Genomic DNA, 136825 nt, shown 5'->3' with positions numbered 1-136825 from the left:
GGTGAGAGGTGTGCAAGGAATAGAGTGAATTAGAATGATTTGGTGTACCAGAGTCAACATGCTGTCAATACACTGATCTAGGGCATGTGAAACATGTTGGGTAAACCATAGAAAGGTCTGTGGGGCCTAGATAAAGATAGCAATTGGTGGTTTCAGAACGGAAAAGGCGGCCAAGTAAAGATATTTCCCTCAAAGGCAGCTTACGCTACCTATTGTGGGAAATGGCAAAAACATATGAAATATATATGATGGGGTGAGAGAGTATCATTAAATTTTAGGGAGAATAAAAAGATGTTTTGGAAGGAGGTAAATAAAGTGCGTAAGACAAGGGAACAAATTGGAAGTTCAGTGAAGGGGGCTAATGGGGAGGTGATAACAAGTAGTGGTGATGTGAGGAGATGGAGTGAGTATTTTGAAGGTTTGTTGAATGTGTTTGATAATAGAGTGGCAGATATAGGGTGTTTTGGTCGAGGTGGTGTGCAAAGTGAGAGGGTTAGGAAAAATGATTTGGTAAACAGAGAAGAGGTAGTAAAAGCATTGCGGAAGATGAAAGCCAGCAAGGCAGCGGGTTTGGATGGTATTGCAGTGGAATTTACTGAAAAAGGGGGTGACTGTATTGTTCACTGGTTGGTAAGGTTATTTAATGTATGTATGATTCATGGTGAGGTGCCTGAGGATTGGCGGAATGCTTGCATAGTGCCATTGTACAAAGGCAAAGGGGATAAGAGTGAGTGCCCAAATTACAGAGGTATAAGTTTGTTGAGTATTCCTGGGAAATTACATGGGAGGGTATTGATTGAGAGGGTGAAGGCATGTACAGAGCATCAGATTGGGGAAGAGCAGTGTGGTTTCAGAAGTGGTAGAGGAAGTGTGGATCAGGTGTTTGCTTTGAAGAATGTATGTGAGAAATACTTAGAAAAGCAAATGGATTTGTATGTAGCATTTATGGATCTGGAGAAGGCATATGATAGAGTTGATAGAGATGCTCTGTGGAAGGTATTAAGAATATATGGTGTGGGAGGCAAGTTGTTAGAAGCAGTGAAAAGTTTTTATTGAGGATGTAAGGCATGTGTACGTGTAGGAAGAGAGGAAAGTGATTGGTTCTCAGTAAATGTAGGTTTGCGACGGGTGTGTGATGTCTCCATGGTTGTTTAATTTGTTTATGGATGGGGTTGTTAGGGAGGTGAATGCAAGCGTTTTGGAAAGAGGGGCAACTATGCAGTCTGTTGTGGATGAGAGAGCTTGGGAAGTGAGTCAGTTGTTCGCTGATGATACAGCGCTGGTGGCTGATTCATGTGAGAAACTGCAGAAGCTGGTGACTGAGTTTGGTAAAGTGTGTGAAAGAAGAAAGCTGAGAGTAAATGTGAATAAGAGCCAGGTTATTAGGTAGAGTAGGGTTGAGGGTCAAGTCAATTGTGAGGTAAGTTTGAATGGAGAAAAACTGGAGGAAGTGAAGTGTTTTAGATATCTGGAAGTGGATTTGGCAGCGGATGGAATCATGGAAGCGGAAGTGAATCATACAGTGGGGGAGGGGGCAAAAGTTCTGGGAGCCTTGAAGAATGTGTGGAAGTTGAGAACATTATCTTGGAAAGCAAAAATGGGTATGTTTGAAGAAATAGTGGTTCCAACAATGTTGTATGGTTGCAAGGCATGGGCTATGGATAGAGTTGTGTGGAGGAGGGTGGATGTGCTGGAAATGAGATGTTTGAGGACTATGTAGTGTGAGGTGGTTTGATCGAGTAAGTAATGATAGGGTAAGAGAGATGTGTGGTAACAAAAAGAGTGTGGTTGAGAGAGCAGAAGAGGGTGTTTTGAAATGGTTTGGTCACATGGAGAGAATGAGTGAGGAAAGATTGACCAAGAAGATATATGTGTCAGAGGCGGAGGGAACGAGGAGAAGTGGGAGACCAAGTTGGAGGTGGAAAGATGGAGTGAAAAAGATATATATATATATATATATATATATATATATATATATATATATATATATATATATATATATATATATATATATATGGTTATGTTTGAAGGAATAGTGGTTCCAACAATGTTGTATGGTTGCGAGGCATGGGCTATGGATAGAGTTGTGCGCAGGAGGGTGGAGGTGCTGGAAATGAGATGTTTGAGGACAATGTGTGGTGTGAGGTGGTTTGATCGAGTAAGTAATGTAAGGGTAAGAGAGATGTGTGGAAATAAAAAGAGCGTGGTTGAGAGAGCAGAAGAGGGTGTTTTGAAATGGTTTGGGCACATGGAGAGAATGAGTGAGGAAAGATTGACCAAGAGGATATATGTGTCGGAGGTGGAAGGAACGAGGAGAAGAGGGAGACCAAATTGGAGGTGGAAAGATGGAGTGAAAAAGATTTTGAGTGATCGGGGCCTGAACATGCAGGAGAGTGAAAGGCGTGCAAGGAATAGATTGAATTGGATCAATGTGGTATACCGGGCTTGACATGCTGTCAATGGATTGAATCAGGGCATGTGAAGCGTCTGGGGTATGTGGTATACCGGGCTCGACATGCTGTCAATGGATTGAATCAGGGCATGTGAAGCGTCTGGGGTAAACCATGGGAAGTTGTGTGGGGCCTGGATGTGGAAAGGGAGCTGTGGTTTCGGGCATTATTGCATGACAGCTAGAGACTGTGTGAACAAATGGGGCCTTTGTTGTCTTTTCCTAGCGCTACCTCGCACACATGAGGGGGGAGGGGGATGTTATTGCATGTGTGGCGAGGTGGCTTTGGAAATGAATAAAGGCAGACAGTGTGAATTGTGTGCATGTGTATATATGTATGTGTCAGTGTGTTTATATTTATGTGTACATTGAGATGTATGGGTATGTATATTTGCATGTGTGGACGTGTATGTATATACATGCGTATGGGGTGGGTTGGGCCATTTCTTTTGTCTGTTTCCTTGCGCTACCTCGCAAACGCGGGAGACAGCGACAAAGCAAAATAAATAAATGAAGATATATATATATATACAGGGTGTTAAAAAAACGATAGGTACAAAATTTGACAGTAGACAGGGACACCCAAAGCAAACACTTTTTCAAGAATACCAAAAATTGCAAAACTAGTTAGTTTTCGAGATACCGAGCTTTAAAGTTTTAACTTTGGTATGTCTGAACTGTAAACTTTAAATGTAATATTAGCTTACAATCTGGCAACACTCGGTTGATTAAGGTGTTTACGAATTAGTTCACCGTTGCACGTCGTGGTGGTGACAACATGGCACATTTGTCTAATCAAGAAATCATTGCAGAAGATCCAAGAATGTTGTCTCGTGTCCAGGAGTCCTTTCAGAGGAGGTGTCAGGTCTGCATTGAAGCAGAAGGCAGACACTTTGAACAGCTATTGTAGATTGTGATCGATAATACATCTGTTTACACAATATTTGTTTCATTTTTCACTATATCATCTGTTAGAAACGAAAATGCTTGTGAATAGGTGTCAAGTTAAAACTTTAAAGCTCAGAAACTCGAAAACTAATTAGTTTTGTAATTTTTGGTATACTTGAAAAAGTGTTTGCTTTGGGTGTCCCTGTCTACTGTCAAATTTTGTACCTGTCGTTTTTTAACACCTTGTATATAACATCCCTGGGGATAGGGGAGAAAGAATACTTCCCACGCATTCCTCACGTGTCATAGAAGGCGACTAAAGGGGACGGGAGCGGGGGTTAGAAACCCTCCCCTCCTTGTATTTTAACTTTCTAAAAGGGGAAACAGAAGAAGGAGTCATGCGGGGAATGCTCATCCTCCTTGAAGGCTCAGGTTGGGGCGTCTAAATGTGTGTGGATGTAACCAAGATGAGAAAAAATGAGAGATAGGTGGTATGTTTGAGGAAAGGAACCTGGATGTTTTGGCTCTGAGTGAAACAAAGCTCAAGGGTAAAGGGAAACAGTGGTTTGGGAATGTCTTGGGAGTAAAGTCAGGGGTTAGTGAGAGTACAAGAGCAAGGGAAGGAGTAACACTACTCCTGAAACAGGAGTGGTAGGAGTACGTGATAGAGTGTAAGAAAGTACACTCTAGATTGATATGGATAAAACTGAAAGTTGATGGAGAGAGATGGGTGATTATTGGTGCATATGCACCTGGGCATGAGAAGAAAGATCGTGAGAGGCAAGTGTTTTGGGACCTGCTGAATGAGTGTGTTAGTGGTTTTGATGCACGAGACTGGGTTATAGTGATGGGTGATTTGAATGCAAAGGTGAGTAATATGGCAGTTGAGGGAATAATTGTTATACATGGGGTGTTCAGTGTTGTAAATGGAAATGGTGAAGAGCTTGTAGATTTATGTGCTGAAAAAGGACTGTTGATTGGGAATACCTGGTTTAAAAAGAGATATATACATAAGTAAAGGTATGTAAGTAGGAGAGATGGCCAGAGAGCGTTATTGGATTATGTGTTAATTGATAGGCGTGCAATAGAGAGACTTTTGGATGTTAATGTACTGAGAGGTGCAATTGGAGGGATGTCTGATCATTACCTTGTGGAGGCAAAGGTGAAGATTTGTAGAGGTTTTCAGAAAAGAAGAGAGGATGTTGGGGTGAAGAGAGTGGTGAGAGTAAGTGCGCTTGGGAAGGAGACTTGTATGAGGAAGTACCAGGAGAGACTGAGTACAGAATGGAAAAGGGTGAGAACAAAGGAGGTAAGGGGAGTGGGGGAGGAATGGGATGTATTTAGGGAAGCAGTGATGGCTTGCGCAAAAGATGCTTGTGGCATGAGAAGCGTGGGAAGTGGGCAGATTAGACAGGGTAGTGAGTGGTGGGATGAAGAAGAAAGATTATTAGTGAAAGAGAAGAGAGAGGCATTTGGATGATTTTTGCAGGGAAATAATGCAGATGAGTGGGAGATGTATAAAAGAAAGAGGCAGGAGGTCAAGAGAAAGGTGCAAGAGGTGAAAAAGAGGGCAAATGAGAGTTGGGGTGAGAGAGTATCATTAAATTTTAGGGAGAATAAAAAGATGTTTTGGAAGGAGGTAAATAAAGTGCATAAGACAAGGGAACAAATGGGAACTTCAGTGAAAGGAGCTAATGGGGAGGTGATAACAAGTAGTGGTGATGTAAGAAGGAGATGGAGTGAGTATTTTGAAGGTTTGTTGAATGTGGTTGATGATAGAGTGGCAGATATAGGGTGTTTTGGTCGAGGTGGTGTGCAAAGTGAGAGGGTTAGGGAAAATGATTTGGTAAACAGAGAAGAGGTAGTAAAAGCTTTGTGGAAAATGAAAGCCGGCAAGGCAGCGGGTTTGGATGGTATTGCAGTGGAATTTACTGAAAAAGGGGGTGACTGTATTGTTCACTGGTTGGTAAGGTTATTTAATGTATGTATGATTCATGGTGAGGTGCCTGAGGATTGGTGGAATGCTTGCATTGTGCCATTATACACAGGCAATGGGGACAAAGGTTAGTGCTCAAATTACAGAGGTATAAGTTTGTTGAGTATTCCTGGTAAATTATATGGGAAGGTATTGATTGAGAGGGTGAAGGCATGTACAGAGCATCAGATTGGGGAAGAGCAGTGTGGTTTCAGAAGTGGTAGAGGATGTGTGGATCAGGTGTTTGCTTTGAAGAATGTATGTGAGAAATACTTAGAAAAGCAAACGGATTTGTATGTAGCATTTATGGATCTGGAGAAGGCATATGATAGAGTTGATAGAGATGCTCTGTGGAAGGTATTAAGAGTATATGGTGTGGGAGGCAAGTTGTTAGAAGCAGTGCAAAGTTTTTTATTGAGGCTGTAAGGCATGTGTACATGTAGGAAGAGAGGAAAGTGGTTGGTTCTCAGTGAATGTAGGTTTGCGACAGGGGTGTGTGATGTCTCCATGGTTGTTTAATTTGTTTATGGTTGGGGTTGTTAGGGAGATGAATGCAAGAGTTTTGGAAAGAGGGGCAAGTATGCAGTCTGTTGTGGATGAGAGAGCTTGGGAAATGAGTCAGTTGTTGTTTGCTGATGATACAGCACTGGTGGCTGATTCATGTGAGAAACTGCAGAAGCTGGTGACTGAGTTTGATGAAGTGTGTGAAAAAAAGAAATTTGAGAGTAAATGCGAACAAGAGCCAGGTTATTAGGTACATTAGGGTTGAGGGTCAAGTCAATTGGGAGGTAAGTTTGAATGGAGAAAAACTGGAGGAGGTGAAATGGTTTAGATATCTGGGGGTGGATTTGGCAGCGGATGGAATCATGGAAGCGGAAGTGAATCATAGGGTGGGGGAGTGGGCGAAAATTCGGGGAGCCTTGAAGAATGTGTGGAAGTTTAGAACATTATCTCGGAAAGCAAAAATGGGTATATTTGAAGGAATAGTGGTTCCAACAATGTTGTATGGTTGCGAGGCGAGGGCTATGGATAGAGTTGTGCGGAGGAGGGTGGATGTGCTGGAAATGAGATGTTTGAGGACAATATGTGGTGTGAGGTGGTTTTATCGAGTAAGTAATAATAGGGTAAGAGAGATGTGTGGTAATAAAAAGAGGGTGGTTGAGAGAGCAGAAGAGGGTGTTTTGAAGTGGGTTGGTCACATGGAGAGAATGAGTGAGGAAAGATTGACAGAAAAGATATATGTGTCAGAGGTGGAGGGAACGAGGAGAAGTGGGAGACCAAATTGGAGGTGGAAAGATGGAGTTAAAAAGATTTTGAGTGATCGGGGCCTGAACATGCTGGAGGGTGAAAGGCGTGCAAGAAGTAGAGTGAATAGGAACGATGTGGTATACCGGGGTTGATGTGCTGTCAATGGATTGAACCAGGGCATGTGAAGCATCTGGGGTAAACCATGGAAAGTTCTATGGGGTCTGGATGTGGAAAGGGAGCTGTGGTTTCATGGCATTATATGACAGTCTCTAGCTGAGTGTGAATGAATGGGGCCTTTGTTGTCTTTCCTAGCGCTACCTCGCACACATGAGGGGGGAGGGGGGTGTTATTCCATGTGTGGCGAGGTGGCGATGGGAATGAATAAAGGCAGACAGTATGAATTATGTACATGTGTATATATGTATATGTCTGTGTGTGTATATATATGTATACGTTGAGGTGTATAGGTATGTATATTTGCGTGAGTGGACGTGTATGTATATACATGTGTATGTGGGTGGGTTGGGCTATTATTTTGTCTGTTTCCTAGCGCTACCTCACTATCGCGGGAGACAGCAACAAAGCAAAATAAAATGAATAAATATATAAGAATATATAAAATATATATACACACACACACACACACACACTAGCCTAAGCCAGGTATCAACAGACCCAAGGGGAGGATGAACAGCTGGGTGACTGAAACAACTGCTGTAACCAGGATTCGCACCTTTGCACTCAACCATAGACGGCTAGCAAATGCATAACTGCTTGTATTAAACTCTCTTGTGAATGCTCATCTTAATGTGTTCCATGAATTGCATTTTTGTCACAGCTTGTTTTGATAGCTGAAGTAGACTATGTATGACCTTTGCTAAATAAGCATGATTATTTTTCACAACGGACTTGTTGTGCAAGCAGGTGGTGGCATGGGAAAGATGAGCCATCACATGGAGCAGTAGCTGGCATATTGTCTGCTCCCTCAATGTACTTTTAATCTGCCCCATCACTAGCTCTTTGTATGATGTGGAAAGTTCTAGAGGGGAGTTAGTTGTGTAACAACATTGGCCATTTTTTGTTTTTCCTGCATAGATTACTGTAGCTCAATATGCTGTTTTCCAAATTTGTTCTGATATTCACTCAGCAGAGTACTCTTAATTCATGTTAGAGCACAGATTATTGTCCATGCTCTCAATTGCTAATTTTCCATTTTTGGGACTTCTACATTTGAGAGTCTTTAAGGATACATTCTTATGGATGTGCCCTTTCATTTTCTGTAAGAAAGAAAAAGCTATATTTTTCTGCTGGGGAGACTTGGGGACAAAGTGAATGTCAGTCCTGATCCCTAATGGAGACAGTAAGCCTTAAGATGTCAAGGATGACAAGAATCTGCATCTTTTGAAGAAGGTATTCCTCTGAGAGTTAGTTTTTCATTATTCCTTAATGAACGAAGAAGGTTAAAATACTCGAGCACAGGTTTATACTGAAAATTATCCAAGAAGTTTATTAGTAATTGATTCATTGAAGATGTGCTACATTCCATTTCAAGAGGCTCTTGAAGAAATAAGTTATTGTCATGCCCCATTTTGAAACTTATCGAAATTTTGCATAAGGATAACTTATTTGATTGATATTGTCTAGCCTTACAAGTAATAATATACTAAATGAAATATTTGTTAATTATTTTTTATTATATTATACTTTGTCACTGTCTCCCACATTAGCAAGGTAGCACAAGGAAACAGATGAAAGAATGACCCAACCCACCCACATACACATGTATATACATACACGTCCACACATGCACATATAAACACCTATGCATTTCAATGTATACATATATATATATATATATATATATATATATATATATATATATATATATATATATATATATATATATACATACACAGACATATACATATATGCACATATAAATCATACTTGCTGCCTTTATTCACTCCCGTCGCCACCCCGCCACACATGAAATGACACCCCCCTCTACCTGCATGTGTGCGAGGTAGCACTAGGAAGAGACAACAAAGGCCACATTCTTTCACACTCAGTCTCTAGCTTTCATGTGTAATGCACCGAAACCACAGCTTCCTTGCCACGTCCAGACCCCACGAAACTTTCCATGGTTTACCCTAGCCGCCTCACATGCCTTGGTTCAATCCATTGACAGCATGTTGACCCTGGTATACCACATCGTTCCAATTCACTCTATTCCTTGCACATCTTTCACCCTCCTGCATGTTCAGGCCCTGATTGCTCAAAATCTTTTTCAGTCCATCCTTCCACCTCCAATTTGGTCTCCCACTTCTCCTCGTTCCCTCCACCTCTGACACATATATCCTTTTTGTCAATCTTTCCTCACTCATTCTCTCCATGTGACCAAACCATTTTAACACACCCTCTTCTGCTCTCTCAACCACACTCTTGTTATTACCACTCATCTCTCTTACCCTTTCATTACTTACTCAATCAAACCACCTCACACCACAGAATGTCCTCAAACATCTCATTTCCAAAACATCCATCCTCCTATGAACAACCCTATCTATAGTCCACACCTCACAACTGTATAACATTGTTGAAACCACTATTCTTTCAAACGTACCCATTTTTGCTCTCCGAGATAACGTTCTCGCCTTCCACACATTCTTCAGTGCTCCCAGAACCTTCACCCCCTCCCCCATCCTATGACTCACTTCCACTTCCATGGTTCCATCCGCTGTCAAATCCACTCCCAGATTTCTAAAACACTTCACTTCCTCCAGTTTTTCTCCACTCAGAATTACCTTCCAGTTGACTTGTCCCTCAACCCTACTGTACCTAATAACCTTGCTCTTATTCACATTTATTCTCAGCTCTCTTCTTTCACACACTTTACCAAACTCAGTCACCAGCTTCTGCAGTTTCTCGCACGAATCAGCCACCAACGCTGTATCATGAGCGAACAACAAGTGCCTTGCTTCCCAAGCCTTCTCAACTACAACAGACTGCATACTTTCCCCTCTCTCCAAAACTCTTGCATTCACTTCCCTAACAACCCCATCCATAAACAAATTAAACAACCATGGAGACATCATGCACCTTTGCCGCAAACCAACATTCACTGGGAACCAGTCACTTTTCTCTCTTCATACTCGTACACACGCCTTACATCCTCAATAAAAACTTTTTACTGCTTTTAGCAGTGGTGATATGAGTACATTTGGAATGTACCTAAAGCTAATTTAAGTAAATTTCAATTTTGAATGATAAGCTTAACCCATTGAAAGTACTTACTTCTTCCTGTGTCATACCAAAATTTGTGATAGATCTCCATCCAGAGTTTATATGGGAAGGGCTGTGATGATGGGTACCTACCTCATATCTCTAAGTCAGTGGAGATATTGTACTCTTTGTCAACAGGCTATCTTGTGATGTACTGAATTTGTGTGTGTGTGTGATGTTTGAGAGATGTGGAAGTGTAGTTGAGATGGGTGTAAATTTTGTTGAGTGCAGTGGTTTTCAAAACTGTGTTGGAAGGGTGGTTGTTTAGTGCCTTTTGAGTCATCATAGTGTGTTTATGTCTTGCACTGTTGTGTTTGTTGGAGGATGGGGGATCTGTTTGTATCAGTTGTTGAAGAGTGAAGCATGTGTATATTTTTTTTTATTGTGGGTGAAGGAACTCTGATTCTGCTGCAAAGAATTGAGTGCCAAGCATATTGAAGTGAGGTTGTATTGGAAGTATTTTTATTTTATTGTGGTTTTGGTGCATTATACATGACAGCTAGAGATTGAGCGTGAACGAATGTGGCCTTTGTTTCCTTTTCCTAGCGCTACCTCGCGCACATGCGGGGGGAGGGGTTTTTCATTTCATGTGTGGTGGCGTGGTGACGGGAATGAATAAAGGCAGACAGTATGAATTATGTACATGTGCATATATGTATATGTCAGTGTGTGTATATATATGTATACATTGAGATGTATAGGTATGTATATGTGCATGTGTGAACGTGTGTGTGTATACATTTGTATGTAGGTGGGTTGGGCCATTCTTTCTTCTGTTTCCTTGTATTATTATATCTTGCTCGCTACCTCGCTAACGTGGGAGACAGCGACAAAGTATGAATATAAAAAAAATATAAATGTTTCTCATTGCTAGGCACCCAATGATTTTTGTGAGTGCCCTGTTTGTGTGGTCTGCAGCTTTTTTGTATTTGCCTGTGATACAATGGATGATCAGGCAGTTGAGGTCAAGTTTGGGATGAACAAACGAATTGCTTTACTGTTTTATATGTTACTGTAATAATCATATCATTACTTATGATTCAGTTGTGAATGGTATAAAGATATACATTTTTTTTGTGAAAGGTGATAAAAAGAAATCAAAATTAGAGTAAACTTAATAAATATGGCTTATGTGCTTATGTATAATGTCCATTTTCATATTCTTTAGCATATTTCTCCTTCCTCAAGCATAACATAAATGTTTACTTTCAGGCTGAGCTTGTATAACCGTCATATGTTGGATTGTTATGGCTTAAACAGCAGTCAAGACTTTCATAACTATTGGCCTGATTATGATCTTGATCAAATTAGTGATGCCGTGAAGCAAATGTTACCACAACATATTGCAGAGACAAGTCTTTAATGCAACTTTATAATTACTGGATGTAAGAAAATGGTGCTATGTTACATATCTTTTATAAAGGGTTAAGACTGTTACCAATATGAAGGTTTTACACAACTTTGTTAAAAAAAACCTTAATTTGCTATGTCATTTGTATTGATGCTTCTCAGAATTTTTAGGTTGTATGATATTTTGATAATTACTCTTGAATTTTGTACATAAATTGGCAGTAAGGCTAAAGATAACCATAAATTCTCATGTAAACTACTAATGTTGCATATTTTTAATCATACTTGTTTAAAAGGGGATTGACCCAGAGCCTCCAAACATCATCTGTACGTATCCTCAACCCATGCCAAGTGTGTTAAAGTGAAACATGGGCTTTCACCCCGATGAATATTCTTTTTACTTCACTCTGTACATTAGGTTAATTCATCTAACAAGATTAACATCTTTATTCACATTGTTTTGGACAAATGGAGAGAACGAGTTAGGAAAGATTGACAAAGAGGATATATGTGTCAGGTGGAGGGAACAAGAAGCGAGAGACCAAATTGGAGTTGGAAGGATGGAGTGAAAAAGGTTTTAGAGCAATCAGGGCCTGAACATACAGGAGGGTGAGAGGTGTGCAAAGAATAGAGTGAATTAGAATAGTGTGGTATACTTTATTGCTACTTCTTGCATCAGTGAGATATATGTCGGGAAGCAGACAAAGAATGGCCCATCCACTCATATGCACATATACATAAACGCCAATACACGCACATATACATACACATATACAAATATGTACATGTATACACATGTATGCATTCACACTAGCTTGCCTTCATCCATTCGTGTCGTTACCCCACCCCACAGGAACAGCATCGCTACCTCCTGTCCAAACTTACTTCTTTATAAGTACTAAAAATAGGATTTTGCCAAAAGGCAGGGTTAGCATGTGCTCACTGCAGGAAAGTCTAGGGTTACAAAGAACAAGTCTTTTGAGTTACATGTTATGTGTGAGATGGAGAGATTCTGTATTTTTGGACTGAATTCTTGCAGCCCACATTTTGGGAGAGCAGAGAGAAAAGACACCTATATGGGACAAAGGAGTGAAGCGTGAAAGCTGGGTTGCTGCACAGCCATCACTAGCTCTCCCAGTGCTCAGGTGATTAGTAGTGGTAATAAACCTCCCAGGTCAGAGGGTGCTTGCTACATACCAGAGAGAGAGAGAGAGAGAGACGCAATTCTGCTCTGCTTGCATATGGCTTCTCTCCTCTCAAACATGTATTCCCCCATTTGGTATTTCTTTATGTATTCTTTTATTTATTAAGTGATGTGAAAATATAAAGCATTTTTCCTCCGCGGGAGTGTGGAAACATTTGCATCCTATGATGAATATTATTACTCATGTTTGAGGGAAGTTGGCAATCATGAAAATCTGCGTATTTTTATTTTACAAATATTGAAAAATATATTCAGTGCTGTTTTTGAGCATTAGTTAGTGTTAACATAATTCTTGGAATTTCAAAAATAGAGATCCGTAATGATTCTTAGATGAATTTAGAACTTGTTGATTGCTGTTACTAATCATTCATCCACCAGAAGTATTGTGCTATAGACAGATATTAATGACTTTGCAAACTAATTAAATGAAAGACAAATCAGTTTGTTACAATTAAAGTTTGCAGAATTACTGAATTATATATTTAAGTAATGCCATTAGTATAATATACACCTAAAAAGGTAACTGTAAAATGTGTGGGCATAAATGTGCATGCAATAGTTTTTTATACATCTTAGTAAGAAAACAAAGTAACATGTTGGTAACTGTTTTCACATAGCTCCTATCTTACTGTTCTCATGAGATGCTGTTAATCCATAGACAGGTCCCTTCCTTAGATGATAGATATATTTCTACATGTAATTTTACTGATATGAGTGAACTAGATTTCAAACTAGCATTCACCATGACATGAGAGAGAGAGGCAGTATGAAAGTGGTGGAGTATAAGAAAAAAAATATATCAGAGTATAAGTAAAATTGTTCTTTCATACAGTTTTCCTTAGTCATTGCTGTTTGAAGTGTTAATACCATTATAATGCTCAACAGGAAAATTATTTGCAAAACTGACCTCACTCTGATTTTCTCATAAACGAATTTCACAGTATATGAGATATACTTGATGACAATAGTTGGTGTAAATGAAAAAGTATAGTGTTATTGTGATGTAAGTTCAGTTAAGGTCTTTGAATGAAAATATATTTATATCACTATTTTAAATAAGTTACTGCTGCCAGTAGAGCAGATGCTTTTTATAATTGTCATGTACATAGGCAGGTATTATGAAATGATTATATCCATATTTCATCAGCATTATTAAAATTCAAGATTTGTACAGGTACAACATTAAATATTGGTAGACCAAATTTCCAGAAATTTTAGAAATCTGGAAATTTTGGTCATCACATAATTTTTTGATTTCATGCATTTTCATTATTGTTAATCATTGTACAAGATTGGTACATAATACATATACCTCTCATGAAAAAAATTAACATGAGTGTCCTGACATGTTAGTGTTATCACTTTGGATAATGTCCACTTAATGTCACTTAGGAAAGGTCCACTTCCTAAGTATTCCAGATTTGTTGATGATCCTGTATCAATTATTGGTCGTGTAATAATGTTTTATTTATTTTACATTTTTTGATTATACTTTGTTGCTGTCTCCCGTGTTAGGGAGGTAGCGCAAGAAAACAGATGAAAGAATGGCCCAACGCACCCACATACACATGTATATACATACACATCCACACACACACATATACATACCTATACATCTCAACGTATATATATATATATATATATATATATATATATATATATATATATATATATATATATATATATATTTTATATATTTATATATATATATAAAAGCAAATGGATTTGTATGTAGCATTTATGGATCTGGAGAAGGCATATGATAGAGTTGATAGAGATGCTCTGTGGAAGGTATTAAGAATATATGGTGTGGGAGGCAAGTTGTTAGAAGCAGTGAAAAGTTTTTATCGAGGATGTAAGGCATATGTACGTGTAGGAAGAGAGGAAAGTGATTGGTTCTCAGTGAATGTAGGTTTGCGGCAGGGGTGTGTGATGTCCCCATGGTTGTTTAATTTGTTTATGGATGGGGTTGTTAGGGAGGTGAATGCAAGAGTTTTGGAAAGAGGGGCAAGTATGAAGTATGTTGGGGATGAGAGAGCTTGGGAAGTGAGTCAGTTCTTGTTCGCTGATGATATAGCGCTGGTGGCTGATTCATGTGAGAAACTGCAGAAGCTGGTGACTGAGTTTGGTAAAGTGTGTGAAAGAAAAAAGTTAAGAGTAAATGTGAATAAGAGCAAGGTAATTAGGTACAGTAGGGTTGAGGGTCAAGTCAATTGGGAGGTAAGTTTGAATGGAGAAAAACTGGAGGAAGTAAAGTGTTTTAGATATCTGGGAGTGGATCTGGCAGCGGATGGAACCATGGAAGCAGAAGTGGATCATAGGGTGGGGGAGGGGGCGAAAATCCTGGGAGCCTTGAAGAATGTGTGGAAGTCGAGAACATTATCTCGGAAAGCAAAAATGGGTATGTTTGAAGGAATAGTGGTTCCAACAATATTGTATAGTTGCGAGGCGTGGGCTATGGACAGAGTTGTGCACAGGAGGATGGATGTGCTGGAAATGAGATGTTTGAGGACAATGTGTGGTGTGAGTTGGTTTGATCGAGTAAGTAACGTAAGTGTAAGAGAGAGGTGTGGAAATAAAAAGAGCGTGGTTGAGAGAGCAGAAGAGGGTGTTTTGAAATGGTTTAGGCACATGGAGAGAATGAGTGAGGAAAGATTGACCAAGAGGATATATGTGTCGGAGGTGGAGGGAACGAGGAGAAGTGGGAGACCAAATTGGAGGTGGAAAGATGGAGTGAAAAAGATTTTGTGTGAGCGGGGCCTGAACATGCAGGAGGGTGAAAGGAGGGCAAGGAATAGAGTGAATTGGATCGATGTGGTATACCGGGGTTGACGTGCTGTCAGTGGATTGAATCAGGGCATGTGAAGCGTCTGGGGTAAACCATGGAAAGCTGTGTAGGTATGTATATTTGCGTGTGGACGTATGTATATACATGTGTATGGGGGTGGGTTGGGCCATTTCTTTCGTCTGTTTCCTTGTGCTACCTCGCAAACGCGGGAGACCGGCAAAAAAAAAAAAAAAAAAAATTATATATTTTTGCTTTGTCGCTGTCTCCCGCGTTTGCGAGGTAGCGCAAGGAAACAGATGAAAGAAATGGCTCAACCCACCCCCATACACATGTATATACATACGTCCACACACGCAAATATACATACCTACACAGCTTTCCATGGTTTACCCCAGACGCTTCACATGCCCTGATTCAACCCACTGACAGCACGTCAACCCCTGTATACCACATCGATCCAATTCACTCTATTCCTTGCCCTCCTTTCACCCTCCTGCATGTTCAGGCCCCGATCACACAAAATCTTTTTCACTCCATCTTTCCACCTCCAATTTGGTCTCCCTCTTCCCCTCGTTCCCTCCACCTCCGACACATATATCCTCTTGGTCAATCTTTCCTCACTCATTCTCTCCATGTGCCCAAACCATTTCAAAACACCCTCTTCTGCTCTCTCAACCACACTCTTTTTATTTCCACACATCTCTCTTACCCTTATGTTACTTACTCGATCAAACCACCTCACACCACACATTGTCCTCAAACATCTCATTTCCAGAAATCCATCCTCATGTGCACAAGTCTATCCATAGCCCACGCCTTGCAACCATACAACATTGTTGGAACCACAATTCCTTCAAACATACCCATTTTTGCTTTCCAAGATAATGTTCTCGACTTCCACACATTCTTCAAGACTCCCAGAATTTTCGCCCCCTCCCCCACCCTATGATCCACTTCTGCTTCCATGGTTCCATCCGCTGCCAGATCCACTCCCAGATATCTAAAACACTTTACTTCCTCTAGTTTTTCTCCATTCAAACTTACCTCCCAATTGACTTGACCCTCAACTCTACTGTACCTAATAACCTTGCTCTAATTCACATTTACTCTTAACTTTCTTCTTTCACACACTTTACCAAACTCCGTCACCAGCTTCTGCAGTTTCTCACATGAATCAGCCACCAGCGCTGTATCATCAGCGAACAACAACTGACTCACTTCCCAAGCTCTCTCGTCCCCAACAGACTTCATACTTGCCCCTCTTTCCAAAACTCTTGCATTCACCTCTCTAACAACCCCATCCATAAACAAATTAAACAACCATGGAGACATCACACACCCCTGCCACAAACCTACATTCAGTGAGAACCAATCACTTTCCTCTCTTCCTACACGTACACATGCCTTACATCCTCGATAAAAACTTTTCACTGCTTCTAACAACTTGCCTCCCACACCATATATTATTAATACCTTCCACAGAGCATCTCTATCAACTCTATCATATGCCTTCTCCAGATCCATAAATGCTACATACAAATCCATTTGCTTTTCTAAGTATTTCTCACATACATTCTTCAAAGCAAACACCTGATCCACACATCCTCTACAACTTCTGAAACCACACTGCTCTTCCCCAGTCTGATGCTCTGTACATGCCTTCACCCTCTCAATCAATACCCTCCCATATAATTTACCAGGAATACTCAACAAACTTATACCTCTGTAATTTGAGCACTCACTCTTATCCCCTTTGCCTTTGTACAATGGCACTATGCATGCATTCTGCCAATCCTCAGGCACCTCACCATGAGTCATACATACATTAAATAACCTTACCAACCAGTCAATAATACCGTCACCCCCTTTTTTAATAAATTCCACTGCCATACCATCCAAACCTGCTGCCTTGCCGGCTTTCATCTTCCGCCAAGCTTTTACTACCTCTTCTCTGTTTACCAAATCATTTTCCCTAACCCTTTCACTTTGCACACCACCTTGACCAAAACACCCTATATCTGCCACTCTGTCATCAAACACATTCAACAAACCTTCAAAATACTCACTCCATCTCCTTCTCACATCACCGCTACTTATCACCTCCCCATTTGCGCCCTTCACTGAAGTTCCCATTTGCTCCCTTGTCTTATGCACTTTATTTACCTCCTTCCAGAACATCTTTTTATTCTCCCTAAAATTTAATGATACTCTCTCACCCCAACTCTCATTTGCCCTCTTTTTCACCTCTTGCACCTTTCTCTTGACCTCCTGTCTCTTTCTTTTATACATCTCCCACTCAATTGCATTTTTTCCCTGCAAAAATCGTCCAAATGCCTCTCTCTTCTCTTTCACTAATAATCTTACTTCTTCATCCCAACACTCACTACCCTTTCTAATCTGCCCACCTCCCACGCTTCTCATGCCACAAGCATCTTTTGCGCAATCCATCACTGATTCCCTAAATACATCCCATTCCTCCCCCACTCCCCTTACTTCCATTGTTCTCACCTTTTTCCATTCTGTACTCAGTCTCTCCGGTACTTCCTCACACAAGTCTCCTTCCCAAGCTCACTTACTCTCACCACCCTCTTCACCCTAACATTCACTCTTCTTTTCTGAAAACCCATACAAATCTTCAACTTAGCCTCCACAGACATCCCTCCAGTTGCACCTCTCAGCACATTAACATCCAAAAGTCTCTCTTTCGTGCGCCTGTCAGTTAACACGTAATCCAATAACGCTCTCTGGCCATCTCTCATACTTACATACGTATACTTATGTATACCTTGCTTTTTAAACCAGGTATTCCCAATCACCAGTCCTTTTTCAGCACATAAATATACAAGCTCTTCACCATTTCCATTTATGACACTGAACACCCCATGTATACCAATTATTCCCTCAACTGCCACATTACTCACCTTTGCATTCAAATCACCCATCACTATAACCCAGTCTCGTGCATCAAAACCACTAACACACTCATTCAGCTGCTCTCAAAACACTTGCTTCTCATGAGCTTTCTTCTCATGCCCAGGTGCATATGCACCAATAATCACCCATCTCTCTCCATCAACTTTCAGTTTTACCCATATTAATCGAGAATTTACTTTCTTACATTCTATCACATACTCCCACAACTCCTGTTTCAAGAGTACTGCTTCTTCTTCCCTTGCTCTTGTCCTCTCACTAACCCCTGACTTTACTCCCAAGACATTCCCAAACCACTCTTCCCCTTTACCCTTGAGCTTCGTTTCACTCATAGCCAAAACATCCAGGTTCCTTTCCTCAAACATACTACCTATCTCTCCTTTTTTCATATCTTGGTTACATCCACACACATTTAGACATGCCAGTCTGAGCCTTCAAGGAGGATGAGCACTCCCCGCGTGACTCCTTCTTCTGTTTCCCATTTTAGAAAGTTGAAAAAAATACAAGGAGGGGAGGATTTCTGGCCCCCCACTCCCGTCCCCTCTAGTCGCCTTCTACGACTAGAGGGGATATATATATATATATATATATATATATATATATATATATATATATATATATATTTCATACTATTTGTCATATCCCGCGTTAGCGAGGTAGCGTTAAAAGCAGAGGACTGGGCCTTTGAGGGAATATCTTCACCTGGCCCCCTGCTCTGTACCTTCTTAAAAAAAAAAAAAAAAAAAAAAAAAAAAAAAAAAAAAAAAAAAAGAGAAAGGGGCCGGGTGAGGATGTTTCCTCAGAGGCCCAGTCCTCTGTTCTTAACGCTACCTCGCTAATGCGGGAAATGGCGAATAGTATGAAAGAAAAAAAGAAACAAAAAATATATTTATGCACACATAGACATATACATATATACACATGGACATAATTCATACTGTCTGCCTTTATTCATTCCCATTGCCACCCTACCACACATGAAATAACAACCCCCTCCCCCGCATGTGTGCAAGGTAGTGTTAGGAAAAGACAACAAAGGCTACATTCGTTCACACTCAGTCTCTAGCTAACATGTATAATGCACCGAAATCACAGCTCCCTTTCCACATCCAGGCCCCACAGAACTTTCCATGGTTTACCCCAGACGCTTCACATGCCCTGGTTCAATCCATTGACAGCACGTCGACCCTGGTATACCACATCGTTCCAATTTACTCTATTCCTTGCATGCCTTTCACCCTCCTGCATGTTCAGGCCCTGATCACTCAAAATCTTTTTCACTCCACCATCACTCAAAATCTTTTTCACTCCACCATCACTCAAAATCTTTTTCACTCCATCATTCCACCTTCAATTTGGTCTTCCACTTCCTCTTGTTCCCAAACACACACACATATATATATATTTTTATTTTGCTTTGTTGCTGTCTCCTGCGTTAGCGAGGTAGTGCAAGGAAACAGATGAAAGAATGGCACAACCCACCCACATACACATGTATATACATACACGTCCACACACGCAGTATACATACCTATACATCTCAACATATACATATATATACACACTCAGACATACACATATATACACATGTACATAATTCATATTGTCTGCATTTATTCATTCCCATCACCACCCCACCACACATGAAATAACAACCCCCTCCCCCCAAATGAGCACGAGGTAGCGCTACAAAAAGACGAAAAAGACCACTTTCGTTTACACTCAGTCTCTAGCTGTCATGTAATAATGCAACGAAACCACAGCTCCCTTTCCACATCCAGGCCCCACAGAACTTTCCATGGTTTACCCCAGATGCTTTACATGCTCTGGTTCAATCCATTGACAGCACATTGGCCCTGGTATACCACGTCATTCCAATTCACTCTATTCCTTGCACGCCTTTCACCTCCTGTATGTTCAGGCCCAATCACTCAAAATCTTTTTCACTCCATCTTTCCACCTCCAATTTGGTCTCCCACTTCTCCTTGTTCCCTCCACCTCTGACACATATATCCTCTTGGTCAATCTTTCCTCACTCATTCTCTCCATGTGACCAAACCATTTCAAAACACCCTCTTCTGCTCTCTCAACCACTCTTTTTATTACCACACATCTCTCTTATCCTATTATTACTTACTTGTGCAAACCACCTCACACCACATATTGTCCTCAAACATCTCATTTCCAGCACATCCACCCTCCTTCGCACAACTCTATCCATAACCCATGCCTCGCAACCATATAACATTGTTGGAACCACTATTCCTTCAAACATACCCATTTTTGCTTTCTGAGATAATGTTCTTGACTTCCACATATTCTTCAACGCTCCCAGAACTTTCGCCCCCTACCCCACCCTATGATTCACTTCCGTGTCCATGGTTCCATCTGCTGCCAAATCCACTCCCAGATATCTAAAACACTTCACTTCCTCCAATTTTTCTCCATTCAAATTTACCTCCCAATTGACTTGTCCCTCAACCCTACTGTACCTAATAACCTTGCTCTTATTCACATTTAGGAAAACAGGAAAACAGACAAAAAAGGCCTCATTCATTCACACTCAGTCTCTAGCTGTTATGAGTGATGCACCAAAGCCACAGCTCCCTATCCACATCCAGGCCTTACAGACTTTTCCATGGTTTACCCCAGATGTTTCACATGCTCTGATTCAGTCCATTGACAGCACGTCAACCCTGGTATATTATATCATTCCAATTCACTCTATTCCTTGCACACCTCTCACCATACAGTATGTTCAGGCCCCAATCACTCAAAATCATTTTCACTCCATCTTTAGTCGCTGTCTCCCATGTTAGCGAGGTAGCGCAAGGAAACAGATGAAAGAATGGCCCAACCCACCCACTTACGCTAATTATTTATTAATTTTGCTTTGTCGCTGTCTCCCACATTAGCAAGGTAGCTCAAGGAAACAGACAAAAGAATGGCCCAACCCACCCACATACATATGTATATACATACACATCCACACATGGAAATATACATACTTATACATCTCAACGTATACATATATATACATACACAGACATATACATACATACACATGTACATAATTCATACTGTCTGCCTTTATTCATTTCCATCACCACCCTGCCACACATGAAATAACAACCCCCTCCCCCCTCATGTGCATGAGGTAGCGCTAGGAAAAGACAACAAAGGCCACATTCGTTCACACTCATTCTCTACCTGTCAAGTAATAATGCACCAAAACCACAGCTCCCTTTCCACATCCAGGCCCCACAGAACTTTCCATGGTTTACCCCAGACACTTCATGCCCTGGTTCAATCCACTGACAGCACGTCGACCCTGGTATACCACATTGTTCCAATTCACTCTAATCCTTGCACGCCTTTCTCCCTTCTGCATGTTTAGGACCTGATCACTCAAAATCTTTTTCACTCCATCTTTACGTCTCCAAATTGGTCTCCCACTTCTCCTCGTTCCCTCCACCTCTGACACATATATCCCCTTTGTAAATCTTTCCTCATTCATTCTCTCCATGTGACCAAACCATTTCAAAACACCCTCTTATGCTCTCTCAACCACACACTTTTTACTACCACACATCTCTCTTACCTTTTCATTGCTTAGTCGATCAAACCACCTCACACCACATATTGTCCTCAAACATCTCATTTCCAGCACATCCATCCTCCACACAACTCTGTCTATAGCCCACGCCTCACAACCATATGACATTGTTGGAACCACTATTCCTTCAAACATACCCATCTTTGCTTTCCAAGATAACGTATTTGACTTCAACACATTTTTCAATGCTCCCAGAACTTTACCAAACTTAGTCACAAGCTTCTGCAGATTCTCACCCAAATCATCCACTGGTGCTGTATCATCAGCGAACAACAGCTGGCTCACTTCCCATGCTCTCTCATCCACAACAGACTGCATACTTGCCCCTCTTTCCAAAACTGTTGCATTCACCTCCTAACAACCCCATCCATAAACAAATTTAAGAACCATGGAGACATCACATACCCCTGACGTATACCAACATTCACTGAGAACCAAACACTTTCCTCTCTTCCTACACTTACACATGCCTTACATCCTAAATAAAAACTTTTCACTGCTTCTAACAACGTCCCTCCCACACCATATATTCTTAATACCTTCCACAGAGCATCTCTATCAACTCTATCATATGCCTTCTCCAGATCCATAAATGCCACATATAAATCCATTTGCTTTTCTAAGTATTTCTCGCATACATTCTTCAAAGCAAACACCTGATCCACACATCCTTTACCACTTCTGAAACCACACTGCTCTACCCCAATCTCATGCTCTGTACATGCATTCACCCTCTCAATCAATACCCTCCCATATAATTTCCCAGCAATACTCAACAAACTTATACCTCTGTAATTTGAGCACTCACTTCTATCCCCTTTGCCTTTGTACAATGGCACTATGCAAGCATTCTGCCAGTCCTCAGGCACCTCGCCATGAGTCATACATTAAATAACCTTACCAACCAGTCAACAATACAGTCACCCCTTTTTTTTTTTCAATAAATTCCACTGCAATTCCAGAGTTTTACTATCTCTTCTCTGTTTACCAAATCATTCTCCCTCACCTTCTCACTCTGCACACCACCTCGACCAAAACACCCTATATCTGCCACTCTACCGTTAAACACATTCAACAAACCTTCAAAATACTCACTCCATCTCCTCACATCACCACTACTTATCATTCCCCCATTAGCCCCCTTCACTGAAGTTCCCATTTATTCCCTTGTTTTACGCACTTTATTTACCTCCTTCCAAAACATCTTTTTATTCTCCCTAAAATTTAATGATACTCTCTCACCCCAAATCTCATCTGCCCTCTTTTTCACCTCTTGCACCTTTCTCTTGACCTCCTGCATCTTTCCTTTATACATCTCCCAGTCATTTGCATTCTTTCCCTGCAATAATCGTCGAAAAGCCTCTCCCTTCTCTTTCACTAATAATCTTACTTCTTCATCCCACCACTCATTACCCTTTATAATCTGGCTGCCTCCCACGCTTCTCATGCCACAAACATCTTTTGCGCAAGCCATCACTGCTTCCCTAAATACATCCCATTCCTCCCCCACTCCCCTTACGTCCTTTGTTCTCACCTTTTTCCATACTGTACTCAGTCTTTCCTGGTACTTCCTCACACAAGTCTCCTTCCCAAGTTCACTTACTCTCACCACTCTTCACCCCAACATTCTCTCTTCTTTTCTGAAAACCTCTACAAATCTTCACCTTCGCCTCCACAAGGTAATGATCAGACATCCCTCCAGTTGCACCTCTCAGCACATTGTCCAAAAGTCTCTCGCGCGCCTGTCAATTAACACGTAATCCAATAACGCACTCTGGCCATCTCTCCTACTTACATACTTATACTAATGTATATCTCTTTAGACCAGGTACTCCCAGTCACCAGTCCTTTTTCAGCAGATAAAGATGGTTTGAATCGTGAAAATTTCATGTATGATCCTGATTGTTAATTTTGAATAAATATTGAATAACAGCATACATGTTTGTTTATACTCTCCTTATTAAGTTATTTTTTAGGTAACACATAGTTTAACAGTATAACATAAGCGGAACACCATTAGCCAATGGTACCTCTATCTTGCACATTCCACTTGTAATGGGCCTCAGTCTTTCAGCATCATTACACTTGCAGGAGCTCCAAAGAAGGGGCTTGTACAGCTAGAAGGTAAAGGTAATATAGGTGTATGCATTATATTAAATAGTAATTACTCCAAGACCTCTTTCTAAGAATCCTGATGTTACCCAGGACCTCTTTGAAAAGGATCCTGCAGCCTAAGGCTGCCCTGCTTCCAATAGCAGGGAAATATGGATGCCTTTGGAATGAAAGTTCTTTGATGATACCTTACTCCCACTGACACATTTTTACCAAAGGTGACTTTTCACTCAAAGTATAACCTCAATGAGACAGAGTCTGGTAATTATCTTGCTTTGTCGCTGTCTCCCGGGTTAGCGAGGTAGCGCAAGGAAACAGACGAAAGAATGGCCCAACCCACCCACATACACATGTATATACATACACATCCACATACGCAAATACACATACCTATACATCTCATATATATATATATATATATATATATATATATATATATATATATATATATATATATATATATATATATATATATGTACATAATTCATACTGTCTGCCCTTATTCATTCCCATCACCACCCTGCCAGCCATGAAATAACAACACCCTCCCCCCGCATGCGAGGGAGGTAGCGCTAGGAAAAGACAACAAAGGCCACATTCGTTCACAACTCAGTCTCTAGCTGTCATGTATAATGCACTGAAACCACAGCTCCCTTTCCACATCCAGGCCCCACAGAACTGTCCATGGTTTACCCCAGACGCTTCACATGCCTTGGTTCAATCCATTGACAGCACGTCGACTCCGGTATACCACATCGTTCCAATTAACTATTTTTTGCACGCCTTTCACCCTCCTGCATGTTCAGGCCCAATCACTCAAAATCTTTTTCACTATCTTTCCACCTCCAGTTTGGTCTCCCACTTCTCCTCGTTCCCTCCACCTCTGACACATATATCCTCTTGGTCAATCTTTCCTCACTCATTCTCTCCATGTGACCAAACCATTTCAAAACACCCTCTTCTGCTCTCTCAACCAGACTCATTACCACACATCTCTCTTAACCTTTCATTACTTACTCGATCAAACCACCTCACTCCACATATTGCCCTCAAACATCTCATTTCCAGCACATCCACCCTCCTCCGCACAACTCTATCTATAACCCACGCCTCGCAACCATATAACATTGTTGGAACTACTATTCCTTCAAACATACCTATTTTTGCTTTCCGAGATAATGTTCTCGACTTCCACACATTCTTCACGCTCCCAGAACTTTCGCCCCCTACCCCACCCTATGATTCACTTCCGCTTCCATGGTTCCATCCGCTGCCAAATCCACTCCCAGATATCTAAAACTCTTCACTTCCTCCAGTTTTTCTCCATTCAAATTTACCTCCCAGTTGACTTGTCCCTCAACCCTACTGTACCTAATAACCTTGCTCTTATTCACATTTACTCTCTGCTTTCTTCTTTCACACACTTTACCAAACTCAGTCACCAGCTTCTGCAGTTTCTCACCCGAATCAGCCACCATCGCTGTATCGCCAGCGAACAACTGACTCACTTCCCAAGCTCTCTCATCCATAACAGACTGCATACCAGCCTCTCTTTCCAAAACTCTTGCATTCACCTCCCTAACAACCCCATCCATAAACAAATTAAAGAACCATGGAGATATTACGCACCCCTGTCAGAAACCAACATTCACTGAGAACCTATCACTTTCCTCTTCCTTCTCGTTCGCATGCCTTACATCCTCGATTAAAACTTTTCACTGCATCTAACAATTTGCCTCCCACACCATATATTCTTAATACCTTCCACAGAGCATCTCTATCAACTCTATCATATGCCTTCTCCAGATCCATAAATGCTACATACAAATCCATTTGCTTTTCTAATTATTTCTCACATACTTTCTTCAAAGCAAACACCTGATCCACACATCTACCACTTCTGAAACCACACTGCTCTACCCCAATCTGATGCTCTGTACATGCCTTCACCCTCTCAATCAATACCTTCCCATTCTCAGGAATACTCAAGAAACTTATACCTCTGTAATTTGAGCACTCACTTTTATCCCCTTTGCCTTTGTACAATGGCACTATGCAAGCATTCCACCAATCCTCAGGCACCTCACCATGAGTCACATACAATATACACATATATACATTCATATATATATATATATATATATATATATATATATATATATATATATATATATATATATATATATATATATATATGCTGCCGTCATCCTTTTCGCAGGCACCCCGCCACGCATGAAGTGACACCCCCTTTTCCCAGCGTGCGCGCGAAGTGGCGTTAGGAAAAGACAACAAAGTCCACATTCATTCACACTCACTCTCTAGCTGTTATGTGTAATGCACCGAACCCACAGCTCCCTTTCCACATCCAGGCCCCACGAAACTTTCCATGGTTTACCCCAGATGTGACCAAACCATTTCAATACACCCTCTTCTGCTCTCTTAACCACACCCTTTTTATTACCACACTTCTCTCTTACCCTTTCATTACATAATCGATCAAACCACCCTACACCACATATTGTACTCAAACATCTCATTTCCAACACACCCACCCCCATCCGCATGGGCTATAGATAGGGTTGTGCGGAGGAGGGTGGATGTGTTGGAAATGAGATGTTTGAGTACAATATGTGGTGTAAGGTGGTTTGATCGATTATGTAATGAAAGGGTAAGAGAGAAGTGTGGTAATAAAAAGGGTGTGGTTAAGAGAGCAGAAGAGGGTGTATTGAAATGGTTTGGTCACATTGAGAGAATGAGCAAAGAAAGATTGACAAAGAGGATATTTGTGTCAGAGGTGGAGGAAACGAGAAGTGAGAGACCAAATTGGAGGTGGAAGGATGGAGTGAAAAAGATTTTGATCTTGGCCTGAACATACAGGAGGGTGAAAGGCGTGCAAGGAATAGAGTGAATTGGAACGATGTGGTATACCGGGGTTGACGGGCTGTCAATGGATTGAATCAGGCCAGTGAAGCATCCAGGGTAAACCATGAAAAGTTTTGTGGGGCCTGGATGGGGAAAGATAGCTGTGATTTCCGTGCATTACACATAACAGCTAGAGACTGAGTGTGAACGAATGTGAGCCTTTGTTCTCTTTTTCTAGCACTACCTCGAGCGCACGCGGGGAGGATGGGGGGGGGGGGGGGTTCCATTTCATGTGTGGGGACGAAAATGGATGTAGACAGCAAGTGTGGATGTGTACTGTGTATATATGCATATGTCTGTGCATGTATACGTAGAGAAATTCATAGGTACGTATATGTGTGTGTGTGGATATGATATATATATATATATATATATATATATATATATATATATATATATATATATATATATATATATATATATTTTTTTTTTTTTTTTTTTTATACTTTGTCGCTGTCTCCCGCGTTTGCGAGGTAGCGCAAGGAAACAGACGAAAGAAATGGCCCAACCCCCCCCCCCCATACACATGTACATACGTCCACACACGCAAATATACATACCTACACAGCTTTCCATGGTTTACCCCAGACGCTTCACATGCCTTGATTCAATCCACTGACTGCACGTCAACCCCTGTATACCACATCGCTCCAATTCACTCTATTCCTTGCCCTCCTTTCACCCTCCTGCATGTTCAGGCCCCGATCACACAAAATCTTTTTCACTCCATCTTTCCACCTCCAATTTGGTCTCCCTCTTCTCCTCGTTCCCTCCACCTCCAACACATATATCCTCTTGGTCAATCTTTCCTCACTCATTCTCTCCATGTGCCCAAACCATTTCAAAACACCCTCTTCTGCTCTCTCAACCACGCTCTTTTTATTTCCACACATCTCTCTTACCCTTACGTTACTTACTCGATCAAACCACCTCACACCACACATTGTCCTCAAACATCTCATTTCCAGCACATCCATCCTCCTGCGCACATCTCTATCCATAGCCCACGCCTCGCAACCATACAACATTGTTGGAACCACTATTCCTTCAAACATACCCATTTTTGCTTTCCGAGATAATGTTCTCGACTTCCACACATTTTTCAAGGCTCCCAAAATTTTCGCCCCCTCCCCCACCCTATGATCCACTTCCGCTTCCATGGTTCCATCCGCTGACAGATCCACTCCCAGATATCTAAAACACTTCACTTCCTCCAGTTTTTCTCCATTCAAACTCACCTCCCAATTGACTTGACCCTCACCCCTACTGTACCTAATAACCTTGCTCTTATTCACATTTACTCTTAACTTTCTTCTTCCACACACTTTACCAAACTCAGTCACCAGCTTCTGCAGTTTCTCACATGAATCAGCCACAAGCGCTGTATCATCAGCGAACAACAACTGACTCACTTCCCAAGCTCTCTCATCCCCAACAGACTTCATACTTGCCCCTCTTTCCAGGACTCTTGCATTTACCTCCCTAACAACCCCATCCATAAACAAATTAAACAACCATGGAGACATCACACACCCCTGCCGCAAACCTACATTCACTGAGAACCAATCACTTTCCTCTCTTCCTACACGTACACATGCCTTACATCCTCGATAAAAACTTTTCACTGCTTCTAACAACTTGCCTCCCACACCATATATTCTTAATACCTTCCACAGAGCATCTCTATCAACTCTATCATATGCCTTCTCCAGATCCATAAATGCTACATACAAATCCATTTGCTTTTCTAAGTATTTCTCACATACATTCTTCAAAGCAAACACCTGATCCACACATCCTCTACCACTTCTGAAACCGCACTGCTCTTCCCCAATCTGATGCTCTGTACATGCCTTCACCCTATCAATCAATACCCTCCCATATAATTTACCAGGAATACTCAACAAACTTATACCTCTGTAATTTGAGCACTCACTCTTATCCCCTTTGCCTTTGTACAATGGCACTATGCACGCATTCCGCCAATCCTCAGGCACCTCACCATGAGTCATACATACATATATATATATATATATATATATATATATATATATATATATATATATATATATATATATATATATATATATATATATATATATATGCTGCCGTCATCCTTTTCGCAGGCACCCCGCCACGCATGAAGTGACACCCCCTTTTCCCAGCGTGCGCGCGAAGTGGCGTTAGGAAAAGACAACAAAGTCCACATTCATTCACACTCACTCTCTAGCTGTTATGTGTAATGCACCGAACCCACAGCTCCCTTTCCACATCCAGGCCCCACGAAACTTTCCATGGTTTACCCCAGATGTGACCAAACCATTTCAATACACCCTCTTCTGCTCTCTTAACCACACTCTTTTTATTACCACACTTCTCTCTTACCCTTTCATTACATAATCGATCAAACCACCTTACACCACATATTGTACTCAAACATCTCATTTCCAACACATCCACCCTCCTCCGCACAACCCTATCTATAGCCCATGCGGATGGGGGTGGGTGTGTTGGAAATGAGATGTTTGAGTACAATATGTGGTGTAAGGTGGTTTGATCGATTATGTAATGAAAGGGTAAGAGAGAAGTGTGGTAATAAAAAGGGTGTGGTTAAGAGAGCAGAAGAGGGTGTATTGAAATGGTTTGGTCACATTGAGAGAATGAGCAAAGAAAGATTGACAAAGAGGATATTTGTGTCAGAGGTGGAGGAAACGAGAAGTGAGAGACCAAATTGGAGGTGGAAGGATGGAGTGAAAAAGATTTTGATCTTGGCCTGAACATACAGGAGGGTGAAAGGCGTGCAAGGAATAGAGTGAATTGGAACGATGTGGTATACCGGGGTTGACGGGCTGTCAATGGATTGAATCAGGCCAGTGAAGCATCCAGGGTAAACCATGAAAAGTTTTGTGGGGCCTGGATGGGGAAAGATAGCTGTGATTTCCGTGCATTACACATAACAGCTAGAGACTGAGTGTGAACGAATGTGAGCCTTTGTTCTCTTTTTCTAGCACTACCTCGAGCGCACGCGGGGAGGATGGGGGGGGGGGGGGTTCCATTTCATGTGTGGGGACGAAAATGGATGTAGACAGCAAGTGTGGATGTGTACTGTGTATATATGCATATGTCTGTGCATGTATACGTAGAGAAATTCATAGGTACGTATATGTGTGTGTGTGGATATATATATATATATATATATATATATATATATATATATATATATATATATATATATATATATATATATATTTTTTTTTTTTTTTTTTTTATACTTTGTCGCTGTCTCCCGCGTTTGCGAGGTAGCGCAAGGAAACAGACGAAAGAAATGGCCCAACCCCCCCCCCCCCATACACATGTACATACGTCCACACACGCAAATATACATACCTACACAGCTTTCCATGGTTTACCCCAGACGCTTCACATGCCTTGATTCAATCCACTGACTGCACGTCAACCCCTGTATACCACATCGCTCCAATTCACTCTATTCCTTGCCCTCCTTTCACCCTCCTGCATGTTCAGGCCCCGATCACACAAAATCTTTTTCACTCCATCTTTCCACCTCCAATTTGGTCTCCCTCTTCTCCTCGTTCCCTCCACCTCCAACACATATATCCTCTTGGTCAATCTTTCCTCACTCATTCTCTCCATGTGCCCAAACCATTTCAAAACACCCTCTTCTGCTCTCTCAACCACGCTCTTTTTATTTCCACACATCTCTCTTACCCTTACGTTACTTACTCGATCAAACCACCTCACACCACACATTGTCCTCAAACATCTCATTTCCAGCACATCCATCCTCCTGCGCACATCTCTATCCATAGCCCACGCCTCGCAACCATACAACATTGTTGGAACCACTATTCCTTCAAACATACCCATTTTTGCTTTCCGAGATAATGTTCTCGACTTCCACACATTTTTCAAGGCTCCCAAAATTTTCGCCCCCTCCCCCACCCTATGATCCACTTCCGCTTCCATGGTTCCATCCGCTGACAGATCCACTCCCAGATATCTAAAACACTTCACTTCCTCCAGTTTTTCTCCATTCAAACTCACCTCCCAATTGACTTGACCCTCACCCCTACTGTACCTAATAACCTTGCTCTTATTCACATTTACTCTTAACTTTCTTCTTCCACACACTTTACCAAACTCAGTCACCAGCTTCTGCAGTTTCTCACATGAATCAGCCACAAGCGCTGTATCATCAGCGAACAACAACTGACTCACTTCCCAAGCTCTCTCATCCCCAACAGACTTCATACTTGCCCCTCTTTCCAGGACTCTTGCATTTACCTCCCTAACAACCCCATCCATAAACAAATTAAACAACCATGGAGACATCACACACCCCTGCCGCAAACCTACATTCACTGAGAACCAATCACTTTCCTCTCTTCCTACACGTACACATGCCTTACATCCTCGATAAAAACTTTTCACTGCTTCTAACAACTTGCCTCCCACACCATATATTCTTAATACCTTCCACAGAGCATCTCTATCAACTCTATCATATGCCTTCTCCAGATCCATAAATGCTACATACAAATCCATTTGCTTTTCTAAGTATTTCTCACATACATTCTTCAAAGCAAACACCTGATCCACACATCCTCTACCACTTCTGAAACCGCACTGCTCTTCCCCAATCTGATGCTCTGTACATGCCTTCACCCTATCAATCAATACCCTCCCATATAATTTACCAGGAATACTCAACAAACTTATACCTCTGTAATTTGAGCACTCACTCTTATCCCCTTTGCCTTTGTACAATGGCACTATGCACGCATTCCGCCAATCCTCAGGCACCTCACCATGAGTCATACATACATATATATATATATATATATATATATATATATATATATATATATATATATATATATATATATATATATATATATATATATATATATATATATATCTGTGTGTATGTGTGCGTGTGTGTACATGTGTAAGTGGGTGGGTTGGGCCGTTCTTTCGTCTGTTTCCTTGCGCTACCTCGCTGACGCGAGAGACGGCGATTAAGTGTAATAAAAAAAATTATACAATAACAAGGAACAAGATCAAGCAAATCTACAGCTCTTGTTAGTAAAAGGCCCATATGCAGCTTGAGAAGTCCAATGTAAAGATCACACTGACATCTAGAAAAGAACTGCCCATGCAGATCTTTGTAACAATTACAACCCTCTGTACCATATATCCTCTTCAATGCAGGGTACCTATTATGATAAAATTCCTAAGGGATCAGCAGTATTCAAACAGCTATCCAAGTTATCTAAAATGCAATATTCCTCAATATCTCTGATACCTATGACCAAAGGTTCTAAACACAACTGTTTACAAAGCTCGGCAATAATCAACAGGGATGTGAAAGTGTGATAAGGATGGAATTGGGTATGGTATGAGCATGGTGATCCTGTTATGCAATGCCAGCTGTCTTCTTTTTTCTTTCCTTCACTTTCTTCATACAAGGCTCTGATGCCAAAATACACAGGTTTAAAAGCAAACCAGTCTTATAAACCAAGTATACTTCTAAACACTATGGTTCATCACTAAACCAGATGCTGAAAGGGAGCAGGCAAATCCTCTACTATCATAAGAGGAAATCTTCATTAATAATTGTACTATGATTCTGTTCTATTACAATTACATCTCATGTGTCAGGTCACCTTTATCCAATTTCACAAAGTAGGAGATGCAAAATCTACCTTAAACATCGCTGCTTCTATTTCCATACTATCAAATTTCTATACCTAATAAATATGCTTGGTAGAAAGATCTGCTACAGAGAATTGCCACTTGGTAGCAACTAGGAAAATTAAGTGTATGAAAATGATATACGTGGATAATTAGTAAAAGGGAAGCAAAATAACGCTCAGGAAGGTTAAACTCCTGGGAACAATTGAAGTTGAAATAGCAATATTTAGATAATCATACAGGGTTTGACAGTGCAGTGTGAATGGCAAGCAAAATTAATCATTATTGGAAACAATGTCATTTCTCCAAAGCTCTCTGGTGGTTCAATATGATTTGACAGGAAGAACAGTAATAAAACTCACAAAAACTTTGATAGGGAGGATATAAAACAAGGTACGAAGCTGCAATTCCAAGATATGCTGCATGGCTCTTGAGACAAGGCTGTCATTCTTCTTCGGCGTGCTAACTTTGGGACCTACATGCATAGAGTAATAACATGGGTTAATCTGTACAATTAACAAACTTATACCTCTGTAATTTGATCAGTCACTTTTATCTCCTTTGCCTTTGTACAATGACACTATGCATGCATTCCGCCATTCCTTAGGCACTTCACATGATTCATACATACAATGAATATCCTTACCAACCAATCAACAACACAGTTACCCACTTTTTATATATTCCACTACAATACCATCCAAACCCACCGCCTTGCCGGCTTCCATCTTCCGCAAAGCTTTCACCATCTCTTACCTGTTTAACAAACCATTCCCCCTGACCCCTCTCACTTCGCACACCATCTCGACCAAAACGCCCTATATCTGCCACTATATCATCAAACACATTCAACAAACCTTCAAAATACTCACTCCATCTCCTCACTTCACCTCTACTCGTTATTACCTCCCCTTTAGTCCCTTTCACCGATGTTCTCATTTGTTCTCTTGTCTTACGCACTTTATTTACCTCCTTCCAAAATATCTTTACATTCTCCCTAAAATTTAATGATAATCTCTCACCCTAACTCTCATTTGCCCTCTTTTTCACCTCTTGCAACTTTCTCTTGACCTCCTCTTGCATTCTTTTATACATCTCCCAGTCATTTGCACTACTTCCCTGCAAAAAATCATCCAAACTCCTCTCTCTTCTCTTTCACTAACAATCTTACTTCTTCATCCCGAAACTCACTACCCTTTCTAATCTGCCTACCTCCCACCTTTCTCATGTCACAAGCATCTTTTCCGCCAATCCTCAGGCACCTCACCATGAGTAATACATACATTAAATAACCTTACCAACCAGTCAACAATACAGCCACCCCCTTTTTTAATAAATTCCGCTGCAATACCATCCAAACAAGCTGCCTTGCCGGCTTTCATCTTCTGCAAAGGTTTTACTACCTTGTCTCTGTTTACCAAATCATTTTCCCTAACCCTCTCACTTTGCACACCACCTCGACCAAAACATCCTATATCTGCCACTCTATCATCAAACACGTTCAACAAACCTTCAAAATACTCACTCCATCTCCTTCTCACACCACTACTTGTTATCGCCTCCCCATTAGCCCCCTTCACTGAAGTTCCCATTTGTTCCCTTGTCTTATGCACTTTATTTACCTCCTTCCAAAACATCTTTTTATTCTCCCTAAAATTTAATGATACTCCCTCACCCCAACTCTCATTTGCCCTCTTTTTCACCTCTTGCACTTTTCTCTTGACCTCCTGCCTCTTTCTTTTATACATCTCCCACTCATTTGCATTATTTCCCTGCAAAAATCATCCAAATGCCTCTCTCTTCTCTTTCACTAATAATCTTACTTCTTCATCCCACCACTCACTACCCTGTCTAATCTGCCCACCTCCCACGCTTCTCATGCCACAAGCATCTTTTGCGCAAGCCATCACTGCTTCTCTAAATACATCCCATTCCTTCCCCACTCCCCTTTTGTCATTTGTTCTCACCTTTTGCCATTCTGCACTCAATCTCTCCTGGTACTTGCTCACACACGTCTCCTTTCCAAGCTTACGTACTCTCACCACTCTCTTCACCCCAACACTCTTCTGAAAACCTCTACAAATCTTCACCTTCTCCTCCATAAGATAATGATTAGACATCCCTGCAGCTGCTCCTCTCGGCAAATTAACATCTAAAAGTCTCTCTTTCACATGCCTATCAATTAACACGTAATCCAATAACGCTCTCTGGCCATCTCTCTCCTTACTTACATACGTAAACTTATGTATACCTCTCTTTTTAAACCAGGTATTCACAGTCACCAGTCCTTTTTCAGCACACAGATCTACAAGCTCTTCACAATTTCCATTTACAACATTGAACAACCCATGTACACCAATTATACCCTTAACTGCCACATTACTCACCTTTGCATATAAATCACCCATCACTATAACCAGGTCTCGTGCATCAAAGCTGCTACCACACTCACTCAGCTACTTCCAAAACACTTGCCTTTCATGATCTTTCTTCTCTTGACAAGGTGCATAGGCACCAATAATCACCCCTCTCACTCCATCCACTTCAGTTTTACCCATATCAATCAAGAGTTTACTTTCTTGCACATACTCTCACGACTCCTGCTTCAGTAGTGCTACTCCTTCCTTTGCTCTTGTCCACTCACTAACCCCTGACTATATTCCCAATACATTCCCAAACCACTCTTCCCCTTTACCATTGAGCTTCTTTTCACTCGGCCAAAACATCCAGGTTCCTTTCCTCAAACATACTACTCTGTCCTTTTTTTTTTATCTTTATTACATCCACACATATTTAAGACACCTCAATACAGAGCCTTCGAGGAGGATGAGCACTCCCCGCATGACACCTTCTGTCCCCCCTTTTAGTAAGTCAATTACAAGGAGGGGAGGTTTTCTACCCTCCCTCCCGCCCCCTTTAGTCTCCTACGACAAGCGGGGAATACGTGGGAAGTATTCTTTCTCTCCTATCCCAAGGATATATATTGTTGCGAACCTATGGATTCGTTATCACGAACCTGCGGGTTTTTTTAAATTTATAAGAGAATTTGTATACTAAGCCACGTGTTGACCCGTCTTACGTGTACTTCGCGAAAAATACACACCAAGTAAGGCATCCAAGATTAGCGGGCGATAATTACTTATCAGGTCACATGGTCAGACCTGAAGTCAGCCAAGAGGTAATGCCTGGAAAATATGCCATCTATCCTGGCTGTCATCAGGGATGCAGGGCTGGGCAGTTACTGTGAGGCTCGGATCTTAGGCCTCCTCCAGCTAATCACGTCAGGATGAGGGCTTGACAGTCAGTCTTTTGACCACTCAAGGGCAATTGTGTTCATTCCGACCTATCGTAACCATAGGTGGCGGGTCAAGGTATGGCTAGCTGCTCCCGTCTGGCGTTTCTTTCAGATAAAAGGATCAGACGTTAGTCTAGGAGGCGTCTTCTTCAGCAGATCCGTGCCCAGAAAGTTAGTGTAGGTTTTCCTTGTGTCAACCCTATAGCCATCGCTGCTCTAGATAGTAAGAAGCTATACTGTGTCATGTCAGTTTTGAGTGTAACGATGCATCATAACTTTAGAATTGCCTAACGAATAAGTTTCTTGTACCATGCCTTTTATAGTCAACTTGTCATAAAAGAGAGATCTCCTGGTCTGAAGTCTTACCCGGAATGTAAAATGTGGAATATTGAAGGTTAAGTGTTAACGAAAGTGTTTGTACCCTATTAATGTGCTTTGTTATCTTGTATTCTCATTTCTTGTATTATAAAGTAGATTTAACCCTGGTTGCTTTCATCCCATAACATTCAGATAGCGTTATCCAGTGTGCCTCAATATAATTGACGGTCCTTCCCAGTAGGATTTGTGACAAGAATTGACGTTCTTCCCAAAAGTTTGTAACAAATTGGCGACCTCGACGGAATTTTTCTTTCTTGGCTTAACAAAATCTCTTTCCTCTGTAATCAAGGCGTTGACAAGTGACGCCAACGTTGTACGTTTCTGTCGATCCATCTCCTAGTGCCATACATCTTTAACAGCTTACGAGTTGAGGCTTGTTGCGGATATACTAGGAATGGCGTACGAAAGGGAATTGTCAGAGTTGGAGTCTTTATTAATAAATCAGTTAGTTGGCGAACAGATCGTAGGTACAGCGCTTGATATTGAAATTAATGTTGACAAAATCGTCCCATCATTGAAGTCGGCCGAAGCCTTGATCCCTCCCAAACTCTCTCTCGATAACGTTAATCCCGAATACTTATAGTTCCAACTAGAGATTGATAGACTTAACGTAGAGAGAGAACAAGCTAAGCTACGGGAACAGCCTGAACTAGCTAGGATCAATGCACAAATGCGACTGGGAGAAGCGAAGACTGGATAAGCTTGCGTTGCAACACGAAAAATTATGACAGGGAACATCACAGTGCGTACCAGTATCTGATTTCACGAGACACTCAAGCTTTGACAAAACGACAAAGTAAATTTTTCCGTGCGTTTGAAAATGTTGCAAATCCGTTTTGTTGGTCAAATTCATCGTGGTCAATGTTGCTACAATCTGTCCTTGTAGGTAAAGCTCAGACCGCATACGCTGCGTTATCTAGTGATCAGCGTGTCGATTAAGAGATCGTAAAGTTGGTTGTGCTGAAAGCTTACAAGTTATCTCCAGAAGCTTAGACTTAAATCTAGAGACGAGTCCTGATCAGACCTATGTATTTTCTCGAAACGGGCGATTTATGCAACCAGTGGCTAAGCTCCGAACAAGTTTGAGAGTTTGCGTAATAGAGAGTTGATAATGCTCGAATGTAAGAACAGTGTAACCAATGAAATTCTTATTTAATTGAGAGAAGTGAAGTCTGTCGGCAGGGTTGGGGTCCTAGCAGATCAGTGCGCCATGGCTCGCAAACTTAAGGAGACGTTCGAAGGGTTTCGATGGCAAAGGAAAATCCAGTAATAACGTAACCCCAACTGAACCTGCTCCCTTGACGGAGGCTCCTAGGAGTAAGATGGTCTAGTTATGTTTAAATTGTGGCATAGTTGGGCACCAGGTGAAGGTGCTGGGCTCGGGTGAAGGAATCCAGAGACCATCAAGGGTAGAACAGCGTGTCTTTTTTCAACTTGAGGGCCACCCAGTTATGCAAGTGAGCCTAAACCCTGCTCTTAGGATAGTAGGGGGTCGCGAGAGTGGTAATCACTCTGTAGATGAGGATCCGTTTCGTGGGAACAACGCTTTTCTGTCTGGGGATATATTAGATGTGGGGTACGACGAAGTCAATGTATTACGGGACTCTGGTTCACTGCAATCCCTGATGCTTGATGGCTTGGTGACGCGGAGTCTGAAAGAGTCTTGTTAGAAGAGCCGTGGAGGTTCAAGAAAGCTCCAATAGTCGATGCGAGGGTATAAAAGTCTTTACGGGCCATGCTGTGGTGGGAATCGCAGATAAGTTGCCTGTCTCAGGCGTGGACTTTGTGTTTGGCAATGACCCAGAGGGCCCAACCCACCCCCCTACACAATGTATATACATACACGTCCACACACGCAAATATACATACCTATACTTCTCAATGTACACATATATATACACACACAGACATATACATATATACCCATGCACACAATTCACAGTCTGCCTTTATTCATTCCCATCGCCACTCCGCCACACATGGAATACCATCCCCCTCCCCCCTCATGTATGTATATATATATATATATATATATATATATATATATATATATATATATATATATATATATATATATATATATATATTGATTGATTGAGAGGGTGAAGGCATGTACAGAGCATCAGATTGGGGAAGAGCAGTGTGGTTTCAGAAGTGGTAGAGGATGTGTGGATCAGGTGTTTGCTTTGAAGAATGTATGTGAGAAATACTTAGAAAAGCAAATGGATTTGTATGTAGCATTTATGGATCTGGAGAAGGCATATGATAGAGTTGATAGAGATGCTCTGTGGAAGGTATTAAGAATATATGGTGTGGGAGGAAAGTTGTTAGAAGCAGTGAAAAGTTTTTATCGAGGATGTAACGCATGTGTACGTGTAGGAAGAGAGGAAAGTGATTGGTTCTCAGTGAATGTAGGTTTGCGGCAGGGGTGTGTGATGTCTCCATGGTTGTTTAATTTGTTTATGGATGGGGTTGTTAGTGAGGTAAATGCAAGAGTTTTGGAAAGAGGGGCAAGTATGAAGTCTGTTGGGGATGAGAGAGCTTGGGAAGTGAGTCAGTTGTTGTTCGCTGATGATACAGCGCTGGTGCTGATTCATGTGAGAAACTGCAGAAGCTGGTGACTGAGTTTGGTAAAGTGTGTGGAAGAAGAAAGTTAAGAGTAAATGTGAATAAGAGCAAGGTTATTAGGTACAGTAGGGTTGAGGGTCAAGTCAATTGGGAGGTGAGTTTGAATGGAGAAAAACTGGAGGAAGTGAAGTGTTTTAGATATCTGGGAGTGGATCTGGCAGCGGATGGAACCATGGAAGCGGAAGTGGATCATAGGGTGGGGGAGGGGGCGAAAATTCTGGGGGCCTTGAAGAATGTGTGGAAGTCGAGAACATTATCTCGGAAAGCAAAAATGGGTATGTTTGAAGGAATAGTGGTTCCAACAATGTTGTATGGTTGCGAGGCGTGGGCTATGGATAGAGTTGTGCGCAGGAGGATGGATGTGCTGGAAATGAGATGTTTGAGGACAATGTGTGGTGTGAGGTGGTTTGATCGAGTGAGTAACGTAAGGGTAAGAGAGATGTGTGGAAATAAAAAGAGCGTGGTTGAGAGAGCAGAAGAGGGTGTTTTGAAGTGGTTTGGGCACATGGAGAGAATGAGTGAGGAAAGATTGACCAAGAGGATATATGTGTCGGAGGTGGAGGGAACGAGGAGAAGAGGGAGACCAAATTGGAGGTGGAAAGATGGAGTGAAAAAGATTTTGTGTGATCGGGGCCTGAACATGCAGGAGGGTGAAAGGAGGGCAAGGAATAGAGTGAATTGGAGCGATGTGGTATACCGGGGTTGACGTGCTGTCAGTGGATTGAATCAAGGGATGTGAAGCGTCTGGGGTAAACCATGGAAAGCTGTGTAGGTATGTATATTTGCGTGTGTGGACGTATGTATATACATGTGTATGGGGGGGGGTTGGGCCATTTCTTTCGTCTGTTTCCTTGCGCTACCTCGCAAACGCGGGAGACAGCGACAAAGTATAATAAAAAAAATAAAAATAAATAATATTTATTTATTTTCATTTATTTATTATTCATTTTGCTTTTTCACTGTCTCACGCGTTAGCGAGGTACCGCAAGGAAACAGACAAAAGAAATGGCCCAACCCACCCACATACATATGTATATACATACACGTCCACCCACGCAAATATACATACCTATACATCTCAATGTACACATATATATACACACACACACACATATACATATATACACATGTACATAATTCATACTGTCTGCCTTTATTCATTCCCATCGCCACCTCGTCACACATGGAATAACATCCCCCCTCCCCCCTCCTGTGTGCGAGGTAGCGCTAGGAAAAGACAACAAGGGCCCCATTCGTTCACACTCAGTCTCTAAGTGTCATGTAATAATGCACCGAAACCACAGCTCCCTTTCCACATCCAGGCCCTACAGAACTTTCCATGCTTTACCCCAGACGCTTCACACGCCCTGGTTCATCCATTGACAGCACGTCGACCCCAGTATGCCACATCGTTCCAATTCACTCTATTCCTTGCACGCCTTTCACCCTCCTGCATGTTCAGGACCCGATCACTCAAAATCTTTTTCACTCCATCTTTCCACCTCCAATCTGGTCTCCCACTTCTCCTCGTTCCCTCCACCTCTGACACGTATATCCTCTTGGTCAATCTTTCCTCACTTATTCTCTCCATGTGACCAAACCATTTCAAAACACCCTCTTCTGCTCTCTCAACCATTCTCTTTTTATTTCCACACATCTCTCTTACCCTTACATTACGTACTCAATCAAACCACCTCACACCACATACTGTCCTCAAACATCTCATTTCCAGCACATCCACCCTCCTGCACACAACTCTATCCATAGCCCACGCCTCACAACCAAACAACATTGTTGGAACCACTATTCCTTCAAACATACCCACTTTTGCTTTCCGAGATAATGTTCTCGACTTCCAAACATTCTTCAACACTCCCAGAATTTTCGCCCCCTCATCACTCTATGATTCACTTCTGCTTCCATGGTTCCATCCGCTGCCAGATCCACTCCCAGATATCTAAAACACTTTACTTCCTCCAGTTTTTCTCCATTCAAACTTACCTCCCAATTGACTTGACCCTCAACCCTACTGTACCTAATAACCTTGCTCTTATTCACATTTACTCTTAACTTTCTTCTTTCACACACTTTACCAAACTCAGTCACCAGCTTCTGCAGTTTCTCACATGAATCAGCCACCAGCGATGTATCATCATCGAACAACAACTGACTCACTTCCCAAGCTCTCTCACCCACAACAGACTGCATACTTGCCCCTCTTTCCAAAACTCTTGCATTCACCTCCCTAACAACCCCATCCATAAACGAATTAAACAACCATGGAAACATTACACACCCCTGCCGCAAACCTACATTCACTGAGAACCAATCACTTTCCTCTCTTCCTAAACGTACACATGCCTTACATCCTTGATAAAAACTTTTCACTGCTTCTACCAACTTGCCTCCCACCATATACTCTTAATACCTTCCACAGAGCATCTCTATCAACTCTATCATATGCCTTCTCCAGATCTATAAATACTATATACAAATCCATTTGTTTTTCTAAGTATTTCTCACATACATTCTTCAAAGCAAACACCTGATCCACACATCCTCTACCACTTCTGAAACCACACTGCTCTTCCCCAATTTGATGTTCTGTACATGCCTTCACCCTCTCAATCAATACCATCCCATATAATTTACCAGGAATACTCAACAAACTTATACCTCTGTAATCTGAGCACTCACTCTTATCCCCTTTGCCTTTGTACATTGCCACTATGCAAGCATTCCGCCAATCCTCAGGCACCTCACCATGAGTCATACATACATTAAATAACCTTACCAACCAGTCAACAATACAGTCACCCCCTTTTTTAATAAATTCCACTGCAATATCATCCAAACCTGCTGCCTTGCCGGCTTTCATCTTCTGCAAAGCTTTTACAACCTCTTCTCTGTTTACCAAATCATTTTCCCTAACCCTCTCACTTTGCACACCACCTCGACCAAAACACCCTATATCTGCCACTCTATCATCAAACACATTCAACAAACCTTCAAAATACTCACTCCATCTCCTTCTCACATCACCACTACTTGTTATCACCTCCCCATTAGCCCCCTTCACTGAAGTTCCCATTTGCTCTATTGTCTTATGCACTTTATTTACCTCCTTCTAAAACATCTTTTTATTCTCCCTAAAATTTAATGATACTCTCTCACCCCAACTCTCATTTGCCCTCTTTTTCACCTCTTGCACATTTCTCTTGACCTCTTGCCTCTTTCTTTTATATATATCCCACTCATTTGCATTTTTCCCCTGCAAAAATCGTCCAAATGCCTCTCTCTTCTTAATGGTGCCTATGCACATGCCATTAAATTTCACTTCGGGATAACTGCCCATCTCAACTTTAAGACTTACTCAGTTTGTTATGCAGCTCCTTCCATGCACTTACCTAACAACAGCCCAGGTGGGAATCAGTCCAGTGGTGGCTTTGGTAGTACCATGATGAATCCCACCACCTATGCACCTGGTCATGAGAAGAAAGATCATGAGAGGCAAGTGTTTTGGGAGCAGCTGAGTGAGTGTGTTAGCAGTTTTGATGCACTAGACTGCGTTACAGGGATGGGTGATTTGAATGTAAAAGTGGGTAATGTGGCAGTTGAGGGTATAATTGGTGTACATAGGGTGTTCAGTGTTGTAAATGGAAATGGTGAAGAGCTTGGAGATTTATGTGCTGAAAAAAGGACTGATGATTGGGAATACCTGGTTTAAAAAGAGAGATATACTTAAGTATATGTATGCAAGTAGGAGATGGCTAGAAATCATTATTGGATTACGTGTTAATTCTGGATTTTAATGTGCTGAGAGGGGAAACTGCAGGGATGCCTGATCATCTTGTGAAGGCGAAGGTGAAGATTTGTAGAGGTTTTCAGAAGAGAGAATGTTGGGGTGAAGAGAGTGGTGAGAGTGAGCGAGCTTGGAAAGGAGACGTGTCTGAGGAAGTAACAGGAGAGACTGAGTGCAGAATGGAAAAAGGCGAGAGCAAATGATTTAAGGGGAGTGGGGAAGGAATGGGATGTATTTAGGGAAGCAGTGATGGCTTACACAAGAGATGCCTGTGGCATGAAAAAGGTGGGAGGTGGGCAGATTTGAAAGGGTAGTGAGTGGTGGGATGAAGAAGTAAGATTGTTAAAGAGAAGAGAGAGGCGTTTGGATGATTTTTGCTGGGAAGAAGTGCAAATGACTGGGAGATATATAAAAGAAAGATGCAGGAGGTCAAGAGGAAGGTGAAAGACGTGAAAAAGAGGGCAAATGAGAGTTGGCGTAGAGAGTTTCATTAAATTTTAAGAGAGAATAAAAAGGGCCATTCTTTCGTCTGTTTCCTTGCGCTACCTCGCTAACACGGGAGACAGCGACAAAGTGTAATAAATAAAAAAAAATAAAAAATAAAAAGACATTGAAGCTTATTGATACAGTGGTTAAATTGATGAGAACTGCTATTGACGTTTGTGTAAATAAATTATACATTTCCTTTTTTCCATAGCCAGAGGTTGAACCATTATGTGACATTCATTTTTTTCATTCATTTCAAGCTAGAAGTTTCAGTTTTCTAAATTGTTTCTTACATTTTTCATATGTATATATATGTATGTGTGTGTGTGTGTATATGTGCGTATGTATGTGTATGTGTGTGTATGTGTATATGTATATATATATGTATATTATCCCTGGGGATAGGGGTGAAAGAATACTTCCCACGTATTCCTCGCGTGTCGTAGAAAGCGACTAGAGGGGACGGGAGAGGGGGGGCCAGAAATCCTCCCCTCCTTGTATTAACTTTCTAAAATGGGAAACAGAAGAAGGAGTCACGCGGGGAGTGCTCATCCTCCTCGAAGGCTCAGAGTGGGGTGCCTAAATGTGTGTGGATGTAACCAAGATGTGAAAAAAGGAGAGATAGGTAGTATGTTTGAGGAAAGGAACCTGGATGTTTTGGCTCTGAGTGAAACGAAGCTCAAGGGTAAAGGGGAAGAGTGGTTTGGGAATGTCTGGGGAGTAAAGTCAGGGGTTAGTGAGAGGACAAGAGCAAGGGAAGGAGTAGCAATACTCCTGAAACAGGAGTTGTGGGAGTATGTGATAGAGTGTAAGAAAGTAAATTCTCGATTAATATGGGTAAAACTGAAAGTTGATGGAGAGAGGTGGGTGATTATTGGTGCATATGCACCTGGGCATGAGAAGAAAGATCAAGAGAGGCAAGTGTTTTGGGAGCAGCTGAATGAGTGTGTTAGTGGTTTTGATGCACGAGACCGGGTTATAGTGATGGGTGATTTGAATGCAAAGGTGAGTAATGTGGCAGTTGAGGGAATAATTGGTATACATGGGGTGTTCAGTGTTGTAAATGGAAATGGTGAAGAGCTTGTAGATTTATGTGCTGAAAAAGGACTGATGATTGGGAATACCTGGTTTAAAAAGCGAGATATACATAAGTATACTTATGTAAGTAGGAGAGATGGCCAGAGAGCGTTATTGGATTACGTGTTAATTGACAGGCGTGCGAAAGAGAGACTTTTGGATGTTAATGTGCTGAGAGGTGCAACTGGAGGGATGTCTGATCATTATCTTGTGGAGGCTAAGGTGAAGATTTGTATGGGTTTTCAGAAAAGAAGAGTGAATGTTGGGGTGAAGAGGGTGGCGAGAGTAAGTGAGCTTGAGAAGGAGACCTGTGTGAGGAAGTACCAGGAGAGACTGAGTACAGAATGGAAAAAGGTGAGAACAATGGAAGCAAAGGGAGTGGGGGAGGAATGGGATGTATTTAGGGAATCAGTGATGGATTGCGCAAAAGATGCTTGTGGCATGAGAAGAGTGGGAGGTGGGTTGATTAGAAAGGGTAGTGAGTGGTGGGATGAAAAAGTAAGAGTATTAGTGAAAGAGAAGAGAGAGGCATTTGGACGATTTTTGCAGGGAAAAAATGCAATTGAGTGGGAGATGTATAAAAGAAAGAGACAGGAGGTCAAGAGAAAGGTGCAAGAGGTGAAAAAAAGGGCAAATGAGAGTTGGGGTGAGAGAGTATCATTAAATTTTAGGGAGAATAAAAAGATGTTCTGGAAGGAGGTAAATAAAGTGCGTAAGACAAGGGAGCAAATGGGAACTTCAGTGAAGGGCGCAAATGGGGAGGTGATAACAAGTAGTGGTGATGTGAGAAGGAGATGGAGTGAGTATTTTGAAGGTTTGTTGAATGTGTTTGATGATAGAGTGGCAGATATAGGGTGTTTTGGTCGAGGTGGTGTGCAAAGCGAGAGGGTTAGGGAAAATGATTTGGTAAACAGAGAAGAGGTAGTGAAAGCTTTGCGGAAGATGAAAGCCGGCAAGGCAGCAGGTTTGGATGGTATTGCAGTAGAATTTATTAAAAAAGGGGGTGACTGTATTGTTGACTGGTTGGTAAGGTTATTTAATGTATGTATGACTCATGGTGAGGTGCCTGAGGATTGGCGGAATGCGTGCATAGTGCCATTGTACAAAGGCAAAGGGGATAAGAGTGAGTGCTCAAATTACAGAGGTATAAGTTTGTTGAGTATTCCTGGTAAATTATATGGGAGGGTATTGATTGAGAGGGTGAAGGCATGTACAGAGCATCAGATTGGGGAAGAGCAGTGTGGTTTCAGAAGTGGTAGAGGATGTGTGGATCAGGTGTTTGCTTTGAAGAATGTATGTGAGAAATACTTAGAAAAGCAAATGGATTTGTATGTAGCATTTATGGATCTGGAGAAGGCATATGATAGAGTTGATAGAGATGCTCTGTGGAAGGTATTAAGAATATATGGTGTGGGAGGAAAGTTGTTAGAAGCAGTGAAAAGTTTTTATCGAGGATGTAACGCATGTGTACGTGTAGGAAGAGAGGAAAGTAAGTGGTTCTCAGTGAATGTAGGTTTGCGGCAGGGGTGTGTGATGTCTCCATGGTTGTTTAATTTGTTTATGGATGGGGTTGTTAGGGGGGTAAATGCAAGAGTTTTGGAAAGAGGGGCAAGTATGAAGTCTGTTGGAGATGAGAGAGCTTGGGAAGTGAGTCAGTTGTTGTTCGCTGATGATACAGCGCTGGTGGCTGATTCATGCGAGAAACTGCAGAAGCTGGTGACTGAGTTTGGTAAAGTGTGTGGAAGAAGAAAGTTAAGAGTAAATGTGAATAAGAGCAAGGTTATTAGGTACAGTAGGGTTGAGGGTCAAGTCAATTGGGAGGTGAGTTTGAATGGAGAAAAACTGGAGGAAGTGAAGTGTTTTAGATATCTGGGAGTGGATCTGGCAGCGGATGGAACCATGGAAGCAGAAGTGGATCATAGGGTGGGGGAGGGGGCGAAAATTCTGGGGGCCTTGAAGAATGTGTGGAAGTCGAGAACATTATCTCGGAAAGCAAAAATGGGTATGTTTGAAGGAATAGTGGTTCCAACAATGTTGTATGGTTGCGAGGCGTGGGCTATGGATAGAGTTGTGCGCAGGAGGATGGATGTGCTGGAAATGAGATGTTTGAGGACAATGTGTGGTTTGATCGAGTGAGTAACGTAAGGGTAAGAGAGATGTGTGGAAATAAAAAGAGTGTGGTTGAGAGAGCAGAAGAGGGTGTTTTGAAGTGGTTTGGGCACATGGAGAGAATGAGTGAGGAAAGATTAACCAAGAGGATATATGTGTCGGAGGTGGAGGGAACGAGGAGAAGAGGGAGACCAAATTGGAGGTGGAAAGATGGAGTGAAAAAGATTTTGTGTGATCGGGGCCTGAACATGCAGGAGGGTGAAAGGAGGGCAAGGAATAGAGTGAATTGGAGCGATGTGGTATACCGGGGTTGACGTGCTGTCAGTGGATTGAATCAAGGCATGTGAAGCGTCTGGGGTAAACCATGGAAAGCTGTGTAGGTATGTATATTTGTGTGTGTGGACGTATGTATATACATGTGTATGGGGGGGGTTGGGCCATTTCTTTCGTCTGTTTCCTTGCGCTACCTCGCAAACGCGGGAGACAGCGACAAAGTATAAAAAAAAAAAGATGTTTTGGAAGGAGGTAAATAAAGCGCGTAAGACAAGAGAACAAATGGAAGCATCAGTGAAGGGGGCTAATAAGGTAATAACAAGCAGTGGTCAAGAGAGGAGGAGATGGACTGAGTATTTTGAAGGTTTGTTGAATGTGTTTGATTATAGAGTGGCAGATATATGGTGTTTTGGTCAAGATGGTGGGCAAAGTGAGACGGTCAGGGATAATGGTTTGGTAAACACAGAAGAGGTAGTGAAAGCTTTGCAAAAGATGAAAGCAGGGAAGGCAGGAGGTTTGGAAGGTATTTCAGTGGAATTCATTAAAAAAGTCAGTGACTATGTTGTTGACTGGTTGGTGAAGATATTCAATGTATGTATGGCTCAAGGTGACGTGCCTGATGATTGGCAGAATGTTTGCTAGTGCCAATGTACAAAAGGCAAAGGGGATAAGGGTGAGTGTTCAAATTAAAGAGGTATAAGTTTGTTGAGTATTCCTGGGCAATTATATGGGAGGGTATTGACTGAGAGGGTAAAGGCACGTACAGAGCATCAGATTGGGGAAGAGCAGTGTGGTAGAGGATGCATGGATCAGGTGTTTACTTTGAAAAATGAATGTGAGAAATACTTAAGAAAAACAGATGGATTTGAATGTAGCATCTATGGATCCAGAGAAGGAATATGAAAGAGTTGATAGAGATGTACTGTGGAAGGTATTAAGAGTATAAGAGTATATGGTGTGGGAGGTATATCGCTAGCAGAAGTGAAAAGTTTTTATCAAGGATTTAAGGCATGTGTACGAGTAGGAAGAGAGTAAAGTAATTGGTTCCCAGTGAATGTCGGTGTGTGGCAGGGGTGTGTGATGTCTCCATGGTTGTTTTATTTGTTCATGGTTGTTTTATTTGTTTTTGGATGGGGTGGTCATGGAGGTGAATGCAAGTTTTTTGTAGAAAGGGGCAAGTATGCAGTCGGTTGTGGATGAGAGGGCTTGGAAAGTGAGTCAGTTGTTCACTGATGATACAGCGTTGGTGTCTGATTTGGGTGAGAAACTGAAGTTGCTGCCTGTGTTTGGTAAAGTGTGTGAAAGAAGTAAGCTGAGAGTAAATGTGAACAAGAGCAAGGTTATTAGGTTCAATTGGATTGAGGGGCAAATAAACTGGGAGGTAAATTTGTTTGGAGAAAAACTGGAGGAAGTGAAGTGTTTTAGATATCTGGGAGTAGATTTAGCAGTGGATGGAACCATGGAAGTGGAAGTGAGCCACAGGGTAGGGAAGGGGGTGAAGGTTCTGTGAGTGTTGAAGAATGTGTGGAAGGCAAGAACATTATCTTGGACAGCAAAAATGGGTATGTTTGAAGGAATAGTGGTTCTAACAATGTAATATGCTTGGGAGGCATGGGCTATAGATAGGGTTGTATGGAGGAGGGTGGATGTGTTGGAAATGAGATGTTTGAGGGCAATATGTGGTGTGAGGTGGCTTGATTGAGTAAGTAATGAAAGGGTAAGAGAGATGTGTGTTAATAAAAAGAGTGTGGTTGAGAGAGCATTAGAGGATGTATTGAAATGGTTTGGTCACATGGAGAGAATGAGTGAGCAAAGATTGACAAAGACCAAACTGGAGGTGGAAGGATGGAGTGAAAAGATTTTGAGCAATCAGGGCCTGAACATATAGGAGGTTGAAAGGCCACTGAATTTTCCATGGTTTACCCCAGACGCTTCACATGCCCTGGTTCAATCCATTGAAAGCATGTCAACCCCGGTATACCACGTCGTTCCAATCTATTCCTTGTACACCTTTCACCCTCCTGTATGATCAGGCCCTGATATCTCAAAATCTTTTTCACTCCATCCTTCCACCTCCAATTTGGTCTCCCGTTTCTCCTTCTTCCCTCCACCTATGACACATATATCCTCTTTGTCAATCTTTCCTTACTCACTCTCTCCTTGTGTCCAAACCATTTCAACATACCCTCTTCTGATCTCTCAACCACACTCTTATTACCACACATCTCACATATCCTTTCATTACTTACTCGAGCAAACCACCTCAGACCACACTGTCCTGAAACATTTCATTTCTAACACATCCACCCCCTTCCGCACAACCTTATCTATAGCTCATGCCTCACAACCATATAACATTGTTCGAACCACTGTTCCTTCAAATATACCCAATTTTGCTCTCCAAGGTAACATTCTTGCCTTCCACACATTCTCAACGCTCCCAGAACCTTTGCCCCCTCCCCCACCCTGCATCTCGCTTCCACTTCCATGGTTCCATTTGCTGCTAAGGCCACTTACAGGTATCTAAAGTACTTCACTTCCTCCAGTTTTTCTCCATTCAAACTTACCTCCCAATCAACCTGTCCCTCAACTCTACTGAACCTAATAACCTTGCTCTTATTCACATTTACTCTTAACTTTCTTCTTTCATCCACAACAGACAGCATACTTGCCCTTTTCTCCAAAACTGTTGCATTCACCTCCCTAACCACCCCACCCATAAACAAATTAAACAACCATAGAGACATTATGCACCCTTGCTGCAAACCGACATTCACTGGGAACCAATCACTTTCCTCTCTTCCTACTCGTACACATGTCTTACATCCTTGGCAAAAACTTTTCACTAATCTATTTACAATCTAGTAAATAAAATTTCATAACATACAATAAGATTTTTCAAAAGAATATAATGCACCCTGGATATTGTAACTTAGAAAACTAAACATATCATTCCTTAAAGAAAACTGATTAAGATATAATGAATAACTAAAACAATTATTGGTAAAGAGGAGAGATAACTAACATCCATCTCCCAAAGGAGGCATGAGTCAGCCACAAGTTGACTCATGACTAACTGGTATACAAGACAATACATCAGCTACATTCTCATTTCCTCTTACATGCTTAATAATTAAATTATAATCTTGTAACAAAAGACTCCAACTTGTTAAACATTGGTTTACATTTTTTATCATATGCAAAAATATAAGGGGATTGTGATCCTTAAACACTTGGATTGGCCAACCTGCTCCTCTCAAATAAACATCAAGATGATTCAAACATAAAATCAAGGCCAAAGTTTCCTTTTCAGTAGTACTGTAGTTTTTCTGATATGACAGAAACCTCTTGAAAAAGTAAATTGTAAAATCAATATCATCTTTCTCCTGCATCAAAACTCCACCATCTCCAAAATCTTGAGTATCTACATACAATGTAAATGGTCTATCATATTTTGAAGTAGAAAGTAAGGGTTTACATACAAGTATCTGCTTCAGTTTCTTAAAAACATCATCACATTGATAACTCCATACAAATTTGACTTTCTTTGACAATAAGTTGGTTTAGCATGGTTGAAAAATTTTTACAAAACCTACAATAATATCCAGCCATACCCAGAAATCTCAATACTTCTTTCTTCTTTGTGGGTGCTGGAAATTTTACTATACTTTCCACCTTAGCATCCCTGACAAACAACATAACCTATATATTCAACAGTTGCTCTGGTGAATTCACTCTTTACAAGGTTTACAGTTAGATTTGCTTAGCCCAAGCTATTAACCACTTCCCTCATTAAATAAAAATGTTCTTCCTAAGTTTTTTAATACAACACTATATCATCTCTATAAACAATCTTTAACATAACACAAAACTTGATTTACTAATCTATGGAAAGTACTACCACTTTTATTCATACCAAAGGGCAACACTTTATACCAGTACAAACCATCCATAGTTACAAATGCAGAAATTTCGTTTGCTCTTTCAGTCAAAGGTACTTCCCAGTACCCTTTCAATAAGAATAACTTAGTTACAAAATTAGCATCTCCTATCTGATCCACTCTTGGAGTAGGATACAAGTCAGCTTTAGTGATCTTGTTTACCTTTCTGAAACCAGGACAAAATCTATAGGAAATAACATCAGGTTTAGTAATCAACACATAAGTGAACTCCAAGAACTATTACTTTTTCAATCAGATCATTGTCAAGCATATATTGAACTTCTTTTCTCATTATCTCTCATCTTAGGATTCACTCTACATGGGTGCTACTTGACAGGTGTTGCACTGTCAATATCAACATCATGCTGTAATACATCAATTCTCCTTGGAACATCAGAAACAAACACCTAAACTCATTCATTATTTGTACAATCTCATCTCATCTTTCAGTTTCTAAATGATCAAACTTTTTTCAAATTATCTTACACATCTGAATTTTTTAACAGCTTGCCTTCACATCTCCAACATTATATTCTCACTTTCATTCACTTCCTCTGCATCATCAGACATGACACAAGCACAATACACATTTGTAACCTCATCATCCTTTGCACAATTTTTAACATGATAGGTTTTATCACGTTTATGTGACACAACTGGCTTGGCTTGCATCTTTCTGGACTATTCACAATGTAGTTCAAATCATCCACTCTTTTCTCAATAACCCAGGGACCATAAAATCTTGCTCTAAGAGGATTTCCTGTCTGAGGCAATAATGCAAACACTCGATCACCTAGTTTGAACTCTCTGCTTCTAGATTTTTTGTCACATCATACCTTAATATCTTCTTGACACTTTCAAATTTTTTCAGCAATCTCTCTAGCCCTACACAATCTGCTTTTAAAATTTGACACATACTTCAATAATCCAGGAGAATCATGCTTCGCTAACCATTTCTCTTTCAACATACTCAGTGGACCTCTTATTTCATGTCCATACACTACCTCAAATGGACTAAAACCTGTAAACTCGTGTACTGAATCTCTAATAGCAAACAATACTAAAGGCAGGCCCTTATCCCAGTCTAATGAAAAGTCCTCACAATACATCCTCAAAGTATTTTTCAGTCTGATGGAATCTCTCCACATCTCCTTGCCTCTGTGGGTGATAAGCACTTGACATCTTTTGTGTTATATGTATATTTTCTTTATCTATTATACTTTGTTGCTGTCTCCCGCGTTAACGAGTTAGTGCAAACAAATAGACAAAAGAATAGCCCAATGCCCACCCACATACACATGAATATACAAACATGTCCACACATGCACATATACATACCTATACATTTCAACATATCCATATATATACATACACAGACATATATACACATGTACATGATTCATATTTGCTGCCTTTATTCATCCCAGTCGCCAACCCGCCACACATGAAATGACACCCCCCTCCCCCCGCATGCGCGTGAGATAGCGCTAGGAAAAAACAAAGTCCACATTCACTCACACTCAGTCTTTGCTGTTATGTATAATGCACCGACACCACAGCTCCCTTTCCACATCCAGCCCTACAGAACTTTCCATGGTTTACCCCAGATGCTTAACATGCCCTGGTTCAATCCATTGACAGCACATTGATCCTGGTATACCACATCATTCCAATTCATTCTATTCCTTGCACGCCTTTCAACCTCCTGCATGTTCAGGCCCCGATCGCTCAAAATTTTTTCACTCCATCCTTCCATCTCCAATCTGGTCTCCCACTTCTCCTCGTTCCCTCCACCTTTGACATAGATATCCATGTGACCAAACCATTTCAATACACCCTCTTCTGCTCTCTCAACCAAACTTTTCTTTTTATTACCACACCTCTCTCTTACCCTTTCAACACCTCTCTTACCCTTTCATTACTTATTTGAGCAAACCATCTCACACCACATATTGTCCTCAAACATCTCATTTCCAACACATCCACCCTCCTCTGCACAACCCTACCTATTGCCCACGCCTTGCAACCATATAGCATTGTTGGAACCACTATTCCTTCAAACATACCCATTTTTGCTTTCCGAGATAATGTTCTCGACTTCCAAACATTCTTCAACACTCCCAGAACCTTCGCCCCCTCCCCACCCTTTGACTCACTTCCACTTCTATGGTTCCATCCCATGCCAAATCCACTCCCAGACATCTAAAACACTTCACTTCCTCCAGTTTTTCTCCATTCAAACTTACCTCCCAATTGACTTGACCCTCAACCCTACTGTACCTAATAACCTTGCTCTTATTCACATTTACTCTCAGCTTTCTTCTTTCACACACTTTACCAAACTCAGTCACCAGCTTCTGCAGTTTCTCACCCGAATCAGCCACCAGCGCTGTATCATCAGCGAACAACAACCGACTCACATCCCAAGCCCTCTCATCCACAACAGAATGCATACTTGCCCCTCTCTCCAAAACTCGCATTCATTCCCCTAACAACCCCATCCATAAACAAATTAAACAACCATGGAGACATCACACACCCCTGCCGCATACCTACATTCACTGGGAACCGTTCACTTTCCTCTCTTCCTACTCATACACATGCCTTACATCCTCGATAAAAACTTTTCACTGCTTCTACCAACTTGCCTCCCACACTATATACTCTTAATACCTTCCACAGAGCAACTGTATCAACTCTTATCATATGCCTTCTCCAGATCCATAAATGCTACATACAAATTCATTTGTTTTTCTAAGTATTTCTCACATACATTCTTCAAAGCAGACACCTGATCCACACATCCTCTACCACTTCTGAAACCACACTGCTCTTCCCCAATCTGATGCTCTGCACATGCCTTCACCCTCTCAACCAATACCCTCCCATATAATTTCCCAAGAATACTCAACAAACTTATACCTCTGGAATTTGAACACTCACCCTTATCCCCTTTGCCTTTGTACAATAGCACTATGCATGCATTCCGCCAATCCTAAGGTACTTCAGGTACATTGAATACCCTCACCAACCAGTCAACAACACAGTCACCCCTTTTTTTAATATATTCCACAGCAATACCATCCAAACCCACCATCTTGCTGGCTTTCATCTTCTGCAAAGCTTTCACTACCTCTTCTCTGTTTACCATTCTTCCCGCCCCTCTCAGAGAAAGTTCCTAATTAGCTGCCACTTGGTTCAGTTCATCTTTATTACACTGGGTTTCACTAAACTTCCTAACGTTATCTACCATGTTTAAACAAATGATATTTACAAGTATGAACACTTACTTGTTTAAAGAAATCTCTTCCGTATATCTCAATAGAGCACAGTAGAGTACTACCTCACAACACTTTGATGCAACTTGAATTACATACACTTGGTTTCAGCTCCAAGTACACAAGGTTTCACATCCTGGACAGTTGGTTTCACATCATCCTTCCTGGACTGTAGGTTTCACATATTCACATTCCAGACAGGTCCCCTGTTACGTACTTTCTCCACCCCTTACATTAAAGGGTGTATAATCAGCCTGTAGGCCCATTAAAACAGATAACTCTGAAATAATATCTTCTGTTAACAGAGAAATTTGGGTTAGACACAGATTCCCTTATCTGGCTAACATCTCCTGACAGCTGATGGCCAAAATTATATACATATAACCCTTTTCTTTCTTATAGATTTGGTCAAATACCAAACAGTGGTAAAAAGTTATAAAAAACATATTTACAACAGCAAAAATAAGCATGTGCTCTCCTGAAAATAAAAATACAATTTACTCTTAATACACTGATCTCCCTCTACTTAACAAATCTTAGGCAAATATATTGGCCTCAGTTTTATACATAAGTATTTGAAATAACTGAGATGTGTACAGATTAACATTATAGATTTACCCAACAGTGTTGAATCATGTCTTATTTAAGAGGCCATTTTATTGGGAGAGATCTACAGCTTGTAAACATTTATTTGCTTTTTATTTTGCTTTGTCGCTGTCTCCCAGGTTAGCGAGGTAGCGCAAGGAAACAGACGAAAGAATAGCCCAACCCACCCACATACACATGTATATACATACAAGTCCACACACGCAAATATACATACCCATACATCTCAACGTATATATATATATACACACACACAGACATATACATATATACACATGTACATAATTCATACTGTCTGCCATTATTCATTCCCATCCCTACCTCGCCACACAAAATAACAACCCCCTCCCCATCATGTGTGTGAGGTCACGCTAGGAAAAGACAACAAAGGCCACATGCGTATACACTCAGTCTCTAGCTGTCATGTAATAATGCACTGAAAAAACAGCTCCCTTTCCACATCCAGGCCCCACAGAACTTTCCATGGTTTACCCCAGACGTTTCACATGCCCTGGTTCAATCCATTGACAGCACGTCGACCCCGGTATACCACATCGTTCCAATTTACTCTATTCCTTGCACGCCTTTCACCCTCCTGCATATTCAGGCCCCGATCACTCAAAATCTTTTTCACTCCATCCTTCCACCTCCAATTTGGTCTCCCACTTCTCATTCCCTCCACCTCTGACACATATATCCTCTTGGTCAATCTTTCCTCACTCATTCTCTCCATGTGCCCAAACCATTTCAAAACACCCTCTTCTGCTCTCTCAACCACACTCTTTTTATTACCACACATCTCTCTTACCCTGCTATTACTTACTCGATCAAACACCTCACACCACATATTGTCCTCAAACATCTCATTTCCAGCACATCCACCCTCCTGCACACAACTCTATCCATAGCCTACACCTTCCAACCATAAAACATTGTAGGAACCACTATTCCTTCAAACATACCCATTTTTGCTTTCCGAGATAATGTTCTCAACTTTCACACATTCTTCAATGCTCCCAGAATTATCGCCCCCTCCCCCACCCTATGATTCACTTCTGCTTCCATGGTTCCATCTGCTGCCAAATCCACTCCCAGATATCTAAAACACTTCACTTCCTCCAGTTTTTCTCCATTCAAATTTACCTCCCAATTGACTTGACCCTCAACCCTACTGTACCTAATAACCTTGCTCTCATTCACATTTACTCTCAGCTTTCTTCTTTCACACACTTTACCAAACTCAGTCACCAGCTTCTGCAGTTTCTCACATGAATCAGCCACCAGTGCTGTATCATCAGCGAACATCAACTGACTCACTTCCCAAGCTCTCTCATCCACAGCAGACTGCATACTTGCCACTCTTTCCAAACCTCTTGCATTCACCTCCCTAACAACCCCATCCATATACAAATTAAACAACCATGGAGACATCACACACCCCTGCCGCAAACCTACATTCACTGAGAACCAATCACTTTCCTCTCTTCCTACACGTACACATGCCTTACATCCTCGATAAAAACATTTCACTGCTTCTAACAACTTGCCTCCCACACCATATATTCTTAATACCTTCCACAGAGCATCTCTATCAACTCTATCATAGCCTTCTCCAGATCCATAAATGCTACATACAAATCCATTTGCTTTTCTAAGTATTTCTCACATACATTCTTCAAAGCAAACACCTGATCCACACATCCTCTACCACTTCTGAAACCACACTGCTCTTCCCCAATCTGATGCTCTGTACATGCCTTCACCCTCTCAATCAATACCCTCCCATATAATTTACCAGGAATACTCAACAAACTTATACCTCTGTAATTTGAGCACTCACTCTTATCCCCTTTGCCTTTGTACAGTGGCACTATGCACGCATTCCGCCAATCCTCAGGCACCTCACCATGAGTCATACATACATTAAATAACCTTACCAACCAGTCAATAATACAGTCACCCCCTTTTTTTAATAAATTTCACTGCAATACCATCCAAACCTGCTGCCTTGCCAGCTTTCATCTTCCGCAAAGCTTTTACTACCTCTTCTCTGTTGTACAAAGGCAAAGGGGATGAAGGTGAGCGTTTAAATTAAAGAGGCACAAGTTGTATGGTTGCGAGGCGTGGACTATGGATAGAGTTGTGCGCAGGAGGATGGATGTGCTGGAAATGAGATGTTTAAGGACAATGTGTGGTGTGAGGTGGTTTGATCGAGTAAGTAACGTAAGGGTAAGAGAGATGTGTGGAAATAAAAAGAGCGTGGTTGAGAGAGCAGAAGAGGGTGTTTTGAAATGGTTTGGTCACATGGAGAGAATGAGTGAGGAAAGATTGACCAAGAGGATATATGTGTCAGAGGTGGAGGGAACGAGGAGAAGAGGGAGACCAAATTGGAGGTGGAAAGATGGAGTGAAAAAGATTTTGTGTGATCGGGGCCTGAACATGCAGGAGGGTGAAAGGAGGGCAAAGAATAGAGTGAATTGGAGCGATGTGGTATACCGGGGTTGACGTGCTGTCAGTGGATTGAATCAAGGCATGTGTATGGGGGTGGGTTGGGCCATTTCTTTCGTCTGTTTCCTTGCGCTTCCTCACAAACGCGGGAGACAGCGACAAAGCAAAAAAAAAAAAAAAAAAAGTTTATTGAGTATTCCTGGGAAATTATATGGGAGGGTATTGACTGAGAGGGTAAAGGCATGTACAGAGCAACAGATTGGGGAAGAACAGTGTGGTTTCAGAAGTGGTAGAGGATGTATTGATCAGGTGTTTGCTTTGAAGAATGTATGTGAGAAATACTTAGAAAAGCTTAGAAATACTTAGAAAAACAGATGGACTTGTATGAAGCATTTACGGATCTGGAGAGGGCATATGATATGGTTGATAGAGATGCTGTGTGGAAGGTATTAAGAGTATATAATGTAGGAGGTAAGTCACTAGAAGCAGTGAAAAGCTTTTATCAAGGATGTAAGGCATGTGTATGAGTAGGAAGAGAGTCCTGATTGGTTCCCAGTGAATGTTGGTTTGCAGCAGGGATGTGTGATGTATCCATGGTTGTTTAATTTGTTTATGGATGGGGCTGTTAGTGAGGTGAATGCAAGTTTTGGAGAGAGGGGCAAGTATGCAGTCTGCTATGGATGAGAGGGCTTGGGAAGTGAGTCAGTTGTTGTTCGCTGATGATACAGTGCTGGTGGCTGATTCAAGTGAGAAACTGCAGAAGTTGCTGACTGAGTTTGGTAAAGTGTGTGAAAGAAAGCTGATAGTAAATGTGAATAAGAGGTTATTAGGTTCAGTAGGGTTAAGGGACAAATAATTTGGGAGGTAAGTTTGAATGGAGAAAAACTGGAGGAAGTGAAGTGCTTTAGATATGTGGGAGTGGATTTAGCAGCAGATGGAACCATGGAAGCGGAAGTGAGTCACAGGGTGGGGAGGGAGCAAAGGCTCTGTGAGTGTTGAAGAATGCATAGAAGGCGAGAATGTTATCTCAAGAGAGCGAAAATGGGTATGTTTGAAGTAATAATGGTTCCAACAATGTTATATGGTTGGGAGGCATGGGCTATAGAGAGGGTTGTGCAGAGGAGGGTGGATGTGTTGGAAATGAAATGTTCGAGGACAATATGTGGTGTGAGGTGGTTTGATTGAGTAAGCAATGAAAGGGTAAAAGAGATGTGCTGTAATAAAAAGTGTGGTTGAGAGAGCAGAAGTGGGTGTATTGAAATAGTTTGGTCACAGGAGTGAGAAAAGATTGACAAAGAGGATATGTGTCAGGGGTGGAGGGAACGAGAAGTGGGAGACCAAATTGAAGATGGAAGGATGGAGTGAAAAAGATTTTAAGCAATCGGGGCCTGAACATACAGGAGAGTGAAAGGTGTGCAAGGAATAGGGTGAACTGGAACGATGTGGTATACCAGGGCTGAAGTGCTGTCAATGGATTGAACCAAGGAATGTGAAGTGTCTGGGGTAAACCATGGAAAGTTTTCTGGGGCCTAGATGTAGAAAGGGAGCTATGGTTTCAGTGTATTACACATGACAGCTAGAGACTTTGTTGTCTTTTCCTAGCGCTACCTCATACACGTGTGGGGATTGGGATGCCATTTCATGTGTGGCGGGGTGGCGACAGGAATGGATGAAGGCAGCAAGTATGAATATGTACATGTGCATAAATGTATATGTCTGTGTATGTACATGTATGTAAATGTTGAAATGCATAGGTATGTATATGAGCATGAGCATTTATGTATATACATGTGTATGTGGGTGGGTTGGGCCATTCTTTTGTCTGTTTCCTTGCACTACCTTGCTAATGCGGGAGACAGTAACTAGGTATATTGTTTTACTATACTTTGTCGCCGCCTCCTGCGTTAGTGAGGTAGCACAAGGAAACAGACGAAAGAATGGCCCAATTCTTTCATCTGTTTTCTTGCGCTACCTCGCTAACACGGGAGACAGCGACAAAGTATGATAAAATAATATACCTAGTCACTGTCTCCCGTAATTAAGTATACTAAATAAAAAAAAAAAATCATTCATCATCACCAACTCCATTATGTGGTCTTCCCTTCCTGTCATGTTAACATTTTCTCTGGCACCCTCACTCTTAACCTCATCATACTCATTTATATCTGACTTTACTTCCCCTTCAGCTTGTGGCACAATAGTACTCAATCCATCTTCAGATACCAACAATTTTGTAGCAGGTGCAGGTGTCTCCATGAAACTTGTCAAACTACTTGATCCAGGCATTTCAAAGAAGGGCATGAAGAACTTGGCCGATTTTTTTGGCTTCCTCTGCCTCTATATTTCATCTCTTTCGCCCTTCAGCTCCACTTCCTTGTGAAAAAATGTTTCACAGTCTCCTTAAAATTACCTAAAATAAAGATGTAACACTTTTCAATAAGAACATTCTTATTTGTACTAAGTGGTATCTTTTACAGAAGCAAATTCAAGATATTTGGTTCGATAGTTAAATTTTACTTCATAGTCATACCACCACTAAGTCTCAGATTCTGCAGGCCCTGCCAATTACTACCTAGAACTAGAACAGATCCAGACATACTTCCAAAATCTTTATCTAATCCTAAATTAGCCAAGAGAATATTTTGAACAAAACAAACCAAACTCCAAATGATATTTGTCATATTAAGAAAAATGTACTGAACAGACTCAATGGGTTTGATTTAAAATGTACATACAGTGGATGTACATAAAAATATATACAGTGTAATTATAATAGTTTTTTTTATATAAATAAAAAAATTCACATTTTGGCCTGCTCATAACAGTCTCAAGTCAGTTTAGACCAAACAATATATGCATACCTTTCTGCGAATTCACTGCAATGCACAAAGTAAATTCATGATGTAAACCATTTCACTTGTTCGGAAGAGGTCAGAGGTCAGAGGTCACTAAAACAACACAATTTAATTTTTCAGGCCACCACTGGCCCTTGTTTTAGCCAGTGTTAATGTAATTTGGCACAAAGGTATTTAAATGCATCACACTGTGTGTATGTCAATTTTGTGAAATAACTCTTTTGATAATTCTTAAGGTGTTACATGTATGACTTTTTTTTTGGGGGGGGAAAGCATTACTTTTCATTGTTCATGAAATTTGGCACAACAGGTGTCTTTCCACATTCCTGATGGTGAACTTATGATGACAGTTTAAAGTCTTCTAAGATTTCAAAGGTCAACAAAAACTAAATTGATTATCATTTCAAATAATGTTGATGAAACTCAGTAACTGCTACATTTCCATATTTATCTTGACTTTTGGCATAAAATTATTTATATAAATAAATGTTCACGGTGCATTTGCTTCTAAATGTTAGCCTTTCTTGTTAATACTGAGTTTAAATACTGTCTACATTCTTGAAGGTACCATGAAAAGAAGTTTAGTGGAAAGCAAAGCTTGGAAGACTAAGGAAGCCTGATTAAGGCTTTTAAGTTTAAAGAGCAGACTCTTGACTACAGTATAAAAGCAAAGTAGCCTTGGTGTCAACAGGAATGCCTTTACAGTAACACTTTTTACTTCACTGTAAGACGAATTATTCCCTTTTTAAAGCATTGAAGATGTTGCATGGATTTCTGGAGATTTAGAAATCTAAAATCAATAGCCACATGTCACTCACAATTATACTACTACTATAATGAAGTGTGGTTTGGGACCACCATGAAAAAGCTACCCAATTCAAACAGAGGTATTAGTGGGTGGAGCATAAATTGGGAATGATAATGGGAGCTCAGTCTTTGAGGAATAAATGGTTTATCTTTCATTGGCTTTTTATCTTTCTCATTTATTCCAGGGTATTTTTTCATGATACTTCCCATGTATTCCCTGCATGTCGTAGAAGGCGACTAAAAGGGAAGGGAGCGGGGGGCTGGAAATCCTCCCTTCTCATTTTTTTTTTAATTTTCCAAAAGAAGGAACAGAGAAGGGGGCCAGGTGAGGATATTCCCTCAAAGGCCCAGTCCTCTGTTCTTAATGCTACCTCGCTGATGCGGGAAATGGCAAATAGTATGAAAGAAAGAAAGAAAGAATTATAATAGAGTTTTGGGAAGAGGGGTAAGTATGCAATCTGTTGTGGATGAGAAAGCTTGGGAAATGAGTCAGTTGTTGTTTGCTGATGATACAGCGCTGGTGGCAGATTCGTGTGAGAAACTGCAGAGGCTGGTGACTGAGTTTGGTAAAGTGTGCGAAAGAAGAAAGGTGAGAGTAAATGTGAATAAGAGCAAGGTTATTAGGTACAGTAGGGTTGAGGGACAAGTCAATTGGGAGGTAAGTTTGAATGGAGAAAAACTGGAGGAAATGAAGTGTTTTAGATATCTGGGAGAGGATTTGGCAGCACATGGAACCATGGAAGCGGAAGTGAGTCATTGGGTGGGGGAGGTGGCAAAAGTTCTGGGAGACCGTTGAAAAATGTATTGAAGTCGAGAACGTTATCTTGGAAAGCAAAAATGGGTATGTTTGAAGGAATAGTGGTTCCAACAATGTTATATGGTTGCGAGGCGTGGGCTATAGATAGAGTTGTGTGGAGGAGGTTGGATGTGCTGGAAATGAGATGTTTGAGGACAATATGTGGTGTGAGGTGGTTTGATTAAGTAATGAAAGGGTAAGAGAGATGAGTGATAATAAAAAGAGTGTGGTTGAGAGAGCAGAAAAGGGTGTTTTGAAATAGTTTGGTCACATGGAGAGAATGAGTGAGGAAAGATTGACAAAGAGGATACATGTGTCAGAGGTGGAGGGAACAAGGAGAAGTGGGGGACCAGATTGGAGGTGGAAAGATGGAGTGAAAAAGATTTTGAGTGATCGGGGCCTGAACATGCAGGAGGGTGAAAGACGTGCAAGGAGTGGAGTGAATTGGAATGATGTGGTATACTGGGTCGACGTGCTGTCAATGGATTGAACCAGGGCATGTGAAGCGTCTGGGGTAAACAATGGAAAGTTTTGTGGGGTCTGGATGTGGGAAGGCAGCTGTGGTTTCAGTGCATTCATTATACATGACAGCTAGAGGCTGAGTGTGAACAAATGTGGCCTTTGTTGCCTTTTCCTAGCGCTACCTTGTGCACAGGCGGGGGAGGGGGTTTTCATTTCATGTGTGGCAGGGTGGTGATGGGAATGAATAAGGGCAGACAGTATGAATTATGTACATGTGTATATATATATATATATATATATGTATACATTGAGATGTATAGATATGTATATGAGCTGCATGTGGACGCGTATGTACATACATGTGTATGTGGGTGGGTTGGGCCATTCTTTCATCTGTTTCCTTGCGCTACCTCGCTAACGCGGGAGACAGCAACAAAGTATAATAAAAAAAATAATTAATTGGTAGGAGGGTGAAAAGCATGCAAGGAATGAAGTGAATAGGAATGATGTGGTATACCGGGGTCGACATGCTGTCAATGGATTGAACAAGGGCATGTGAAGCGTTAGGGGTAAAACATAGAAAATTTTGTGGGGCCTGGATGTGGAAAGGGAGCTGTGGTTTCAGTGCATTAAACATGATAGCTACAGCCTGAGTGTGAACCAATGTGGCCTTTGTTGTCTTTTCCTAGTGTTATCTCGTGCATGCGCGGGGGAGAGGGGGGGTGCCATATCATGGGTGGCAGGGTGGCGACAGGAGTGGATGAAGGCATCAAGTATGAATATGTACATGTGTATATGTCTGTGTATGTATATGTATGTATATGTTGAAATGTATTGTTATGTATGTGTGTGTGAGGGTGTGTATGTATATATATGTTTATGTGGGTGGGTTGTGCCATTCTTTTGACTGTTTCCTTGCAATACCTTGCTAATGCAGGAGACAGTGCCAAAGTATGATAAATAAATATTAATTAGTAGGCCGGTAAAAGAGTTTTGGATGTAACTATCTATGTATATCTCTAACAACTGTTTCATAACTAAGTCACTCCAGTGACACCTCTTGGCCTTCATGCCTCACCCTTAACAGGCCACTGGCAGAGGGCAAGTCTAGCACAGTGTTTGTAGAGGCACCTATCTAATGTTCCCAATGATGACTACTATTTAATGCTCCTACCTAATGTTTCTACCTAATAATCCAACCTAAATGTTCCTACCTACTACTTTTGTCTACTGCTCCTACCATTTTGCCAAAAGGCAGGGCTAGTGCATAGTGCTCACTGTACGAAAACCTAGTTATGTAGAATGAGATGCATGAGTTAAGTGTAGTCAAGTTTTACATTAGACACGGCCAGATTGTATGTTTGTGGATAGCATGCCAGTAGTCCATATCTTAAGGTAAAAAAAAAAAAAAAAAACTACCTAGACAGAGGAGTGCAACTTGACAACCTCTTAAGTGTTGGCTCACTAAACAGATGTCATTAATCCTACTGATATACCACCTAGTCATTGGTTCCCTGCCAACTAATACCTTGACAAATTAAGTCCCAATGTTTGCTTACCGATTCTGAACTCCCTTGCTATTATTTTGGCAATTGGTTGGCTGCTAAAGTGTTGTCTTTATCATCATCAGTACTTATTTCCGTGGCAACCACTTAAAAAGCAATTCTCACGTATAAATACACATGGACTTGTAAATTTAAGTCGATATGTGTACGTAAAGGTAATATGTGCATAAAGTAACCATAAACAGCAATGTACCATTTAGTGTCTTGCAAGGCTCAAAACCCAGGGGTGATAACATTTTAGATTTGTTACAGACAAATGCAAACAATCTTATACATGAAGTTGATGGGAGGACAGTCAGATAATAGGGACCACAAACAAATAAAATTCAATATAATGATGAGAATAGGAAGAACAAAATGTTCATTCTCAACTTTCATAAAGCCAACTTTGCAGGGCTACATAGATACCTTGCTCGTGTTGACTGGGTGGCACCAATGAACATGGAGTGAGGTCGGACGGACCAAGCAGTGCAAGCAGTGTGGGGTCAGGTTGGGCAGGTGACTCGGATCAGCTTAGCGGTGGCCTCAGGTTAAGTGTGGGCGAGGCAGTTGAGACCAATAACACCATGATGATTTCCGTAGAAAGGTTCCTGGTAACACTGAAAATGGAACAAGAATTGAATAATCCATATACGCAATATAGAACTAGCATTAATGACCCTAAAATGGCTAAATAATAAAATGAAACAACAAATAGGGCAGAAGCGCTTGTACAAGGTAAAATGGGGGGGTAACAGTTTACCGATAAGCAAATCAACTTATATACAGATTTTAATCCAATGAACCTCTCAGAAGGAAAAATTATATAAAATCTTTACGTAGGAAATGGCTTGGGCTAATGGGGAGCATTCTCTGTTGACAATCTCTGCCTCAGCACTTGTTTACTCTATTAACACCATACTCTCAATATCCCATCAACTTTCTCTACCCATCCATGACATTCAGTAACTCACCTTTATGTACGTCACGTCAAATCACTTCGTTACAACTTGGAATACGAGATATTTCACAATATTCAGGCAACTCTTTTCCTACATGTTTGTATCACTTGGCAGAGAAGGTGTCGTCCATTTAATCCCCAGTGACCAATGAGAGACCACCAGGCGGAGGTATGTACCTCGCGTCTCGACCAATCACGTGTCACCTTCAAGGCGGCGGCATTTAAAGATATTCTATCATCAACATTTGTTGATACATTAAGATAACAACTCAATAAACTCATACCATCTATATATACACTTGTAACATTAATAAACTTGTTACTAATGATGACAGTTTTCGTATATATAAGTTATATTGACTACTCGTTGCACTTGGTAGATGATTCTGATATACTCGAATGATGAATTATCCCGTAGGAGCCATAAACCATCTTCATGGGACTATATGAAGAGGGATTCTGCATCCCAGCTAAACTATTTAATCAGTAGATTTATCTATTATCTTGATGTGACCACTGTAGCTTTGTCGCATCTCTTCTTGATCTATTTGATATCTTGAAATCAGAATTTAAGGCAAGATCTATATGATTGCATTATAATATCAACCAATATTCTTTTTCATATCATCTGTAGCCGAAAACATGGTAAAAAAAACATATGAAACCATACAGATCCCAACATGAAATAATTTCATGTAATCTCCTAGCGCCTGGTCTTGACCACCACAGCCCGGACGCGATCAATAGAATTAACAAAAAAACACGTTAGAATATATTTGCTACTCTATTTGTTTCTGCCATTTTTAAGAAAAAAAAACAATTTTCTGAACATTCACCTAATGAGTGTGCATTTATATCCCATAAAATGTTACTAACTTACTAAATGAAAAACAAAATTGCGATACCATGGGAGGAATTCACCTCAGACATCATCAATATTTATGTGTATGTTATCAGGCTAATCTTTCAACAATTAAAAGCTATTTAGAACAGAAAACTTGCTATACGGTATTCAGAAAGTGTAGCAACTTACAATATTAAGGTTAACTTAACATGAAAAACACGAAAATGTATTTTACAGCATCCAAGCCAGACCTCAGTCTACAATGGCCAACCTTACATATGGTTTCCTTTTTAGTCTGAACCATTTTTTGTTACGTTTTGAAGGAACAGTATGTATGTACCCTGCAATAAATAGTGATTTAAGCTAATAATCTGCTTATTACCTGTGGTTCATAGGGAGATGAAAAAAAAAAACGAAATCTAATATTCTGGTTAGCAATCCTATTTACCAATTGAACACAGAATATGATGATGCAAAAAAAATTCAGATTAAGCTAAATCCTGCCTAACCTAACCTTACCCCTGCAATTACAAACCTGTGCTTTTCCGGGCGACGGCAGGCCGGGTCTGGCTGCTTTCCATGATCTTCACTAAAATGATCTTATATGGTTTTTTTGTTGTTAGTTTATGTTTATATCACTTATATATATATATATATATATATATATATATATATATATATATATATATATATATATATATATATATATAGGCAGATAGATAGATCGATAGTGTGTGTGTGTGTGTGTGTGTGTGTGTGTGTTATCACGTACCAATTCATTTGTACTTGGATAGTATTCATCACCTTCCAGTTGGTCATATGTATGTAGACGCAAACTCAGTGCATATGACGTGAACTTCTGTTGTAACTCAGGTCAATATTAAAGTCTTCATTTTAAATCAAAGTTTTGTATAACCTGCATAAAGTGTAGCAACTTTATATGTCTAGTTAACTATATGAAAATGATACAAAAATTAACTTATTGTATAAGATATTTTCCATTCAAACCCAGCCTAGCGAGATCCCAGCCTACAAAAGCCAACATTAACCATGATTTCCTTCTCAGTCTGAATCATTTCTACTTTCTATTACTTCTTGAAGGAACATTTTATATTTATATCCCAATAAAGATGGATTTTAGCCAAATATTTAATGTAATATCTGTGTTACGTAAGATCTATATGTTTCGTTATGAAATTTGATATTCTGCTTAGCAATCCTATTTACCAATTGAACACAGAATATGATGATGCAAAAAAAATTCAGATTAAGCTAAATCCTGCCTAACCTAACCTTACCCCTGCAATTACAAACCTGTGCTTTTCCGGGCGACGGCAGGCCGGGTCTGGCTGCTTTCCATGATCTTCACTAAAATGGTCTTATATGGGTTTTTTGTTGTTAGTTTATGTTTATATCACTTATATATATATATATATATATATATATATATATATATATATATATATATATATATATATATATATATATATAGGTAGATAGATAGATAGATAGTGTGTGTGTGTGTGTGTGTGTGTGTGTGTGTGTGTGTGTGTGTGTGTGTGTGTTATCACATGACACAATGGAGTGTTCATGTACCAATTCATTTGTACTTGGATAATATTCATCATCTTCCAGTCGGTCATGTGTATGTAGGTGAAGAATCAGTGCATGTGACTCGAACTTCTGTTGAAACTCAGGTCAGTATTAAAGTCTTCATTCTAAATCAAACTTTTGTATGAACTGCATAAAGTGTAGCATTTTTATATGTTTAATTTACCATATGAAAATGATACAAAAATTAACTTTTTGTATAAGATATTTTCCATTCAAAACCAGCCTAGCGAGATCCCAGCCTACAATAGCCAACACTAACCATGATTTCCTTCTCAGTCTGAATCATTTCTACTTTCTATTACTTCTTGAAGGAACATTTTATATCTATATCCCAATAAAGATGGATTTTAGCCAAATATTTTATGTAATATCTGTGTTACGTAAGATTTATATGTTTCGTTATGAAATTCGATATTCTGCTTAGCAATCCTATTTACCAATTGAACATAGAATATGATGATGCAAAAAAAATTCAGATTAAGCTAAATCCTGCCTAACCTAACCTTACCCCTGCAATTACAAACCTGTGCTTTTCCGGGCGACGGCAGGCCGGGTCTGGCTGCTTTCCATGATCTTCACTAAAATGATCTTATATGGGTTTTTTGTTGTTAGTTTATGTTTATATCACTTATATATATATATATATATATATATATATATATATATATATATATATATATATATATATATATATATATAGGTAGATAGATAGATAGATAGTGTGTGTGTGTGTGTGTGTGTGTGTGTGTGTGTGTGTGTGTGTGTGTGTGTTATCACATGACACAATGGAGTGTTCATGTACCAATTCATTTGTACTTGGATAATATTCATCATCTTCCACTCGGTCATGTGTATGTAGACGCAAACTCAGTGCATGTGACGTGAACTTCTGTTGAAACTCAAGTAAATATCAGTCTTCATTTTAAATCAAAGTCTTGTATAACCTGCATAAAGTGTAGCAACTTTATATGTTTAATTTACCATATGAAAATGTTACAAAAATTAACCTATTGTATAAGATGTTATCCATTCAATCTCAGCCTAGCGAGATCCCAGCCTACAAAAGCCAACATTAACCATGATTTCCTTCTCAGTCTGAATCATTTCTACTTTCTATTACTTCTTGAAGGAACATTTTATATTTATATCCCAATAAAGATGGATTTTAGCCAAATATTTTATGTAATATCTGTGTTACGTAAGATTTATATGTTTCGTTATGAAATTTGATATTCTGCTTAGCAATCCTATTTACCAATTGAACACAGAATATGATGATGCAAAAAAAATTCAGATTAAGCTAAATCCTGCCTAACCTAACCTTACCCCTGCAATTACAAACCTGTGCTTTTCCGGGCGACGGCAGGCCGGGTCTGGCTGCTTTCCATGATCTTCACTAAAATGGTCTTATATGGGTTTTTTGTTGTTAGTTTATGTTTATATCACTTATATATATATATATATATATATATATATATATATATATATATATATATATATATATATATATATATATATATATATGTAAGTGTGTGTGTGTGTGTGTGTGTGATTATGTCTGTGTGTTCCTTCAAAGAGCAAGAAAAAGTAGAAATGATTCAGACTGAGAAGGAAACCATAGGTATCGTTGGCCATTGTAGACTTTGGTCTTGCTAGGCTAGGTTTGGCTCAATCATATTTTATACAATGAGATATTCATTATCATTTTCACATGGTAAATGAATATTTAGGTTTCTTCACTTTATATAGGTCATCCAAAAGTTCGATTTAAAGTGAAGACTTTACTATTGACCTGAGTTTCAACAGAAGTTCACGTCATATGTACTGAGTTTGCGTCTACATACACATGACCGACTGGAAGATAATGAATATTTTCCAAATACAAATTAAATAGAAGATGAACAGTCCATTGGGTCAACATGCAATAACACACACACACACACACACACACACACACTCTCTCTCTCTCTCTCTCTCTCTCTCTCTCTCTCTCTCTCTCTCTCTCTCTCTCTCTCTCTCTCTCTCTCTCTCTCTCTCTGCATTTTCCAGGTAACTCTCGTCACTGCTTTGTATCTTTATTATATACAATATGTTAAAGTGAACCAATGAAAGAGGAAAAATAAGTGACATTTATGGAATGGGAACATTCATCGAGGAATAAGTACTTACCTGAATCAGTGGATGTAAAAGGAGCTACCAAGATTGGAATGAAATGTTGCACAAACTACCCATACGAACTACATGAATCCAGATGGATCATGAGATCAGCTAATCAGGCAACTCTAGCCAACGCTTTTAGGTCATAAATGCTTACAGCTTCCCCCTTTACCCAGCAGGCAAATATATCTCTGTGATGGGGCAATGGGGGCGTGGAACATGTACTCCCAGTATGTCTCAAGCAGATAAGGGAAGGCCAATGCCGTACTCAGTTGTTGGTCACAGTGATATGACAAGTTCTACGGATTGCGTGCAGACCTCCTAAATGATGATGTAATTAGCTAGGCCTATGACCCTCCACATCATGAAGGAATTGCTCTTTAACGAGAACAAAGAAAGCCAAATGTAAATGCTTAATCAAAGGTTGTAACGAAGTGTGTGATAAGGATTTTATGATAACTGTTTATATACCAGAGGAAGAGAGCTTTACACTCGCGTTATCCCGTCTCTTAATCTCATGTATTAACCACATCTTGTCATTCATCGACCATCATATAAGAGGATGAACAAGCGATAATGAACAAATAGGCAGATTATGAACAATACTTGTACTATAGAAACCAAGACAGATATAAGAAAGATAAAGCAACACTTTGTAAATGCACTTATTAATAGCAAGAACCAACCAAAGAAATTGTGTTGAATATCAGAAGACCATGGTGATTCATCTGAATATGAAATGATTTCGATACTAAGACATTAATGTTTATGTAACTAATTTATAATTCTTCTCTACTGATAATGGTAAATGTGTTAAGATCTTTGATGTTAGATTTATTGTTATAATGCTGTCAATGATTTTGACTGCATTATAAGAACCACATTAGAAACAAGTATTTACATATACTTTATGTGCTATTCTCAGTGAATACTTAAATATGTACATTGTCTTTGCATTTTAAGGATTTAAACTCAAACTCAAGGTATTTAAAGTTCATATGTGGTGCAATTATACCGGTATTTGAACATGAGCTAATTGATTTATCATTATGCATACCTCGAACTTCTACTGTTATGTAGAGTTTACCTAATCCTTGTTTCAAATATATTCTTTATCATTTCTTATCATACTAACAATATCTCGCAGAAAGATTTGTATAGTAAAAAATCTACGGGGAAAAGATCAACTGAGCATCTGTTTTAAATAAAAAAAACTCAATCTAAAATGCAGTTTATAGTATATATGTACAAATATATTATAATCTATGTCCATCAGACGTTTTTTATTATATCTATGAATACTAAAGAAAATTTAGACTATTTTACAGAAGGTCATTTGAGCTTGTGGTACCTGCAGCCATTACGGCCGACATGTTTAAAGTGAAGAAGGTGGAAGAGAACTTTAAAAAACACGTGACTAGTGTTTATTTTTTTTTTTCGAGTAAATTTTATCGTGCTTGAAGACTCTGCAGCCAAGGTATTAAAAGATTCGTTTGTAATGTAAATTTTGTTTAGTTAGAAGATCATATTGGTGGTACTTGTTCATACGTTTACATTTTGAGTTCAGGATGATTTTCAGGGCGTAGTTTTAATATTCTTTTTATAAGAATACAGATTGTGTGATTAATGAAATGACTTTATTGTATCACAGTCGACGAAAGTCACATATTTAAATTGTTTAGGAGCGTGTTTTCTCCCAGCAGAGATCACTGTAAAGAAAGTTGGATTCATTAGGGTGCTGCCGTTCGTATGTTGAACCAAAGGTAAAGTTAATATTCCACTTCAGTTAGACTTTCAGAGCTAAAGTTTGAATAACCAACCTGTCATATGACCTTCACCCCGTTACCTAGACCTGTCATTGCCACATGGGTTATTCATGTGTTGTTGTTAAGTAATGACTTCAGACCTTCAATCAGTCTCATATATGGGGTGTGTGATCCTGTGACCCAATTTTTACTTGACTTCTTTCCAAAAGTTAAGAATAGTTTCTAAACAAGAGACTAGAAATGTGCCATTTTCTCGGGAGAAAATGGGGCAGTCATATGTTGTATTTTGCCATTGCTGTAGGTAGGGTGTCAGTTCACCCACAAGCTGACATACTAAACTCTGTGGGAATATGATTTACGGTTTTAGCTAATTCAGCAGCACCATTCCCCTGTTTTTGTTAAAATAGGAAGACCTGTGGTATGTAGATTTCTTTTTATTACCATCTTTGGATCAGGAACAAAAGTGGATTGATATGAAGTTAGATATGTATAGATTGTATTTAGGGACTATATTTTCTCCTAAGCTTGCTTATACATGAATTAAAAACATTGAGTATCAAAGTACATAGATTATTGAATTGTTAAAAGATTTGTGAGATTTTATTTATACACTTTTTTTTTCATTTTTGACAGATGGAACCAATGAACTTAGGCAGTCCTGTTGGGTCCCCAGCAGCTCCCTCACACACCACACCTGTTGGTACAACTGCCAGCACTTATCTTCCTTCTTCATTAATGGGAGCTTCCCCAACAACTTTTGTAAGCACCATTGTTAAGTATTACTGTTAATCTTGAGGAAGAGAAATTTTAGAAAGTCTTGTTTAGAATATAGTGAGTAAACCATGTTGGGATTTTTATGTATTACTCAGGAGTGTATTGTGTCTGCCTGTTATATGTGATAGGTAACTGGTATACAGATGTATTATAGGTTTACATAGTGATCATTTGGTAGTAGTTGGTAAGCAACCGTCAACCAGGGAGGTATATTACCTCTATTACCCACCTGGGTATTGAAAGTATTTGTGAGAGCATGTGTATTGAGCCAGCATTTCAGTGGTTGTCAAGTTGCACTCTTCTAACCCACGTAGCTGCTTTTTCTTTCTGCCTTACACACATGTGGACTCTGACATTCTTTCCATAAACATCAAATTTGGGGAGGGTTTAGGACAAAGTGGAGGAGGGAACGATAGGTAGGTATGGGGTTGCAGATGTAATTGATAGTGTTGAAAGTATTCATATATTTTGTGCATCACCAGGCAGCAGACCTAATTCTTGCAAATGCTTGTGTTAAACATATTGTTTATAGAAGTTGTATAGACATGAAGCAGAATTGACAGAAACGGAACACTGGGCTCCTCAAAGCATAATGTCTGCATCTTCATAGCAGTTTATTGTGACTCATAACTCCTGACAGTTATGAATCCGCCTTGCACCTTCATGTCACACTTGATGGTGATCTGCTCCCATTCGACAAAGCGCTGGCTAAACTGTGTATCACATAGAGGTTTGAATTTGAAACAAAGCACTGGCTAAACTGTGTATCACATAGAGGTTTGAATTTGAAACAATTTCTAGTGCTTCGTTTTGCATAGATTGAGGATGTATTGGAACTTATCCTCTAACGGAGTACCCTTCCCACCAGATGTATGAAATGCTCATTTTTCAACTGTTCAAACAAATCACACCTTGTAAATTTACAAAGCTTTATGGTAAACACCAAAGGTTTTGCAAATTTTTTGTAGATAACTTGTTTAAAGCAAGGAAAGTATGTGAAAGTTATGTATACTCTGAAGAATTATTAGACTGCTCTCTTAGGTGTTGTGGGTTTATATGGCTTGGGTAATGAGAGAAGAAAGTAAGTCTCTCGGTTAATTTTCATTCTTCATAAAAGTTTTTTTCTTTAACTTTTGTTCAGGTCATTGAGACATGTCTCATGTAGTCATATGTACAGCTTCGTATCCAATCCCACTATACCTACCTGAATATGCAGTAACTGCCTTAGACTTTTGATCAGTGTTGTTTTTGCAAAATTTTCTGTTAATTCATAGTAACAGAGCTTACCAAAGATCCAAGTTGAAACTTTATTTTCATATATATCTTAGCATTCTTTTCCCCCTTAACTAAAGTAATTCAGCTAACACACATCCATCCTGCAGATTGTGTTGCAAGTGTATTTTGTTGCTCTATGGATTTCATAAAAGAAAATTTTATTTGCTTCTGTTTGTCCATATGACTACAGCTTTATGTGAATTATGCATTACATTCAAACTTCTTATATGTCAGACTGGATGCATTGGAGGTGGTGGAGGTGCAAGTCAAAATGAAACAACCCGTCAGTTTTCCACAACTTCAGTGTCCTCACCTGGATCCCCACAGCCGACAAAAGATCTTTTCGCCTCCAGGTAACTCTGCCTATCTGATGAAATTTACGATGTGTGAAATAATCACAGAGTAGTAAGAAAATTTTGCTGTAGAATATATGGTAGAGTATCAAAAGGTGGATAATAATGACGGTAGGTATGTACAGGATTTGTTGTTGAGGATGAAGAGTTTTTGAAAGTGTTTGGTTTTGAAAAATATGTTAGGATGAATTAGAAAATTGATATAGAAATGCCCTGTTGTAAGTCACCAAAACATAAGTTGTTGCTGAATTGGGTGATTATTTCAGAAACTTAGAAAATATATAAAAATAGTCAAGAATTTTAAATGGCACTAGTGCTGCAATAGCTGCAGACTACTTTGGGTGGTACTTCTAATCATTAATTTCATCCAGTTCTGCCACATGTCATGTAATTCTGTTTTGAGAGATTTTAATGTTTTCCAATAGTTAAAACCCTTATAAATCTCATAAAAACACAATGGAAAATGTCCATTTAGTGATATTTGTTTCTGTTGAGAACAGAACAAGGAAAGATATTATGCAGAAGAAGAAATTAGGTGTTTTAAGGCATTTTCATGCTGGACATTAGGCCATTGACATCACCAGGGTGCCTAGGTTGCATCATACATTTGCACATGAATGCTAGAAGAAAGTTGCTCATAGTAAGGGAAAGAATAATCTTTAGTTTCTGTTTTCAATATAGAATAAGATATACATGTAAAGTTAAATATGTACAGAAAAATGAGTCATTATAACTTATATGGCCAAAGGATAGTACTAAAGTTATCGTATAGCATCCAGTGGTAGACTGGTGGAGAGCTCATGATGCAAATTTATTCATGATTATTTTTTATGCCTGTTTACAAATTATTATACAAGCATTTTGGGAACATTTCTGATGCATTAGACTGGGTTATAGGTATGGGTGATTTAAATGCAAAGGTTAGTGATGTGATGTGGCAGTTGAGGGTATAATTGGTGTACATGGGGTGTTCAATGTTGTAAATGGAAATGGTGAAGAGCTTGTAGGTTTGTGTGCTGAAAAAGCACTGGTGTTTGGGAATATCTGGTTTAGAAAGAGAGATATACCTACACAAGTAGGAGAGATGGCCAGAGAGCATTATTGGATTACATGTTAATTCATAGGCATGTGAGAGAGAGACTTTTGGATGTTAATGTGCTGAGAGGGGCAGCTGGAGGGATGTCTGATCAGTATCTTGTGGAGGCGAAGGTGAAGATTTGTAGCGGTTTTTAGAAAAGAAGAGAGAATGTTAGGGTGAAGAGAGTGGTGAGAATAAGTGAGCTTGGGAAGGAGATTAGTGTGAAGAAGTACCAGGAGAGATTGAGTGCAGAATAGCAAAAGGTGAGAGCAAATGAAATAAGGGGAGTGGGGGATGAATGGGATGTATTTAGGGAAGCAGTGATGGCTTGCACAAAAGACGTTTATGGCATTAGAAAGGTGGGAGGTGAGCAGATTGGAAAGGGTAGTGAGTGGTGGGATGAAGAAGTAAGATTGTTAGTGAAAGAGAAGAGAGAGGCGTTTGGACGATTTTTGCAGTGAATTAGTGCAAATGACTAGGAAATGTATAAAAGAAAGCGGCAGGAGGTCAAGAGAAAGGTGCAAGAGGTGAAAATGAGAGTTGGGGTTAGAGAGTGTCATGAAATTCTAGGGAGAATAAAAAGACATTTTGGAGGGAGAAGGGCAAGTATGCAGTCTGTTGTGGATGAAAGGGCTTGGGAAGTGTCGGTTGTTGTTTGTTGATGATACAACGCTAATGGCTGATTCAGGTGAGAAACTGCAGAAGTTGGTGACTGAGTTTGGTAAAGTGTGTGAAAGAAGAAAGCTGAGAGTAAATGTGAATAAGAGCAAGGTTATTAGGTTCAGTACGGTTGATGGACATAGTTGATTGGTGAGATTAATGATTTTTTAGTCAACTTCTTTTATTTGAAAATGCAATCTATCTCTGTAGGTAAACACATGGTTCTGCACCTGTCTTTAACTTAAATTTCATATTATAAAGGACATTGATAAGATATGGTAAAATGGTGGAGTGGATTGATATCGAGAGAGCAAGGATTTTGGAGCTGTTCTTGAAATTTGGTTTGAACGTTAAGTCTCTGTGAGCTTGAATGATTGAACCAGACTTGGAGTGCTGCTCCATGAGCTTTGTTTTCTGTATATGTGTCCATGCCATTATCTTAGCAAACCTTACAAGTGTCCTATAGAATCTAGAATAGAATATTAGAATTTTAAAAATTTTAAGTGAGTATGTGTCACCCTGTATATTCTGGTTAGAATCGGTGAACATGAAATTGTAGGGAGTATGCTTCTTGTATTGCTGTTTAGGAGGGTATGCCTTTTTAACATGTGAATTTTATGATTATATGTCTGTTTTAGATTGGGACTAGATCAACCTGGGGGACCACCAACTCATAGTTTAATGGGGATTCGAGGCCCACCAACAGTACTTCATCCCCAATTCCTCCTGCACGTCTAGGTAGTCCATATGTTGATTATCTTATTGTGGGTATGTTTTCTTATTGTCTTTTGGATCTTTATTTTTAATTGAATTTAATTGCATGAAATATATTTTATTTTTCCATTGTTCTCACCTTTTTCCATTCTGTACTCAGTCTCTCCTGGTACTTCCCAAGCTCACTCTCACCACCCTCTTCACCCCAACATTCACTCTTTTTTTCTGAAAACCCATACAAATCTCACCTTAGCCTCCACAAGATAATGATCAGACATCCCTCCAGTTGCACCTCTCAGCACATTAACATCCAAAAGTCTCTCTTTCGCGCGCCTGTCAATTAACACGTAATCCAATAACGCTCTCTGGCCATCTCTCCTACTTACATAAGTATACTTATGTATATCTCGCTTTTTAAACCAGGTATTCCCAATCATCGGTCCTTTTTCAGCACATAAATCTACAAGCTCCTCACCATTTCCATTTACAACACTGAACACCCCATGTATACCAATTATTCCCTCAACTGCCACATTACTCACCTTTGCATTCAAATCACCCACCACTATAACCCGGTCTCATGCATCAAAACCACTAACACACTCATTCAGCTGCTCCCAAAACACTTGCCTCTCATGATCTTTCTTCTCATGCCCAGGTGTGTGATGTCTCCATGGTTGTTTAATTTGTTTATGGATGGGGTTGTTAGGGAGGTGAATGCAAGAGTTTTGGAAAGAGGGGCAAGTATGAAGTCTGTTGGGGATGAGAGAGCTTGGGAAGTGAGTCAGTTGTTGTTCGCTGATGATACAGCGCTGTTGGCTGATTCATGTGAGAAACTGCAGAAGCTGGTGACTGAGTTTGGTAAAGTGTGTGAAAGAAGAAAGTTAAGAGTAAATGTGAATAAGAGCAAGGTTATTAGGTACAGTAGGGTTGATGGTCACGTCAATTGGGAGGTGAGTTTGATTGGAGAAAAACTGGAGGAAGTGAAGTGTTTTAGATATCTGTGAGTGGATCTGGCAGCGGATGGAACCATGGAAGCAGAAGTGGATCATAGGGTGGGGGAGGGGGCGAAAATTCTGGGAGCCTTGAAGAATGTGTGGAAGTCGAGAGCATTATCTCAGAAAGCAAAAATGGGTATGTTTGAAGGAATAGTGGTTCCAACAATGTTGTATGGTTGCGAGGCGTGGGCTATGGATAGAGTTGTGCGCAGGAGGATGGATGTGCTGGAAATGAGATGTTTGAGGACAATGTGTGGTGTGAGGTGGTTTGATCGAGTAAGTAATGTAAGGGTAAGAGAGATGTGTGGAAATAAAAAGAGCGTGGTTGAGAGAGCAGAAGAGGGTGTTTTGAAATGGTTTGGGCACATGGAGAGAATGAGTGAGGAAAGATTGACCAAGAGGATATATGTGTCGGAGGTGGAGGGAACGAGGAGAAGAGGGAGACCAAATTGGAGGTGGAAAGATGGAGTGAAAAAGATTTTGTGTGATCGGGGCCTGAACATGCAGGAGGGTGAAAGGAGGGCAAGGAATAGAGTGAATTGGAGCGATGTGGTATACCGGGGTTGACGTGCTGTCAGTAGATTGAATCGGGGCATGTGAAGGGTCTGGGGTAAACCATTGAAAGCTGTGTAGGTATGTATATTTGCGTGTGTGGACGTATGTATATACATTTGTATGGGGGTGGGTTGGGCCATTTATTTCGTCTGTTTCCTTGCGCTACCTCGCAAACGCGGGAGACAGCGGCAAAAAAAAAAAAAAGAAAAAAAAATTTATTTTTGTGGATGCTTAGTATAGAAGTTTCTTGCTAAGATTCCTTAAAGGTTATGAGTTTTCCTCAGGGAGTGTGGTGGCATGGTTCTTTATGCTAGCATGTGGACACTACTGATTATCTGTTGTGAGATCTTGAATTGTGTAATATCTAAAAAGAGAATCCTTATTTTGCTGTTGAGATTTTTTTTACAAACCCCTTTCTGCATTTGAAGAAAGAGATGCACTCTAATTAGTGAGGACAGTTTAACAAAGAATGTTTTTTCATCATACTCCATTATGTTTAACTATTTTGGTACTCCAGCAGGAGGATATTTGCCACCTGTAACCCTAGGTGGGTGTAGCACTCCAGGATCTCCAGTGATCTCCACAATCAGCTTACAATAGTGCTATTTTCACACCCTTCAAATAGTATTCTAGCTTCATTGGCCAAGATTCATTACAAGTGTAAGTATTGCCCCGTGTTCTATGTTTATATTTAAACAATTTTAAAAGAGATAGCTTAAGTTATAAGTTATGAATTCTTGATAAATCAGTGCATAGGGTAGGAGAAGAAGGTAAGGTACTTGGGGGCATTAAGGAAGTTGAGATCAGTATCTTTTAGGGCAAAGATGTATGTATCTTAAGGTAAGGTAGTTTTGACAATGTTTTCTGCTTGTGGGTCTTGGGGCCCTGAATGCAGACAAAAAGAAGAGAATGGAGAATGTGTGAGGAAATATGTGGTGTAAGGTGTGTTGATTATATAAGGAATGATATTGTAGGAGAGAAGTGTGGTTGTTAGTGCAGTCTGATTTAGAGGGTGTGTTGAAATAGTTCCGTCATATGGAGAGGATTAGAAAAGAAAGAATGACAAAGAAGATGCGTCCGAAGTGGTTGGAGGAAGATGGGAGTACCTTTGATCTCCATTTCCTGCATCAGTGAGGTGGTGCTAGGAAACAGACGAAGAACAACCCATCCACTCATATACCCATATATACACATAAACGCCCTTACACATACATATACATGCACAAACATACCAATATATACATACACATACACAGACATTTTATTTATTTATTATACTTTGTCGCTGTCTCCTGCATTAGCAAGGTAGCGCAAGGAGAAACAGACGAAAGAGTGGCCCAACCCACCCACATACACATGTACATACATACACATCCACATGCACAGATACATACCTATACATTTCAACTTGTACATATATGTACATACACAGACATATACATATATACACATGTACATAATTCATACTTGCTGCCTTTATTCATTCCCTTTAATCTATTAATTCATTTCCTTTAATTTATTAATGCTCAGCTAGAGTTATAAAGTCAGTGTATCCTGTATGGATGAAATCATTTGTTGGCAGTGCATTCTTAGTCTTCGGTTATGAAAAAGGTAAAAGATGGAAGTAATTTAGAACATTGCCCAAAACATGATTACTGATATACCTATATGGACAGATTGTGATAATTCAAGGGAAAGAAGCTGAAGATGAGATACTTAAAAATATGGTCAGACAGTGGTACATAACATTAGGATGTAAAACACATAGAGATAGAAAGTTTAATGATGATGAGTACAAAATAGAAAGTTTAATAACAATGAGTACAAAAGATTTATTAGTGAGTGTGGAATGGGCAAATCCAAGGGGAAATGGATCAAGGCAGTTGTATCCCTTATACTATTTTTTGATATTGCAGATGAGATAACCAGAATGAGATTCGTTTTCTTGTGCGTCAACATAACTAAAAAGTATTGTCTAAAGGATTTTTTTTAGAGGAATTACTGAAAAGAGATGAGATGAAAGAAAACTTTAGGAAAATAAAGTGGTATGATTGAAAGTAGAGTCATATAATCTTATACATATGGAAAGAAAAGGCATAAGAATATTTTTGTGGTTAGGTTAAGGCTAAGTTACAAAAACTGGGTGGGAATATGGAATGAGCAGGTAGGACAAGATTTCTTTTACTGAAGAAAAGAGAGTAACATGCTGTCTAGGTTTAGAATAAGATGAGGCAATGTGAACAATAATGTTCATAGATTGATAAAATGCAATAATTAGGTAGTTTAATTTTGGAAATGTAGACAGAAGAATGTTAATTGATGCCTAAATGTGCAAAGCCAGTTGCAAATGGTATTATATTGCTGGCACCTCTATTTTGGATGTGGTCCATTTTATGCTGAGAAAATTTTAAAGATTGATATTAATTCGTTGAATTCATTGGTGATGGCCAGACCATAGACATATTTATATTGTATGGGGTTATTTTGATTTTCTTGCCAAAATGTTGGTTGCTGTCAATATTCTTTGCCTTATAAGAATTGATGCTGTAATAGGGTCTTACCTTAGAGAGGTGAGACCATGATATATTCTTGAATCACTGGTGGTGATTTGAGCATAGACTCAAAATCCTACTGTGCCATGTCCTGACAAGCCTTCCTGTATAGGAAAGTATCCGTTTAGAGGAACCCACTTCTCCAGTTACAGGTCTTGAAATCATGTGTCGTGTTTAGGATGTAAGAGGGAGGAACTCTATATAGAGAGTTTTATCATTATTGTCTTTGGGGTTGCTTCACGTTATACACTAATGTAGTAGATTTCTAGATCTCCAGCAGTTATAAAACTTTATGGACAATATAGTACTGCAGTGTTTCCTTTTGACATTTCTTCCTTGCAGCCTTTGGTTGTAGGAGAAGAGTAAGTGAGATTTGCACAATGTCCAGACACGTGGATTTTTCTCTTTTGATGTGATGATTTATTGGTTTACCCTAGTTTAGCTCAGGGCCAGAGTTCCTGGTCAAAATTATATATAGATAGATGGGAAAAAATTGTAAAGGTGGTAAGCTTTACTGGGATATGTTGTCCTCATTGGAAAATCTTAAATCAGCATTAGTGTACTGTAATGCTTATAGTAGCATGAGATATAGATGAAACAAGAGAAGATGGAATAGGTTTGAAAGTATTATAGGAATGCAAGATTGAGTTAAGATGTAATTACATTTGATCATTTTGTTTAAGAAAGATCCTTGATTAAAACTAGAAAAAGTATAGGAAGCGGAGCAGAACCATGGGGAACACCACTTTTGACGAGATGGAGAGGGTATCCATTAGCATTTACTTGAGTGGACCATCAAGAGGGAAAGTGGGATATAAGAGAAAAGAGTGAAAGGGAAAAGGCAGAAGATAGGCATTTGCAAAGTTTACATATTAGAATTTTGGTGTTGATGTGACACTATCAAAAGCTGTGTAGATCATAGAGGACACAATATAGATCTCACCTTGTAAAACACAGGTAGTAGTCATTTACACCTTTGCATAGGAGGGTTTCTGCCACTCTTTGTGGTCTGCTTTGAAGCTCATAAAGGAGAGTACCTCATCTCAAGGGTGAGAGGATGACAATGTCATGGGAGGAATCTAAAGTCAAAAATGCTTTATGTATAAACTTTGAGGAGTTTAGAGAAAAGTGGGTAAAGCAGAAAATTTATGGTATATTGGCTGAAGGTATATGTTTTATTACAAAGACAGATGTATTCTTACACATATAAAGATATTTACTCACTGTACAATTGTCCCTACAGTGAAGAGTGAGATCAGCTAAGATGCGGGAGACCTATGTAGGTCAGCAGCATTACAGACTGGTAATCTTGGATTTGAACATTATGTTCATATCAACCTTCCTAGTCGACTTAACACGCAAGGTGATTGGCCACAAGCTCATTGGGGGCTGCCATAGGAGACATAGAGCTTATAATTCCTAGGCATGTGTTGGATATTGTATATGGCCAGACACTGTTGGCTTGGAATGTTATACTCACCTTTACTTTCGACAGTGACCTGCATCAAACTGGGTATGTGTATTTACTTTTTAAAACATAAATTAGTTACCATCACAACATTAGTATTGAAATTATCTAGATTAAGTATAAGCAATTTACTAGGCTGTCACAACATAATTTCACTAAGTTTTGAACAATATTTTGGTTTTATTTTAATGCATGTTGTACATTTGTACATTCAATTGCATCTAAGGGTCTGTCTTAGTTGCAGCTATACTCATTGTTCATTGTATTTGTATTGAAAAAAAAAGACATCAAATTTGAGAAAAGGACATCAAAAGGTTTGTTATTTATTTATTTATTTTGCTTTGTCAGTGCCTCCCGCATTAGCAAGGTAGCACAAGGAAACAAACGAAAGAATGGCCCACCCACATACACATGTATATACACACACGTCCACACATGCAAATATACATACCTGTACATCTCGACGTATACATATATATACACACACAGACATATACATATATACACATGTACATAATACATACTGTCTGCCTTTATTCATTTCCATCGCGACCCCACCACACCTGAAATAATGACCCCCTCCTCCCTCATGTGCGCGAGGTAGCGCTAGGAAAAGACAACAAAGGCCACATTTGTTCACACTCAGTCTCTAGCTGTCATGTAATAATGCACCGAAACCACAGCTCCCTTTCCACATCCAGGCCCCTTCAGAACTTTCCATGGTTTACCTCAGACGCTTCACATGCCCTGGTTCAATCCACTGATGGCACGTCAACCCCGATATACACATCGTTCCAATTCACTCTATTCCTTGCACACCTTTAACCCTCCTGCGTGTTCAGGCCTCGATCACTCAAAATCTTTTTCACTCCATCTTCCCACCTCCAATTTGGTCTCCCACTTCTCCTCATTCCCTCCACCTCTGACACATATATCCTCTTGGTCAATCTTTCCTCACTCATTCTCTCCATGTGACCAAACCATTTCAAAACACCCTCTTCTGCTCTCTCAACCACTCTTTTTATTACCACACATCTCTCTTACCCTATTATTACTTACTCGATCAAACCACCTCACACCACATATTGTCTTCAAACATCTCATTTCCAGCACATCCACCCTCCTCCACACAACTCTATCCATAGCCCACGCCTCGCAACCATATAACATTATTGGAGCCACTATTCCTTCAAACATACCCATTTTTGCCTTCCTAGATAATGTTCTCGACTTCCACACATTCTTCAACGCTCCCAGAACTTTCGCCCCCTCCCCCACCTTATGATTCCCTTCCACTACCATGGTTCCATCTGCTGCCACATCCACTCCCAGATATCTAAAACACTTCACTTCCTCCAGTTTTTCTCCATTCAAACTTACCTCCCAATTAACTTGTCCCTCAACCCTACTGTACCTAATAAACCTTGCTCTTATTCTCATTTACTCTCAGCTTTCTGGTTTGTAACAAAGCATAAATTGTATGGATTGGAAATATCAATGAATTAAATGGGAAAGAAGGTAAGAAATGTACAAAAAAAACCAGCTCTGATTGAAGTTCAACACAATAAGTTGAATGCAGTCAATGTAACTGTGCTTATGATGATCGTAAGGATCATTTAGAAGCTCATTTAGAAAACTATGATCTCAAACAAACACAGTGTGTTTGTAACGACTTACCCAAGCTGCACTCCTCTGACCCAGGTAGCATGTCTTTTCTTTCTGTCTCACCCACACATGGACCACTGGCATTTTGCCCACAAACATACAATCTCTCTTTGTCATATTAACACTTAACACACACAGCTCATTCTTTGTAATTCTAAATTTTCCTTTGGTGAGGACTGTGCACTAGCCCTGCCTTTTGGCAAAATGATAGGAGTGGTAGATAGAAGTGATTGGTAGGAACATGTAGGCAGGAGCTTTAGGTAGAAATATTGGGTACAAGCAGTATGGAGGAGTATTAGGTAGAAGTAGTCAGGAGGAACTTTAGGTGGCCTGTTAAGGGTGGGGCAATAAAGGCTAAGAAGCCCCAATGGAGTTCACTAGTTATGGACTCTATAGCCATGGTCACCCCCTAGAGGGAGTTCCAGTTGGAGCAGGCATCAGAGATATAGATAGATTGACACCCACAGTAAATTATGATTTTAAGAAGGATGCAAAGAGGCTGTGCTGTTTCCATCAAGTATGGTTAAGTCACAATGCAATGATGCATGGTTATTCCAAGTTCTCTTCATTATAGGATGGAGGGAGTCTTCATTATTGTGCCTTTCACAGAGTACAAAGATTTTCGTAAAATTGCAAGAAATCATAGTACAAGCACTCGACACTGAAATGCACTAGTTAATGAAACTTACATTTTAGGCCATTTGAAACAAACCAAAAATAAGCATTGTGTATCAGCTGGATATTGCTGTGAAGCAGAAGTTATTTCCTATATTGTTAATCATTTTAATCTGTGTCACAAATAACAGTACTTTATCTAGAAAAAAGTAGCACAACTAGAAATGTTCCAAGCCTTTAAGTTTGGCAGTGAAGCTGATGAAATACTACAGAAACACTGGAAAATTCTCTCAAGTTCTTGCTATACATTTGTCCATGTGCAAAGTGAACTAATCTGTGAGTGTGAAGAAAAGATAAAGAAAGATATGGTGTTTGGGCTTGATTTAGACCTTTGTCCATAGCTGGAGCCTGCTGTGTGTAAAGAAAATTCCCCCAGCATTGGAGGAATAGTTTTGTCAATGAGTTTGTATGTGTGAAGCTTGGATTTAGTTATCTCTTTGCTGGGAAGACAGGTTACTACATGGAACAAGCAATTTTTTTTCTGTCTTCACCTAGTATAAATGGCACAAATTGGATATACATAATTCAAAAACCAGGTTGCTAAGATCTACGAATTGTATGAAAATGAAAACTTGGTAGCTGAAGTTTTCGCCTGGCTTGAGATGTAGTCAAAGAAGAAGTAAAAACTTTATGTATTTGAAAGTGGGCTTGTTGAGTTGCTGAAGTGTGCTGACCTGCTTCCTTCCATTCAGCAAGCAATATTTTTTGCTTTAACATTATCAGTAACAACCTGCATTGTGGAAGGGTCATTTACCTCAGTGAAAAGTGTAATGAAAAGAGAAGAGCAAAAATCTCTGTTGGCAGATGATCTCTAATCTGGACTCACTGAGAGTAATTACAGATTGATTTAAGATGTGACTGATGAATTTAGAAAAAAATAGAAACATGCAGTAGCAGTTTTCTAATAACTAAGTAGTTAGTTATTTATGAACTTTATAAAACAAAAATAAATGATCTGTTGAGTATTTTTATCATTTCCCGGATTTTATCCAATATTTTGTCACCATTGCACCCCTCTGAAGTATTTCTTGCAGATGTCCATGAGACACATCTGTAAATTTATAGATAGTGTTGGCTCATTTTAAAGATTTACAAGTTATAGTCCTTGTCATGTAAACTACTGTGATAAAAAGTATAGCCTTTTCTTTATTATTCTTACAGATCTGAAGCTTATTTGGTTAAGGGTTAAATGGTGCACCTGAACTTTTTTTTTTTTCAAAGATAGCTAAGACAACTAGTTTCCTAAATCAAATCCATCTCATTAATGCTATATTTATGTAAATATACTTTAGTCTAAGGCAGGTATCTAGTTTATCAATCATCCCCAAGGGAAGGATAAAGAGGTGGGTGGACTGGACTGGCTGCCACAGTCAGGATTTGCACCTATGTGGGCTTGACTCCACGTGGCCTGTGAATGTATCAGTCAGAAATCCTAGCCACTACACAATAGAGGTCCATAAGTTACCTCGCAAACGCGGGAGACAGCGACAAAGTATAATAAAAAAAATATAAAGTTACAGTAAAAGAAAAAAAAAACAAAGCTCATGTTATCCTCGTGTTAATTTTTTTTTTATCTTTTGATATTACTGGTCAAGTGCTCTCTCAGACATTCACAGACTCTTCATATTAGCAACATAGTTTTTTCATCTCATAACTTATTTGCACAAGCACTTTTTGCCAATGTAAACATGCTGTTGTTGAAATCCAACCTTCTGTACCTGATGTTGTGGTTGTAATATTACATTTTCTTGTGTTTCATATTAAGATTCATGTCCTCAGTTGACTGTTTCATGATTTTAGTGATTATTTTTTTATATTATACTTAACTGCCTTCTCCCGCGTCAGCAAGATAGCACAAGGAAACAGACGAAGGATGGCCCAACCCACCTACATACACATGTATATACATAAACGCCCACACGCGCACATATACAAAAGAAGGAACAGAGTGGGGCCAGGTGAGGATATTCCACAAAGGCCCAGTCCTCTGCTCTTAACGCTACCTCGCTAACGCGGGAAATGGCGAATAGTTTAAAAAAATATATATATATACATACATATACATTCACAGACATACCCATATACATATCCATATTTGCTGCCTTCATCCATTCCCATTGCCACCCCGACACGCGAAAATAGCATCCCCCACTCCTCCAGGGAGGCAGCGCAAGGAACAGACAAAAAAGGCCACATTTGTTCACACTCAGTCTCTAGCTGTTGTGTGTAATGCACTGAAACCACAGCTCCCTTTCCACATCCAGGCTCCACAGACCTTTCCATAGTTTACTCCAGTTGCTTCACATGCCCTGGTTCGATCCATTGACAGCACGTTGACTCTGGTATACCACATTGTTCCAGTTCTCTTTATTCCTTGCACGCCTTTCACCTTCTTGTATGTTCAACCCTTGATCTCTCAAAATCTTTTTCACTCCATCCTTCCACCTCCAATTTGGTCTCCTGCATCTCCTCCTTCCCTCTACCTCTGACACATATATTGTCTTTGTCAGTCTTTCCTCACTCATTCTCTCCATGTGCCCAAACCATTTCAACACACCCTCTTTTGCTCTCTCAGCCTCACTCATCTTATTACCACACATCTCTTTTACCCTTTCATTACTGACTCGACCAAACCACCTCACACTGCATATTGTCCTCAAACAATTCATTTCCAAACATTCACCCTCCTCCACACAACCCGTATCTATAAGCACATGCCTTGCAACCATATGATATTGTTGAAACCACTATTCCTTCAAACATACCCATTTTTGATCTCCAGGATAACGTTCTTGCCTTCCCCGCATTTTTCAAGTCTCCCAGAACCTTTGCCCCCTCCCCCACCCTGTGACTCACTACTGCCTCCATGGTTCCATCCACTGCTAAGTCCACTCCCAGATATCTAAAATACTTCACTTCCTCTCAGTTTTTCTCCATTCAAACTTACCTTCCAATTAACTTGTCCCTCAACCCTACTGAACTTAATAGCCTTGCTCTTATTCACATTTACTCTCAACTTTCCTCTTTTACACAATTTACCAAACTGTCGTCAACTTCTGCAGTTTCTCACCCAAATCAACCACCTGCACTGTATTATCAGCGAACAACAGATGACTCACTACCCAAGCCCTCTCATCCAAAACAGACTGCATACTTGCTCCTTTCTCCAAAACTCTTGCATTCACCTCCCTAACCACTCCATCCATAAACAAATTAAACAACCATGGTGACATCAAGCACCACTGCTGCAAACCAACTTTCACCGGGAACCAATCACTCTCCCCTCTTCCTAATCGTACACATGCCTTACATCTTTTGTAAAAACTTTTCACTGCATCTAGCAGCTTACCTCCCACACCGTAAATTCTTAAAACCTTCCACAAAGTATCTCTATCCACCGTGTCATATGCCTTCTCCAGATCCATAAATGCTACATACAAATCCACCTGTTTTTCTAAGTATTTCTCACATACATTCTTCAAAGCAAACACCTGATCCACACATCCTCTACCACTTCTGAAACCACACTGCTCTTCCCCAGTCTGATGCTCTGTACATGCCTTCACCCTCTCAATCAATACCCTCCCATATAATTTCCCAGGAATACTCAACAAACTTATACCTCTGTTATTTGAGCACTCACTTTTATCCCCTTTGCCTTTGTACAATGGCACTATGCAAGCATTCCGCCAATCCTCAGGCACCTCACCATGAATCATACATACATTAAATAACCTTACCAACCCGTCAACAATACAGTCACCCCCTTTTTTAATAAATTCCACTGCAATACCATCCAAACCCGCTGTCTTGCCAGCTTTCATCTTCCGCAAAGCTTTTACTACCTCTTCTCTGTTTAACAAATCATTTTCCCTAATCCTCTTACTTTGCACACCACCTCAACCAAAACACCCTATATCTGCCACTCTATCATCAAACACATTCAACAAACCTTCAAAATACTCACTCCATCTCCTTCTCACATCACCACTACTTATCACCTCCCCATTAGCCCCCTTCACTGAAGTTCCCATTTGTTCCTTTGTCTTACGCACTTTATTTACCTCCTTCCAAAACATCTGTGTATTCTCCCTAAAATTTAATGATACTCACTCTCTTCAACTCTCATTTGCCCTCTTTTTCACCTCTTGCACCTTTCTCTTGACCTCCTGCCTCTTTTTTTTATGCATCTCCCAGTCATTTGCAGTATTTCCCTGCAAAAATCATCCAAATGCCTCTCTTTTCTCTTCCACTAATACTCTTACTTCTTCATCCCACCACTCACTACCCTTTCTAATCTGCCCACCTCCCATGCTTCTCATGCCACAAACATCTTTTGCACAAGCCATCACTGCTTCCCTAAATACATCCCATTCCTCCCTCACTCCCCTTACGTCCTTTGTCCTCACCTTTTACCATTCTGTACTCAGTCTCTCCTGGTACTTCCTCACACAAGTCTTCTTCCCAAGCTCACTTACTCTCACCACTCTTTTCACCCCAGCATTCTCTCCTCTTTTCTGAAAACCTCTACAAATCTTCACCTTCGCCTCCACCAGATAATGATCAGAAATCCCTCCAGTTGCACCTCTCAGCACATTAACATCCAAAAGTCTCTCTTTCGCATGCCTATCAATTAACACGTAATCCAATAATGCTCTCTTGGCCATCTCTCCTTACATACGTATACATATGTATATCTCTATTTAAACCAGGTATTCCCAATCACCAGTCCTTTTTCAGCACATAAATCTACGAGCTCTTCACCATTTCCATTTACAACACTGAACACTCCATGCACACCAATTATTCCCTCAACTGCCACATTACTCACCTTTGCATTCAAATCATCCATCACTATAACCCTGGTCTCATGCATCAAAATTACTAACAAATTCACTCAGCTGCTCCCAAAACACTTGCCTCTCATGATCTTTCTTCTCATGCCCAGGTGCATATGCACCAATAATCACCCATCTTTCTCCATCCACTTTCAGTTTTACCCATATCAATCTAGAGTTTACTTTCTTACACTCTATCACATACTCCCACCACTCCTGTTTCATGAGTAGTGCTACTCCTTCCCTTGCTCTTGTCCTCTCACTAACCCCTGACTTTACTCCCAAGACATTCCCAAACCACTCTTCCCCTTTACCCTTGAGCTTCGTTTTACTCAGAGCCAAAACATCCAGGTTCCTTTCCGCAAACATACTACCTGCCTCTCCTTTTTTCTCATCTTGGTTACATCCACACACATTTAGACACCCCAATCTGAGCCTTCGAGAAGGATGAGCACTTCTCGTGTGACTCCTTCTTCTCTTTCCCCTTTTAAAAACAGTCAATACCCCTCCATATGATAGGGGATTAAGAATACTTCCCATGTATTCCCTGCGTGTCGTAGAAGGCGACTAAAAGGGGAGGGAGCGGGGGGCTGGAAATCCTCCCCTCTCGTTTTTTTTTTTTAATTTTCCAAAAGAAGGAACAGAGGGGGCCAGGTGAGGATATTCCAAAAAAGGCCCAGTCCTCTGTTCTTAACGCTACCTCGCTAACGCAGGGAAATGGCGAATAGTTTGAAAAAAAAAAAAAAAAACTTATGTCTGTAATTTGAACACACACCTTTATCCCCTTTCCCTTTCTACAGTGGCACTATGCATGCATTTCACCAATCCTCAGGCACTTCACCATGATCCATACATACATTGAATATCCTTACCAACCAATGAACAACACAGTCACCCCCCTTTTTTATAAATTCCACTGCAGTACCATCCAAACCCGCTGCCTTGCCGGCTTTCATCTTCTGCAAAGCTTTCACTACCTCTTCTCTGTTCACCAAACCATTCTCCCTGACCCTTTCATTTAGCACACCATCTCAACCAAAACCCTCTATATCTGCTACTCTTATCATCAAGCACATTCAGCAAACCTTCAAAATATTCACTCCATATCCCTCTCACTTCATCCCCACTTGCTATTACCTCCCCATTTCTTTACTGTTTTAAGATATGTTGTTATTTTCTCTCAAACAGTTGTTCTGATGATTGTCTTTTCTATTTCAGTCTTTGTGTCCTACATTAGATATTTTGACTACACAGTGAATAGCAGTCAATCATTTCTACTGTACCGTATATCTTGCTCCAATGCCCTTTTCATCAGTATTCTCCTAGTGACCTTCATTGTTACTATAGTTCCAGTTGGCTATTCTATTGCTGAAATAAAACCCTCAGTTGCATTGGTCCATTTAGAGGATTAACAACAATATGGAGTGAAATGGTTGATGTCATATCAGATAATCATGAGAGCTGCTTGTTGATGCAAGAATTGTGTTCAGTACATTAATATATGTAATTGCCTTTGAAATTATTCATATATATGCATAACTAGGGAGTTGAATTTATTCTTCCTTCACATTCTATAGAACTTTTTTTGTGACTACCTTAGCCATAATAGAATTGTTTATCATCTTCATTCCTCACACACACACACACACACACACACACACAGTGTTGGTGAGGTGTGACCTGACCTTATGCATAGCACTGATGATGCTTCACTTTGAAATAAGGGTAAGTTGTGAAACATTTTAGAAACCTGCTTATGATTTAGCCATACGTAGCTTGACACCAGAGCATAACATTATGAAAAATTTTTATGAATTGCATTATGTAGTAATAAGTGTCTGCACTAGGTTTTTTTTTTTTTTAGAAAAGAGACAGTTGTAGATTCAGATTTTTTTTTCCTTTGTTAGTAGAGAAAATTTTGAGAAAAAGAAGAGAAAAATGCAACAATTATGGATTTAGAAAAGGCATATAGTAATGTGAATCATAAGGTATGTAAGAAGCTTTAATTCTATATTTTGTTCATAGAAAACTTCCGAAAGGTAAGGAATTTTACAAAGAAGCTGTGCATTTGTGAGAGTGAATGAAAATTTAAGTGTGGAAGTGCGTCAGATTTTAAGTAACATCTTAGTTTTTTATCAACTTTTTCAGATGAGACAAATTTTATAGAATGCCATTGTCTTTAGTCACAACAGTTCATTTTCATGCATGTATTGGTGTACCGTCTTAGTTCATTTTAGCACACGAGAGTTTAATGCTCTTAATCCTCCTTATATTAATCAGACAAAATTAAAGATAGACCATTATCAGTTACTGTATTAGCAAAAATCTAACTTTAGTTGGTATTCATTATAAGACACGAGTTAAGGATGTTTGTGATCCTTTCATGTTAGTGGAAATATTGTTTAAGCTGGTAGATGTATTTCAGAAAATTTACAACTTGATTTAAAGGTTAGTATTAAAGTGTGACTGCCCCATACCCATCGAGTTACTGGTTTCTTTCACAGAATCACGCAACTGGCTGCAGTACCGCGGTTTTTTTGCTGTACCTGCTATTATTATTCTCATCTTGGCATGGTACTATTACTATGCTGTTGCTGCAGCCAATAAGCATATGGTGGCAGTGCTGAAAAATCAGCTTATTTTGGAGGGTTGTGACAAATGTTTCTCCTAAGAATTACTGGATCACATGATCAAGAAGACAGCAGAAGAAGCTGCCAGGTCTTCCCACAGCATAGAAGATGAAACAGGACACAGCAGTGACCAGACCCTGGGAGGTGTAAGATTATACTGCAGGAAGTTGGAGAGAAAAGTATGAAATATACAGAATTGTTATGATCTGTAGGAAAGGCTTCTTTCCTTTGCTGCAGTATGTAATTAACTGATATGTAATTTGTATAGGGTTCCTGACAAATATGCCAATCATTTTGCACAAAGAAAGCTACACAATTGATTGTCTTTGCAGGCTTTGCAGTGTAATGTACACAAAAAAGCTTATTATTTTATATTTTATTGTTGTTCAAGAAAGTAATATGTTGTGCACAGGTTAAAAATGAAAAAAATTATCTTGATTTACCTAATTTGATATGAGATTGATTTGTACAGAGTTTATACAGTGCAACTGAAGTTACAACAGCATGTGTAGAAAGATTATGGGTAATGATTCAAGCTCTGGTCATTATTTTCTTATTCTAAAGACGAGTCTCCTGATACACTCATTGTATGCAAATGAGATTTTTTGATTAATGGTCTATATAAGTTTTCTGTCTAGATGGCAAGATTTTGCGGAATCTCAAAGAAACTCTTATGATTTTTATAATATAGTACAATATCTATAGCACATACAATAATTGTTATTCCTTTTGATATATGTGAAAGGAATTATTTACCATTTTGTTTCCTATACATAATATTCAGGGAGAATAGTAACAAACTCTAAATCATAAAGACATGCTGATCTAAATAGTAACACATACTAGGTTATTTAGAACCATGAAGCATATCCTGAGATCAAAGTTATATGAGCAGTAATTACACTAAGTTTATCTTTTGTAGATGGTTAGTTTCAAAGAAATCCATTTCATGAACTTAGAAGAGACACCACAACCAAGATCTACATTTACAAGCAAGTGTGTTGGCACAAGTGGCCAATCTTTCAATTTAGTTGTTTCCTTATTCAGGCTTCACTATGAATATAAAGGAGCAGGGAAAAAAATTACAATTATGTATTTTTTACCATAAACAAAAAGACATAATAGATTCAAGTAGTATTTTAGTTATGTTAAAAGTGACTTGTTGATGACGCATGCTTCTGCAAAAGATGCTTGTGGCATGAGAAGCGTGGGAGGTGGGCAGATTAGAAAGGGTAGCGAGTGGTGGGATGAAGAAGTAAGATTATTAGCGAAAGAGAAGAGAGAGGCATTTGGACGAGTTTTGCAGGGAAATAGTGCAAATGACTGGGAGATGTATAAAAGAAAGAGGCAGGAGGTCAAGAGAAAGGTGCAAGAGGTGAAAAAGAGGGCAAATGAGAGTTGGAGTGAGAGAATATCATTAAATTTTATAGAGAATAAAAAGATGTTTCTCCCCTATCCTTGGGGATAGGGGAGAAAGAATACTTCCCACGCATTCCTCACGTGTCGTAGAAGGTGACTAAAGGGGACGGGAGTGGGGGGCTAGAAACCCTCCCCTCCTTGTATTCTAACTTTCTAAAAGGGGAAACAGAAGAAGAAGTCACACGGGGAGTGCTCATCCTCCTCGAAGGCTCAGATTGGGGTGTCTAAATGTGTGTGGATGTAACCAAGATGAGAAAAAAGGAGAGATAGGTAGTATGTTTGAGGAAAGGAACCTAGATGTTTTGGCTCTGAGTGAAACGAAGCTCAAGGGTAAAGGGGATGAGTGGTTTGGGAATGTCTTGGGAGTAAAGTCAGGGGTTAGTGAGAGGACAAGAGCAAGGGAAGGAGTAGCACTACTCCTGAAACAGGAGTTGTGGGAGTATGTGATAGAGTGTAAGAAAGTAAACTCTAGGATTGATGTGGGTAAAACTGAAAGTTGATGGAGAGAGATGGGTGATTATTGGTGCATATGCACCTGGGCATGAGAAGAAAGATCATGAGAGGCAAATGTTTTGGGAGCAGCTGAATGAGTGTGTTAGTGGTTTTGATGCACGAGACCGGGTTATAGTGATGGGTGATTTGAATGCAAAGGTGAGTAATGTGGCAGCTGAGGGAATAATTGGTATACATGGGGTGTTCAGTGTTGTAAATGGAAATGGTGAAGAGCTCGTAGATTTATGTGCTGAAAAAGGACTGGTGATTGGGAATACCTGGTTTAAAAAGCTTGATATACATAAGTATACGTATGTAAGTAGGAGAGATGGCCAGAGAGCGTTATTGGATTATGTGTTAATTGATAGGTGCGCAAAAGAGAGACTTTTGGATGTTAATGTGCTGAGAGGTGCAACTGGAGGGATGTCTGATCATTATCTTGTGGAGGCGAAGGTGAAGATATGTAGAGGTTTTCAGAAAAGAAGAGAGAATGCTGGGGTGAGGAGAGTGGTGAGGGTAAGTGAGCTTGGGATGGAGACTTGTATGAGGAAGTAACAGGAGAGACTGAGTACAGAATGGAAAAAGGTGAGAGCAAATGAGGTAAGGGGAGTGGAGGAGGAATGGGATGTATTTAGGGAAGCAGTGATGGCTTGCGCAAAAGATGCTTGTGGCATGAGAAGCGTGAGAGGTGGGCAGATTAGAAAGGGTAGTAAGTGGTGGGATGAAGAAGTAAGATTATTAGTGAAAGAGAAGAGAGAGGCATTTGGACGATTTTTGCAGGGAAATAATGTAAATGAGTGGGAGATGTATAAAAGAAAGAGACAGGAGGTCAAGAGAAAGGTGCAAGAGGTGAAAAAGAGGGCAAATTAGAGTTGGGGTGAGAGAGTATCATTAAATTTTAGGGAGAATAAAAAGATGTTTTGGAAGGAGGTAAATAAAGTGCGTAAGACAAGGAAACAAATGGGAACTTCAGTGAAGGGGGCTAATGGGGAGGTGATAACAAGTAGTGGTGATGAGGAGATGGAGTGAGTATTTTGAAGGTTTGTTGAATGTTTTTGATGATAGAGTGGCAGATATAGGATGTTTTGTTCGAGATGGTGTGCAAAGTGAGAGGGTTAGGGAAAATGATTTAGTAAACAGAGAAGAGGTAGTAAAAGCTTTGTGGAAGATGAAAGCCGGCAAGGCAGCGGGTTGGATGGCATTGCAGTGGAATTTATTAAAAAAGGGGGTGACAGTGTTGTTGAGTGGTTGGTAAGGTTATGTAATGTATGTATGGTTCATGGTGAGGTGCCTGAGGATTAGCGGAATGCTTGCATAGTGCCATTGTACAAAGGCAAAGGGGACAAAGGTGAGTGCTCCAATTACAGAGGTATAAGTTTGTTGAGTATTCCTGGTAAATTATATGAGAGGGTATTGATTGAGAGGGTGAAGGCATGTACAGAGCATCAGATTGGGGAGGAGCAGTGTGGTCCCAGAAGTGGTAGAGGATGTGTGGATCAAGGTGTTTGCTTTGAAGAATGTATGTGAGAAATACTTAGAAAAGCAAATGGATTTGTATGTAGCATTTATGGATCTGGAGAAGGCATATGATAGAGTTGATAGAGATGCTCTGTGGAAGGTATTAAGAATATATGGTGTGGGAGGCAAGTTGTTAGAAGCAGTGAAAAGTTTTTATCGAGGATATAAGGCATGTGTACGTGTAGGAAGAGAGGAAAGTGATTGGTTCTCAGTGAATGTAGGTTTGCGGCATGGGTGTGTGATGTCTTCATGGTTGTTTAATTTGTTTATGGATGGGGTTCTTAAGGAGGTGAATGCAAGGGTTTTGGAGAGAGGGGCAAGTATGCAGTCTGTTGTGGATGAGAGAGCTTGGGAAGTGAGTCACTTGTTTGCTGATGATACAGCGCTGGTGACTGATTCATGTGAGAAACTGCAGAAGCTGATGACTGAGTTTGGTAAAGTGTGTGAAAGAAGAAAGTTGAGAGTAAATGTGAATAAGAGCAAGGTTGTTAGGTACAGTAGGGTTGAGGGTCAAGTCAGTTGGGAGGTAAGTTTGAATGGAGAAAAACTGGAGAAGTGAAGTGTTTTAGATATCTGGGAGTGGATTTGGCAGCGGATGGAACCATGGAAGCGGAAGTGAATCATAGGGTGGGGGAGGGGGCGAAAATCCTGGGAGCCTTGAAGAATGTGTGGAAGTCGAGAACATTATCTTGGAAAGCAAAAATGGGTATGTTTGAAGGAATAGTGGTTCCAACAATGTTGTATGGTTTCAAGGCGTGGGCTATGGATAGAGTTGTGCGCAGGAGGGTGGATGTGCTTGAAATGAGATGTTTGAGGACAATATGTGGTGTGAGGTGGTTAGATTGAGTAGTAATAATAGGGTAAGAGAGATGTGTGGTAATAAAAAGAGTGTGGTCGAGAGAGCAGAAGAGGGTGTTTTGAAATGGTTTGGCCACATGGAGAGAATAAGTGAGGAAAGATTGACCAATAAGATATATGTGTCTGAGGTGGAGGGAACGAGGAGAAGTGGGAGACCTAATTGTAGGTGGAAAGATGGAGTGAAAAAGATATTGAGTGATCGGGGCTTGAACATGCAGGAGGGTGAATTGGAACGATGTGGTATACCGGGATCGACATGCTCTCAATGGATTGAACCAGGGCATGTGAAGCGTCTGGGGTAAACCACGGAAAGTTCTATGGGGCCTGGATGTGGAAAGGGACCTGTGGTTTTGGTGCATTATTACATGATTGCTAGAGACTGAGTGTGAACAAATGGGGCCTTTATTATCTTCCTAGTGCTACCTCACGCACACGAGGGGGGAGGGGGCTGTTATTTCATGTGTGGCAGGATGGCGATGGGAATTTATAAAGGCAGACTATGAATTATGTACATGTGTATATATGTATATGTCTATGTGTGTATATATATATGTATACATTGAGATGTATAGGTATGTATATTTGTGAGTGTGGATGTGTATGTATATACATGTGTATGTGGGTGGGTTGGGCCATTCTTTCGTCTGTTTCCTTGCGCTACCTTGCTAACGCGGGAGACAGCATCAAAGCAAAATGATGAAATAAAAAAAAAGATGTTTTGGAAGTAGGTAAATAAAGTGCGTAAGACTAGAGAAGAAATGAGAACATCGGTGAAGGGGGCTAACGGGGAGGAGATAACAAGTTGTGGTGATGTTAGAAGGAGATGGAGTGAATATTTTGAAGGTTTTGGTTGAGGTGGTGTGCAAAGTGAGAGGGTTAGGGAGAAAGATTTGGTAAACAGAAAAGAGGTAGTAAAAGCTTTGCAGAAGATGAAAGCTGGCAAGGGAGTGGATTTGGATGGTATTGAAGTGGAATTTGTTAAAAAAGGGGGTGACAGTGTTGTTGACTGGTTGGTGAGGATATTCAATGTAATATGTATGACTCTTGGTGAGGTGCCTGAGGATTTGTGGAATGCATGCATAGTGCCATTGTACAAAGGCAAAGGGGACAAAGGTGAGTCCTCAAACTATAGGGGTATAAGTTTGTTGAGTATTCCTGGGAAATTATATGGGAGGGTATTGATAGAGAGGATGAAGGCATGTACAGATCATCAGATTGGGGAAGAGCAGTGTGGTTTCAGAAGTGGTAGAGGATGTGTGGATCAGGTGTTTGCTTTGAAGAATGTATGTGAGAAATACTTAGAAAAGCAATGGGATTTGTATGTAGCATTTATGGATCTGGAGAAGGCATATGATAAGAGTTGATAGAGATGCTGTGTGGAAGATATTAAGAATATATGGTATGGGAGGCAAGTTGTTAGAAGCAGTGAAAAGTTTTTATTGAGGTTGTAGGTCATGTGTAAAAGTAGGAAGAGAGGAAAGTGAATGTAGGTTTGCGGCAGGGGTGTGTGATGTCTCCATGGTGGTTTAATTTGTTTATGGATGGGGTTGTTAGGGAGGTGAATGCAAGATTTTTGGAAAGAGGGGCAAGCATGCAGTTTGTTGTGGATGAGAGGGCTTGGGAAGTGAGTCAGTTGTTCACTGATGATACAGCACTGGTGGCTGATTTGGGTGAGAATCTGCTGAAGCTGGTGACTGTGTTTGGTAGAGCGTGTGAAAGGAGAAAGCTGAGAGTAAATAAGAGCAAGGTTATTAGGTAAAGTAGGGTTGAGGGACAAGTCAATTGGGAGGTAAGTTTGAATGGAGAAAAACTGGAGGAAGTGAAGTTTTAGATATTTGGGAGTGGATTTGTCAGCAGATGGAACCATGGAAGCGGAAGTGAGTCAGGCTGAGGGAGGGGGCAAAGGTTCTGGGAGCGTTGAAAAATGTGTGGAAGGTTAGAACATTATCTCAGAAAGCAAAAATGGGTATTTTTGAAGGAATAGTGGTTCCAACAATTGTATATGGTTGCAAAGCATGGGCTCTAGATAGAGTAGTATGGAGGAGGGTGGATGTGTTGGAAATGAAATGTTTGAGGACAATATGTGGTGTAAGGTGGTTTGACTGAATAAGTAATGAAAGGGTAAGAGAGATGTGCGGTAATAAAAAGAGTGTGGTTGAGAGAGCAGAAGAGGGTGTTTTGAAATGGTTTGGTCACATGGAGAGAATGAGTGAGGAAAGATTGACCAAGAGGATACATGTGTCAGAGGTGGAGGGAACGAGAAGAAGTGGGAGACCAAATTGGAGGTGGAAAGATGGAGTGGAAAACGCTTTGAGCGATTGGGGCCTGAACACGCAGGAGGGTGAAAGGTGTGCTCGGAATAGAGTGAATTGGAATGATGTCGTATACCGGGGTCGACATGCTGTCACTGGATTGAACCAGGGCATGTGAGCATCTGGGGTAAACCATGGAAAGTATTGTAGGGCCTGGATGTGGAAAGGGAGCATTATACATGACAGCTAGAGACAAGTGTGAACAAATGTGGCCTCTATCTTTTCGTAGCACTACCTCATGTGCATGCGGGGTAGGGGGTTGTCATTTCATGTGTGGCAGGGGTGGCGATGGGAATGAGTAAGGGCAGACAGTATGAAAGTAAAACCAGTTGAATAAGAGCCCCTCTCACATGACAGAGACAGTGAATATAGTGCCTAATTTTCCCTCTTTGTAACTACCGTTCATAATGATATCCCACAAATACTCAGTACTCAGTGCCAATGCTGTACTCACAGTAATATGATTGATAGCTTCATTGCTACGGCACCCCATATAACACTCTTTGTATTAAATGTAGAATAGATGAGAAGAGTGCAACACTCACCAAGCATCTAATTTCAGATTGTGAAGCAAATATTATATAAGGGTCTTTTTTATTTAGATTATTATTCGAATGTATCCCTTAAGTATGTATTCACAGTAATAAAGACAATTTTGAAAGGTAAGTTTAAGCTTGAGATCTCTCTCTAAGCCCAGAATCTTTATTCATAATCAGTTTATGGTATCTGGGGCTAATATCTCTTGTATTTGTAAAATCTTACCTGCACAATTTATCTTTCTAACACCATTACTGGGAAGCATCATTCCACTGTAGGTTGATAGAATGTAGACATTGATTATGTAGGTCAAAGGTATGTATAGAAGATGTAAGGCTATGTTCCTTGAAGACTGGAAATTCAGACTTGTTTTGTAACTATGACAGTGTTCATACCTCTTGTAATAGCTAATGCCTGCATATTGCCTTTTATTTAGTGATGTACCACAATTATGCACAGGTATTCTCAATGAAGGAGACTGAATTTCCTATGGCTGGTATTAATTTTTTTGATGGTGGACATTGCATCCTCCCCTCCTGTTTTTAATTTTCCAAAAGAAGGAACAGAGCAGGGGACCTAGTAAGGATGTTCCCTCTAAGGCTCAGTCCTCTGTTCTTAATGCTGTTCCAGGGATAAAGCATTTGATAGTGTTAATCATATTTTTATACTTAATTGTTGTTCCCATGTCAATGAAGTAGTGCCAGGAAACAGAAGAAAGGCACATCTGCTCATACACACATACACACACACACACACACACACACACACACACATGAGGGGGGAGGGGGTTGTTATTTCATGTGTGGCAGGGTGGCGATGGGAATGAATAAAGGCAGAATTATGCACATGTGTATACATGTATATGTCTGTGTGTGTATATTTATGTATACATTGAGATGTATAGGTATGTATATTTGCGTGTGTGGACATGTATGTATATACATGTGTATGTGGGTGGTTTGGGCCATTCTTTCGTCTGTTTCCTTGTGCTACCTCGCTAACGCGGGAGACAGCGACAAAGCAAAATATATATAATAAATAATTTGCTTTGTTGCTGTCTCCCGCGTTAGCGAGGTAGCGCAAGGAAACAGACGAAAGAATGGCCCAACACACCCACATACACATGTATATATTTAATATATATATGTTATTTGTTATCCCTAAAACGCCCAGTCCTCTGTTCTTAACGCTACCTCGCTATCGCAGGAAATGGCGAATGGTATAAAAAAAATATATATATATATATATATATATATATATATATATATATATATATATATATATATATATATATATATATTGCGCTTCCCCAATTTGATGCTCTATACATGCCTTCACCCTCTCAATCATTACCCTCCCATATGATTTCTCAGGAATACTCAACAGACTTATACCTCTGTAATTTGAGCACTCACTTTAATCCCCTTTGCCTTTGTACAGTGGCACTATGCAAGCATTCCACCAATCCTCTGGCACCTCACCATGAGTCATACATACATTAAATAACCTTACCAACCAGTCACCCCCTTTTTTAGTAAATTCCACTGCAATACAATCCAAACCTGCTGCCTTGCTGGCTTTCATCTTCCGCAAAGCTTTTACTACCTCTTCTCTGTTTACTAAATCATTCTCCCTAACCCTCTCACTTGGCACACCATCTCGACCAGAATACCCTATATCTGCTACTCTATCATCAAACACATTCAACAAACCTTCAGAATACTCACTCCATATCCTCACATCACCGCTGCTTATCACCTCCCCATCAGCCCCCTTCACTGAAGTTCCCATTTGTTCCCTTGTTTTATGCACTTTATTTACCTCCTTCCAAAACATCTTTTTATTCTCCCTAAATTTTAATTATACTCTCTCACCCCAACTCTCATTTGCCCTCTTTTTCACGTCTTGCACCTTTCTCTTGACCTCCTGCCTCTTTCTTTTGTACATCTCCCAGTCATTTGCATTATTTCCCCACAAAACTCATCCAAATGCCTTTCTCTTCTCTTTCACGAATAATCTTACTTCTTTATCCCACCACTCACTACCCTTTCTAATCTGCCCACCTCCCACGCTTCTCATGCCACAAGCATCTTTTGTGCAAGCCATCACTGCTTCCCTAAATACATCCCATTCCTCCCTCACTCCCCTTACCTCCTTTGTTGTCACCTTTTTCCATTCTGTACTCAGTCTCTCCTGGTACTTCCTCACACAAGTCTCCTTCCCAAGCTCACTTATTCTCATCACTCTTTTTACCCCAACATTTTCTCTTCTTTTCTGAAAACCTCTACGGATCTTCACCTCTGCCTCCACAAGATAATGATCAGACATCCCTCCAGTTGCACCTCTCAGCACATTAACATCCAAAAGTCTCTCTTTCGCGTGCCTATCAATTAAAACGTAATCCAATAACACTCTCTGGCCATCTCTCCTACTTACATATGTGGATTTGGGAGCAGGATGGAACCATGGAAGCGGAAGTGAATCATAGGGTGGGGGAGGGGGCGAAAGTTCTGGGAGCATTGAAGAATGTGTGGAAGTCGAGAACATTATCTTGGAAAGCAAAAATGGGTATGTTTGAAGGAATAGTGGTTCCAACAATGTTATATGGTTGTGAGGCATGGGCTATGGATAGAGTTGTGCAAAGGAGGGTGGATGTGCTGGAAGTGAGATGTTTGAGGACAATATGTGGTGTGAGGTGGTTTGATCGAGTAAGTATTAATTGGGTAAGAGAGATGTGTGGTAATAAAAAAGGTGCGGTTGAGAGAGCAGAAGAGTGTGTTTTGAAATGGTTTGGTCACTTGGAGAGAATGAGCAAGGAAATATTGACCAAGAGGATATATGTGTCAGAGGTGGAGGGAATGAGGAAGTGGGAGACCAAATTGGAGGTGGAAAGATGGAGTGAAAAAGATTTTGAGTGATCGGGGCCTGAACATGCAGGAGGGTGAAAGGAGTGCAATGAATAGAGTGAATTGGAATGATGTGGTATACCGGGGTCGATGTGCTGTCATTGGATCGAACCAGGGCATGCAAAGCGTCTGGGGTAAACCATGGGAAGTTCTATGGGGCCTGGATGTGGAAAAGGAGCTGTGCTTTCAGTGCATTATACAAGACAGCTAGAGACTGTGTGAACGAATGTGGCCTTTGTTGTCTTTTCCTAGCGCTACCTCGTGCACGTGCAGGGGGAGGGGGTGGTTATTTCATGTGTGGTGGGAATGAATAAAGGCAGACAGTATGAATTATGTGCAATGTCTGTGTGTGTATATATATATGTGTACGTCAGGGACTACCTGACTGTGGGGAGCTTTTTCCTTTGTGGCACGGTAGTGACAGGAATGGATGAAGGCAGCAAGTATGAATATGTACATGTGTATTTGTGTGTGTGTGTGTGTGTGTATATATACATTGATATGTATATGTATGGGCATTTATGTATATATGTATGTGTATATGTGTGGTTGGGCCATTCTTTGTCTGTTTCCTTGTGCTACCTCTGGAAAGAGTGGTTAAGTAATAAATAAGGATATGTCTGTTTTCCATTAGTAGATACAATAAATCAACGTAAAGCTATTTTTAACTTTAATGTTCTGGAAAGAAAAATGAAACCTCTCTCACATTTAGTGTATTCATACTGTTGTCAACCTGCTTGTTTGTTGCGTCTGTATTTCAGGAATTTGTATGCTTAGGTAAGCCATGTGGTCACCTGGGAGGTCCCAAGAGATTCCTTGGGATCTCACACCCCTCAAGCCAGGTGGCCCAAATTAGTGGTGCATGTCACAATCGGTTGCTAATTATTCTTCCGGTCCTACTGTCATGAGGTTATGCTTGGGAGAGGTCGCCCACCCATCCCAATTGCATTGTCAGAGATGCAGGGCTTAGCCTTTAGACAGTATGAGGGCCAGACCTTAGGCCCCAGCCATTCAATCTTTTGACCAATCTAGAGTAATTGTGGTCATTCCTGCCTATCATATCTGGAAGTGGCAAGGTGGGGCTGGCCATTCTTTGTCAGCTGCCCCCTCCAAATAAAAGGCATTGACGACAGTCCAGCCGATAATCCCTTTGGGAGCCCAGAAATGGATAATGTAAATTCCTTGGCCACCATTGCTCTTAAGATGTTATACTCTCATGTCAGGTCTGAGTGTAACAATGTATTGTATTACCTGTCATAGAATTGCCCAGCGAGTAAGTGTCTTGTATCATGTTTCTATAGTCAAATTGTCGTAAAGGAAAGAGATCAGGTTTGGAATGTTAAGTGTTAACAAAAATATTTGTACCTGATTAGTGTGCTTGTTATCTTGTACTCTACTTCTTGTATTACATGTAGATTTAACCCTTGTGTTTGCTTTCATCCCATAATGTTATGATAGTGTTATCCAGTGTGCGTAACAAATAACTGGCGTCCTCACCAGGAGTGTAACAATACATTTATGCCACATTTGACCTACATGCTCAATTTATATTGTTCCACTGAATTGTAAAAACTGACTGGCAATTTATATATTTTGTAAAGTTACGTGTACTTTTCAAGATACTTTTTCCAGAAATGATCTGTCACATCTTCCTTGAGTGGGTTTCATTCAAGGTATTCAAAATTTGCTGGTGGATGTTGTTACCAAATTAGTGGTGCATGTCGCAATCAGGCCACTAATCATTCTTCAGGTACCATTGTCAATTGACCCGCGGTCATGCTTGGGAAAGGTTGCCCATCCATCCTATTTTTGTTGATAGAGATGCAGGACTGGACCCTAGGCCCCAGCCAATCATCTTTTGACCAATCCAGAGAAATTGTGGTAATTCCTAGCTTATAGTCGAAAGCTGCAAGTGAAGGCAGGGCTCACCGCAGCCTCCAAATAGAATGCCTTGACGACAGTCCAGCTGCTGATTCCTTCATGGCGCACGATTGGAAGATGACGTGTTAGGTCTGAGTGTAAGTGTATTATATAACTTGTTTCTATAGTCAAATTGTCATAAATGAAAGATCTGGTTTGTAATGTTAACGAAAATATTTGTATCAGATTAATGTGCCTGTTATCTTGTACTTTTTACTTCTTTTATTATATATAGAATTAATCCTGGTGTTTGCTTTCATCCCATGATGTTAAGATTGCATGACAATTGGCATTCTCGCCAGGAGTGTGTAACAATATATTTATGCCATAGTCATCCAACACACGTTCAAAAGAAATTCATATTGCTCCACTGAATTGTAAAAACTGTCGGTGGCAATTTATTTATCTTGTAAAGTTACCTCTACTTTTGAAAATACTTTTTCCAGAAATGATCCATCACATCTTCCTTAAGTGGTCTTGCTGTTACATGTTATTACATACTGTATAATCAGCCCATAGGCCCATTAAAACATAACTCTTAACAGAAACAATTGTTTTAGAGATTTGGGCTAGACACAGCTGACAGCTGTAATTATTTAATATACTTAATTGCTGTCTCCCATGTTAGCGAGGTAGTGCAAGTAAACAGACTAAAGAATGGTCCAACCCATCGACACACGCACATATACATACCTATACATTTCAACATATAGACATACATATTCATGCTTGCTTCCTTCATCCATTCCCGTCACCACCCCACCACACATGAAATGGCACCACCCTCCCCCCCGTGTGCATGTGAGGTTGCACTCGGAAAAGACAACAAAGGCCACATTCGTTCACACAGTCTCTAGCTGTCATGTATAATGCACTGAAAGCACAGCTCCTTTTCCACATCCAGGCCCCATAGAACTTTCCATGGTTTACCCCAGATGCTTCGCATGCCCTGGTTCGATACTTTGACAGCACATCGACCCCGGTATACCACATCATTCCAATTCACTCTATTCATTGCACTCCTTTCACCCTCCTGCATGTTCAGGCCCCGATCACTCAAAATCTTTTTCACTCCATCTTTCCACCTCCAATTTGGTCTCCTCGTTCCCTCCACCTCTGACATATATCCTGTCACTCTTTCCTCACTCATTCTCTCCATATGACCAAACCATTTCAATACAACCTCTTCTGTTCTCTCAACCACACTCCTTTCATTACTTACTCGATCAAACCACATATTGTCCTCAAACATTTCATTTCCAACACATCCATCCTCCTCTCCACAACCCTACCTATAGCCCATGCCTCGCAACTATATGATATAGTTGGAATCACTATTCCTTCAAACATACCCTTTTTTGCTCTCCGAGATAAAGTTCTCGCCTTCCACACATTCTTCAACGCTCCCAGAACATTCGCCCCCTCCCTTACCCTGTGACTCGCTTTCACTTCCATGATTCCATCTGCTACTAAATCCACTCGCAGATACCTAAAACACTTCTCTTCCTCCAGGTTTTCTCCATTCAAATTTACCTCCCAATTTATTTGTCCCTTCAACCCTACTGAACCTAATAACCTTGCTCTTAAGTCACATTTACTCTCTGCCTTATCTATATACATATATATCTTTTCTTTCTTATAGTTTAGGTCAAATACCAAACAAGTTATAAAAAAGTTATAAAAAAATATATTTACAATAGCAAAAATATACATGAGCTCTCCTGAACATAAAAATACAATTTAATACATTAATCTCCCTCTACTTCAACATCTCACAGCCATAATTATATACATATATATAACTTTTCTTTCTTAAAGACTTGGTCAAATACCAAACACATTGGTAAAAAGTTATTCTTTCTTTCAAACTATTTGCCATTTCCCGCGTTAGCGAGGTAGCATTAAGAACAGAGGACTGGGCCTTTGAGGGAATATCCTCACCTGGCCCCCTTCTCTGTTCCTTCTTTTGGAAAATCAAAAAAAAAAAAAAAAAAGGGAGGATTTCCAGCCCCACGCTCCCTCCCCTTTTAGTCGCCTTCTACGACATGCAGGGAATACGTGGGAAGTATGCTTTCTGCCCTATCCCCAGGGATAAAAGTTATAAAAGTAAAAAAGTTATAAAAGTAAAAAGTTATAGAAAATATAATTACAATAGCAAAAATAAACACTTGCTCTCCTGAACATAAAAATGCAATTTACTCTTGATACATATATCCCCCTTAAGTTTACCATCTGGCTAACATCCGAGAGCTGAGGGCCATAATTATATGCATGAAAATTCTTTTCTTATAGATTTGGTCAAATACCAAACACAGTGGTAAAAAGTTATATAACATACTTAATAAAGCAAAAATATACATGTGCTCTCCAGAGCATAAAAATACAATTAACTCATACATTGATCTCCCTCTACTTTACTTGACAAATCTTAGGCAAATATACTGGCCTCAATTTTATAACAAGTATTTGAAACAACTGAGATGTGTACAGATTAACATTATACATTTACCCAACAACGTTTTATCACGTCTTATCTAAGAGGCCATTTTATAGGGAGAGGTCTACAGCTTGTAAACATTCTCAACACTTTTTCTGTTCTTAAATACAATTACTTCCTATTATTTTATTTTGTCTCTTACATCTTTTTTAGTCCTTAATTAGTAATCATATATTTATTCATTTACTATACTTAGTCGCCATCTCCCGTGTCACCAGGGTAGTGCAAGGAAACAACTGAAAGAATGGCCCAACCCTCCCACATACACATGAATATACATAAACGCCCACACAAGCACATATACATAACTATAAATTTCAACATATACATGCATATACATAGACCTATATACATTTGTACATATTCATACTTGCTGCCTTCTTCCATTCCTGTCGCCACCCTGTAACACATGGAATAACATCAGTGAGGTAGCGCAAGGAAACAAACGAAAGAATGGCCCAACACAACCACATACACACACACAGACATACATTTTTTTTTCTTTTTGCTTTGTCGCTGTCTCCCGCGTTTGCGAGGTAGCGCAAGGAAACAGACGAAAGAAATGGCCCAACCCACCCCCATACACATGTATATACATACGTCCACACACGCAAATATACATACCTACACAGCTTTCCATGGTTTACCCCAGACGCCTCACATGCCTTGATTCAATCCACTGACAGCACGTCAACCCCGGTATACCACATTGCTCCAATTCACTCTATTCCTTGCCCTCCTTTCACCCTCCTGCATGTTCAGGCCCCGATCACACAAAATCTTTTTCACTCCATCTTTCCACCTCCAATTTGGTCTCCCTCCTCTCCTCGTTCCCTCCACCTCCGACACATATATTCTCTTGGTCAATCTTTCCTCACTCATTCTCTCCATGTGCCCGAACCATTTCAAAACACCCTCTTCTGCTCTCTCAACCACGCTCTTTTTATTTCCACACATCTCTCTTACCCTTACGTTACTTACTCGATCAAACCACCTCACACCACATATTGTCCTCAAACATCTCATTTCCAGCACCTCCATCCTCCTGCGCACAACTCTATCCATAGCCCACGTCTCGCAACCATACAACATTGTTGGAACCACTATTCCTTCAAACATACCCATTTTTGCTTTCCGAGATAATGTTCTCGACTTCCACACATTCTTCAAGGCTCCTAGAATTTTCGCCCCCCTCCCCCACCCTATGATCCACTTCCGCTTCCATGGTTCCATCCGCTGCCAGATCCACTCCCAGATATCTAAAACACTTCACTTCCTCCAGTTTTTCTCCATTCAAACTCACCTCCCAATTGACTTGCCCCTCAACCCTACTGTACCTAATAACCTTGCTCTTATTCACATTTACTCTTAACTTTTTTCTTTCACACACTTTACCAAACTCAGTCACCAGCTTCTGCAGTTTCTCACATGAATCAGCCACCAGCGCTGTATCATCAGCGAACAACAACTGACTCACTTCCCAAGCTCTCTCATCCACAACAGACTTCATACTTGCCCCTCTTTCCAAAACTCTTGCATTCACCTCCCTAACTACCCCATCCATAAACAAATTAAACAACCATGGAGACATCACACACCCCTGCCGCAAACCTACATTCACTGAGAACCAATCACTTTCCTCTCTTCCTACACGTACACATGCCTTACATCCTCGATAAAAACTTTTCACTGCTTCTAACAACTTGCCTCCCACACCATATATTCTTAATACCTTCCACAGAGCATCTCTATCAACTCTATCATATGCCTTCTCCAGATCCATAAATGCTACATACAAATCCATTTGCTTTTCTAAGTATTTCTCACATACATTCTTCAAAGCAAACACCTGATCCACACATCCTCTACCACTTCTGAAACCACACTGCTCTTCCCCAATCTGATGCTCTGTACATGCCTTCACCCTCTCAATCAATATCCTCCCATATAATTTACCAGGAACACTCAACAAACTTATACCTCTGTAATTTGAGCTCTCACTCTTATCCCCTTTGCCTTTGTACAATGGCACTATGCACGCATTCCGCCAATCCTCAGGCACCTCACCATGAGTCATACATACATTAAATAACCTTACCAACCAGTCAACAATACAGTCACCCCCTTTTTTAATAAATTCCACTGCAATACCATCCAAACCTGCTGCCTTGCCGGCTTTCATCTTCCGCAAAGCTTTTACTACCTCTTCTCTGTTTACCAAATCATCTTCCCTAACCCTCTCACTTTGCACACCACCTCGACCAAAACACCCTATATCTGCCACTCTATCATCAAACACATTCAACAAACCTTCAAAATACTCACTCCATCTCCTTCTCACATCACCACTACTTGTTATCACCTCCCCATTTGCGCCCTTCACTGAAGTTCCCATTTGCTCCCTTGTCTTACGCACTTTATTTACCTCCTTCCAGAACATCTTTTTATTCTCCCTAAAATTTAATGATACTCTCTCACCCCAACTCTCATTTGCCCTTTTTTTCACCTCTTGCACCTTTCTCTTGACCTCCTGTCTCTTTCTTTTATACATCTCCCACTCAATTTCATTTTTTCCCTGCAAAAATCGTCCAAATGCCTCTCTCTTCTCTTTCACTAATACTCTTACTTCTTCAACCCACCACTCACTACCCTTTCTAATCAACCCACCTCCCACTCTTCTCATGCCACAAGCATCTTTTGCGCAATCCATCACTGATTCCCTAAATACATCCCATTCCTCCCCCATTCCCCTTACTTCCATTGTTCTCACCTTTTTCCATTCTGTACTCAGTCTCTCCTGGTACTTCCTCACACAAGTCTCCTTCCCAAGCTCACTTACTCTCACCACCCTCTTCACCCCAACATTCACTCTTCTTTTCTGAAAACCCATACAAATCTTCACCTTAGCCTCCACAAGATAATGATCATACAGACATACATATATACACATATACATATTTATTCTTGCTGCCTTCATCCATTCCTGTTGCCACCCCGTCACACGTGAAATAGCAACCCTCCCCCTATCAGTGAGGTAGTGCTAGGAAAAGACAAAAAAGGCATTCACACTCAGTCTCTAGATGTCATGTGTAATGCGACGAAACCAGAGCTCCCTTTTGCACAACCAGGACCCACAAAACTTTCCATGGTTTATCCCAGATGTTTCACATGCCCTGGTTACATCCGTTGACAGCATGTTGACCCCGGTAAACCACATCATTCCAATTCACTCTATTCCTTGCACGTCTTTCACCCTCCCACATGTTAAGGCTCTGATCACTCAAAATCTTTTTCACTCCATCTTTTCACCTCCAATTTGGTCTCCCGCTTCTCCTCGTTCCCTCTACCTCTGACACATATATCCTCTTTGTCAATCTTTCCTCACTCATTCTCTCCATTTGACCTAACCATTTCAACACACCCTAATCTGCTCTCTCATCCACACTCTTTTTATTACCACTCATCTCTCTTACCTTTTCATTACTTACTCGATCAAACCACCTCACCCCACATACTGTCCTCAAACATTTCATTTCCAACACATCCATCATCCTCCGCACAACTCTATCTATAGCCGATGCCTCGCAACTGTATAACATTGTTAGAACCACTATTCACTCAAATATACGCATTTTTGCTCTTGGAGATAACGTTCATGCCTTCCACACATTCTTCAATGCTCCCAGAACCTTTGCCCCTTCCCCCACCCTGTGACTCACTCACGCTTCCATGGTTCCATCCGCTGCTAAATCCATTCCCAGATATTTAAAACATTTCACTTCCTCCAGTTTTTCTCCATTCAAAGCTTCCTCCCAATTTACTTCTCCCTCAACCCTATTGAACCTAATAACCTTGCTCTTATTCACAATTACTCTCACCCACAATTATGTACATATATATCCTTTTCTCTCTTATAGATTATCTCAAATACCAAACACAGCGATAAGCTATAAAAAATATATTTACAATAGCAAAAAAATACAATTTAATACATTGATCTCCCTCTACATTCACATCTCATGGTCATAATTATATACATATATATCCTTGTCTTTCTTATAGATTTGGTTAAAAACCAAACACAATGGTAAAAGGTTATAATATATTTACAATAGTAAAAATTAACGTGCTCTCCTGTACATAAAAATGCAATTTACTCTTAAAACATATATTTCCCTCTAGTTTACCATCTGGCTAATATCTCCTGAAAGCTGAGGGCCATAATCCTATATACTACAATTCTTTTATAGATTTGGTCAAATACCAAAGACAAGTAAAAAGGTACAAAAATATATTTACAATAACAAAAATATACGTGCGCTCTTCTAGACATAGAAAAACAATTTACTCTTATGCATTGATCTTCCTCTCCTTTACTAGAAAAATCTTAGGCAAATAATCTGGCCTCAATTTTATAATTATCTGAAATAGCTGAGATGTGTACAGATTAACATTATAGATTACAAATTAACATTATAGATTTACCCAACAGCAATGTATCATGTCTTATTTAAGAGGCCATTTTATAGGGAGAGGTCTACAGCTTGTAAACATTCTAAACACTTTTACTGTTCTTGAATGCAATTTCCTCCTATTATTTCATTTTGTCTCATACATCTTTTTTGTCCTTCCATAATTTGCAATAGTATATCCATTTATTTACTATTTAATCGCCATCTCCCATGCCAACGAGGTAGCGCAAGGAAACAAACGAAAGAATGGCCCAAACCACCCAATATACACATGAATATACATAAATGTCCAAACATGCAAATATACATACCTATAAATTTCAACATGTACATACACAGACATATATACATCTGTACATCTTCATACTTGCTGCCTTCATCCATTTCCATCACAACTCCACCACACATGAAATAGTCTCAGCGAGGTAGTGCAAGTAAACAAATGAAAGAATGGCCAAACCCACCCACATACATATGAATATAAACGCCCACATCGCACACAAATACATACCTACGCATTTCAATGTATACATACATATACATAGACAGACGTATATATATTTTTTTTTTGCTTTGTCGCTGTCTCCCGCGTTTGCGAGGTAGCGCAAGGAAACAGACGAAAGAAATGGCCCAACCCGCCCCCATACACATGTATATACATACGTCCACACATGCAAATATACATACCTACACAGCTTTCCATGGTTTACCCCAGATGCTTCACATGCCCTGATTCAATCCACTGACAGCATGTCAACCCCGGTATACCACATCGATCCAATTCACTCTATTCCTTGCCCTCCTTTCATCCTCCTGCATGTTCAGGCCCAGATCACACAAAATCTTTTTCACTCCATCTTTCCATCTCCAATTTGGTCTCCCACTTCTCCTCGTTCCCTCCACCTCTGACACATATATCCTCTCGGTCAATCTTTCCTCACTCATTCTCTCCATGTGCCCAAACCATTTCAAAACACCCTCTTCTGCTCTCTCAACCACGCTCTTTTTATTTCCACACATCTCTCTTACCCTTACGTTACTTACTCGATCAAACCACCTCACACAACACATTGTCCTCAAACATCTCATTTCCAGCACATCCATCCTCCTGCGCACAACTCTATCCATAGCCCACGCCTGGCAACCATACAACATTGTTGGAACCACTATTCCTTCAAACATACCCATTTTTGCTTTCCGAGATAATGTTCTCGACTTCCACACATTCTTCAAGGCTCCCAGGATTTTCGCCCCCTCCCCCACCCTATGATCCACTTCCACTTCCATGGTTCCATCCACTGCCAGATCCACTCCCAGATATCTAAAACACTTCACTTCCTCCAGTTTTTCTCCATTCAAACTCACCTCCCAATTGACTTGACCCTCAACCCTACTGTACCTAATAACCTTGCTCTTATTCACATTTACTCTTAACTTTCTTCTTTCACACACTTTACCAAACTCAGTCACCAGCTTCTGCAGTTTCTCACATGAATCAGCCACCAGCGCTGTATCATCAGCGACAACAACAGACTCACTTCCCAAGCTCTCTCATCCCCAACAGACTTCATACTTGCCCCTCTTTCCAAAACTCTTGCATTCACCTCCCTAACAACGCCATCCATAAACAAATTAAACAACCATGGAGACATCACACACCCCTGCCGCAAACCTACATTCACTGAGAACCAATCACTTTCCTCTCTTCCTACACGTACACATGCCTTACATCCTCGATAAAAACTTTTCACTGCTTCTAACAACTTGCCTCCCACACCATATATTCTTAATACCTTCCACAGGGCATCTCTATCAACTCTATCATATGCCTTCTCCAGATCCATAAATGCTACATACAAATCCCTTTGCTTTTCTAAGTATTTCTAACATACATTCTTCAAAGCAAACACCTGATCCACACATCCTCTACCACTTCTGAAACCACACTGCTCTTCCCCAATCTGATGCTCTGTACATGCCTTCACCCTCTCAATCAATACCCTCCCATATAATTTACCAGGAATACTCAACAAACTTATACCTCTGTAATTTGAGCACTCATTCTTATCCCCTTTGCCTTTGTACAATGGCACTATGCACGCATTCCGCCAATCCTCAGGCACCTCACCATGAGTCATACATACATTAAATAACCTATATATATATATATATATATATATATATATATATATATATATATATATATATATATATATATATACAGACGTATATACATGTACATATTAATACTTGCTGCTTTCATCCATTTACGTCACCACCCCACCACACATGGAATAGCATTCCACCCCCACGTGAGGTAGTGCTAGGAAAAGACGAAAAAGGCCACATTCGTTCACACTCAGTCTCTAGGTGTCACGTGTAATGCACCGAAACCATGGCTCCCTTTCCACAACCAGGCCCCACAAAACTTTCTATGGTTTATCCGATGCTTCACATGCCCTGGTTCAATCCATTGACAGCACATCGACCCCAGTATACCACATCATTCCAATTTACTCTATTCCTTGCACACCTTTCACCCTCCCACATGTTCAGGGCCTGATCACTCAGAATCTTTTTCACTCCATCCTTCCACCTCCAATTTGGTCTCCCACTTCTTCTCATTCCCTCTACCTCTGACACATAAATCCTCTTTGTCAATCTATCCTCACTCATTCTCTCCATGTGACCAAACCATTTCAACACACCCTCTTTTGCTCTCTCAACCACACTTTTTATTACCACACATCTCTCTTATCCTTTCATAACTTACTCGATCAAACCACCTCATACCACATTGTCCTCAAATCCATCACTGCTTCCCTAAATACATCCCACTCCCCCATCTATATCTTGTGGAGGTGAAGGTGAAGATTTGTAGAGGTTTTCAGAAAAGAAGAGAGAATGTTGGGGTGAAGAGAGTGGTGAGAGTAAGTGAGCTTGGGAGGGAGACTTGTGTGAGGAAGTACCAGGAGAGACTGAGTACAGAATGGAAAAAGGGGAGAACAAAGGATGTAAGGGGAGTGGGGGAGGAATAGGAAGTATTTACGGAAGCAGTGATGGCTTGTGCAAAAGATGATTATTAGTGAAAGAGAAGAGAGAGGCATTTAGACGATTTTTGCAGAGAAATAATGCAAAGGACTGGGAAATGTATAAAAGAAAGAGGCAGGAGGTCAAGAGCACAGTGCAAGAGGCAAAAAAGAGGACAAAAGAGAGTTGGGGTGAGAGAGTATCATTAAATTTTTGGGAGAATAAAAAGATGTTTTGGATGGAGGTAAATAAAGTGCGTAAGACAAGGGAACAAATGGGAACATCAGTGAAGGGGGCTAATGGGGAGGTGATAACAAGTAGGGGTGATGTAAGGAGATGGAATGAAAATTTTGAGGGTTTGTTGAATGTGTTTGATAATAGAGTGGCAGATATAGGGCATTTTAGTCGAGGTAGTTTGCAAAAAGAGACGGTCAGGGAGAATGATTTGGTAAACAGAGAAGAGGTAGTAAAAGATTTGCAGATGAAAGCCGGCAAGGCAGCAGGTTTGGATGATATTGCAGTGGAATTTATTAAAAAAGGGGGTGACTGTATTGTTGAGTGGTTGGTAAGGATATTTAATGTATGTATGACTCAAGGAATAGAGTGAATTGGAACGATGTGGTATACCAGGGTCTACGTGCTGTCAATGGATTGAACCAGGGCATGTGAAGCGTCTAGGGTAAACCATGGAAAGTTCTGTGTGGCCTGGACATGGAAAGGGAGCTGTGGTTTTGGTGCATTATTACATGACAGCTAGAGACTGAGTGTGAACGAATGGGGTCTTTGTTGTCTTTTCCTAGCACTACCTCGCACACATAAGGGGGAGGGGGTTGTTATTTCATGGGTGGTGAGGTGGCCATGGGAATGAATAAAGGCAGACGGTATGAATTATGTACATGTGTACATATGTATATGTCTGTGTGTGTATGTATATAAGTATACGTTGAGATGTATAGGTATGTATATTTGCGTGTGTGGACGTGTATGTATATACATGTGTATGTGGGTGGGTTGGGCCATTCTTTCGTCTGTTTCCTTGCACTACCTTGCTAAAGCGGGAGACAGCGACAAAGCAAAATAAAATAAATTAATAAATAAATGACTCATGGTGAGGTACTTGAGGATTGGTGGAATGCTTGCATAGTGTCATTGTACAAAGGTATAGGGATAAGAGTGAGTGCTCAAATTACAGAGGTATAAGTTTGTTGAGTATCCCTGGGAAATTATAAGGGAAGGTATTGATTGAGAGGGTGAAGGCATGTACAGAGCATCAGATTGGGGAAGAGCAGTGTAGTTTCAGAAGTGGTAGAGGATGTGTGGATCAGGTGTTTGCTCTGAAGAATGTATGTGAGAAATACTTAGAAAAGCAAATGGATTTGTATGTAGCATTTATGGATCTGGAGAAGGCATATGATAGAGTTGATAGAGATGCTCTTTGGAAGGTATTAAGAATATATGGTAAGGGAGGTAAGTTGTAAGAAGCAGTGAAAAGTTTTTTATCGAGGATGTAAGGCATGTGTATGTGTAGGAAGAGAGGAAAGTGATTGGTTCTCAATGAATGTTGGTTTGTGGCAGGGGTGTGTGATGTCTCCATGGTTGTTTAATTTGTTTATGGATGGCGTTGTTAGGGAGGTGAATGCAAGAGTTTTGGAAAGTGGGGCAAGTATGCAGTCTGTTGTGGATGAGAGAGCTTGGGAAGTGAGTCAGTTGTTATTCGCTGATGATAGAGCGCTGGTGTCTGATTCATGTGAGAAACTGCAGAAGCTGGTGACTGAGTTTGGTAAAGTGTGTGAAAAGAGAAAGCTGAGAGTAAATGTGTATAAGAGCAAGGTTATTAGGTACAGAAGGGTTGAGGGAAGTAAGTTTGAATGGAGAAAAACTGGAGGAAGTGAAGTGTCTTAGATATCTGGGAGTGGATTTGGCAGCAGATGGAACCATGGAAGCAGAAATGAATCACTGGGTGGGGGATGGGGCGAAAGTTCTGGGAGAGTTGAAATGTGTGTGGAAGTCGAGAATGTTATCTTGGAAAGCAAAAATGGGTATGTTTGAAGGAATCGTGGTTCCAACAATAATATATGGTTGCGAGGCATGGGCTACAGATAGAGTTATGCAGAGGAGGGTGGATGTGCTGGAAATGAGATGTTTGAGGACAATATGTCGTGTGAGGTGGTTTGATCGAGTAAGTAATGAAAGGGTAAAAGAGATGTGTGGTAATGAAAAGAGTGTGGTTGAGAGAGCAGAAGAGGGTGATTTGAAATGGTTTGGTCATATGGAGAGAATGAGTGAGGAAAGATCGACAAAGAGGATATATGTGTCAGAGGTGGAGGGAATGAGGAGAAGTGCAAGGTCAAGTAGTAGGTGGAAAGATGGAGTGAAAAAGATTTTGAGTGATTGGGGCCTGAACATGCAGGAGGGTGAAAGGCATGCAAGGAATAGAGTGAATTGGAATGATGTGGTATACTGGGGTCGACATGCTGTCAATGGATTGAACCAGAGTATGTGAAGCATCTGGGGTAAACCATGGAAAGATATGTGGGGCCTGGATGTGGAAAGGGAGCTGTGGTTTCGGTGCATTATATATGACAGCTAGAGACTGAGACTGAATGTGAACTAATGTGGCCTTTGTTGTCTTTCCTCGCTACCTCGCACACATGCAGGGGGAGGGGGTTTTCATTTCAAGTGTGGCGGGGTGGCGATGGAAATGAATATGGGCAGACAGTATGAATTATCTACATGTGTATATATGTCTGTGTGTGTATATACATGTGTATGTTGAGATGTATAAGTATGTATATGTGCATGTGTGGATGTGTATGTATATAGATGTGCACGTTTCCTTGCGCTACCTCGCTAATACAGGAGACAGTGGCAAAGTATAATGAATGAATATATAATAAATAATCATATTAATTCATTTACAATCTAGTCAACAGAATTTCATATTACATACAATAAGATTCTTCAAAAGAATATAATGTACCCTGGATAATGTAACTTAGAAAACTGAACATATTCCTTAAAGAAAACTGAATAAGATATAATGGATAACTAAAACAATTATTGGTAAATAGGGGCAATAACTAACATCCCCTTCCCAAAATAGGTATGAGTCAGCCACTAGTTGACTCATGACTAACTGGTATACGAGACAATACATCAGCTACATCATCATCAGTGCCTCTTATATGCTTAATAATCAAATTATAATCTTGTAACAAAAGACTCCACCTTGTTAAACAATGGTTTACATACATTTTTTATCTTATGCAAAAATACAAGGGGGTTGTGATCTGTAAACACTTGGATCAGCCTACCTGCTCCGGTCAAATAAACATCAAAATGTTTCAAACTTAAAATCAAGGCCAATGTTTCCTTTTGAATAATACTTTAGTTTTTCTGATATGACAGAAACCTCATTGAAAAATGACAAATTGGAAAATCAATATCATCTTTCTCCTGCATTAAAACTCCACCAACTCCAAATCACTTGCATCTGTTTACAGTTTAAATGGTCCATCATATTATAAGTAAAAAGTATGGGTGTACATACAAGTATCCATTTTAGATTCTTAAAGGCCTTATCACACTGATCACTCCATACAAATTTGACTTTCTTTGACAATAAGTTGGTTAATGGTAAAGCAATGGATGAAAATTAAAACCTACAATAATATCCAGCCATACCCAGAAATCTCAATAATTCTTTCTTATTTGGAGGTACTGGAAATTTTACAATACTTTCCACCTTAGCATTGACTGGTTTGACCCATCCCTGACCAACAACATAACCTAGATATTTCACAGTTGCTCTAACAAATTCACTTAGTCCAACCTATTAACCACTTCCCTCACTAAATAAAATGTTCTTCCAAAGTTCCTGACTACAATGTCATCTATATAAACAGAACAATCTTTAACATCACACAAAACTTGATTTACTAATCTATGGAAAGTACTACCACTGTTTTTCATAACAAAGGGCAACACTAAACTGATATAAACCATCTATAATTACAAATGCAAAAATTTCTTTTGCTTTCTCAGTCAAAGGTACTTCCCAATACCCTTTCAATAAGACTAATTTAGTTACAAAATTAGCGTCTCGTATCTGATCAATTTAAACATCACTTTTGGAGTAGGATACATGTCAGCTTTAGTGATCTTATTTACCTTTCTGAAATCAGCACAAAATCTATAGGAAATACCATCATGTTTAGTTGTTAACACATAAGGTGAACTCCAAGGACTATTACTTTTTTTCAATCAGATCATTGTCAAGCATATACTGAACTTCTTTTCTCATTATCTCTCTCATTTTAGGATTCATTCTATATGGGTGCTGCTTTTGACAGGTGTTGCATTGTCAATTTTGACGTCATGCTGTAATACATCAGTTCTCCTTGGAACATCAGAAACAAACCCCTAAACTCATTCATCATTTGTACGATCTCATCCCATCTCTCAGTTTCTAAATGATCAAGCTTCTTTTTCAAATCATCTTACACATCTGAATTTTTTAGCCGTTTGTCTTCACATCTCCAACTTTACATTCTCACTTTCATCCACATTCTCTGCATCATCAGATATAACACATGTATGATACACATTTGTAACCATCATCCTTTGCAGAATTTCGATCACGATAGGTTTTATCATGTTTATGTGACACAACTGGCTTGGCCTGTATCTTTCTGGAGTATTCACAATGTAGTTCATATCATCCACTCTTTTCTCAATAACCCAGGGACCATAAAATCTTGCTCTCAGAGGATTTCCTGTCTGAGGCAATAATACCAACACTCGATCACCTGGTTTGAGCTCTGCTTCTAAATTTTTTGTCATACCATACCTTCATATCTTCTTGATACTTTCAATTTTTTTCAGCAATATCTCTTACCTTGCACAATCTGCTTTTAAAATCTGACACATACTTCTATAATCCAGGAGAATCACTCTTCCCTAACCACTTCTCTTTCAACACTCTCAATGGGCCTCTTATTTCATGTCCATACACTACCTCAAATGGACTAAAACCTGTAGCTCGGGTACTGAATCTCTAATGGCAAACAATGCTACAGGCAGACCCTTACCCCAGTTTACTGAAAAGTCCTCACAATACATTCTCAAAGTATTTTTCAAAGTCTGATGGAATCTCTCCACAACTCCTTGGCTCTGGGGGTGATAAGCACTTGACCTCTTGTGTGTTATGTTTTTTTTTTTTTTGCCGGTCTCCCGCGTTTGCGAGGTAGCGCAAGGAAACAGACGAAAGAAATGGCCCAACCCATCCCCATACACATATATATACATACGTCCACACACGCAAATATACATACCTACACAGCTTTCCATGGTTTACCCCAGATGCTTCACATGCCCTGATTCAATCCACTGACAGCACGTCAACCCCGGTATACCACATCGATCCAATTCACTCTATTCCTTGCCCTCCTTTCACCCTCCTGCATGTTCAGGCCCAGATCACACAAAATCTTTTTTACTCCATCTTTCCACCTCCAATTTGGTCTCCCACTTCTCCTCGTTCCCTCCACCTCCGACACATATATCCTCTTGGTCAATCTTTCCTCACTCATTCTCTCCATGTGCCCAAACCATTTCAAAACACCCTCTTCTGCTCTCTCAACCACGCTCTTTTTATTTCCACACATCTCTCTTACCCTTACGTTACTTACTCGATCAAACCACCTCACACCACACATTGTCCTCAAACATCTCATTTCCAGCACATCCACCCTCATGCGCACAACTCTATCCATAGCCCACGCCTGGCAACCATACAACATTGTTAGAACCACTATTCCTTCAAACACACCCATTTTTGCTTTCCGAGATAATGTTCTCGACTTCCACACATCCTTCAAGGCTCCCAGGATTTTCGCCCCCTCCCCCACCCTATGATCCACTTCCGCTTCCATGGTTCCATCCGCTGCCAGATCCACTCCCAGATATCTAAAACACTTCACTTCCTCCAGTTTTTCTCCATTCAAACTTACCTCCCAATTGACTTGACCCTCAACCCTACTGTACCTAATTACCTTGCTCTTATTCACATTTACTCTTAACTTTCTTCTTTCACACACTTTACCAAACTCAGTCACCAGCTTCTGCAGTTTCTCACATGAATCAGCCACCAGCGCTGTATCATCAGCGAACAACAACTGACTCACTTCCCAAGCTCTCTCATCCCCAACAGACTTCATACTTGCCCCTCTTTCCAAAACTCTTGCATTCACCTCCCTAACAACCCCATCCATAAACAAATTAAACAACCATGGAGACATCACACACCCCTGCCGCAAACCTACATTCACTGAGAACCAATCACTTTCCTCTCTTCCTACACATACACATGCCTTACATCCTCGATAAAAACTTTTCACTGCTTCTAACAACTTGCCTCCCACACCATATATTCTTAACACCTTCCACAGAGCATCTCTATCAACTCTATCATATGCCTTCTCCAGATCCATAAATGCTACATACAAATCCATTTGCTTTTCTAAGTATTTCTCACATACATTCTTCAAAGCAAACACCTGATCCACACATCCTCTACCACTTCTGAAACCACACTGCTCTTCCCCAATCTGATGCTCTGTACATGCCTTCACCCTCTCAATCAATACCCTCCCATATAATTTACCAGGAATACTCAACAAACTTATACCTCTGTAATTTGAGCACTCATTCTTATCCCCTTTGCCTTTGTACAATGGCACTATGCAAGCATTCCGCCAATCCTCAGGCACCTCACCATGAGTCATACATACATTAAATGACCTTACCAACCAGTCAATAATACAGTCACCCCCTTTTTTTATAAATTCCACTGCAATACCATCCAAACCTGCTGCCTTGCCGGCTTTCATCTTCCGCAAAGCTTTTACTACCTCTTCTCTGTTTACCAAATCATTTTCCCTAACCCTCTCACTTTGCACACCACCTCGACCAAAACACCCTATATCTGCCACTCTATCATCAAACACCTTCAACAAACCTTCAAAATACTCACTCCATCTCCTTCTCACATCACCACTACTTGTTATCACCTCCCAATCTGCGCCCTTCACTGAAGTTCCCATTTGCTCCCTTGTCTTACACACTTTATTTACCTCCTTCCAAAACATCTTTTTATTCTCCCTAAAATTTAATGATACTCTCTCACCCTAACTCTCATTTGCCCTCTTTTTCACCTCTTGCACCTTTCTCTTGACCTCCTGTCTCTTTCTTTATATGTAACCCCTTTAATTTTTCTTGAGCATTCCTGAAGTGAAATTACTTCCCTAGTCCGACTATAATTTCAGGCATACCTACCCAAGAGAAATATTTCACTAACTCTCTTACTATATTTTCAGAATGTATGTTATGTAATGGCACTGCTTCTGGAAATCTGGTAGATGTACACATTATAGTCAATAAATACCAATTTCCTTTACATGCTTTAGGTAGAGGACCTACACAATCAATTACAAGTTTGCTAAAAGGTTTATAAAATGAAGGAATTGGCTGCAATGGTGCTGGCTGTATAGTTTGGTTGGTTTTACCTACACTGACATATTTCACAAGTCTTACAATACTGGGATACATCTTTCTTCTTATTTGGCCAATAAAAATGAGTTAATAATCTATCATTTGTCTTCTTAACTCCTAGATGTCCAGACAAACAAGAGCTATGAGATAAAGCAATAACATAATGTTCTTTCGAACAACAATCTGCTTTCTGACCTCCCACTTATCAGATGCTGAAACATAAGCAGGCCTCCACTTTCTCGTTACCACACTATTTTGTACGTCAACTCCAACTGACACATTACACACACTCACATTTATAGCAGCTTTACTCCAACATTCTTTCAAACTCTCATCACCCTTCTGTACCTTTGTCAACTCTTCCTTGTCCACAACAAAATCTGAAAATACATAAGTTTTGAATTCCACAGTGCTCTTCTCATTTCCAAATTCTACTGTATGATCTCTAGTTACACACTCTTCATTAAATAATTCACCTAAATCATATTCATCTTCTCTCTTTAACATTGATCTGGTCACAACACAAGCTGGATAAACAATTTCACTACATCAATTGGATTACTGCTCATAATAGGCCCTGCGACTAATTTTTCAATCAAATCTTTCCCCAATAGCATGTGCACTCCAAGCAAAGGAGATTCCTTGCATATCCCAACTTTTACAAAGCCACTCACAAATCCACTCTCAAGATTTATATAATGCAGTGGGATAGGCTTGCCTAACCATAACCCTTTTACATCTATTTCTTCCCTAGAGTAAGACCCTTTGTCCATTCTAATACATCCTTCAGAATTAAACTTTGACTTGTTCCAGTATCTCTATCAAACTTTTCTTCTCAGGACTACCTTTAATTCAACCTTTCCTTCAGTAATATATGGCTCATAAATTGCAGATTTTGTTTTATTCACATTGTACTCATTACTTCTTACCTCATTGATATAATGTTTCTGTTCCCACGCAACAGTTAATCCTACAGACTTTGGGTATTTATGACACTGATATTGATATTTAGCATGACCAAATTCTCCATATCCCAAACATTTCATTGGCGGTATCTCCTGTCTTCTAACATGAGGGTTATGACTAAACTGAGGTCCTGAATACTTGTATCATTTTTGTCTTTGGAATATATTTCCTACATTGTTATGCGGGTCATAGTTAGGTGGATCTTCCACAAAATAATGTTGAACTAGGGTGTTTAACATTTGAATAGCGTGGATATTTAAAAGGTTTGTCATAATTCTACCTATTACTGTCTCATCATACCTTATTTCCTTGTTATTTCTTTCTTACAATATCTGTTAGCTAATTCTAACTGGTCAGCCATCCTGGCTGTTTCCATCACATTTTTCACTCTACTCTTGCATATTTCATATATTTCAGGTTATATACCACTTTTGATCTAATTCAGCAGGATTAGCTGTTTCTGTTCCTCCTTTGTCTCTGCCTCCTCAGACTTACACTACCTATTGAATGTCATTCCACACACACTAGCCATCTCAAGATGAGTTTGTCCACTAATTTTCATGATGTCCCTAAACCCTCTCCTTTAGGCTTCTGCATACAATTCCAGTTTTTAATACTGCTTTCTTAACAGCCTTATAATCTACCGATTCCATTATGCTAAGACATGCATACACCTCTCTAGCCTTACCCTTAAATTTACTCTGCACCAACATAGCCCCAGTCAATTTCATCCCATTCTTTAATAGTTGCAAGTTTTTCTAACTGAGTAAAGAAGTCCTTGGCTTCTTCTTTTATAAACTCGGGTAACTGACTTACCTTATCATCTTTTATCTCCAATTTTTCTTGTACTGTACCTGTTCTCTCTATTTCTAAATCCCTAAGTCTTACCTCTTTATCAGCCTGAATTCTCTTTTTGTTTCTGCCTATATTCTCTTTTTCTGCCTCTAGTTGAATTTTCTTAAGTTCAAATTCTAACCTCAATCTCTCTATTGCCACTTTTTCACTGATCTGTCCCTCATCCCCACTATCATCAACATCTTGAGGTTCCTTCAATACTGATAAGAACACCAACTGATAAATCAATTCTCTCTGCATGTCACCTTTGACATGTGTCCTTAGAGAAATTTCATAATTAGCTGCCATTTGGTTCAGTTCATCTTTATTACACTGGGTTTCATTAAACTTCTTAGCGTTATCTACCATGTTTAAACAAATGTTATTTACAAGTATGAACACTTACTTGTTTAGAGAAATCTTCTCCATATATTTCAAGAGAGCACAGTAGAGTACTAACTCACAACACTTCAATGCAACTTGAATTACATAAACTTGGTTTCAGCTTCGAGTACACATAGTTTCACATCCTGGACGGTCGGTTTCACATTATCCTTCCTAGACTGTAGGTTCCACATATTCACATCCTGGACAGGCCTCCATGTTACATATTGCCTTCACCACTTATTTCGAAGGATGTATAATCATCCCATAGGCCCATTCAAACAGATAACTCTGAAATAATATCTTTTGTTAACACAGAGATTTGGTTTAGACACAGATTCCCTTACCATCTGACTAACATCTGACAGCTGATGGTGATAATTATATACATATATATCCCTTTTCTTTCTCATAGATTTGGTCTAATACCAAACATGGTATTCATTTTATTTATTTATTTACCAAACATGGTAAAAAGCTATAAAAAGTATATTTACAAACACAAACATGTGCTCTCCTGAACATAAAAATACACTTTACTCGTAATATATTGATCTCCCTCTACTTAACAAATCTTAGGCAAATATACTTGCCTGAATTTTGTAACAAAAGTATTTGAAAAACTGAGATGTGTACAGATCAATATTAAAGATTTACCCAACAGCGTTGCATTATGTCTTATCCAAGAGGCCATTTTCTAGTGAGAGGTCTACAGCTTGTAAATATGGTCAACACTTTCTCTATTTTTGAATACAATCACTTCCCATTATTCTTTTGGGAGCAGCTGAGTAAGTGTGTTAGTAGCTTTGATGCATGAGACTGGGTTATGGTGATGGGTGATTTGAATGCAAAGGTGAGTAATGTGGCAGTTGAGGGAATAATTGGTGTACATGGGGTGTTCAGTGTTGTAAATGGAAATGGTGAACTGCTTGTAGATTTATGTGCTGAAAAAGGACTGGTGATTGGGAATTCTTTTTCTTTTCTTTCAAACTATTCGCCATTTCCCGCATTAGCGAGGTAGCGTTAAGAACAGAGGACTGGGCCTTGAGGGAATACCCTCACCTGGCCCAATTCTCTGTTCCTTCTTTTGGAAAATTAAAAAAAAAAAACGAGAGGGGAGGATTTCCAGCCCCCCCGCTCCCTCCCCTTTTAGTCGCCTTCTACGACACGCAGGGAATACGTGGGAAGTATTCTTTCTCCCCTATCCCCAGGGATACCTTGGGAATACCTGGTTTAAAAAGAGAGATATACATAAGTATACGTATGTAAGTAGGAGAGATGGCCAGAGAGCATTATTGGGTTACGTGTTAATTGATCGGCGCACGAAAGAGAGCCTTTTGAATGTTAATGTGCTGAGAGGTGCAACTGGAGGGATGTCTGATCATTATCTTGTGGAGGCGAAGATGAAGACTTGTAGAGGTTTTCAGAAAAGAAGAGAGAATGTTGGGGTGAAAAGAGTGGTGAGAGTAAGTGAGCTTGGGAAGGAGACTTGTGTGAGGAAGTACCAGGAGAGACCGAGTACAGAATGGAAAAAGGTGAGAACAAAGGACATAAGGGGAGTGGGGGAGGAATGGGATGTATTTAGGGAAGCAGTGATGGCTTGTACAAAAGATGCTTATGGCATGAGGAGCATGGGAGGTGGGCAGATTAGAAAGGGTGGTGAGTGATGGGATGAAGAAGTAAGACTATTAGTGAGAGAGAAGAGAGAGACATTTGGATGAGTTTTGCAGGGAAATAATGCAAATGATTGGGAGATGTATAAAAGAAAGAGGCAGGAGGTCAAGAGAAGAAAAAGAGGGCAAATGAGAGTTGGGGTGAGAGAGTATCATTAAATTTTAGGGAGAATAAAAAAATGTTTTGGAAGGAGGTAAATAAAGTGCATAAGACAAGGGAACAAATGGGAACTTCAGTGAAGGGGGCTAATGGGGAAGTGATAACAAGTAATGGTGATGTGACAAGGAGATGGAGTGAGTATTTCTAAGTTTGTTGAATGTGATAAGAGTGGCAGATACAGGGTGTTTTGGTCAAGGTGGTGTGCAAAGTGAGAGGGTTAGGAAAAATGATTTGGTAAATAGAGAAGAGGTAGTAACAGCTCTGTGGATGATGAAAGCTGGCAAGGCAGCGGGTTTGGATGGTATTGCAGTGGAATTTATTAAAAAAGGGGGTGACTGTATTGTTGACTGGTTGGCTAGGTTATTTAATGTATGTATGACTATCCCTGGGGATAGGGGAGAAAGAATACTTCCCACGTATTCCCTGCGTGTCGTAGAAGGCGACTAAAAGGGAAGGGAGCGGGGGGCTGGAAATCCTCCCCTCTCATTTTTTTTTAATTTTCCAAAAGAAGGGACAGAGAAGGGGGCCAGGTGAGGATATTCCCTCAAAGGTCCAGTCCTCTGTTCTTAATGCAACCTCGCTAATGTGGGAGATGGCGAATAGTATGAAAGAAAGATGACTCATGATAAGGTGCCTGAGGATTGGTGGAATGCTTGCATAGTGCCATTGTACAAAGGCAAAGGGGATAAAAGTGAGTGCTCAAATTACAGAGGTATAAGTTTGTTGAGTATTTCTGGGAAATTATATGAGAGGGTGAAGGCATGCACAGAGCATCAGATTGAGGAAGAGCAGTGTGGTTTCACAAGTGGTAGAGGATGCGTGGATCAGGTGTTTGCTTTGAAGAATGTATGAGAAATACTTAGAAGTGAGTGAGTCTCTTGTTATTTGCTGATGATACAGCGCTGGTGGCTGATTCATGTGAGAAACTGAGTTTGGTAAAGTGTGTGAAAGAAGAAAGCTGAGAGTAAATGTGAAGAAGAGCAAGGTTATTAGGTACAGTAGCATTGAGGGTCAAGTCAATTGGGAGGTAAGTTTGAATGGAGAAAAACTAGAGGAAGTAAAGTGTTTCAGATATCTGGGAGTGGATCTGGCAGCGGATGAAAACATGGAAGCGGACGTAAATCATAGGGTGGGGGATAGGGCGAAAATCCTGGGAGCCTTGAAGAATGTGTGGAAGTCGAGAACATTATCTCGGAAAGCAAAAATGGCTATGTTTGAAGGAATAGTTGTTCCAACAATGTTGTATGGTTGCAAGGCAAGGGCTATGGATAGAGTTGTGCGGAGGAGGGTGGATGTGCTGGAAATGAGATGTTTGAGGACAATATGTGGTGTGAGGTGGTTTGATCGAGTAAGTAATGCAAGGGTAAGAGAGATGTGTGGAAATAAAAAGAGGTGGTTGAGAGAGCAGAAGAGGGTGTTTTGAAATGGTTTGGGCACATGGAGAGAATGAGAGGAAAGATTGACCAAGAGGATATATGTGTCAGAGATGGAGATAACGAGGAGAAATGGGAGACCAAATTGGAGGTGAAAAGATGGAGTGAAAAAGATTTTGAGTGATCGGGGCCTAAACATGCAGGAGGGTGAAAGGCGGGCAAGGAATAGAGCGAAGTGGATCGATGTGGTATACCGGGGTCGACGTGCTGTCAATGGATTGAATCAGGGCATGTAAAGCATCTGGGGTAAACCATGGAAAGTTCTGTGGGGCCTGGATGTGGACAGGGAGCTGTGGTTGCGGGCATTATTGCATGACAGCTGGAGACTGAGTGTGAGCGAATGGGGCCTTTGTTGTCTTTTCCTGGCGCTGCCTCGCGCACATGGGGGGGGGGGGGGAATGTTATTCCGTGTGTGGCGGGGTGGCGATGGGGGTGAGTAGGGGCAGACAGTGTGAAATGTGTGCATGTGTGTATATGTGTGTGTGTATATATCTGTGTACGTTGGGATGTGTGGGTGTGTATGTTTGCGTGTGTGGACGTGTGTGCATGTGCATATGTGTGGGAGCGGGTTGGGCCATTTCTTTTGTCTGTTTCCTTGCGCTACCTCGCAGACGCAGGAGACAGCGACAAAGCAAAATAAATAAATAATATAAAGACAGAACAGTTAGGAACATATGTGGTCCAGCTGATAAAAGGTTTAGAAAAGTACAGAGTGTAATGGATCAGTGTTTGTATCCAGAAAGGGAGATTTTAGTGAAGGCGAGTGTTGTGGTGGCTAATTAATCAACACTGGAGGATTTGGCAAGAAAAGTGTGTGGCACCAAAATATGAAAGACTCGTACAGATGATATTTTTCAAGTAAGAAAATAAAATTCAAGACAAAGAGGAGAGGGTGGAGAAAGGAATGCTGATTAAAAGAACATGTTCTTCATCAGTCTGAGGCACACAATCCCCCTAAAGGATACTGATTTAAGAACTGGATCTGTAGACAAACTTAAGTGAGGGACTCTTTTAGTGGATATAAAATTACCTCAGTTAAAGGGAACAAAGGATGCATTTCATTGGTGCCTTTTCAAACAGGTTGAGAATAAACATCTGCGTCATGCTGGGCTGAGTAAGATTGGAAATGGCCCATAAGATTTATAGAAGCAACCACTGAATCAGATTGTAGAAATTTAGAAAGACACCGAATGTATTACATGTATGTATTATAACTAACAATTGTAGAGTCATAGAACTCACTAAGCAAATATAGTGCTGTTGCATAGTGTAAAAAAGTAAAGAAATTGCATGGTAGTGAAGAATGTTTGAGAGATATGGCCCCATTAGTAAAATTACATGCACATAGATAGGTACACATGCCAACTTACTTCCAACACATATATGTGCATAAATGCATTCATCTTGGATTAGTTTTTTCCTCTTTTCTGATACTGACATTGCATAATTTAGTTATGTCTACAAATAATTGAATTATGTTGGCCTTTTCATAAAACCTGTTATTGAATAAGGTTTTAACCATGATTCTAGGATTAGTGTGCCTTCTTTTTTTTACCCTAAGGCTTTTAAGTTCCATCTCTGGTATTTAGCAAAATCAGAGGTGTTATAGGATTTATAGTAGTCCCAACATTTTCACTTATTTAAATTCTTTGCTCAGTTTTTGTAAAAATTCTTTCTTCTTATTGCTGTGAGATGCTATTGCTCTGCAGTTAAGTTATATTAACCCTCTTTAAAGGAAATATGGAAACTTTCAGTACTTTAAACATCAAAAATGGATGAAGCAAGGGGAAATGGGAGACCAGGAGGGATATGGCAGGATGGACTAAAGTTTTGGGATGTCAGGACTTGAACACGGTGGGATGATGGCAGCAGCATGAGATACAATGAACTGGATCACTATAGGATAGAGGGATGACACTGTCAGTGGGATGAGCCATGACTTATACATGAAACGGTCCAGGTAATTTACCGAGTAGTCTGAAAGGCTTGGCTGTGTATGGTGATCTCTGGTTATGATGAATTATGCATGACAGCAAGACTGATTTTGGTCTGTGTTCATTTTTTCCTAACAAAGGTGGAAGAGGATGGTTAGATAGAAAAAAATCAGAAGTTTTCAGTCTTTTAACATGTGCAAAAGTTTTAATTATGTAAGTACAGTGATTTATTTCTTAAACATCTAAAGCATGTGCAGAATATCCTATCATACCCAGACACTCTGAATGCTCGATCTTCCATAACTCAAGACATTCCAAAATGCCGCCATTGTTTTTGTTTTGCCTGGATTATGGAAGAAAAAACTATTCTGGGTTGTGGACATTTTGTCTGAGTGGTGTAATTAATGGTTCACTGTTTTTCTCTTGAAACCCAGAACACATCCTAAACCCAGGCCAAATGTTCCAAGTTTGCAAAAAGATAGTTTGAGAGGATAAAGTTTTTCTTGAAACACCCAAAATATATCCCAGTTCTAACTCTTCTGCACCAATTATTCTAATTCTGAGAAAATACACTGTATATTTAGAGAGATAAGTTTGCTTTACAATATGTTCCTTTCATTTTAAGTGTAAATGAATATATCTTGCTTAGTAATCAATCATGGATGTTGAAGATATGGAAGAAAAATGGTCAAAATCTAAACGACTGTATTGTTAACCGGTTGGTAAGGATATTCAATGCATGTATGGATCATGGTGAAGTGCCTGAAGATTGCTGGAATGCATACAGAGTGCCACTGTACAAAGGCAAAGGGGATAAAGGTGAGTGTTCAAACTACAGAGGCATAAGTCACTTGTGTATTCCTGGGAAATTATATGGAAGGGTATTGACTGAAAGGAGGAAGGCATGTACAGAGCATCAGATTAGGGAAGAGCAGTGTGGTTTCACAAGTGGTAGAGGATGTGTGGATCAGGTGTTTGCTTTCAAGAATGTATTTGAGAAATACTTAGAGAAACAGGTGGATTTGTGTGTAGCATTCATGCATCTGGAGAAGGTACATGATTGGGTTGATAGAGATGTGTTGTGGAAGGTTTTAAGAGTATACGATGAGGGAGGTAAGTTGCTAGAAGCAGAAAAGTTTTTACCAAGGATGTAAGGCATGTGTATGAGTAGGAAGAGAGGAGTGACTGATTACCAGTAAATGTTGGTTTGTGGCACGGTTGTTTGCTGTCCCCATGTTGGTCAATTTGTTTATGGATGGGGTGGTTAGGGAGTTTTGGAGAAAGGGGAGATTATGCAGTCTTTTGGGGATGAGAGGGACTGAGAAGTGAGTCAGTTGTTGTTCGCTGATGACCCAGCTCTAGTGCCTAATTCAGGTGAGAAACTGCAGAGGTTGGTGAATGAGACTGGAAAAGTGTGTGAAAGGAGAAAGTGGAGAGTGAATGTAAATAAGAGCAAGGTTATTATGATCAGTATGGTTGACGGACGAGTTAACTGGGATGTAAATCTAAATGGAAAAAAATTGGAAGTGAGGTATTTTAGACATCTCGGAGTGGACACAGCAGTAGATGGAACCATGGAAGTGGAAGTGAGTTACAGGTTTGAGGAGGGAGTGAAGTTTCTGGGAACAATGAAGAAAGTGTGGAAGGAGAGAACAGTATCTCAAGAGAGCAAAAATGTCATATGGTTACGAGGAATGTGCTATAGATAGGGTTGTATGGAGGAGGGTGGATGTGTTGTAAATGAAATATTCGAGGACAATATGTGGTATGAAGTGGTTTGATTGAATAAGTAATGAGAGGGTAAGAGAGATGCTAGGAAATAAGTGTGGTTGAGAGAGCAGGAGAGTGTGTGTTGAAATAGCATGGATATACGAAGAGAATGAGTGAGGAAAGATTGACAAAGAGGATATACGGATCAGAGGTGAAGGGAACGAGTAAATTGGGAGATGGAAGGATGGAGTGAAAAAGATATTGAGTGATTGGGGCCTGAACATACAGGAGGGTGAGATGTGTGCAAGGAATAGAGTGAACTGGAACGATGTGGTATACCATGGTTCCTCAAATTATATATATATATATATATATATATATATATATATATATATATATATTTGCTTTGTCACTGTCTCCCGCGTTTGCGAGGTAGCGCAAGGAAACAGACGAAAGAAATGGCCCAACCCACCCCCATACACATGTATATACATACACATCCACACACGCAAATATCCATACCTACACAGCTTTCCATGGTTTACCCAGACGCTTCACATGCCCTGATTCAATCCACTGACAGCACGTCAACCCCAGTATACCACATCGATCCAATTCACTCTATTCCTTGCCCTCCTTTCACCCTCCTGCATGTTCAGGCCCCGATAACACAAAATCTTTTTCACTCCATCTTTCCACCTCCAATTTGGTCTTCCACTTCTCCTCGTTCCCTCCACCTCTGACACATATATCCTCTTGGTCAATCTTTCCTCACTCATTCTCTCCATGTGCCCAAACCATTTCAAAACACCCTCTTCTGCTCTCTCAACCACATTCTTTTTATTTCCACACATCTCTCTTACCCTTACGTTACTTACTCGATCAAACCACCTCACACCACACATTGTCCTCAAACATCTCATTTCCAGCACATCCACCCTCCTGCGCACAACTCTATCCATAGCCCACGCCTCGCAACCATACAAAATTGTTGGAACCACTATTCCTTCAAACATACCCATTTTTGCTTTCCGAGATAATGTTCTCGACTTCCACACATTCTTCAAGGCTCCCAGGATTTTCGCCCCCTCCCCCACCCTATGATCCACTTCCGCTTCCATGGTTCCATCCGCTGCCAGATCCACTCCCAGATATCTAAAACACTTTACTTCCTCCAGTTTTTCTCCATTCAAACTTACCTCCCAAATGACTTGACCCTCAACCCTACTGTACCTAATAACCTTGCTCTTATTCATATTTACTCTTAACTTTCTTCTTTCACACACTTTACCAAACTCAGTCACCATATATATATATATATATATATATATATATATATATATATATATATATATATATATATATATATAAAATGTCTTGGGAATGTCTTGGGAGTAAAGTCAGGGGTTAGTGAGAGGACAAGAGCAAGGGAAGGAGTAGCACTACTCCTGAATCAGGAGTTGTGGGAGTATGTGACAGAGTGTAAGAAAGTAAATTCTAGATTGATATGGGTAAAACTGAAAGTTCATGGAGAGAGATGGGTGATTATTGGTGCATATGCACCTGGGCATCAGAAGAAAGATCATGAGAGGCAAGTGTTTAGGGAGCAGCTGAATGAGTGTGTTAGTGGTTTTGATGCACAAGACCGGGTTATAGTGATGGGTGATTTGAATGCAAACGTGAGTAATGTGGCAGTTGAGGGAAAGATTGGTATACATGGAGTGTTCAGTTGTAAATGGAAATGGTGAACAGCTTGTAGATTTATGTGCTGAAAAAGGACTGGTGATTGGGAATAACTGGTTTAAAAAGTGAGATATACATAAGTATACGTATGTAAGTAGGAGAGATGGCCAGAGAGCGTTATTGGATTACGTGTTAATTGATAGACGCACGAAAGAGACTTTTGGATGTTAATGTGCTGAGAGGTGCAACTGGAGGGATGTCTGATCATTATCTTGTGGATGCGAAGGTGAAGATTTGTGGGGGTTTTCAGAAAAGAAGAGAGAATTTTGGGGTGAAGAGAGTGGTGAGAGTAAGTGAGCTTGGGAAGGAGACTTGTGTGAGGAAGTACCAGGAGAGACTGAGTACAGAATGGAAAAAGGTGAGAACAAGGCAGGTAAGGGGAGTGGGGGAGGAATGGGATGTATTTAGGGAAGCAGTGATGGCTTGCGCAAAAGATACTTGTGGCATGAGAAGCGTGGGAGGTGGGTTGATTAGAAAGGGTAGTGAGTGGTGGGATGAAGAAGTAAGATTATTAGTGAAAGAGAAGAGAGAGGCATTTGAACGATTTCTGCAGGGAAAATATGCAAATGAGTGGGAGAGGTATAAAAGAAAGAGACCGGAGGTCAAGAGAAAGGTGCAAGAGGTGAAAAAGAGGGCAAATGAGAGTTGGGGTGAGAGAGTATCATTAAATTTCAGGGAGAATAAAAAGATGTTTTGGAAGGAGGTAAATGAAGTGTGTAAGACAAAGGAGCAAATGGGAACTTCAGTGAAGGGGGCTAATGGGGAGGTGATAACAAGTAGTGGTGATGTGAGAAGGAGATGGAGTGAGTATTTTGGAGGTTTGTTGAATGTGTTTGATGATAGAGTGGCAGATATAGGGTGTTTTGGTCGAGGTGGTGTGCAAAGCGAGAGGGTTAGGGAAAATGATTTGGTAAATAGAGAAGAGGTAGTGGAAGCTTCACGGAGGATGAAAGCCGGCAAAGCAGCAGGTTTGGAAGGTATTGCAGTGGAATTTATTAAAAAAAGGGGTGACTGTATTGTTGATTGGTTGGTAAGGTTATTTAATGTATGTATGATTCATGGTGAGGTGCCTGAGGATTGGCGGAATGTGTGCATAGTGCCATTGTACAAAGGCAAAGGGGACAAGAGTGAGTGCTCAAATTACAGAGGTATAAGTTTGCTGAGTATTCCTGGTAAATTATATGGGAGGGTATTGATTGAGAGGGTGAAGGCGTGTACAGAGCATCAGATTGGGGAAGAGCAGTGTGTTTTCAGAAGTGGTAGAGGATGTGTGGATCAGGTGTTTGCTTTGAAGAATGTATGTGAGAAATACTTAGAAAAACAAATGGATTTGTATGTAGCATTTATGGATCTGGAGAAGGCATATGATAGAGTTGATAGAGATGCTCTGTGGAAGGTTTTAAGAATATATGGTGTGGGAGGCAAGTTGTTAGAAGCAGTGAAAAGTTTTTATCGAGGATGTAAGGCATGTGTACGTGTAGGAAGAGAGGAAAGTGATTGGTTCTCAGTGAATGTAGGTTTGCAGCAGGTGTGTGTGATGTCTCCATGGTTGTTTAATTTGTTTATGGATGGAGTTGTTAGGGAGGTGAATGCAAGAGTTTTGGAAAGTGGGGCAAGTATGAAGTCTGTTGTGGATGAGAGAGCTTAGGACGTGAGTCAGTTGTTGTTCGCTGATGATACAGCGCTGGTGGCTGATTCATGTGAGAAACTGCAGAAGCTGGTGACTGAGTTTGGTAAAGTGTGTGAAAGAAGAAAGTTAGGAGTAAATGTGAATAAGAGCAAGGTTATTAGGTACAGTAGGGTTGAGGGTCAAGTCAACTGGGAGGTAAGTTTGAATAGAGAAAAACTGGAGGAAGTAAAGTGTTTTAGATATCTGGGAGTGGATCTGGCAGCGGATGGAACCATGGAAGCGGAAGTGAATCATAGGGTGGGGGAGGGGGTGAAAATTCTGGGAGCCTTGAAGAATGTTTGGAAGTCGAGAACATTATCTCGGAAAGCAAAAATGGGTATGTTTGAAGGAATAGTGGTTCCAACAATGTTGTATAGTTGCGAGGCGTGGGCTATGGATAGAGCTGTGCGCAGGAGGGTGGATGTACTGGAAATGAGATGCTTGAGGACAATATGTGGTGTGAGGTGGTTTGATCGAGTAAGTAATGTATGGGTAAGAGAGATGTGTGGAAATAAAAAGAGTGTGGTTGGGAGAGCAGAAGAGGGTGTTTTGAAATGGTTTGGTCACATGGAAAGAATGAGTGGGGAAAGATTAACCAAGAGGATATGTGTGTCAGAGGTGGAGGGAATGAGGAGAAGTGGGAGACCAAATTGGAGGTGGAAAGATGGAGTGAAAAAGATTTTGAGTGATCGGGGCCTGAGCATGCAAGAGGGTGAAAGGCGGGCAAGGAATAGAGTGAATTGGAACGATCTGGTATACCGGGGTCGATGTGCTGTCAATGGATTGAACCAGGGCATGTGAAGTGTCTGGGGTAAACCATGGAAGGTGTGTGGGGCTTGGATGTGGAAAGGGAGCTGTGGTTTCGGTGCATTATTACATGACAGCTAGTGATTGAGTGTGAACGAATGGGGCCTTTGGTGTCTTTCCTAGCACTACCTCGCACACATGAGGGGGAGAGGGTTGTTATTCCACGTGTGGCGAGGTGGCGATGGGAACAAATAAAGGCAGACATGGTCATGAATTTAGAGCTTCAGAAGAATTATTACCATATATTTCTTGCACTACTGTACCTTTATTTCACCTACCATTTCTCCAATTTAATGCCCATTATTTCATGCATTCATCCACCCTTATTCAACTGCTATTTCACTTCCACACTCCACTGCCTTCCTGCCAGATCCACAATTAAAATTGTCAGTTTTTTAAGATAATATACATTATCACTGTGATTACATATTCATACAGTATGTGCAAGGAGTTCTGCACTCTTAGGGCCACATCTATAAGGCTCTATGTGAAATAATACTCAAAGGTAAAGGGGAGGAATGGTAGGAAAATATCTCAGGAATAAAGTTAGGTAGGTGAGGACAAGAGCTAAGGAAGCAGTAGCACTACTACTGAAGCTGGAGTTGTGGTTGTGTGTAATAGAGTTTAAGGAAGCAAATTCTTGATTGATGTTGCTAAAATTATAATGAATGGCAAGAAATGGTTGATTATTGGTGCTTATACACTTAGCCATGAGCAGAAAGATCATGGAAGGCATGTGTTTTGGGAGCAGCTGAATGAGAGTCAGCAGTTTTGATATATGGCACCGAGTACTAGTGATGGGTGATTTAAATGCAAAGATGAGTAATGTGGTAGCTGAGGGTATAACTGGTTCACATGGGGTATTCAAAGTTATGAAGTGAAATGGTGAAAGGCGTGTGGAGTCGTGTGCTGAAATAAGATTGCTGATTAGGAATATCTGGTTTAAAATGAGGAATATACACAAGTATATGTATGTGAGTAGGAGAGATGGTCAATGGGCATTATTAGATTACATATTAATTAGTAGGTAGGTAAGAGAGACTTTTGGATGTAACTAACTATATCTGAGGTAGAAAAAATCATATCTACCTATGTCAGAGGAGTGCAACTTGACAATCACTAAAGTGTTGGCTCACTAAGCAGATGTCAGTAATCCACCTAATACCCAGGCAAGTAGCACTGGTCCCTACCAACTAATACCTTGACAAATTACAAAGGTGTTAAGAGTTATCTTATAAGTCCTAATGTTTGCTTACTTATTTGGCCCCCCTTGCTAATATTTTCACAATTGGCTGCTAAAATGTTGTCTTGATCATTATCAGTACTTATTTCAATGACCACCACATATGTAAAAGCGATTCTCAAGTACAAATGCCTATGTTCTTGTAAATATATGTAGATAAATGTACATAAAGGTAATATGTCCATATAGTAACCATAAATAGCAATGTATCATTTAGTGATCGTTTTGCAAGGCTCAAAACCCAGGGGTGATAACATTTTAGATTTGTTACTGACAAATGCAATCAACTTTATGGATGAAGTTGAGGTGGGAGGACAGTTAGATAATAGTGACCACAAGGAAATAAGATTCAATATAATGAAGACTGCAAAGAGGAAGGAGAATGATAAGTCCATTCTCGACTTTCATAAGGCAAACTTTGCGGGGCTATGTAAATACCTTGCCTGTGTTGACCGGGTGGGACCAAATGGTGGGGTGAGGTCAGACAGACCAAGCAGTGCAGGTGATGTGGGTTCAGGTCAGTCAGGTGACTTGGATCAGCTTAGCAATGGTCTCAAGTCATGTGTCGATGAAGTAGGCGAGACCATTAACACTGTGGAGGTTTCTGTAGAAAGGTTCCTGGTAACACTAAAAAAGGGACAAGAACTGATTATTCTATATAGGCAATATAGGACTAAAAAATAATGACCAAAAATAGCTAATAGAATAAAACACCTATAGGGCAGAAGGGCTTGCACAGGTAAAATGGGGGTAAAACACAGTTTACTGAGTAGCTAATGCAAATTAAGAGACTGGTACAATCAGAGATTAGAGTGCTAAGAGTAAATAAAAAATTAAGATCGCTAACGAAGCAAAAAAGGCAAGGGATTTTTTTTTTCAAGTGTACAGAACAGAGGTTTGGGAGAACATTGGACCTATCATATCCTTTTTCTGGTAGATTAGTTGACAGTCAAATTGAAATACGTGAAGTTTTAAACAATCACTTCATATCAGTATTTACACAATACAAACATTCCGGTTCCAGAGCAAATTTACGTGGGGAGGGGGGGGGAGACGACAGCGGGAAGCTATGCGATAGAAAAATGAATAAATTCGATATTTGGAAACAAACAGAAGTATTAAGAGTAAACAAGGGTCATGAGCCAAATGGTATTTATGCAATGGCCTTGAAAGACTCTACGGAGGAAGCAAGTGTTCCACTTTCAACTGTTTAAAGTCTCCAGATTCACACACAGTTCCTAAGCATTGGAGGACAGCAAGAGGATAAAGGCAAGTGTTCAAACTACAGATTTAAGTTTGCTGAGTATATCTGGGAAGTTCTATAAGATGGTATTGATTGAGGGTAAAGGCGTTTACAGAGCATCAGATTGGGGAGGAGCAACGTGGTGTCAGAGGTGATATAGGATGTGTGGATCGGGTGTTTGCTTAACAGAATGTAAAATGGGAGAAACATTTAAGTAAAAATTGATGGCCTTGTATATAGCATTTATGGATGTGGGGAAGTCATGTGATAGGGTTGATAAAGATGCCTCAATCATTTTCTTTTCTAACTTGTCCCATGAGTTGATAAATCAATAAATTTTCAAATGAAAAGTAAATAAATTGCAAAATAACTCCTTGTAACAACACTTGTGACACAAAAATATAAAAGTTCAACATGAATTCCTCGACATCAGGCCAATGGACTCATCCTATTGTCTACATTTAACTACATTATATTTCTGTACCGCTCCTAACATCTAAACACAAACTTATGTACAGATTTTAATCCAATGAACCTCTCAGAAGGCAAAAATCATATAAAATCTGCACAAAGAACATGGCTTGGGCTTATGGTGAGCATTCTCTGTTGACAATCTCTGCCTTCGTTAATTGTTTCTTCCATTAACACCATACTCTCAATATCCCATCAACT

The 136825-nt window shown here is 40.2% G+C and overlaps 3 long non-coding RNA genes across 9 annotated transcripts in view; 1 reads left to right on the top strand and 2 right to left on the bottom strand.

Moving 5' to 3' along the window:
- Positions 1-39400: 39400 nt before the first annotated feature.
- On the bottom strand, positions 39401-64434 carry LOC139748207 (uncharacterized). Of its 3 annotated transcripts, none has more exons than XR_011712612.1 (4): positions 64240-64434; positions 63695-63885; positions 53760-59211; positions 39401-42263 (listed from the first exon to the last, which is right to left on the bottom strand). It is a non-coding gene; the product is annotated as an uncharacterized lncRNA (long non-coding RNA). The 3 variants fall into 3 exon arrangements; XR_011712613.1 differs by lacking the exon at positions 39401-42263 and having other exon boundaries at positions 50016-54027; positions 59029-59211; positions 64240-64416; XR_011712611.1 differs by lacking the exon at positions 39401-42263 and having other exon boundaries at positions 50016-59211; positions 64240-64407.
- Positions 64435-70188: 5754 nt separating this feature from the next.
- LOC139748205 (uncharacterized) lies at positions 70189-94249 on the top strand. Of its 4 annotated transcripts, none has more exons than XR_011712609.1 (7): positions 70189-70318; positions 71241-71366; positions 72891-73009; positions 75386-75485; positions 77532-77674; positions 80810-81079; positions 90717-94249. It is a non-coding gene; the product is annotated as an uncharacterized lncRNA (long non-coding RNA). The 4 variants fall into 4 exon arrangements; XR_011712610.1 differs by having other exon boundaries at positions 75386-75515; positions 77535-77674; XR_011712607.1 differs by having other exon boundaries at positions 75386-75515.
- Positions 94250-120048: 25799 nt separating this feature from the next.
- LOC139748374 (uncharacterized) overlaps positions 120049-136825 on the bottom strand; it is a 16964-nt gene continuing 187 nt past the window's right edge. Inside the window, exons 2-4 of one of the 2 annotated variants that reach the window (XR_011712649.1) lie at positions 135349-135537; positions 122561-122829; positions 120049-120734 (exon numbers count right to left, since the gene is read on the bottom strand). This is a non-coding gene — a long non-coding RNA (uncharacterized lncRNA). Of the gene's footprint in view, positions 122830-135348; positions 135538-136825 lie in introns of both variants that reach the window. The other variant, XR_011712648.1, reaches the window with a different exon arrangement.

The sequence above is a fragment of the Panulirus ornatus genome, chromosome 73 (genome assembly GCF_036320965.1).
Source record: "Panulirus ornatus isolate Po-2019 chromosome 73, ASM3632096v1, whole genome shotgun sequence".
Lineage (NCBI taxonomy): Eukaryota > Metazoa > Arthropoda > Malacostraca > Decapoda > Palinuridae > Panulirus > Panulirus ornatus.
This window is presented reverse-complemented; position numbering and strand designations above follow the sequence as displayed.